The sequence below is a fragment of the Beta vulgaris genome, chromosome 8 (assembly GCF_026745355.1).
Source record: "Beta vulgaris subsp. vulgaris cultivar EL10 chromosome 8, EL10.2, whole genome shotgun sequence".
NCBI lineage: Eukaryota > Viridiplantae > Streptophyta > Magnoliopsida > Caryophyllales > Amaranthaceae > Beta > Beta vulgaris.
In genome coordinates, this window is record NC_079209.1 from 38,914,271 (window position 1) to 39,058,449 (window position 144,179).

Genomic DNA, 144,179 nt, shown 5'->3' on the forward strand with positions numbered 1-144,179 from the left:
TATCTTTGGATTAACAAGTGATCACAACTTATCAACCAAGACTCCTCTACTTCCTTTTTAACCTTTACCAACTTACTTGTTGAACCTAGCCAACAATAAACTTTACCTTTATATAGGTAGAACTTGTAACTTACCAAATAAGATCCACGGTTCTTATAAGATAAATAAATAATACTCAGGAATCCATGTAACACATGATTCAATCTTACTTACATTAATTCACTCACGAATTAATACATAAACTGGACTTATCTGTTTGCATCAAACTTCCATACAAACATTAATACTCATAACACTTCTAGTTTACATGTAGCACACAGGCAAATAGCATGCAAAACAATTCCAATAAATCATATATATGAACAACAGAGTCCTATACATGATACTAATAAATAAAACATCCTTAAAGCATGTTTCTAAATCATATAGCACGTAGACAATGTACGTACCTTGTATAAATAAATCTGTAGGCCACTTTTACGCTCTAAAAGTCTCCTACTACGAAATCTCCGCCTAGAAAATAAAATAATGAAATAAATATCTCGTACTAAAAATTTACAGCAACTTTAAAACGATCAAAACCCCTTAAACGTGTTTTAAAATCGTTTTTACGTATCAAACTTTCGTTATTTTTAATCCATAGTATAGTACAACTATTCTAGTGATTAAAAATCATTTAAAACCCTTAAAATACTTATTTTCTGAAATTACAGCATTCATAAAATTTTATAAATCTTCTGAAAATATATTTAATACATTAAAATTATATGCTAACCAAATCTCATGATTTATACTTTAAATATAGTTTCTAGTGATTAAAAACCCTAAAACTATAAATTTCATAATAAAAACTGAAATAATCTTAACATATAAAATCTGGAATTTATTATACTAATATATATGACAGCCGAAATATTTTTAGGCATATAAAACAATAATTTAAATCATAAGCATGCTAATTAACAATAACATAATATAAAAACTAATACTTTAATGGAATCTTAGAGAAGAAGAAAAGAAAAACAACCACAACAAGGAGGAAGGAAGGGCCGGCGGCAGTGGCGGCAGCAATACTTGGTTCTTGAAAAGATTTGTGACGTTTCTTGTTCAACAAGAAACGTTACTTGAAGAAGAGAGAGAGGTAAGGGCACCGAGTGAGAGAGAAAAAGAGAGAGAGAGTCACGTGGAAGAGGAGAGAGAAATAAAGTGTAGGGTAAAATTTTGGGTTCTTAGGATATTTAAATAGAGGCTTTTCCTTTTGGGCTTAGGAAAAGAGATTTTAATAAATAAAAGTTTGATGACTAATAAGATGGGCTCATTAGGACCTTAGTCATCAAATAATCCTTTCCTTTTTTATCACTTTTGGGCTTTCGATTCCATTAAGCTTTCTTTTCAAATATGCTTTTAATAATTAAAACTCTTATTAAAACATGCTGAATTAAAACATTACAAATTTTATTAAGCTATGAAAAATATTTTTAGTTGACTTTTAAAATAGTCAACCCTTTTTTAAAAGTCAAATCATTTTCCAAACTCATTTGGATTTAAAATATAACTACATAAATACTTTAATATATTTATGAAAATCCTTTAAAATTGTGGGGGATTACAGGTTCTATGTTTGAAATTATTGGTCAAGTTTAGGTTCAATCTGAAAGGGTCCCACGCTTTGTACCCCTGCTTAAAGAGGTGGCCACGTGTAAGACGCACTCCAGTCTCAAGTCAGGAACAATAGAGCAATGCGATGGTTGGGTAGATTTGCTTATAACTAAGATCCAACAATATCGCTCAGGAAGCTTTTTTGAAAGGATAAAGCGCAAACCCCCCGGGGGTGACCTCACACATAGAACATGTGTTAAGAAGGCAAGGTAGATTGTCCTTATGGTGGCTGATCAAAAGCCATGCACATGCAAAACTATATATTATTCAAAGGCATAAAAATAAGAATCAATCGTATCTTCAAGTGTCACCCACTCATTTAAAAAGAATTATTATTTTTGAAATCCTCCCTAGTGGAGTCGCCAAACCGTAGGCGTGTTTTTATTTCGCCAACGCGGTGTGAGCACGTATTTGATTTGACTACCCGACTATAAAGTTTTTATTGAAAATTGTTTCAAAAGAATTCTTTTTAACTACCCGAAGTCGCCAATAATTATTTCTAGGAAGAATCATAAACCTAATTGGAATTGAGAAAACTGTAGGGACAAATTAGGGACTTATCCAATGTAAATTTTCCCGTCATGACTCCATAGATGGTCAAAATGAACCAAAGATTGAGTTTGGGGGTGAGGGTACAACATAGTTAGGAACTATGTTGTCCATTGTTGGCTTCTACTAAATATCAATTCATTACAAATTTTATGCCAAAGAATAATCAAATAATATTTTTTATACACCCTAAAAATAATGTAGTCGAGGTTGGTTTAGAAAACAAATAAAAAGCCTAATATTTAGTGACATGTTGTGTAACACCCCGATAATTCTCTCTTTCTAGAAATAACTTTACGATATAAAACTTAGAGAATTACTCATGCATTATCGCCCGTGTGATAACGTATCGACTTACTCAGAATTTTGCAGCGGAAAACAACTTACTAAACACCAACTTTATTAAAACTTATTAAATAAATGACAAATGTTTGAAACTAAAACACACCAACTTAATTAACCTCAACTGAAATAAAGATGTCCCTATGAAAACAACTTAAACCACGCTAGTAATATAATTAGTCTCTCCATTCCAGGTTCCCAATGAGATGCATCTGCAAACCTGTAATGTCAATGCAATACTGACTCTTCTCACCAGAAGGATCATCATAGGATCAATAGGCAAAGCCATGATCACACACACAAACAAGCACGTAATCAGCAAAGCTGAGTACTACATATCAGACATAAGTAATCCTAAACATGATACTACAAAATAACATGCAGGAATAAATAATAACATAAGTATATAATAATTTGCAGACAACTTTTACTGAACTAAACTTAAACCAACTTTTTATCACTTAAATGGAATAGTTATTGGACGAGTTGACTTATCTAAAAATAGGAAATACGGTCATGACTCCGTAATCCAGAATGACCTGCGATATCGAGGAACCTTTGAACTAAAAGAGGGATGGTGATCAATCCATTCCTAGAAAAGCCATGGGCTACCACCATGTACTCCAACCCTTAGTGTCCAACTCTGGACGTGCACCAGTCTAAAGTCTATAACTTATTCTCGTTTCACTTAACGTTAAATATATTTTATTACTTGTGTTGACACAACAAACAAGCAACACATAACTAATACTCAACAATCATAACAGAATCTCTTTTTATCTTTGGATTAACAAGTGATCACAACTCATCAACCAAGACTCTTTAACTTCCTTTTTAACCTTTACCAACTTACTTGTTGAGCCTAGCCAACAATAAACTTTACCTTTATATAGGTAGAACTTGTAACTTACCAAATAAGGTCCACGGTCCTTATAAGATAATAAATAATACTCAAAGAATACATGTAAGACATGATTTACTTTAACTTATATTAATCCACTCACGAATTAATAAATAAACTTGACTTATCATGCTTGCATCAACCTTCCATACAAACATTTATAAACATAATCACTTCTAGATCACATGTAGCACACAAGCATATAACATGTAAAAATAATTCCTGTAATCATATATATGAACAAATAGAGTCCTATACATGATACTAATAAATAAAATACTCTTAGAGCATGCTTCTAAATCACATAGCACGTAGACGATGTACGTACCTTGTATATACCAATCGGTAGGCCACTTTTACTCGCTAAAAGTCTCCTACAACGAAATCTCCGCCTAGAAAATAAAGTAATGAAAATGAATATCTCGAACTAAAAATTACAGCAACTTTAAAACGATCAAAACCCCCTTAAACGTGTTTTAAAATCGTTTTAATGTACCAAACTTTCGTTATTTTTAATCCCTAGTATAGTACAACTATTCTAGTGATTAAAAATCCTTTAAAACTCTCTAAATACTTATTTTCTGAAATTACAGCACTTATAATATTTAATAAATCTTCTGAAAATATATTCAACATATATAAAATTACATACTAAGTAAATCTCATGCTTTATACTTTATATATATATAGTTTCTAGTAATTAAAAACCCTAAAAACTATAAATTTCATGATTAAAATTAAAATAAACTTAACATAAAAATTCTGAAATTTATAATAATAATAATCATAATAACCGAAAATTATTTACATAAATAAAACAGTATTTTAATTCACAAACATGATAAATAACAATATAATAACATAAAAACTAGTATTTTAATGGAATCTTGGAGAGGAAGAAAGAAAACAACCACAACATTGGAGGAAGAAAGGGCCGACAGCACATCAGCCACGAACAAAGGACCTGGCGGTGGTGTTTCGGTTCTTGAGAGGGAGTTGTGACGTTTCTTGTTCGACAAGAAACGTTACTTAAAGAAGAAGAAACGAACTTTTGGGAGAAAATCAAGAATGGCGCACGACCAAGAGGAGAGAGAAAAAGTCGAGTAGAGGGAGAAGGGGAGTGACGTGAGTTTTGGAGAAAATAAGTGTGTAGGGTGAAATATTTTGGGTTTTTAGGATATTTATATAAAGGCTTTTACTTGTGGGCTTAGGAAAAGAGATTTTAATTAATGAAACTTGATGACTAATAAGATGGGCTATCTAAGACTTTAGTCATCAAATGACTCTTTCCTTTTTTATCACTTTTTGGGCTTTCGATTCCATTAACTTCCTTTTCAATATACTTTTAAATATTTAAAACTTTTATTAAAACATGCTTAATTACAATATTTCTAATTTTATTAAGCTATGAAAAATAATTTCACTTGACTTTTAAAATAGTCAACCCTCTTTAAAAGTCAAACCATTTTCCAAACTCATTTGGATTTAAATATAACTACATAAATACTTAAATATATTTATAAAAATTCATTAAAATTGTGGGGGATTACATGTTATTAGGCAATCAATATTACAGGGAACCTAACAGGTTGTCCAAATTAATCTGATTAATCTTAAAACAGTTCTTCAGGTCTTGATTAGCAATAATAACATGTATGTGATAAAAGCAATAAAGCAGGAACAATCATATAATGTTCATATAATGATCAGGCAAGCATGTAATATTATACAGAAGGAATGAATAAACATAGTATGAAATAAAGCATAGAAAAGAGATGAGAATGTACCAAGGCTCGATTTCTATATTAAAGATCTACATCATGAAAAAAAACGGTTAGTAACTTCAGTATAGATAGAGAGAATTTTTTCAAGGATCCTCAGGAGTATACCTATGCGGCTTAGATTGGAGAGTTCAACAACCTTTAGGCATAGCAATCGTGGAACCAAGAATGCGGTGCGATTAGGAATTGATTGAAAGTATTTGAGTTTTTGAGTGTTTTGAGAGTCAACATATATTCGTAAGGTTTTTTGTATTCGTAAAATAACAATCAAAAGCCTTCTTCGGAAAATCACAAGCATTAATAGGCAGAACAACACTGCGCCTTACACGCAAGTTGTGCCTACTGCAACTGACTTGTCAAGCGCATGACACAGCATGCCTAGTTAAAAACCTACACATGGCACGCATTTTGAAAAAGATAAGAAAGAAACTCTACGTTCTCACTCAGAGAACTGCGCTTGACACAAGACTCTGAATGAGTCAGGAATCCACGTGTCAGGTGAAGATTAGTGCACCTGACACAAGTGGATAAAGCTGCACCTGAAGCACAGCCGTGCGCCAGGCACAAGTTGGTGCGCTAGGTGCACCATCCTAGCTCCTGACGTGCCTTTACCTGCATCATTTAAAACACATTTTTAAAAGTTTTCTTTTATCCTTTGATTACGGATATCTGATTTTACAGGATAAAAACTGATTTGAACTATATCAAAAATATCTTTTGAAAATATTTATTTAATAAAATAAATCAATTAATTATCAATTAATTGAGCTTTTAAAAGAATTGGGCTCAAATACAATTAAGCATCATGAATAATTAATTAGGCTTTAGAATATTTTTTCGAAACACAATTTTGGAGTGGTTCTTTAGATTGCTCTTCCGTTGGGTCACGGCGTGGATATGTTTCATCATTTGATCCTTAAATGGAGAGCCACGATTATGTGTCTATGGTTACACACGTGGATGGTACTGAGTTTTTTGATAACATGTGGCTGAGCTTTCTTGTTTATATGACACTAATGACAGTATGCAAATTTTTTTAGCTATATAATATAATGGTGGTATAATGATTATGAGTGAGAAAATGATTGTGAGAGAGTTTAGATTTATGCGAGTCCAAAAAGTGGGTAAATAAATATCTTTACCAAATAAGGAATAAAGTAAACGAATCTAGAAAAGATATTTTGAAACACACTTAAAGAAAAAGTAGATCTTTAGAGAATGAAAGGAGTATATTGCAAATTTTTCCCTCTTTATCTTGATTTTTTTATCTCTTTGTGAATTACTTTTATAAATTATAATATCAAATAAAATTCACATTTATTTCAATTATTTACCTCATAAAAAAATATTATCCGCACATTATGTGTTTTTGAATACTCCTCTCCTTATTAATGTTCCTACTTTGAAACTTGAAACTAATTCAATATATATAAATTTTCTAAACATGTTCCAATATATAAGAAAAATATATAGTCATGTGCAATCTTTTTTGATTCGTATTAATGAGTATTTTAATAAGGTAATAGGCACCTCGAGGCGTTAGATAGCACTAATATATCTTCCTAATATTAATAAAATATTAGTCTAATAAATAAATAACTTTTTAAATACAATATAACTTTTTAAGATAAAATACCTTTTACTAGAAAATAAAAAAATGAATAAGTTTAGAATAAAAAAGAAATAAGGTAAAAAAATTTCCTTCACTGAATGACGGCAACTGTATTGGCGGCAACCGTTGGCACAAGTTTAGAAATGTAAACCTTCATTGAAGAACATTCATCTTAAACATACCATAGTGAACTAAATGTCACAAATTCTTGTTGGAGTTTATAATAAATGCTTTTAAAGGAAACTCAAGAGTTGCTTCAAAAGAGAATGTGAAGAGTCCCACATTGATAGAATAATAGGAAGTGTAAGGGGTTTATATACATTACACTTTCTATACCCATTGAGTTGTGTGACAAAAGGACTTTTAGTGGGCATGTGGTGAGTGGAGTCACCACACGCGCGCGCCCGCCCGGTCCGGGCCAGGGCCATGGGCTTTGGGCTTTGGGCTTTGGGGAATAAACTTAACTAAAGTTTTGGGTCAAAAATCTGCCAGTAATTAAGTTACCGTTTTTTCCCTGATTTCCTCCCTTAATGAGCCGTTATTTCCTAATTACGTGCCATTATCTCCTCCCACCAAGTGTCGGCTGGTAACCACGTTTTAACCCTATTATTCTTCTATAAATATAGAGGTTACTGTTCTCATTAAAAAACAGAAAATCATAAACACCTTCTTCTTCCTCTCTCGAAAATATCTTTCTGGGCAATATTCAAGATCGTTTTCAATCTGTTTTTCCATCTACATTGGAAATGCAGAGACCGTGTACCCCTTGAGGTTGATTGCTATGAGGCCGTGTGTTGTAGCGGGGCAAATTCAACTTTAGGGCAGTGAATTCTTCACGCCACGGTTTTCTAGATAAGTTAAATTTATGTTGTTAGCGGTTTTGTCCCTATAACCAATGCCTTTGTCCCTGATATGTCAAAGCTAGAACCTTTTGATGGGAAAAACTATAGGATGTGGTCTGATAAAATGGAATTTTTCTTGGGTCAGATTGGTGTTGATTATTGTTTGCTGTTGATGTTGCTCCTGAAAATTCTGTTAGGATTTCGTAAAAGATAATAAGACCTGTCGTGGGATGTTATTGCATTATATGACTGCTTCCCTTTATCTGATTTATAGTAAGTCTAAAAATGCTAAGGAGATTTGGGATGGTTTGAATGCGAAGTATGGGACTGATGATTTTGGGACTATGAATGATGATAAACCTGTCCTTGATCAAGTTCATGAGTATGAACATTTATGTGCTGATATTGTTGCCGAGGGTATGGCTATTCCTGACCTTTTCCAAGCCAATTGCCTTCTAGAAAAATTGCCTGCTTCTTGGGAGAATTTTGTTCATTCCTTAAAACATAGGCAGAAAGATTTTACCCTTCAAGAGTTAGTGTCCCATATAAAAATTGAGGAGCAGAACCGTATCCAAATAAAGGGAAAATCAGTTGATCATTCTTCTAGTTCTGCTAATCTTGTGGAAATAAGACTGCTGCAGGTAAAGGACCAAAAGGCAAAGGTCAAAATCAGTTTCATGGTACCAGGCAGAATAAAACAACTTCAAGGGAAAAGGTAAATTTAAGGGTAACTGCTTTGTGTGTGGTAAGTATGGGCATGCTGCCAAGGAGTGCCGTCAAAGGAAGGAAACCCCAGTCAAATCCAAAGATGGCAAACCTCAAGCAACCTTGCTGAAGATGATGATGTCATTGCTGCTGTGGTGTCCGAGGTAAATCTGGTAAGCAATGTTTCAGAATGGATCGTGGATACTGGTCAACCGTCATATCTGTGCCAACAAAGAAGCGTTCCAGGAATACCAGAAAGTTCCAGAATCAGAGTGCATCTTCATGGGAAACTCAAGCACTGTGAGTGTTTTGGCAAAGGAAAGGTTTTCCTGAAATTAACATCCGGGAAAACCATTGCTTTGCAGAATGTCTGCATGCTCCTGATATCCGCAGAAATCTCATTTCTGGTTCACTTTTAAACAAAGCTGGGATTAAGTTATCTTTTGAATCTGATAAACTTGTATTAACCAGAAATGGTATTTTTGTGGGTAAAGGCTTTTGTAATGCTGGACTTTTTGTTTTGGATGTTGTTATTGATAATAAAAACTCTACTGCTTCTGTTTATATTGCTGATCTGTTTCTTTATGGCATTCTAGACTAGGTCATGTGAATGTTGCCTCTATTAAAAGGCTAAAACAACTTAGTCTTATTTCTGACTTTAGCAATACTTCTTTTGATAAATGTGAAGTGTGTGTAGAAGCTAAGCACCCTAAGAAAGCATTCAACAAAAATGTGTCCCGTTCCTCTACTTTATTAGAGTTAGTCCATAGTGACTTAGGTGACTTTAAGAATTCCATGAGTAGGGAGGAAAGAAATACTATATTACTTTTGTTGATGACTTTTCTCGTTATACTAAGGTTTATTTATTGAGTTCTAAGGATGAGGCAGAAGAAAAATTTCTTATTTATAAAGCCGAAGTAGAGAACCAATTGGACCTTAAGATTAAAAGGGTGAGATCAGATAGGGGTGGAGAATATGATGGTACTTCCCTTAAGAAATTTTGTGAGTCTAATGGGATTATTCATGAGGTTACACCCCTTATACCCAGAACAGAATGGAATAGCTGAGCGGAAAAATAGAACTCTTAAAGATATGATGAATGCTATGCTTATTAGTTCAGGTATGCCTACTAATATGTGGGGTGAAGCTATCCTTTCTGCTTGTTATGTCCTTAATCGAGTTCCCCATAAGAAGTTAGATAAAACTCCCTATGAATTGTGGAAAGGCTTCAAGCCGAATTTGGGATACCTCAAAGTGTGGGGGTGTTTGGGAAAGATAGGACTTCCTGACTTTCAAAGGAGTAAAATTGGACCTAAGACTGTAGATGGTATTTTTATTGGTTATGCGTCTAACAGTGCTGCATATAGACTCATTCTTAAGGATGCATCTGGTTTTGGTCCTATTAGAGAGTCAAGAGATGTTGAATTTTTTGAGCATATATTTCCTATGAAAGTTAGTTTGCAATCATGCTTGCCTGCTGCATCTTCTTCTGTTTTGCATCGTGACATTGCATCATCTAGTGAGACCTTAGAACCTAGAAGGAGTAAGAGAGCTAGAACTGAGTCTAGTTTCGGACCTGATTTTATTACTACCTTTCTAGCTGAAAAAGAGTGCTTAGATGAGCAAGATATCAATGCTTTTGTGTTAGAAGAGAACCCGAGAACCTATGCTGAGGCCATGAGATCGGTAGACTCAAGTTTTTGGTTAGAGGCTATTAACAGTGAAATAGAGTCTATTATGAGTAATAACACTTGGGTTTTAAAGACCTTCCTAGAGGTTGTAAGGCCTTAAGCAGTAGGTGGATTTTTACAAAGAAATGCAAGCCTGATGGGTTTTTAGATAAGTATAAGGCTAGACTTGTAGTTGGAGGGCATCGCCAAAAACAAGGGTTAGACTTCTTTGATACTTATTCTCCTGTGACCAAGGTAGCCACCATTAGAGCTTTAATTGCACTTGCATCTATTCATGATTTAATTGTGCATCAAATGGATGTGAAAACTGCATTTTTGAATGGTGAGTTAAATGAGGAGATCTATATGAAGCAACCTGAAGGATGTGAGGTTCCTGGTCAAGAGGACAAGGTATGCAAGCTTATTAGATCTTTGTATGGTTTAAAACAAGCACCAAAACAATGGTATGATAAATTCCATCAAACTATTACTTCAAATGGTTTTTTGGTAAATGATTCTGATGCTTGTGTTTATTCCAAAATTGATGAACTTGGTTGTGTTTTCATATGTCTATATGTGGATGATATGTTGATCTTTGGGACCAATATAGACGTAGTAAATACAACTAAGTGTTCCTAAATTCTGCTTTGAGATGAAGGATTTAGGAGAGGCTGATGTTATTCTTGGAATAAAGATTACTAGAACTTCATATGGGATATCTTTAAATCAATCTCATTATATTGAGAAAATATTAAAGAAGTTTGATCAATTTGATTGTGTTCCTGTGAAAACCCCATATGATTCTAGTATTCATTTGAAAAAGAATAAAGGTGATAGTATATCACAAGAACAATATGCAAAAATAATTGGAAGTGTAATGTTCTTGATGAATTATACTAGACCTGATATAGCTTATGCTGTTAGTAGATTGAGCAGGTATACTCACAATCCTAATCGGGAGCACTGGGTTGCCTTGATTAGATTGTTGAAGTATCTAAAAGGCACTACCAATTGGGGTCTACATTATCAAAGGACACCTTTGTTCTTGAAGGATTTTGTGATGCTAATTGGGTGTCGGATAATGATGAGATACAATCTACTAGTGGTTATGTTTTCACTCTTGCTGGAGGAGCTATATCATGGAAATCATCAAAACAAACATGTATTGCCAAATCTACAATGGAATCTGAGTTTATTGCTTTAGAATTGGCAGGTCAAGAAGCTGAATGGATAAGGAGTTTGCTTGCTGATATTCCATTGTGGGGGAAGCCAGCTCCATCAGTTTCTATGCGGTGTGACTCGCAAGCAGCAATTGGGGTAGCGAATAATCAAGCCTATAATGGAAAGAGAAGGCATATTCGCTTAAGGCATGCCATAGTTAGAAATCTAATTAGAGAAAATGTGTTGTCACTCGAGTATGTAAAATCAGAGAGGAATATTGCTGATCCTCTCACCAAAGGCCTTTGTAGAAAAATGGTGCTGGAGTCAGCACAAGGAATGGGTTTAAAGCCTATTGGTGAGTGAATTGTGATGGATACCCTTCTTAGGAATTCCTAAGTTCAAAGGGTCAAACGAAATCACAAAACAACTCAAGTTATTGTGTACTACTACCATTCCTATTAATAAAAGTGATGTAGTATTTTGTTTTAATTACTGTTATATGTGTAAGGTTGAGCATAAGCTCTTAATAAGTTCATAGCCTTATTTGAGGTGGTTTGTGACAGTACAAACTTGATGAACTTACCTATGTGAATGTGGGGGTTACGCCCAATCCCCTATGAGAGTCCAAAGGCTTAGGCTCTCTAGAGCATTCACGAGAATCCAGGCTAATTGTGGGGCATCATATTATATTTGCGAGAACGTATCTTGATTTGAAAAAGGTTGAGTGCGCAACTATGTTTTGCTAACATCATGAAAGGTTCAAAGAGAAATCTACCTCTTATGACAGTAAGACATATTTGTATGCACTGAGTGTCAATTCAAGTCCATAAGACATTGATACTTCAAAACTCAGTATCTATTGCCCAGATCATCTGTTTTCAGCCCTGTTTTTTCCTGTTTTCTTCTTTTGAATCATGTGGGGGATTGTTGGAGTTTATAATAAATGATTTTAAAGGAAACTCAAGAGTTGCTTCAAAAGGGAATGTGAAGAGTCCCACATTGATAGAATAATAGGAAGTGTAAGGGGTTTATATACATTACACTTTCTATACCCATTGAGTTGTGTGACAAAAGGACTTTTAGTGGGCATGTGGTGAGTGGAGTCACCACACGCGCGCGCCCGCCCGGTCCGGGCCAGGGCCATGGGCCTTGGGCCTTGGGCTTTGGGGAATAAACTTAGCTTAACTAAAGTTTTGGGTCAAAAATCTGCCAGTAATTAAGTTACCGTTTTTTCCCTGATTTCCTCCCTTAATGAGCCGTTATTTCCTAATTACGTGCCATTATCTCCTCCCACAAGTGTCGGCTGGTAACCACGTTTTAACCCTATTATTCTTCTATAAATACAGAGGTTACTGTTCTCATTAAAAAACAGAAAATCATAAACACCTTCTTCTTCCTCTCTCGAAAATATCTTTCTGGGCAATATTCAAGATCGTTTTTAATCTGTTTTTCCATCTACACTGGAAACGCAGAGACCGTGTACCCCTCGAGGTTGATTGCTATGAGGCTGTGTGTTGTAGCGGGGCAAATTCAACTTTAGGGCAGTGAATTCTTCACGGCACGATTTTCCAGATAAGTTAAATTTAAGAAGTTAGCGGTTTTAGTTCCTAGAATTCTCATATTTGACTGTGTAAACTGTGAGTCATATCATTTACATATTTACTTGGTAAGTATCAGTGTATTTCGGAAGAATTTTTTTTTGTGCCATGATTGAGTTCACATCCATACCTCTACTCACTAAAGCATATAATAAATTCGACAAATGCTCGTTCATTAAAGAATTAACTATTAAATTTTCGTGCATAAATTCAACGAAGGGTAATTCCACCTCTAATTTTTGCCATTGACTACTCATGGATGAGTTGCCCACTAATTTAGCGGATATGGTTATTCCATAATGAAAATTACAATGTACTCATGTGCAGAATTTTGTATATATAGGTCTAATATTTATGGCATATGACTGGCATAATTGAGTTCTTCATTAAAAAAAAGTGTGCCTATAGTTTGGTAGGAAAAAAAAATACTGATTATTAGTGTACAAGTGTGGGAAATAATTGTGTTAACCTGGCATTCAATATATATAGTGTACATTACAGACCTATGACTATAGTAAAGTATCATTCTACCCTTTACATAATAATATTATCCCTTTACATATAATATTTTCTAATACACCCCCTCAATCTTTACGGGGTGAAACGACGGATAGTTGGTACGATGTTTAGTAAAGTCAGTAGATAGGCCCTTAGTAAAAATATTTGCAACCTGAGATTGAGTAGGAACATGTCGAACAACAAGTCCTCCCTTGGCAACCATTTCTCGAACAAAGTGATAGTCAACATCGATATGTTTGCTACTATCATGATGAACTGGATTAGCAGTGAGATAAGTAGCAGAGACATTGTCGCAATAGACAATCATAGGACGACGGAGAAAATGGCTAATGTCAGCAAGAAGTTGCTTGAGCCAAATGGTTTCTGCAGCTGTGTAGGCAATGGCCCTGTATTCAGCTTAAGTGGAGGATTTGGAGACAGTAGGTTGCTTTTCAGAACGCCAGGAAATAAGATTCTTCCCAAGAAAAACAACATAGCCAGTAGTAGAACACCGTGTGTCAGGACATCCTACCCAATCTGCATCAGAATAGGCAATAACAACAGTAGGAGAACTGTTGCTATATAAATAAAGTCCATAATCCAGAGTGCCCTGCAGATATCTGAAAATTCTTTTCACAGCATGAAGGTGAGTAGTACGAGGAGCATGCATAAACTGAGACACCATATTAACAGCATAAGCAATATCAGGACGAGTCATAGTTAAGTACTGCAATGCACCAACCATACTACGATAATTTGTGGGATCAGCAAGAAGTTCTCCATCAAGCAGAGACAATGTTACTCTAGAGACAACAGGAGTGGTAACTGGTTTAACAGTATGAAGATGGAATTTACGTAGTAAATCAGAGACATACTTATGTTGAGACAAAAATAAACCAGAGGGAGTACGCACAACCTGCACACCTAAGAAGTAATGAAGATCCCCTAAATCCTTCATAGCAAATTGAGAAGAAAGAACAGGAATGAATTTGGCAACAAGAGGAGGACTACTACCAGTAAGGACAATGTCATCAACATATAATAGAAGAATAATGAGATGACCACAATATTTGAGAGTGAACATAGAAGTGTCACAACTGCTGCACTTGAAACCAATAGATAAAGAAAGTTGCTAAACCTGGAGAACTAAGCTCTGGGAGCCTGTTTCAAACCATAAATGGACTTACGAAGACGACAAATATGAGTAGGTTTATATGGATGAATAAAACCCGAAGGTTGACGCATATAAACCTCTTCATTGAGAAAACCATGAAGAAATGCATTTTTGACATCTAACTGACGAATAGACCATTGAAGAGAAACATCAATAGTAAGAACCAAGCGAACAGTAGTAGGTTTAACAACAGAACTAAAGGTTTCAAAGTAATCAATACATGTCTGCTGATGATTGCCAAAAACAACAAGTCTGGCTTTGAACCGCTCCACAGAACCGTCAGAATGATATTTAATCCTGTAAACCCACTTACAACCAAGTAAATTCTTATCATAGTTGCGAGGTACCAACTCCCATGTGTCATTTTTAATCAAAGCATTATATTCATCTAACATAGCTTGACGCCAACGTGAGTCTTGAGAAGCTTGTTTGAAATTAGTAGGTTCAGACTCAACAATTTCAGTGTTTAAGTTCATTAAGACACGTGGTTTAGACACACCATCTTTAAGACGGGTAATCATGGGATGTTTATTTGTTACAGTGGGAGACGGACGAGGCGGGGAGGGGGCGGTAGCCATGGGACTAGAAGGCGAGGGAGGTAAAGGAGACTCATGGACAACAGATGCGGTAGGCGGGCCAGCGTGTGCTGGGGAGCATTCCGCGTCGCAGCTGGGAACGAGGCCAGCGGCCGAGGGTGAGGCGTCGTGTCCAGACGAGCTGGGCGAGAGAGCTGCGCGGCTCCCAGCGAGGGATGAGGTAGCAGCGCGCCCATCCGACGAGACATGAGGGAGGGGGGACGATGAAATAATTTTTCAAAAGGTGAAACACCCCCTAAAACCGAGCTGGGTAATCTATTGATAGTGTAAGTGGCAGTATATGAGGCATCAACCCAAAATTCCGCAGGAAAGTCAGAATGAATAATCATAGTACGAGCCATTTCAATGATATGACGATGTTTGCGTTCTGGAACACCGTTTTGAGCTGGAGTGTGGGGACAAGATTTTTGACAAATAATACCAGTGTCAGAAAAATGTTGAAGGAGAGGAGAATTGTCAAATTCCCTTCCTCCATCACTTCGAAATATTTTAATTTTGCAATTAAAAAATTTTCAACCATCTTTTGAAACATAAGGAATTGTGAATAAACTTCCGATTTTCGACGTAATGGATAAATCTAGGAATAGCGTGAAAAATCATCAACAAACACAACATAATATCGAAATAATTGATTCGACAAAACAGGAGATTGCCAAAGATCACTATGAATTTTATATAATGGATATGTAGAAAGATGTTCAACAGAATCAAAAGGTAAACGATGTATTTTTCCTAGCTTACATCCTACACAATCATCATGAAATTTAGAGGTACATGTGATGTATTTATTTGAACATAAAGTTCCTAAAATGCTAGAAGATGTATGACCCAGACGAGCATGCCACACGTTGCCAGACTCCTTAATGGCTAGGAAAGCAGGTCCTGAAGACTCGGGAGGGACAATGCTGGGCTGTAGAGGGTAGACACCTTGTTTACTGGTTCCCTGAAGCAGAACTTCCCCCGTGATCTGGTCCTTAACATAAACAGAATTTTTATCAAAACTCACAACACAATCATTTTCATGACACAACTTGTTAACTGATAATAAATTATGTTTTAAATTAGGGACATGACAGACAGATGATAAACGAAGGGGATGACTTGCTGTTTTTAAAGTTAAATATCCAGTACTTTTAATTGGGAGTAAGGTACCATTACCAACTACAACAGAACTAGACCCAGTATAAGGAGTTATAATAGAAAACGTACCATCCTGAGGAGTCATGTGAGATGCAGCTCCCGAATCCGGGTACCAGACTGAGTCATTAGCTTCACCACCAACAGACAGTGCAGCTAAGGCTCGAGTGACACTTTCTGAGGAGGAGGGAACAAAGCTATGATTGAAACGCTGGGGACAGTAGGCAGCTTGGTGACCTGGAAACCAACACAAACCACATGTATCGGAAGTAGGGGTAGAGGTAACATTGTTACTAGTTGATGAATTACTCCCTGCAGACGACAAATTATTAGCAATATAATATATGCAAGGCATACTATAGGATGACAAGTTAGAAAATTTACTTATACAATTTGAGCGCCCTCGATTACCAGTGTTGTTGTTGTTTCCTCCAGAACCACGATTATTATTGTTTCCACCATTATTATTCCGAGCATTGTTGCCCCCACGATTATTATTACCACCTTTGTTTCTGTTATCCCTTCCCCGATTTCTCCCTCCAGAATTATTCTGGGAGGAGGAATTTGAACCAGTACCAGGAGATTTAACAGCAAGTAATGCATGATGGGATGAGGGATCAGATGCATCCTTAGAATTGATTAATCTTTGTTCATGCAGGAGCAACTTGGGACGCAAATCATCAAAACTAATCGGGAATGGATAATGCAGGAGGGTAGTAACTATATGATCGTACTCAGAATCACGATCTAAACCAAAAAGGGTATACTGCACTAAATCCTGGTTCGACATAGGACATTGAATAGCAGCAAGGGAATCAGCAATCACCTTAATCTCACGTAAATATTCATCCATGGTTTGGGAAGCAGTCTTTTTAATACGAGTTAATCGACCCTTTAGCTCCATTGATCTGGCCATACTAGCATGCATAAATCTAGATTGTAATCTAGTCCAAATTTCTACAGAGATAGATAAATCATGAACATCCACAAAAACATCCCTAGATAATGTGGCAAAAATCCACGATTTGACTTGTTGATCAACACGCAAATATTCATAAAAATGAACATTGGAAACAGTATTACCAGACTCATCAATAACAGTAGGTGAAGGAATAACATCAGTACCATCAACAATACCAAGTAATTGATGTGAAAGCAGCAGGCAAGTTATTTGCGTTTTCCATAATAAATAATCTTCAGGAGAAGATAAAGTAATGGTTACCAGATTCGTCAAATTAAGTGCCGATAAACTCGGTAGACTGAAAACCGATGGCGGATTTGAAGATCCGAACTGCGGCATGGAGGGATATGAGATTTGCCAAACCGGAGGAGGAGTCGGCATGGGGTAGGAAACAGCCGTTGGGACGCCGCTGCGTGTCAGAGCCGGGGAGGAGGTCGGAAAGCCTGGGGCGAACCGCGGGCTGGCGCGCGACGCGGAGGCTGGCGAGGTGGTCGACCAGGGCTGTGTATACTCGGTACCGGAAAGAAAGGGTCTTGAAAATAAAGAAGCAGTAGAGTACTGCAGACCGGTAGGGGAGTAAGTCGCCGGAGCGACGGAGGCTGTCGCCGGTGTGCCGGACTGGGCGGCAGAAGACACCGACAGGTGCGACGGGAAGACATCGCCGGCAGCGGAAGAGTTGGCGACGGAATCCATGGCCAGGAAATAAAATAAAAGAAAAAAAAACTGACGTAAAAGAAAAAAAATTCTGGTACGTGAAAGTGAGAGAAAAAAAAATCTTTAGGAAATCCTGGGATGTGATACCATGTACAAGTGTGGGAAATAATTGTGTTAACATGTTGTAGGTTGACCTGACATTCAATATATATAGTGTACATTACTGACCTATGACTATAGTAAAGTACCATTCTACCCTTTACATAATAATATTATCCCTTTACATATAATATTATCTAATAATTAGAGTTGTGTAGTTTTTATGGTGAGGATTGTAAAATCTTCATCCCCTCTCCACAACAAAAAAAAAATTGGCAAATGCTACTTAAAAATTATAGTTTTTATCTAACGAAACGGGAGCCGTTAATAATATTTTGAAACTTATTTACATACCAAATAATTTCTTATCTAATGTCGCGGGTCCCCGTGGATAATAATTAATTAGGTAATATATATATATATATATATATATATAATATATATATATATATATATATATATATATATATATATATATATATATATAGGGTTGGGTTCTAGTGAGAACCCTCTTATGGTGAGAACCGTAAAACCACTTCAAATGAGCAAAAATTTCCTAAAATGAGCAAAAAAAGTAACAAATGAGAGGAAACATAAAAGGAGTATAAAACATTAAGTTATCAAAAACGTAAAATGTACAAAAATGTCAAAGAAGAAAAACGTAAAATGAGCATAAAAAAGTTCAATGAGAAAAAAAAGTAAAATCAGCAAAACGTAAAATGGGCAAAAACATTGATAAATGAGCACAAAATTGTTTAATGGGCAAAATCATAAAATAAGTGAAACAAAAAATGAGCAAAAATGTTATGAAATGATCAAAATCTTCGTAAAATGAGGAAAAATGAGTGGTTCTCACGGTTCTCACCATAAGGGTGGTTCTCATATGAACTTAAACCTATATATATTGTTGGATAATTTAGAGTATTTGGTTGATTAAGTTCATGTAACATATAACTTGAATAACTTGGTTATGGTGTCGTTGTTCAAGTTATGTTAAGTATTCACGTAGATGGTTTATGGTATAGTAAACAATAAGAAATCTCACGAAGCTGGACAGAAACATCGTCGCGACTCGCCACCATTGTCATGGCTCGCGACAAGCTCCAGAAACACGAGGATGGGCAGAAGCTTGGCCGCGACTCGCGACCCCTGTCGCGACTCGCGACAGGCTCGCTCGCGACTCGCGAGCTCTGTCGCGGCTCGCGACAGGCCACTGCCTTCGCGTGTTTTTGTGCTGTGTGAGCGGTTGTGACGATTTTCTTATTTACGTGTATAAATGTGGTTTTGAATCACAGATGAAGGGATGAGTTTTTTCTGAATATAATTCTCTCTAAAAGCACACTCTCTCAAGGTTGTTCATAACATTTGATCATCAAACACAAAATCACAAAACTTATTCTCATTTTGACAAGATTCATACGAGCGTGACTCTTGTTGTTCTTCTTTGTATCTCGAAATTCAATTCCGTGCAACCCGTGCTTCGTATAGGGTCGGAATATCACTTTTGGGAAAGTGTCTACACACGCCTAGAAGATTCATCATTCATAGTAATCATCTTCTTCACCCTTAATCTAGTTCTAACAATCCAAAAGTGATATTTCTTGAAGATGGCTACGGTACGTGAAATGACTTCGAATTTTCAGAAACTTGACAAGTTTGAGGGTGTGGGATTCCGTAGATGGCAAAAGAAGATGCATTTTTCTTCTACTTCTCTTTCGGTGGCATATGTTTTGAGTACTCCAAAACCGAGTTTGTGGAAGATGAAACTTTGGAGGCCTCAAGGAGAAGGAACAAGTGGGAGAAGAACGATTATTATATATGTCGTGGTCACATTTTAAACGGTATGTCTGACACTTTATTTGATGTTTATCAATTTTATGAATCCGCTAAAATGCTTTGGGATGACCTTGAGTCAAAATACATGGCCGAAGATGCATCTAGTAAGAAGTTTTAGTTAGTAACATTTAATAACTTTAAGATGAATGAAACAAGGCCTGTGATGGAACAATTCCATGAAATTCAAAGGATTTTAGGAAGTTTTAAACAACACAATATTAGTATGGATGAAACATTTATTGTATCTTCAATAATAGACAAATTACCACCAAGTTGGAAGGATGTTAGAAATACTCTTAAACATAGGAAAGATGATATAAATGTGGAACAATTGGCCAATTGGGTGCTCATCTTCGGATTGAAGAGGGCATTCGGGTTCAAGATGGACAAAAGGAGGTAAATCCTAATTCTTCTACCATTAACATGGTGGAGGATGGAAAGTTCAAAGACTCAAATCCCAAAAAGAGGGCTAATAATTTCACCAAAGGCAACAACTTTAAGAAGCCTAAGAATGGTGGAGGTGTTCAACAACGTGGTTGTTGGGAGTGTGGCAAGCCCGGACACTTCAAAAGGATTGCTTCCTATGGAAGAGGAAAATGAACAAAAAGAATGAGCAAGGTGGAGGGAAAGGCGAGTCTAGCCAATCCCAAGCCAAACAAGGTACGTGCACAACTTTCATGTAATTCAAGTTTGAATTATATGTGTATGATTTCTGAAATCTTTTGTGTACAGGATGATTGTTCATGGTATATCGATTCAGGAGCTTCAAGGCATGTGTGCAAGGAGCGTCTTCATTCAAAACCTTCAAGGAGGTGGACAATGGAGAAGTTCTATACATGGGGAATGACTCTACAGCTCAAGTTCTTGGTGTAGGACAAGTAGAGTTGGTCTTTAGTTCCGGCAAATCTCTAGTGTTAAGAGATGTTGTATTTGCTCCGGAACTTAGGCGTAATCTAGTGTCAGGAGCTATCTTGAATCGAATAGGTTTTAAAATGGTTCTGAGTCGGACAAATTTATATTATCTAAGGGTGGTTTGTTTGTTGGACTTGGTTATTTGTGTAATGGTATGTTTAAACTTAGCATTTCAAATGCTTTAGTAAACAATGTGTGTGTTATTAATGATAATTCTTCTCTTTGGCATTTAAGACTTGGTCATGTTAATTATAGAAAATTATATTCTATGGCTAAGGATGATTTAATTCCTGCTTTTTGATCCAAGTATTGAGAAGTGTAGAACATGCATGCTTACCAAAATAACTAGGTGTTCTTTCCCTAATAATGTGGAAAGAGATACTAAATTGCTTGATTTGGTACATAGTGATCTTTGTGATTTTCATAGTACACCTTCTTTAGGAAACAAAAAATATATAGTAACATTTATTGATGATCATTCACGATTTTGTTATGTATATTTATTGTCTACTAAAGATGAAGCCCTAGAAAAATTTGAGATCTATAAAAATGAAGTAGAATTGCAACTAAGTGACAAGGTTAAACGGTTTAGAACCGATAGAGGTGGTGAATTTCATAATCCTAGTTATTTCCAAGCTTTAGGAATATACATGAAACAACCGCGGCTTATACACCACAACAAAATGGTGTAGCGGAAAGAAAAATAGAACTTTACAAGAAATGGTAAATTCTATGTTATCCTACTCGGGTTTGAGTGATGGTTTTTGGGGTGAAGCAGTTTTAACTGCTTGTTACATCTTAATCGTGTTCCTATGAAAAAGAACAAAGTAACCCCTTATGAATTATGGTACAAAAGAAAACCAAATCTAAGTTACATTAGAGTTTGGGGATGTAGGGCAATAGTGAAAGTGCCGGAACCTAAACGTAAAAAGTTAGGTGAAAGAGGAGTTGAATGCATCTTTATAGGATATGCTGCTCATAGCAAATCCTATAGGTTCTATGTTATAGAACAAAACGACTTTTGGTCGGTTCACACTATTGTGGAGTCAAGGATGCAATTTTTGATGAAAATAGATATTCATCGGTTCCTAGACCAAAGGATATAACTCCAAGTACCGAAATTCAAGAAATTGATCAAACGATGATCATGAGTTAGATGAACAAATTCTAGATGAAAATGTTGCATCTACATCAACTCAACCAAGGAGAAGTAAACGGGTTAGGAAAGAGAAATCTTTTGGCCCGGATTTTCATGTATATTTGGTTGAAGGATCAAGAGATAGTGTTTTGACTAAATTTCCATATGTCTATAATGTGGAAGGGGATCCTTTAACATATGATGAGGCCATGCAATCTCAAGATGCTTCATTTTGAAGGGAATGCTATTGATGATGAAATGGACTCAATCATGGGGAATAACACATGGGTTCTAGCGGACTACCTCCTAAATGTAAACCAATAGGGTGCAAATGGATTTTCAAGAAGAAAATGAAAATCGATGGAACTATTGACAAGTTCAAAGCCCGGTTAGTGGCACAAGGCTTTTCTCAAAAGCCGGGTATCGATTATTTCGATACATATGCACCTGTAGCTCGAATCTCCACTATAAGATTATTGATTGCCCTGCAGCAATTCATAATCTTGTGATCCATCAAATGGATGTCAAGACTGCGTTCTTGTATGGAGAATTAGATGAGGAGGTTTACATGAGCAACCGTGGTTTTTGTTGTCAAAGGTCAAGAACAAAAAGTTTGCAAACTAATTAGATCTTTGTATGGGCTAAAACAAGCACCTAAGCAATGGCATCAAAAATTTGATGAGGTAGTGTTGTCTAATGGATTCAAATTGAACAATTCAGATAAGTGTGTATATAGCAAATTTGATGACAATGGTCATGGTGTTATGATTTGCTTATATGTAGATGACATGCTAATTTTTGGAACTGATTTATCCCAAGTTGAATGGACTAAATCTTTTCTATCGTCTAAGTTCTCAATGAAAGATTTGGGGGAGGCGGATGTCATTCTAGGAATTAGAATTAAAAGAAGCAAAGGTAAATTGAGTTTGTCTCAATCTCACTACATCAAAAGGTTCTTAAGAAATTCGATGTTAGTGGTTGCTCTTTTGTGTCAACTCCAATGGTCCTAGTGAGAAATTAATCCTAATAAGGTAGCTGCATATCTCAACTTGAGTATTCAAGGGTGATTGGATGTTTGATGTATGCTATGACGAGTACTAGGCCGGATATCGCATTTGCGGTAGGCAAACTTAGTAGGTATACTAGTAATCCTAGTGTACAACATTGGCAAGCTATTCGTCGAGTATAAGGTTTAGGAAAAACCAAGGACTATGGTTTATCCTACAATGGATATCCTTCGGTTTTAGAAGGGTATTCGGATGCAAGTTGGATCTCTAATAAAGAGGATCACTCTTCTACAAGTGGATGGGTATTTCTACTTGGGGAGGTGCTATATCTTGGGCTTCCAAGAAACAAACTTGCATAGCGGATTCCTCCATGACTTCGGAATTATTGCTTTGTCTTCCGCAAGCAAAGAGGCGGAGTGGTTGAAGAATCTCATGATTGAGATTCCTTTGTTGCCAAAACCGATATCGCCATAGCGATTCATTGTGATAACGATGCTGCTTTGGCAAGAGCATATAGTCAAGTCTATAATGGTAAGTCAAGACACATTGGTGTGCGGCATAGCTACATCCAAGGACTTATCAAGGATAGTGTAATCACTGTTGACTATGTACGTACAACGTATAATCTAGCGGATTGTTTTACAAAGGCCTTGGCTAGAGATAATGTAAAGAGGATGGCAATCGGTTTAGGATTGGAGCCCTCGAGAATCACGAATGAGGGAATCTTAACTTAACGCCCAATATGACGTTGGGTCTTAAGTTCAATAAGATTAATTTCTTCATTTAGATGATTGTAGAACTTTTATTCATCCTAAGTTTAGTTCTATAACTGTGTTGTATAAGGGAGGTTGTATAACTTAATAGGTCTCTTGTTATGCTTTTCACAGTAGCATGTATTTTAGAGATCACCTATGTAAGTGTGAAGTTTAGCCGCTTCAAGGAGCTAATGGGGCATAGCTTTGATACACTTATGAATAGATATGGACACAAGGCTTTATGTGTCGGTTTATAATGAGTTTAAGTAATCTTTATCTTGTGTGTATAGTATCTTCGGGTTTCCATTATGTATTAAATTGGTTCAATCGTTATCGACACCAATTGGATACGGATACTTGGAATGTGTACTTTACTATATGAAAGTTCAAGTTTTATACACTTTCATTTACGCATGAGATGTTTGTTTTGATGGTGTTCAATGCTTATTATCTTTTAGAATACTCTAAATGGGGGAGGATTGTTGGATAATTTAGAGTATTTGGTTGATTAAGTTCATGTAACATATAACTTGAATAACTTGGTTATGGTGTCGTTGTTCAAGTTATGTTAAGTATTCACGTAGATGGTTTATGGTATAGTAAACAATAAGAAATCTCACGAAGTGACAGAAACATCGTCGCGACTCGCCACCATTGTCATGGCTCGCGACAAGCTCCAGAACAACGAGGATGGGCAGAAGCTTGCCGGCGACTCGCGACCCCTGTCGCGACTCGCGACAGGCTCGCTCGCGACTCGCGAGCTCTGTCGCGGCTCGCGACAGGCCACTGCCTTCGCGTGTTTTTGTGCTGTGTGATGAGCGGTTGTGACGGTTTTCTTATTTACGTGTATAAATGTGGTTTTGAATCACAGATGAAGAGATGAGTTTTTTCTGAATATAATTCTCTCTAAAAGCACTCTCTCTCAAGGTTGTTCATAACATTTGATCATCAAACACAAAATCACAAAACTTATTCTCATTTTGACAAGATTCATACGAGCGTGACTCTTGTTGTTCTTCTTTGTATCTCGAAATTGAATTCCGTGCAACCCGTGCTTCGTATAGGGTTGGAATATCACTTTTGGGAAAGTGTCTACACACGCCTAGAAGATTCATCATTCATAGTAATCATCTTCTTCACCCTTAATCTAGTTCTAACATATATATATATATATATATATATATATATATATATATATATATATATATATATATATATATATAGTTCTTATCTAACATTCTGGGGCGTCCATTAGCGAGCTCGGTATTTTAATAAGGTAACGGTATTCCTATTATTAATACAATACTAGTCCCAATAAACAAATAACTTTTTAAGATATAATATAACTTTTTAAGATAAAATAGCTTTTACTAGAAAGTAAAAAAAAAATAAAATGAATAGGTTTAGAATAAAAAAGAAATAACATACAATTTGTTCCTTCATTAAATGGCGACAACTATTTTGGCGGCAACCGTAGGCACGAGTTTAGAACCGTATACTTGCATTGAAGAACATTCATCTTAAGCATGTCATAGTGAACTAAATCTCACAAAATCTCATATTCCACTGCGTAAACTAGAACTCATATTCTTTGTATCAGTGTATTTTGTAAGAATTTTCTTTTGTGTCATGATTGAGTTTACAACTATACCTCTACTCACTAAAGCATATAGATGTCATAAGTGCTCGCGTTCATTAAAGAGTTAAACTATTATGTTTTGGCACATAAATTCAACGAAGGATAACTCCACCTCTAATTTTTGTCATTGACTACTCCTGGGTGAGTGAATCACTAATTTAGCGGCTATGATCATTCCATAATGAAAATTACAATGTAGTTATTAATTATATATATATATATATATATATATATATATATATATATATATAATATATATATATATATATATATATATATATATATATATATATATATATATAGGTATAATATTCATGGCATATGGCAGACTCATAGCCATGATTAAGTTATTCCACTTCTACATATTCATGATTTATTAATGTACATGATTTTATTAATGTACATAATGTAAAATGGCTTATTCATGAACAATATGCATGGCATAATTAAGTTATTCAAAAAAAAAAAGTGTGGCTATAGTTTGGTTTCGCTAGGCAAAAAATATACTTATTATTAGAGTTTGTGTAGTTTTTATAGTGAAGTTTTATAAAAGCTTCATCGCCTCTCCACAAAAAATTGGCAAATGCTACTTAAAAATTATTGGTTAATCTAACATTGTGAAGAGGCCCTTAATAATAATTTGAAACTTATTTATATACCAAATTATTTCTTATCTAACTTCTCGAGGTGCCCGTTAATAATAATTAATTTGGTAATATATATAAAATTACAGTTCTAATATAAGGCCCCGGAGTGTCCGTTAGCGGGCTCATTTTAATAATATCAATTTTTATATTTTTTTTACAAAGAAGTAATTACATATATTAATGTTCAAAGATATGAATTGACAAATCTGTAAGTCAAACATAATTCATTGATGACATAGTTAAACATGATTTCAATGGCAAAATTCAAAATTATGTTATTCCCGTGTTATAGGGTTGATGCATTAATTTTTATTATAATCTAATATCACCTAAGTGATAGGTAAATTAGAAGAATTTTTTTATCAAGTAGAATTATAGCGCACAATATACAAGATATTTCTCCCAGGAAACAAAGTACAACAAGGTAAAAATGGAAAATGAAACTACCTGTCCTACTAATCCTCCCAGGGCTCCAAATATTGCAATTTTAGCGTCTTCTTATATATCTCTAGGGAGAAGAATGAGTCTTTAAGATCCTTGTTTCTTTGATTATTGTTTTCCCTTGAGAAATTAAGAAATTATAAATATTTTCTATTAGAGTGCAAATGTAACTACCTTTTAATCTCATTTCTTTTCCCTCTCTCAGTAGTTCTACTCTTTATTCCATTACCAATCATCCTCATACAAATTAAAAATATATATTTCTCCTATTAAAAAAATATATCTTTCTGATATATAAATGTTTATTTAGAGTATTTAGCTGAACTAGAATTTTTGATATCAATTAGATGGGTAACCATGGCTCTAAGTTGTGAGTATCCGTGAGGATATTTGATCTATTTACATAGAAGATGGATAAAGAGAAGAAAAAGTTTCCAATTGGAAAAAATCACTACACCTTATATGAGGAGGTAGGTGAAGGGGTTAGTGCATCTGTTTACCGTGCTTTATGTATTCCAAACAACGAGATTGTCGCCATCAAAATTCTTGACTTCGAACGATGTAATAGTGATTTGGTAATTTCTTTTATTTTCATGAGTTCTACCTTTGCAATTTATGGTGTACATAATATTTTTCTTGATCCTGTATCATTTTAATAATGAGATGAATATCATATATAACTATAATTTCATGTCGTTTGAATTCGTTTTGTAAAACACATTGATTTGTGGATTCATACACCTTAAACTATTACGTAACAATTACGCCCAAAAATTTTTGATGATATCTTGGCATTGGTTATAGAAGATGTCTCTCTAATTATTAGGTTTTTTTATTACTTTCTACAGAAAAACATATCCCATGAAGCTCAAACAATGTTCTTGGTCGATCATGCTAATGTTCTAAAATCACATTGCTCATTTGTTAGTGACCATAACTTGTGGGTGGTCATGCCATACATGGCCGGGGGATCATGTCTTCATATATTAAAGGCTGCCCATCCGGATGGATTTGAAGAGGTGGTTATAGCCACTATATTACGTGAGGTTTTGAAAGGTTTAGAATATCTACATAATCATGGCCACATACACCGAGATGTGAAAGTAAGTGATTTATTATTTTCTAGATAGTTATTCATATTGGATTTGACTTAAAAAATCTCATGCTTGTTGAAGTAGGCAACCATCAACATTGGTTTTCTGATCTAACCGTATGAGTTCAATATATGATGAGGCTCCCATTAGAATAACTTTATTCACCTAAAATCCTTAACATACTTTTTTTTATATATATTTGTAGGTCCTATAAATTTAAATTGTATGGTGTTTCTGATTTCGAGCATAATACTATTAGGCAATTCAAATTTTTGAGATTTATGCTTCTTTTTTCAATAGGCTATATTGAAAAACAGATTGAGGAAGTATTAATGCGTAAGAAAATTTCAATAAACAAAGTAAAGCAAATTATTTTTTTAAAAGAATCAATCAACCAACAACTTGAAAAGCAATGAAATGAAAATTATGTTTCTAAATTAAGTCAACTAAAGTGTACAAGTAATATTTTTATTTGACTTCAAGAAAATTTGCATTGATTAAAATACAAAATATATACTAGGGCTAAACAATAAACAAACTACACATGAGTTTTACTAGCTCTTATAAACCATTGTAGTTAAAACAACAAGTAAAACTAATGAGGAACCTCTTGCTATGGAGGCCTTCGTTGTTCGATAATTGAGTCATAACTCTGCTAGATGTGGTTGACACTCGCTTGACCGTATTAGCGATAACTGAAAAGACATCGTAGCTTTTTAGAAGAAGACGATATGAATATAACCATGTATACGAAAAAGGCAAAACTATCAACATCCTGGACTACTCTCGCATTAGGTCTCCAACTAGAGGCCCGTTAAGTCACACACACCCAGCTGCCCCTCATCCTTTAAATCTCAAACACTTAAACCTTATACTATGTTAGGGGAGATGGAAAAGCTCACTATTTAAGCCAACTCTGATCGTCAAAACTATCAGCATCTTGTATAATACTATATTTATATTAAGGATCATTTCTATTCACTCTTTTATTGGCGCCTAGATCTGATAGCTGCATAAATGGATTCTATCTCAATATTCATAGCCTTAATACTTTTTTTTTTTTGGAAGGAGCCTTAATATTTACACATACTGCACTTGTTGACATGAATTCAACATAATATTTTAATTTCGGTTAGAAGGGGTTGACAACCATCTAAAAATTATAATGCAAATTAATTCAAAAAACTCAACCCTTATATTGGTTACATCAAATTGACACTTCTATAATAAAGAATTCTTCTAATATTATAATTTTTCTCAACTTTTACTATGTATGACCTTTGTTTTCTAAGTTGTACTATATCTCTTTTTCAGCCCTTTTGAACTAATTGTACCATTTATTTTCATTACATGAGAGTTCTAGTAGTGTTAATCATGTCCTTATACAACTATCTTATATGTCATATGTATGTTGCCTTTACAACTAAAAAAATAACGGAGTAAGCATGTTTTTTTTTAAAGTATAACTAAAAAATTGCAATAAGATTGCTTGTTGTAAGATATAAACATTTTTTCCAATTATTTCATGACCTTTAAGAGCATGTATAATGAAATTCTTAAGAGATTTCTCCAACTAACACTTTAAGGAGAGAGAAAAATAGAGAGCTGTATTTCACCCAACAACGAGGTTGTTGGGGTGTCTTGAGTATATCTCCATGGAGACACTTTGAAAAGTGTTTTTTTTTGGAGGAGATACCATTTGGAAGAAATAGAAAATGGCTCTTCATTGGACCAACCAATCAATTAGTGACACATGACATAAAGAAATGAATTTCATTAATTGACAGGACGACCATTGCATAGTGAAAAAAGAATAGGGAGCTTTTTAAAGAATTTATGTTGGGTGTTTTTTTTTTTTTTTTACATATTCTAAGTAGATTCTCATGTTGGCAACAAAATACTCGTGTGGATATAAGAACCGAGACTTGTTTCCTCTCAATAGGAATAATTCTTTCTATTTGTATGATCAAAAGTATTATAGTTATTACCATTATACTTCTTTTTCGATCACTGTCGTATCAGAGAATAATCGTGCATATTCTCGACCCTCTTTAACTAGGTTTATAGTAAAACCACCTTGATAAATCTAATAGCGAGAAGGATAGTTGTATAATCTTCATCCCACAAGGGCATATTTGCATTGGTGGTAATGAATTAGGGGAATAATAAAAGTAAAACCACCTTAATAAAGGAAAAATGAAAGTAAGTTGAGATAATTGTAAAGGGATGATGTAGTATTGTGTGATAACAAGGGAGGGGAGAAGAAGCTACCCTTCAAATGAGGGTAACAATGACCTTTGCGGGGTTTGATGGGCAACTATTACCCCTAGAATGAAAGTAACAAATCTCCCTTTTCATTCTCTTTTCTTATTAGCAAGACTAGATTATCCTGTTTAATTATCACCACTTCCTTTTCTTTATAATCACCTCTAATCGCCTTATTTTTTCCTTTTTTGACTTTTTTACCTTCTTAATGTATTATCCTCAAACCGAAATAGAAAATTGCAAGTTATTCATTTTCTCGATGGATCAAGTTTTAAGAGGTCTGGAACATTTATTAAAGACGGTAAATTGATAAAAATGGACTCAACTATGGACTTTCGCCATTTTCACTTTTCAGACCGAACTTTTGATTATTCCTCACTAGTCCAGTGGTCCTAACTTTAACCTACGTTTTAGTTTTTTTTTTTTTTTTTTTTTTTTACCGGTTTTACTATCTTCTTCATTATCTTTTTCTCTCCTCCTTCCTTCCTCCCCTGCCATCCCCAACTCCTCCCCTCCTCTTCCCTTTCTCTCTCTTCGCTCTTCCCAGCTACTACGCTGTTCATAGCTTTTCTTCAATCACATTTTAACCTCTTGATCACCCATTTGATTGTGCAGGATAGACAAAATCTATATGTAATTCATCACTCTCTTTTTTAGCTCAATAAAACTTAATTTAGGACTTTTTGGTCACATAATCAGAATCTTTCTTTCATTCTCTAACATGCAAAGGACAGATTTGTATTGATTTACAGGTTTCATGTTCTTTCTTTTTTCCTTAGTTGCAATTCTCCTAATTTTTGGAAAGATTTTGGGTATAAATTTTTTTGGTTGCATTTGTAAACAGTAAACATGGTAGCGATTTTTTTTTTTTAATCTTAGTACCGGTTTTTTTTTTTTTTTTTTTTTTTTTTTTTGACATCGGATGAAGTTAGTACTGAATTTTGATGTTTGAGAAAATTCAATTTGCAGGTATTTTGTGAAAATCTGTATATTTATTTTGGTTTTTAATTTGTCTTCGATTGATCAATCTTGATTGAGAAAAAAAAGGAATGTCTCGAATGTTTGATTTTTGCTTGAATTGGGAGGAGAATTGAGATGATTTCTAGGTGGCGAGATATAAGACGTGAAGAGGTGCGATATGAGGAGGGCAGGAGCTGCTGTTTCTGGAGGCAACTTTAAACACAACGGGTTGTGCTAGGCATCCAAGGAAGCATAGCGAAGATGATCATTCCAACCTTAAATACACCGGCTTAACCTAAGAAGAACAAAATTTTGGACTTTCTAATGAGTTACCAAAGATTCTCCCATTTCTCTCTTTCTAGAAAGTTCATAAAATGATGAAAAGCTGCACCCCAATTTTTTTAAAGAAAATACCATACCCACAAATACGCCATTGATGGATAGTGTCACGAAGGTAAGACGGAAAGACCCAATGAACACCCCATAAATTTAGCCACCAATACCAAAGTGTTGGGTTCAAGGGTCAAAATACAGAGGGGTTGGCACTTGGCAGGGGCCGACCCCTACTTCCAATGTATTATAAGAGTGCCTCGGCAGGTTTTTAACATATGTTATATTACTTCTATTTTTTTTAGTTGCAACGATTAGACATTTTTTACTCACATTTTATGTCTAATCGTTGCAACTAAAAAAACAAAGGTAGTAGTTTTCATTTCCATTTTGGGTGTTCCAAAATATAGTTCCCATTTTCATATTTAGTTCGACATTTTTCCATAATTTGTCTAGAAAAAGCATGTCCCATCATTTATTTGCTTCTTGAATTTTGTTTTTTCCTTTGTTTATTCAACCAAAATGTTACAATTAATGCTTTTTCACCAATTGTTTTCCATTCTCTTTTCTAAACTAATCTTTTCTCATATACTCCCTCCGTCCCAAATTATTTGCTACATTTGCTTTATCACAAAGACCAAGGAGGAAGTGAGGACCATTGCTATAACAAGAATTAACAAAAAAGAAAATAGGTAAATTGTGGGACTTATGTATTATATATGAAAATATTTCCAAACCAAGGAGGGAGTGATGGCAGATTTGTAAATAAAGTGTGGGACCTATGTACTATATATGAAAATAGTTGCAAATGTAGCAAATAAATTGGGACACACTTAAATGTCAAAATGTAGCAAATAAATTGGGACGGAGGGAGTAATATTTATTTAAATAAACGATTTTTTTTACTATCTCTCTTAGATACTATTTGCATAAATTATCGTGAAAAAAGAAAAATGAGAACTATATTTTGGGACGGATGGAGTATTAAATTACATGTTATATCACATTTATGATCTTGTTTGAGTGATAAACTAGGTTGGCATAAATAACTTTTTAGCATGAGGTCATGAAATCAAAACTTAATAAAAGTATCTAGTTTTACTATTAAAAAATACTCAACGTGAAAAAGTATCTTGTTGTTGACGTATCAATTACCGCTACTTTTTTTATGGGAAAAGCTAAATGCAGCCCTAAGGGCTGCATATAAAAAGCTAAAAATGGAAAAAACAAGCATTAATTGATCATTGATTATATAGATTAATGTAAATTTTTGTCATAAATTTATAACTAAATTTCATTTTAAACAATGTATTTATGTTCTTATATGCAGCTCTAAGGGCTGCATATAGCATAACCCTTTTTTTATTATTCTTCTGAAATTTTGAGTTCTTAATCTAAGAAGGTACCAACTACAGAGGGGGAAGCTAAAGGTTCGCTTCAACTTCATGGCTTTCCTTTGGAGCTCTTAACTCTTAAGACTAGGATATTTTGTACTCTTTGTATGATGAAGGACACAAAGAAGAATTTGTTAATTTAAGTTTTAATTATCATGATTCAATGAAAATGATATAGAGATTTATAAATATAGAACCACGTTGCGCAGGAAACTTTCTATACAACCTTTAAACACTGGATGTGGTATGAATAAATCAAGCTTAAGTAAAAGGTTAAAAAGTTGTTTTCACTATTTCCTAAATTCCCCTATATTTTAGAAGTTATAAGATGATTGTATTGATATTTGATGCATTGTCTGATCAATTTTATTTTAGCACTAATTGTGTGTTAGATATACATCAATGAAAAAAAGTTAGATGACCTAAAAAAATTTCGTGAAAAATAGAAAAATATGGGTAGTGCACTAGTATTAATGCAACGGAAAAATGAGCTCGAATAACCGCAATTTTAGATCGACTAATTTACACTCCTTTTGTATAAGATATTGACACTCTATAAATAAATGTTGGGAATATTTTGGATATAATCAACCAACATCGAATATACTAGAAGCCTTGCATATACACTTGTGCTCCTCCAATTCCTTTTTGAATTACTACTCTTCCTAATCCACTATTCTTCTTTGTATTACCCACTATCGAGTTAATTATATAGTGAGAGTTTTATTATATTAATCACCCTAACAAATATTTACGGTTTTTTGTACTCTCCTATTTTGCATATAGCGGATTTTCATGTACTTGTTGTTCGTGAGTTTTCCGCCTCTGTTTGAGGACTTTTCCTATATTAAATTGTGTCTCCATCTTTTACTATTGCCATATTTCTCATTCCAATTTTGCTCAATTTCTACATCTTTAATTTTGCTTCCGTTACACACTCAAAACCCTGAGACAAAGATATCTTAAAATATTACAATGGAGTAGAAGAGGATCACGAGTCTCGCTTGCAATATTACAATAAGTACAAGAGGATTCTGCCATGGGGTTAATACCAAGATGGCCAAATTGGCTTTTGTATTGATGCCGTCCAAAATAGCTAGCATAGAGGGGTATTCTATATGGTATCCCTCTATTTTGGTACTAAATATTTTTTTTTAAGAACAAAAAATGACAAGAAAACTTTTCATATTTATTAAGAGTATCTTCTAAAATTCAAAGCCATATATTATAAAGTATCAATTCTTAAATGACATGCATCCAGATTAATTAGTGTGTATCACCTTTTCCATATTTTGTTTTTCATCATACATCACATTAGAAAGATAGATTATGAATAGTTTTTAACACTTGAAATTTTCGAAAAATGTTTTGTGTAGCTCAAAGGATTAATGAATGTAATTTTTTGAAGTTGTGATGAGATGTGTTGGCCTAATTGATACTTATAGGTTCCCCTCAAAAAAAAAAAAAAAAAAAAAAAAATTGATACTTATAGGTCTTCTATCCATTAAGTATCACTATTTGAAGATCTATTTAATTTTTGAGTCTTAAATTTATTCACAATTGGTACATTAAAAAGTTAAAGTTAAAAGAAATTGGTCAAAGATCAATGTGAATGGTCAGTTCCTTAAAAAAAAAAAAAATTAGAAATGACTAACATAATATAACATTTAGTAATCAATTGTTTTAAACGAACAATTTGATTGGTATTTTAATTGTCATTACTTATTTGCAAAGGACTATATTTTCTTTTTTGTATGATCTCATTGAAGAGCCTTTTTACTATTTGAGCAGGCAGGAAATATTCTTATCGGTTCACGTGGTGCAATTAAGTTAGGGGATTTGGGTGTTTCAGCATGCTTATTTGACTCAGGTGACCGACAACGAATGAGAAATACGTTTGTGGGGACTCCTTGTTGGTATATTTTTTTCGTTACTGAATGCTTCATTTTTCACATCTTGAATTATTTTTTTTTATATGCATTCAGACATTTTGGAATTCACAAAATTGATTAGAAATTTTAGTATACTAAGTTTTACCTTGAAAATTATTTAGCGGACTTAGATTTTCAATTAAAGATAGTAAGATTGACTTAAGAAACTCATTTTATTGAGTTAACAAAATCAATTAAATTTGTTTTGTCCTAATCTCTTTTTGACATGATTAACATTACATACACGTTTCTATAATATATATAGGATGGCCCCAGAGGTCATGGAACAATTACGTGGGTATGATTTCAAGTAAGTGTCTTATTTGTTATTCTTATTCTAATTATATTTTCACTTTGCTATATTATTATTGTAATAACAATCAATAATCATATTTATAGAGCTGATATATGGTCCTTCGGCATCACTGCTCTAGAACTAGCTCATGGACATGCTCCATTCTCAAAGTATCCTCCAATGAAGGTGCAAAAAACATTGAATCGTCATAGGTTCTAGTTCATATCCATATGTAATGATTAATATCTAGTTTAATTGATAAACTCCGATTTACTGGTTATTATAGACCAAGATTTCCTTTACAGGTTTTACTTATGACCTTACAAAATGCACCTCCTAGCCTTGATTACGAAAGAGATAAGAAATTCTCTAAGGTAACTTTTCATAAATAAAGTTGAAGTACATAAAATAACTTTTCATATTTATATATTGACGTGCTTTATTTTGGATTCAGTCATTTAAGCAAATGATTGCCAGTTGTTTAGTGAAAGATCCTCTGAAGAGGCCTTCAGTAAAAAAATTAATAAAGCATTCATTCTTTAAGCAAGCTAGATCAAATGATTACATAGTACGCACACTTTTGGATGGCTTGCCAACTCTTGGAGATCGAATAAAAGCACTTAAGGTTCATCATTTATGCTCTACCCTTTGATCATGTTTGTTGATTTCCATGTATTCTTTAAAATAAAACATCTAATTATGCATATTAATTCGTAGTAATATATCTAATTAACAGAAAAAAGAAGAGGATATGCTTGCCCAAAAGAAAATGCCTTATGGTGAGAAAGAGGAACTCTCTCAGGTTTGCGATTTCTACTTTATACATTATATAGTTTTATACTAAGTGTGAAGAAATTCATGAAATGAATTTCACATTTTGAGAAATGAAGAACACAAAACATAATGTAGAGAGAAGAAGGAGAGAATTTTTATTATTGTGTTTTCTAGAGAGAAGAATGAATAATCTTCTATTACACAATACCCTCATCTTATATACAGCTGAGTAAAACAAGAACTATAACCAACTATAACTTTACAGTTTGTTAGATATAACTAACTAACTAACTATGAGCTGACATATCTTCAACAAAGTGAAACGTTTCTCAAGCGCATTCTTGTCGACGGATAAATTTAAGGAATTAACTTTACAAATTAATGAAATATGGTCTTTTCAATATTATGTGTTTGATTATGGTGCAAATGTATTTTGTTTTTTTTTTTTTTTTTTTGGACATCGGAAAAACATACAGAAGCTTAAAAAACAAAACAGAACTAAAACACGGTAAACGGAATTTGGCCCTTCCGGACATGAGTAGTCAAATTATGAGCCTGCTGAACTTGTGGACGAGAAACCTTTGTAATCCTACACCATTGGAATTGTTGTCCAATGGATCGAATGTCATCCAGGGTCCAAGCAATTGAAATCGGTTGAGTGGCTTGATGGCGTAAACTCCGGACCAGCAGTTCACAGTCAGTATAGACCATTATGTGATGATAACCATGGCCTTGAGCCCAAATCAAAGCTCCCAAACAAGCCTGAGCTTCAGCAAACAGAGTCGAAGGGGCGATAATGCAACTGCCTTGCCCCTCCCTAGTGTTGCTGGAAAGATGTTCAACTACCCAAGCAATGCCTGCCGAAGTAGAAGTTGGGGTCCAAGAGCCATCCACTTGTATATGTACCTATGGTTTGCCGCAGAAAGATGCCCCAAAATGCGTTATAAGGAACCCTGGAGGTCCTGAATCAATGGACAGAGCATGGACTTTGGACAGCGGTTGAGCCAAAAAAGTGAAGTGCTGCTGAATACCTTGGTTTACTAGAGAGCGAAGAAATGCCAAGTCCGGAATTATTTCGTTGAGAACATGCTTATTCCTACCCTGCCAAATTCCCCATAAAGTGGCCACAAATATGGGAAGACGATCACTATTATAGCCATCCTGTTGGTAGAAATAATGGACCCAAGCAATAAGCCAGTCCTTGAAAGCTATATCAGGGTTTGAATTAGAATGAATACCCAGTTGGCCTGATTGCCATAAAATAGTAGCCAAGTGACAAATCCAGAAAATGTGTTGGCAAGTCTCAGGTTCCAAGTTGCACCTTGTGCAAGTATCAGAAATTGCGAGACCCCGCGAAGAGAGATTAGCGGATGTCGCTATCCCATTGTGGCAGAGTTTCCAAAGGAAAATCTTCCACTTAGGCATGATGCGCAATCCCCAAAAAAGTCGAAAAAATTCCGAATTTAGAGGGAAGTTCATGCTACAGATATCTGTATTTCGAGAGAGAAAAAAGTACCCAGATTTAGTGGTATATTGGCCAGACGTTGTGAAAGGCCAAATAGGACTGTCGGAAGGAGAATTGAACTGCAGAATCTCTAACCCACGAATAGTGCGAACTGTGGATGACTGAAAAAGCGCACAGAGGTAGGGCACATTCCAACCTTGATGTTGAGGCAACAAAAGTGATGCCACTGTCGTAGAAGCAACAGTACGAAGAGGAACATTATCACGAAATAGGGGAACCTCCCCATTGACCCAACACTCCTTTCCCGCAAGTAGACCCGAGTTAGAACCAATTTTCCAAACATAATTCGTTAAGAGAACCTTCTCAACTTGATGCAGCCCTTGAGCACCCCAAAGAACATTGTCCCCGTAAAGATCGTAGAGTAGTTAGTGGCATAGCATTACCCCGTGGATTCGAGCAGAAAATTTTGCTTATAAGGAGATTGGGATTCCGATGCATACGCCAAACTTTCTGAATAAGTAGAGATCGATTATGCAAAGTAAACTACGCAACCCGAGGCCACCATCACCCTTGGGCAAATGCAAGAGGTCCTTGCTTCGCCAAGCAGTTCCGTTACTAGAGCTGGTAGACCAGAAAATCGAGTAAGCATAACATCTACCTTGTTGGCTATGGTTGTGGGAATCAAGAAGACCGACAGGATGTGAGCAATAGAAGCTAAAAGGATGGAATTGATGAGGATCAATTTCGCCGCTTGCGAGAGAGGGGAATGACTCCATGTTGTGATGCGTTGCGAAATTTTATCCAGTAGAAAAGTAAAATGTCGAGTTTTCTTCCCTTGAATATCCACAGGAGCACCAAGATATGTACCCAAAAACTGTGTCGAGTCCAACTCCAGGATACCTTTGTATTCAAGGACTCGACTCTCAGGAATATTGGGGCTAAATTTTACATAAGACTTACGGAGGCTGATCATTTGTCCAGAAATATGACAAAACCGACCCAGAAGATTGGAAATTGCCGTGCATGACGTATTTGAGGCTTTAAAGAAAAGAAGAGCATCGTTAGCAAAAAACAGATGGGAGATAGAAGGCGCATACCTGTGGGCACGAAAGCCATCAAAACGACGAAGATCTGTAGCCAGTGTTAACATGCGGGACAGGATATCCATACAGAATAGAAACAAATAGGGAGAGAGTGGATCACCCTGGCGGAGACCACAGTTGGATGGAAAGGCCTCCGTAACTTGTCCGTTGATCAAAATGCGATAGGTAACTGTGGATATACATTGACTAATCAATTGAATCCATTACCCGGGAAGCCCGTAGGTGTGAAGAACCTTTAAGAGAAACCTCCAGTTAACCCGGTCATATGCCTTATTCATGTCAATTTTGAGCGCTGCCAGATGAACGTTGCCACGATGATGTTTATTGAGGACGTGGCTCAACTCATGACTTATCAAAATGTTGTCGTCCATATGCCGACCAGGGATAAAGGCACTCTGGTATTCTGTGATAAGATCTGGGAGCAACGGCCGAAGCCGATTAACCAAGCATTTCGAAACACATTTGTAAATTGTGTTACAAAGACTAATTGGCCGAAATTGAGTAACATCTTCAGGATTCGTACACTTAGGCAATAACACAATAAACGTCTGGATCCATTCACGAAGGATGAAGCCTGTGGTAAGAAAGTGATTGACAGCTTGAAAAACCTACGGCCCGAGACTGACCCAGTGAGTTTTAAAGAACTCGGCAGTAGACCCATCTAACCCCGGAGATTTGGCATCCCCTATACCAAACATGGCCTCCCGCACTTCACCCTCGGAGAAAGGAAGCAGGAGTTGTTGTTGTTGCATCCTAGAAAGATGTGGTAAGTTTAGTTCTCGAAGGGCAAGATCGATAGCCTTATAATGATCCTGGATAGAGGTGGTGGTTCCTTGATTGAGGCCATAAGCACTTTTGAAGTGGTTTAAGATATTGGCTAATATGGTGGGACCATCTTCAATCCATTGTCCTTCGGAATTTTTGAGGAGATAGATATAGGCAGAGTGTCGTTTGCTTTTCATCTTATTATAAAAGTACTTGGTGGGAAGTTCCCCAAGTTGGATATACCTATCTTTGGATCGTTGAGACCAATATATGTGGCCTAAAGAAGCTAGATCCAACTCGTGCTGTCGTTGGGTCATGAAATCATGCCCCTGACTAAGAGTGCAAATATTAGTTGCAGTAGCATCTAATCTCGTAGAAAGATCCTTCCAGTCAATTCCCCAAACAACTTTGTGATCCAAACACCATCTCCGAAGATGATTTCGAAAAAAATAAGAGATATGTTTAGTGAAACAGTACATCACAGACCCAACAATTGGCATGCTCCAGACAGATGAAATAAGGTTAAGCACATCAGGGTGGCTGAAGCACCAGTTTTCAAACTGATATGGCCGACGATTGACCTGAACTGGTGGCTCCGTTTGATAAAAGATAGCCGAGTGATCAGAATGCAGAATAGGAAGGTTTTTAACATAGCCAAGTGGATATCTTTCATACCAAGTGGGAGAGGCGTAGGCACGGTCAAGCCGTTCCATAATTAGATCCTCACCCTCCCTGTTATTGGTCCAAGTGAAACGAGGTCCTACGAAAGGAATATCTTGTAGTTGTAAATCGTGCTTCCAGTTTGTGAATTCATCCCAACCCCTAATAATAGGAGTCCCACCCAATTTATCAGCGTAATGATCAACTTGATTTATATCACCGATAATAAGGAACTCTGGGTAAGAAGCTAATAAGTGTAAAAGATGTTCCCACACTATAGAACGATGTTGCTGGCTCGATTCTCCGTACAAGAACAAAATGTACCAGGTCATTCCATTATTAGCTGATATTTTACAGAAGACAAAGTTACTCATAGAACTAAGTACATCAACCGCAAAAGGGGCCCACGAAGCCACAACCAAACCACCACTAGAACCTAAGGCATCAACTCCAAGTACAGTAAGTGGATTAGTACTACGCAACAACGGCTGTACATGATTTACAGAACATTTCGTCTCTTGCAAAAAAAAAAACATCGGCTTGATTGTAGCTTTCAACCAGAATATGTACGGAATTATCGGGGCATCGCTGGAGTTCAAACCCCGACAATTTAACGAAAGGATATTCATGGCACCCTTGGTGACTGGTCTGGGTCAGTCACTACCCTAGCAGATTCATCCGAAACCTTGATCGTCAGCGAAAATCGAAGATCCATGTTATCTCCCTCAGAGGCGACGCCTCGACCCCGTTGTCGCTTAAAAATCCATTTGCCAGCAGGAAGGGGTGGTGAAGTGGCAGCACCTCATTTCCTAGACAAGTGTGAAGTAAGTTCCTCCCCAGGTTCCACTCCAAATGTGCGTGCCATCGATAGATCAGTGATTGCCTTCATATGAGGTCCCTCATGCATCATTCCCAAATGAAAACCTCCTTTGGCCTCCCAGTGATCGAGCTTGTGGCGCTTAGCCACCCGATACTCATATGCATCGTCACTCGGGTCAGCAGCAATTCCATTAGCCAAAAGGCTACGCTGCAATGCCCTAGTCCGTCGCTTGTGGCCAGCAAAAAACCATGTCTGAGCCTTCTGGGATTCCAAGTGAGGAGGGTGAAGGCGCAGCCAGCGACTGGGCCCTGGCTCTTCGGGGTCCGGTGGTTGGTTTGTGGTCCAGCCTTATGCGACTAGCGCTTCGAGAGTGCCCACATGAGTGTAGGAACCCTAATAGGAGAAATAGGGCATAAAGGAGCACTATCCTCCACTCCCCCCATCTCAATGGGAGGACCATCCAGTTCATCCGGTCTAGGTGCGAGACGAAAGTGCTGCGGAGGCCTCGTAGTAATTCCCAAATGGCGAAAAAGAGGCCGGGTTCCCTGCTCGCGAACCGTAGCCGGTGGAATCCCCGAATCTTGTAAACCCGAAACATGTTGAACTTGGTGGTCGAAGACTTTCCCGACCCGACCATATGTAACCTCATCTGGACCGAAACGTCGCCCAGGGGAGGATAGTATTTCTCGGGCACTTGGCCCGTTAGTGAATTCTTGAGTGACACTGTACATAGAGCCCCTAGAATGCGACATTGGAGGGTTGGTGTGATAATCTGACTCATGGAAAGAAGGGTCATTTGGCTGAGAAGGCAAATTTGGAGGTTCCATAGATTGTTCGTGACTCGCCACCTCATCCGGCTCCTCGTCCGAACTGGAACCGACGACATTAACCTCAACATGTCGTTCCGCAAAAATATAAGGATCATGGTCGGGAATAATGCGAGTTAAGAGCATTTCGATAAATAAACCGATCTGGAAACCCACGAATAATATTCGTATAAAGAGGAACCTCCATAGGACCAAACATGATAGTCATTCCATCGTGTTCAAACTCCATAAACCGACGATGAATGAGATGATGCGCATCGTACGCAGACATTGGGCATCGTCCAGTATGATGTCCAACACAACCACACTGCTTGCAAAACTTAAAAACACCCTTGTACCTGAAATAAACCCATACCACTTGCCCATCCCCCAAAGGGAGAAAACAACCTGGTATGAGCGGTCGGGATAAATCCACAGCTATTTTCGCACGAAGGAAAGCTTCCGGTGGCAAACCCGGTCCAGTATCTTCCACAAAATCCACTAAACCGACATGGGACAATATTCTTGTTGTCCAATCATTCTCCAAAAAAACGCCAAGGTAAATTATGTATTCGGACCCAAAGTGTAGCTAGGTTGAAGTTTATAGCAGAAGGAACTTGATTTGCAGAACTAGCTCTAAAGGTAATAATCTTACCATCAATAACAGTGGTATGCTTGCGAAGAAGTGCCTCACGATCACGCGGGTCTTGGCACTCAAAGATGAAGTAAACTCCGGTTCGAAGAATTCGAATAGATCCTCGCGTACGCCATTGGTTGTGGACGATATTAGACACAAGGCTCGTATTCGGTGGTACTAGATCGAAAAACCGACCTACCACTGAGTGACTCCACTCAATATTAGGTAAGGGTGGTCGAGAAGAAGGAGGTTGGCTAATGAGAATACCCATTCTCTTATGGATAGAACGGATATGCAGTCCGTTACTATTACTAGTTTGATGGCTAGAGGAGTTCATAATTTTCGTATTTATAGGTTTTGGAGGAAATTTATGACTGTAGTTGTATTGGAACTAAGCGAAGGAAAGATTCGAGTAAAATAATTTAACTGCAACCAGAAGCTATAAATATATGCAATGAAGAGGATGAACTAAGAGTGAATTTTGAGAGGAAATTTTTACCGGTTAATCGGCAACATGACACACGGATCATGCAGTCCTCCACGTGGCAGGAAAAAGGTGAGGTGTTATTCGCTGGTGAGAGTTGACGAAGAAACCTTCAGAGGAAGGTAAACCACGAGGCAAGCAAGTGGGGTACAATTGGGAGACTCACTTTCTAGTGAGAGAAACTCTCGAATTTTTTGAGAGAAAATTCAAATGTATTTTTTGAATGATACTAAATGTTTTATTTCTTCACATAGTTTTTTTCATTTTGTTGGTGAATACCAATGTGATTATAATTTCATTTCACTATTCTTTTCAATCAGTAAAGGTAGAGAAATGATTTATTCCATTATGGTTTTGATAAAATATTATGCTTTAAAAAGTTTCGCTTGTCATTTATTTATTATTTTTAATGAATAATAGCTCACTTCTAGACTTTTTCATGTGCTTTATGTTGTTTGCAGAGTGAATACAAAAGAGGGATTAGTAGTTGGAATTTCAATCTAGAAGATGTGAAAGCTCAAGCATCCTTGGTACTCTAGTGATATACTTCACTCAAGACGAAAATTTCATACTTAGCTTATAATACAAAAAGTTTCATAATGCATTCATCTTCTATAAAATAATACACAACGTTCCCATACGTTAACGGGGTGTTTGTTTAGGGGGATTAGGGGGTGGGAATGGGATATTATATCCCCATGTGTAGATATCCCATGTTTGTTTGAGGGGATATCTAAATTGCCATGTAAAGGGGAATGGGATTAAACCCCCTTATCCCACCAAAATAAGACATGGAGGGGGCAGGTATTAGGGAGGGGGATTATTTCTGGTTATGTTAGAAGACGAATTTACCCTTTATTAAATATATACTTCACCAATGAGTTAAATAGCTCATATAATGAAATGGGTAAATTTGTAATTTAGCAATATATTCCCTCCTTAAGTACCTCATACCAAACATGGGATAATAATATTCCCAACATAATCCCACTAACATACCAAACAAGGGATTGGGATATATTTAATGAATTCCCACCTTCTAACTCCCATTCCCAATCCCATCCTCTAATCCCCAAACTCCCAATCCCTCATACCAAACGCCCCGTAATGTTATTTTTATTGGGACCTTGTACTTTTAGAAAAAGATCAAATTATATTCCCTTGGGAATGGGTAAAAATAACTGTAAAGATATGAAGCACTGGGAACCTTGTGCATTTTCTAATAGTATAGAGCATATCATTAAATTCCCTCATCATGTTTTTTTTTCACAATTGTAATGTTTTTAGTGGAAATCTTTAATGCATGGTTTATGATATAGATACAAGATGATGAAAATTTGTTCGACAGAGATCAGGGAGCCGTGATCGATAGCTCCACGGATCGTCATTCACAGATTTCAGAGATTGTATGTATGCAGTATGAACAACCTTTTAATAATGTTATTCTTATGGTGGCATGCATGTAATTGCTTTCCACGTATTTTAATAATACATATTTGATTATTTCTTGTTACTAATCATACTTTGCTTGATATAGGAGGAGATCGACTTACCTAATAATCAGTCTCAAACTAGTATTCCATCAAATGAATCCACGAACACAATTTTCAAGTATAACTTCTAACCTTTAATCTAAAGAACATAAATTTTTTGTTTTTCTTTTTATTCTTGCGATTTAAGTTGAAAAACGACTTACACATAATTAATTTGATGATATTTTTAGTTCTATTTCTTCCAGGATTAAATGTGAGAAATCTGATGATGATTCAAGTGTAGCTAGTTCAAACAATGAAAAATCCACATCACAATGTTGTTCGCCTCATCAAGTTGAAAATATCGAAAATTATATGGGTATAGTATCAAGTGCAGAAGGTATGGGGAAAATGGTAGAAAATTTTTCGCTACCCTTGCATAGTAGAAGGCCAAGTGCATCAACATGTGCGTATACATTAGATATACCGATTAGTGGAGTAGAGAGGTTAGTTTCTCGTCTAATATCTTGCTCCTCCTTTCAATGTTTATTGAATAATGCTATATTTTTTTTTTTGTTTTTTTGTTTACAACGGAGAAAAAACCGATGTACAGCATAATGCTAAAACAACCAAACAAAAAAAAAACTAAATCGAGTTTTACACGTTCTTACATAGTAATTACAATAACAGAAATAACTTAAACTTGGATAGAATTGATCGATCTGGAGGTCGGTGTTGTTCGCTAGATATTTGTAGTAAAGTTCTTCTGCTGGTGGATGATGATCACCATAACCTGATGAAAGGAGTGGTCTGATTTCACAATCAGGGCAACAAAATAACTGCGAGATTATGAACTCGTAATAAGACCAATCCCAGTGACCTACTTACTGTCTCATGAGATTCTTGGATCATTCCTGTAAGAGTCACATTCCTGTGTGACTCAATACCCTCTTGAATGGGTATTTCAGGCCTCTCCATTGAGGAGAAGCTCCAATAATTTAACGCACTATAAACCCAATTGACAAATTGGGGGAGCCGCCTTTAAATATCGTTTTGTCAAGGCAATGATTGATAAAATCATTATCAAGTGAGACTGATTTCTAACCATAGTTAGATTTCGAACAACCATCTGATTTCAAAATCGGACAAAACAAACACCAACCATGAAACCTCTTGCCACACAAACCCCAACAATCACATAAACTAGACCCAACATCTTGAAACAAGGACTACCTCCAGCAATTAACAAAAGAATCAAGCATATTGAGTAAATAACAAACTCATACTAACACACCTAAGAACTAAACAACGGAAACGCGGGACACACTTCCAACAAAGCAATAGGGGAAGCGGGAGACGGATAACAATCGGGGAAAGGAAAGGGTAGAAGCAACACTAACCGGGGAGGGGTAGGGGAAGCCCAAACCTATACCTATGTAACACTAACAAGGGGAGGGGGGAGGGAAGAGGAAGCCTAAACTAAGACTGACGGACCCCTAAACAGGGCAGGGGGTAGGGGAAGCCCAAATCAAGACCAACTCATGATTGTAGAGGGGGGAAACCGACGACGGGAACGGAAACGAGAAAGATAAACCACGGGAAGGAAGGTGGTTAACATGGCAGAAGAGAAAACGAGGGGAAGTTAAGTGCGTCGGGGGCGATGGGAAAGAAACTATCAACTAAAAGGGGGTTAGGCTCGCCGATGACAACGCTGAGATGCAAGCCCCCGGTGAGCCTAGAGAGGTGGGTGGCTGTGGGTTTTAAGGGTTAGGGTTGAGAGGATATTTGAGAGAGAGAGAGAGAGGGGTGTGTGCTATATTTCTTTGTTAATGCAGGAAAACATGTGTTCAATTATGAATTGGGGTGAAAATTAAAAAGAATAGGTTGCTCGGGCCATATTAGGCATGTACAAAATTCGTAATGGTTTTAACATAACTTATACTTTCTCTGTTTCATATTACGCCCTCTAGTTTTTTCTTATTAGTTTACCTGTTTTTATTTTCGAATTGTCATTTATTAGTTTACACACTACTTTTTTCTATTTTTGCAATGGCCTACCAATTTTATATCATTATATTTAAAATAAAGTTTTTCTCACTTTCAATGCATAACTTACTTTTGCTTATCTGAACTTAAGTGAACTTATTCGAACTTATTACACGATATCATAATTAATCCGAACTTATTATACCTTATTGTGTGTGAGTGTCAGACCTTATTCTTGCTGAACCGAATTTATCTAAACTGATTAGACCTTAGTAGTTCTTATTAGATCTAATCTGAACTTATTTCTTCTGATAAGGTATGAAAATAAGGTGAGCATAACATACCCTAAAATAACTCTTTTTCTTTCCTTCTATGACTCACATACCTATTTCTCATAACTTTGTGATGACCAAATAAGCTGGTAGACTAATATAAAACATATGAAGTACTTGAAACATTTATCTGGGCATGTTTGCCGATACATATCTCTAATGTTTAACATCTCTAATTTTCTATAAGTAAAATTATGAAAATTTGATATTTTAAACTAGTTGTCGAGGTAAATCTAAGAAGATCCCACATGATTATATTTGTCCTTATGTAGAATTCGTAAAATGCGATCAAATTAAAAAGAGTGTACGATTATATATGTCTTTATGTAGAATTCATAAATACCGTCACATTAGAAACAATGTATAAATAGTGTAAAAATTAAAATGTTTTATATATTTTGAAAAGGAAAAATGATATAGCAATTCGTAATAAATACTCCATTTGGAATAAATCTTCATCACACTATTTTGGGATGTCGACAAATGGACATATTGTTGTTAATGCCATAAGAACAAGATCCATATGTTGTGGGTCTCACATAAACACTTTACACTTAACTTTGTTAATATTTAAACTATCTAGCTAACATCCTAATATTTTTGGCTAATACTATATGTGTTGAAATTTAAGTAAATACTAGTTTTTAGGTCCAGGTTATGCTCCGAGTAAGAAAAAATTTTATTTATCAATATAATACTTTCTGATAATAACACTAAATACAACTTAGTCTAGTGGTTAATACTTTAGTATATGTACTTGAGGTCTCGGGATCAAACCCTATACTGCGCAATTTCTAAATTTTTTTATTGTACATGGATTTCATGAACTAAAACTCTCTAAGGAAAGCACCACATGGCACAGTTTCTTGTTTATGCACGCCTTTTATTATATACACGAATTAGCTAGTGATTGCAACACTTTTCATGCCGTTTAAAAGTTTATATTAAAAGTTCATATTCCAACACTTTTAAAGTTCATATTAGTGATTCCAATTTTTAAATTTCTTTATTGTACATGAATTTCATGAACTAAAACTCTCTAAGTAGAGCACCACATGGCACAGTTTCTTGTTTATGCACGCTTTTTAATATATTTGTATAGATGGATTTATTTTTGGGATGGAAGAGGGAAATCATGGGAGGATTATACGAATTAGTGATTCCAACACTTTTCATGCCGTTTAAAAGTTCATATTAAATTTTGATGTGTGATTACATATATGTAATTTCCTTAAAAATAGAAAAAGAAATGTAACATCTATAGTAACTAACAAGTACAGATTTTTAAGTGAAATAGATAGAGAGTAATTCCAATAATACCGTATAACTTCAATTTGTATATAAGAAAACCTTGAACCCTAGTGTTTTATATCGGTTCCAAATCAACAAGTTTATGAGGTTGAGGTGGTGAACTCATGGCATCGCTTCCCATCTCATATCCCTTTGGTATAATAATCAAACTTCATAAGACTCATTTGAGTATTTTCCCTTATTCCTTCAAGTGAATCTCCTTCATTTTACCTTTAAAAAAATCAACAAGTTTATACTTAATGTATTTATAGTTAAATTGTAGAAAAGTCAATCACAAACCACTAGTATAACTAGAAAGGTGACAATTGATTCCAAATATTCTAAATTGTTATATATCATATATGTGACTATTATTATTTCTAGATATAAATAGAGTATAAGACCATCAACTTGTGCTTATGATGTCTAGAACCGTAGAACGAAAAATGGTGCATGCATTTTCAACTTCTTTATTACATGAAAATTTATTGTATTAAGTTTCTATATGTATTGCAGCTTCAGGTCGCCAAACGAAAGCATTAGAGATACACAAGGATTGGAAGAAACGATGTCAGATCCAACTCCCAGAACTTCAAAGTCATCACCGGGTATACTCTTATATTTTTATTCCATGAAAACGAGCTAAATTGATCGCTCATATTTGTTAACTTACTAATTCAAGTTTTGAATTTTATCTAGGGACAACTAATAGTGAAGACATAGAAGCAAAAGCTTCTAGTAGTATTATACAACGAAAAGGGCGTTTTAAAGTTACTTCTGAAAATGTCGACCATGAAAAGGTAGATGAGAATAATATCAAATTTTTTGTCATTTCTTGTATTACACATTGTGTATAGTGGGTAATACCTACATAACGTTACACTAAGCACTACAAAGGCTATGCTTGACATGCACTGGTGCATCACAGACTTGAAACTCGTGCAAGTTGTGCTGTGCACTGCTTGAGTGTACATGCACCTTGGTCTATAATACCTGCACATATGAACAATGTTTTCATTATTTATTTCAGGTTACTCCATCTTCTACTATACTTCAAAAGAGTCAAAGTGCACAAGTAAGTAATAATATTATTTAAAATAGAACTGTACATGTGGATATATAAATATGATGCAGTTTTTATTACACGTGTAAAGCATGTAATATTATTTAAGTTTGACTTTATTTTTTGCCTTTTTGGATAGATTTAAATAGTTAATTTAATGACGTATAATTTAGTAAATTTATAGGGGGACACATAGCTTTCCCGTTCCCTTATATAATAAAGATATTAAGTAATATTTCTTTTCTTTAGTTATACCATATTGACCATTAACATTATTCATAAATTATACTAACCTTGTCCTATTATTTATACAAGTGGAAAAATATAATCATTCTATCTTGTTAAATTTATCTCAGGCTATATTCATAATGCAACTTATAATAACTTTTACTTATTCATAATAAAAAAATATTAATCCTCAAATTTATGTATCGGCACACGTGCCAAGGTCTTTGGATACAATTAAAAATATCATAGAGAATAATACTTTTTTAAATTAACATTACAAAAACCATGCCATGGTGGTATGTGAAATTAGTTTCATATAAACTGTATGTTTTTTTTTGTTGTGGAAAGGGGACAAAAGTCCAAGCAAGCTACAAGAGCAAAATAAAAGACACAAAGACGAAAACAACTAAAGAAATACACACTACAATAACCACGACTCTAACAACTAACAAATAAAAACCAACTAGGCATGAAGCAATGCCCTGCTCGAGGGCACCATTCGCGGCCAAGCTACACCTCCCAAGTCCTCCAATAAAACGGTGCGAAGGTCCGAAGGGACCGCCTCTAAGAACCTGAATTTGTCCTCCATCTCTACTCCAAAATTTGTCAGCCAATCGGCCGCTTTATTCGCTTCTCGGTAGCAATGTTCAACTTTCACCACCCATTCTGTAGAATGAGTCAAAGCATAACACTTTCGAATTATATGAATATAAGGAGAATTGGCTAGGATATCTCCACCCAACAATTTCACCACCACCTCCGAGTCCACCGACACTACCATTCACCTATGACCACCACTCCATGCCACTCTTAGCCCGCACATAACACCCAAAAGCTCAGCCTTTGTGCAGAAGCAAATCCCACAATTTACCACAAATACCTTGAACAGTTCCCCTCGATGACCCCGAATTATCCCTCCAGCTCTAGCCCTCCCAGGGTTCCCCTTCGACGCACCGTCAGTATTAAGTCTTACCCACCCCATGTTTGGGTACTTCCATCTCACAAATATTTCAACTCGCTTATTCAGGCTTTACCCCGGGTCTGGCGTTTTACGAGTGAAAGCCAACTCCACTTGATGCACTCTTGCCAAAATGAAGCTTACTTGATCTATTGGAATGCTTGGTCCCGAGTTGAAAGCCCTTTCATTACGCCACCTCCACAACCACCATACCGCGACCCTAAACACTTGCAGCTAGTTACAATCCTTCACACAATTCCCTTAATCAATATTATGTAATATTCAATACTTTAGTGGCAACCTCCAATTAGCATTATGCACATCAATTCCTAACTTACGCCACACCTCAATTGAAGCCGGACAATTTCGAAGGATATGAGCTGCATCCTCTTCGACTTCGCCACACACAAAACATCTTGGGTCCTCCGTTAATTTCCTAAGGAAACGGTTACTATTAGTCATTAGTCTATCTTGACTAGCTAACCATAAGAAGAACTTAATCCGTTAGGGGACATCAACTCTCCACATAGTTCGCCAGCCTCGGACTTCTTCAAATCCTGGTTCGTCGTCCTTCCGAATGAGCTTGAGGGCAGAAGCCAAAGAAAACCCACCTGAAGGCGACCTATTCAAGTAAAGTTCATCGACACACTCCGTATCTTCAATTAACTCATGAGTCGCAATTCGGCCCAGATCTTCTCTCGAAAGAAAATGTGCAAATACATCCCACTTCCACCCCGAATTAGCATCTCACATCTCACGCAATGTCCTATCTTGCACATGTAATGGTGGCTCCACTACTGCTGCTTCCTAGAGTGTTTTATCTGACGCCCATTTGTGATGCCAGAAAAACGTTTTCTGACCATTCCCTACTGCCATGTTCATCCCTTTGCGCACAATATCCACACTACTCATGATCCCACGCCAAGCATTCGACACATTTTTCTCCTTGAACATATCAAGATCACATCTATCATCACAATATTTGGCATGCAACACCCTAGACCACAAGGAATTGGGTTCCATTAACAAGCGCCACCCAAGTTTAGTCAGGAAAGCAGTGTTGGTTTGTCTCATGGCTCGAAGACCCCCTTCCTTCTTCGATTTCGTTATAGAAGCCCATGAAACTAGGTGGATTTTCTTCTCCCACTCCTGAGATCCCCACAGAAAATTTCTAGATTTTCTATCTAGTTCATCACACGTAGTGCGGGGAATCTTTGTTGACTGCGTTCCATACATCGGTATTGAACTTAAGGCTGATTGGATTAACATTACCCGCCCTGCCATAGATAACGTTTTTGCCTTCCAACCTGCTACTTTCCCATTTGTTTTCTCCACCAAATACTAGTAGTCTTTTTTCGACATGCGTCCATTAATCTTAGGAACTCCCAGATACTTCCCCAAGTCCTTGGTCGCTTCCACGCCAAGTTTAGAACAAATTGCATCTCATGTGTCGAGCTTAGTATTCGGAGAAAAATAAATTCTCGACTTGGCAATACTGACCTTACTACCTGATGCCTCGCAAAAAAGATTAAGACAATTCCACATGATCTCAGCTTGTTGCATAGACGCTTCACCAAATAATAAAAGATCACCCACAAAGGCGAGGTTCGTGATTGGTGGCCCATTACGGCTGGTGCGAATTGGCTTCCACTCCCCAAGGGTCACTTCTCTATCTATTAGATGAGCTAAACGTTCCATACAAATAACGTACAGATAAGTAGAGAAAGGGTCTCCTTGTCTAATACCTCGTGACGGGTGAAAGGCCTCCATTGGTTCACCATTCCACAAAATTTGGAGCTTTGCCGAAGTTATACATTTCATGACAATCTCCACCAGAAGTTGCGGTAACTAAATCTCCATCAGAGACTTGAGGATGAAATCCCATCTCAACCTATGATATATATGCTTTCTCGAAATCAATCTTCACCACCGTAGACCCCATCTTTCCTTTCTTGCCTCGCATTGTGTGAAGCATCTCCTGAACAATGATAATATTGTCCGTAATCTGTCTTTTGGGAACAAAGGAGCATTGAGTAGGGGATATGATGATAGGTACAATAGGTTTCAACCTATTCGCAATGACCTTGGTAACTATTTTATACACTATGTTGCAAAGGCCTATGGGACGACATTGATTAGCCTTTCTCAGGGCATCAACTTTGGGGATGAGCACGATAAACGCATCATTAAGACCTTCTGGGAAATCATGCCCTCCAAGAACATCCTTCACCAAAGCAAACACATTAGGTTTCACCACATCCTAGAATTTCTGATAAAATAGGGGTTGAAACCCATCCGGTCCAGGAGCTTTAAAGGGCTTCATATCCTTCACCGCATCCAAAATTTCACAAGGAGCAACCTCGCGAGCCAATTGTTCTATATCCGTGGACGGTAGTGTGGGGAAATAGTCATTAAGCAAATCTACCCTGACATTTCGAGCATTGTCATCTTGAAATAATGAACTCCAATATTGTAACACTAAATCCTTCACCTGGCCTCGATCCGTAACCCAATTATCGTTATTATCCGTTAACGCCTCAATGCTATTATGACGTCGCCTGATAACTGTGGCAAGATGGAAATAACGAGTATTACGATCGCCATCATATATGGCTTCCACACGCAATTTCTAGAACCACATCATTTCTTCAGCATTTAAAACTTCATCCATCTCTCGTCGTAGCTTAGCCTCAAGTTTAATAAGATGTTGTTGTCTACCTTGTGCAAGGATTTTTTGGACACTTTCCAGATGAGCCCATAATTCAGATATCTTACGAAATATGTTATAAAATTCATGCTTGTTCCATCCTTGAAGTTTCGAGGCAAATTCTTTCAAGAAGGGCACAAGAGGAGTAGATTGCTTCCATTGCTCATACACATCCGTGTAGAAATTATCATGATTCAGCCAAGCTGCCTGAAATCGAAAAGGTTTAACAACACATGGAAGCGGTGCAAACCCGCTCGTACTAATGAGGATAGGACAATGCTCCGAGCTCTCCTTTGGCAAATTTCTAACTGCTCCTTCAGAAAACCGAAGCCTCCAATCATCATTAACTAACCCACGATCCAATCTAGCTGACTTGAAAGTCTCAGCCGAGTTGCCTCTAAACCAAGTATGTGCTGGACCTGAGCAGCCCAGACCAATGAGGTTATTGTTATTTACCCAATTCGAGAACTCCAAACATCTCTTCACCATTTATGAACTCCCAGTTCCATTGCATTCACTCATACACATTGTTTCATTAAAGTCTCCTGCAAGTAACCATGACCCTTTATAGTGAGACTTTATATTTTCAAGTTCTCTCCAAAGATCCTTTCACAAGTACTATTCTGACTGGCGTACACCATTGAAAGCAACCAAGAATCCTCTCCAATTCTCTTAATTTCCACCAACAAATGTTGTGAAGAAGAACCATAAGAGGTAACACCAACCACCGCAGTGTTCCAAAAAAAGCCAAATTCCACCAGAAAAACCTTGGGCCTCCACTCTTAATTGATAATTAAACCCAATTCTATCACAAACTTTTTGGGCCTGGTCTCCGATCAGATGAGTTTCAACAAGGACCAACATAATGGGTCTATTGATTCGAATCGATTCCCGAATCACATAGACCTTATTTCCAGCACCTTGAACATTCCAAATTAAGATCTTGATTGACATATTAAACAATGGAAAGGAAGGGTATCGATCAAACTCATTAAGAGGAATCTGGGGTAGTACCGATAGGTACAATTTCCTCAATGGCCTCATTGGGCCATCCATCACGTAAGGGACCCCACCTTCATCATCACCAGTGGGCTTGGGTGCTCCGGCGGCAGGAACGAGTTCACCTCTATGCTTGCCCCATTTGCTAACGGGTGGACCACTATCAACGTTGGTCCTTTCGATGGCTCTTCCACAAACATCTCTAAAGCCGGTAGCACTCGGGACTCCAGAGAGATGGGAACTTGGGAGGGGTTCATGACCTTTCTGCGCCGGTAGGGGATGCGTGATACGAGGACCACTTGGACTCACTAAATTGGTAGCAATATTTTCCTTCCCACTAACACTTGATCTAGAGGATTTTTTTGGGTAACCTTTTTTATACTTAGCGTTTCGAATAATTGAACCTTTGCTGTTAAAGGACAGAGGAATACGATCCCCACTGACCGAGATTTTAGGAAACATAAGGATAGGATTTCCTTTTTCCAAAGAAATCTCAGGATATGGAGATTCCAAATTTCGTCCCGCCTCGTTGACACAATCCATACTTGATTCGCCTTCCAAAATTGAAACGTTCCTAACACCATCCGGGTTATTTGCGAAACCGTTATTTCCCGCGCTGCAATCGCTCTCCTTTTTTGAATCCTGGGTATGCACCCGACCCGCATCTATTGCCGAGGCTCCACGTTCATATCCATAGGTTAATATATCTCAATGTTCATGGCGTCAACCTGGCCATCTTCCACTTCTCCCCTTGCCTCAGCTCCTTCCTGGTTCAAAGATTCGAATCGGGACCCTGTATTGCTTACTTGATTGTTCTTCCGATAACTGCCAGTTCCATTATACCGGACGCTGCTTTGGTCACCATCCATTTTCTTCTTGATAGAATATTGGTTTGTATCCATCGTCTCTTTCGCCTTAGAAGTATACTTCCTAGTTTGACGTTGGACAAGCATCCATGCGCCGTACGACTTACCGTGTAGTTCTGGGTGCCTATTCTTTGAATTATACCCCACCCTATCAATGGGGTTAGCTTTAGAAAGAGCCTGAGCAACCTCCTCCTGACATTTCTCACCCTGAAACAATGGACAACCATCCTCCTTATGCCAAGGTGCCCGCATTTGAAACATATTAGTTTTAAGCCCTCGTATTGGACCATCCAAACGTGTTTATTCAACTTAAACTTGGACAATAAAGGTTTAGTAAGATCAACCTCAATGCGGAATCGAACATACTGTCCCCTATCCATAGACTCATTAATTTTGATGATTTTTCCAATTTTTGCCCCAATTTTATGTAGAACATGCTTATCAAAATATTCCACTAATATATGTGGAATACGCACCCATGCAGTTAAACTTTTAATAGGAGCCTCATCTGATACAAAATTCGGAGTCCATTTTCTAATGGTGAGATAACTATCTCCACTCATCCATGGTCCAGTGGGTTAGCACAAAGTCATAATCGTCACTATTTGTGAATCTTACGACGTAGTACGCATAACCTACATCTGTTAATGCAATTTCGCCTTTCAGACTCCATTTGGCTTTCAAACGTCTCAAAAGCATCTCATACCCTAAATTTTTATCAAATAACATAATATTAGGGCATTCGTTTCTCAACACTCGAAAGACGGATTATTGGACAAGTGGTGTCCTCCTCCTCTTCATCCGTCATCGGATCATCCTCAGAACTATACTCCCCCGCCAGAGCATCACCTTCAAACAAAGGATTACTTGAATTTCCGAACCCCTTAGCCGTTTGACTATAAGAGTGTTGTTGATTGTTACCAGAAATGGCTTCTATGGAATTAGGGACCATAAACACATCCTCAAGATCCAATGATGGGGAAGGGCTCCATCCCCCTTTGAATTTTTATTCGATCGCTGGAGGAAATCGTTCTCCTCGCTGGTCAAAAGTTTCGGTTGTTCTTTTTCGCTAGAGAGCATTTTCTCTTTTTTAGTCCCATATAAACTGTATGTGATATTGAGAATCTTATTACAAATCTACCAAACGTTTATGCTATACGCATTTTTCTTACCTTTATATATGCAAATAATTTCAAAATCTTACTTCTATTTAATTGTACATGTCAAGTGATTTTTAGAAGAAAAAAAAACATTGAGCAGCGAACACATGTTGTAAATAATAACATAATTACAGTATTGGGAATTGTTTTTTCAGTAGCTTACATTCTTATGCATGCTATTGTTGTAAAACTTACTGCATAATATAATGACTTATTACATGTGAAACTATAACTAATTATATTTAGATAACTTATTATATATGTATATTCTATTGAAAAAATCTATATCTACGATCCAACATTTGGACCATTCACTCAAATTAATGTCATCTTTTAATTATTATTTAATAATCCAACCTTTTAGCATGATCTTCTTATTTTGAATTGTGATAGATTGAAACAGATTGATGACCAACATAGGGTTAATTGGACACATATCTTATTCTTACTCAATTTTTATTTTAACTAACTTAACTAAAACTAATTTAACCACCAACCACACCACCCTAGTGACCAAAAACCACCACCATTTCCACCCTCTTTGAGCCCACCACCCACAAACCACCTTGATTACCAGCCTCCCTTTCTCTCTCATTCCCACCACAAGCACACACCCCAACCCCACATTAGCTTCACCCTTCCAACAAAAATCCACCTGAAACCCCAACTATCACCCGATAACTCCACAATTTTGTCCAGTATTACACACCAGCACCACCACCACCTTCCAACACCATCACCTCTTTCACCATCCTTCGCAAAGCCACCAACACCGATCTCCTCTTTATCCTTCCTTCACAACTCAAAAGCCACCACGACCCATCATTAACCTCAACGAAAGAGTCAGAGTCCAAACGAGATCAAGGGTGGGGGACGGTCACAGGGGGCTCTAAAGGTGGTTTAGAGGATGAGGGTGATAATTTAGGGTTGCATGGGGGAGAGGTGGTCATAGAGTATGGTTGTAGGGGGTGGGGTATCTTCATTGATATCCTTATTATCCATATGTTTTCCTATGAGGGAGAGCTGGATGGTGCAAGTCTTGATAGGTTCCATGTGATCTGTAATACTTTGTGTATTTTTAGTGATGAAATTAAGACAGTTATTCATTTAAAGAAGATGGCCTCAACCCTCACGATGGGTTAGCATAGGTGTTGGCAAGGATGTTGCAAGCTTCATGAGAAGTAGTGGCTTGGGAAAAAAATGGAGGAAAATGGATCAAAGCTTTGATACCATGTAAAGTTTTGAGATAATTCTTTAGTGAGCATTATTAATAGAACTTAGGCAATTTATAGCCAATTACAAGAGTAATAGATTTACATCTAAATATGTGTACATGATTGCTTATATATATGCGTGAAAAGAACTATATACCTCAGTTTATCATAAAAATAAATTAAAGCTTTGTTGTGAATAGAGGTGTTAATAAGCCGAATGGAGACCGAGTCTAGGGTTGTTCGGCTTGGCTCGTAACACTTTAACTCGAACTTATATTAAGCCAAGTCTCGAGCTTCTTCGATGATTTTGCAGTTCAATTTACCTTAAAACTCAACTTGAGTTAAAAATTCATATCACATATATTCTTTGAATAGGTTGAGACTACTTAGTTTGAGTTTTTCACAAGTATTGTGCATAATTTATGTATTAATTTTCTTTTAATTTTTATGATACGAAAAATAAAATAGCGAAAACATATTTCGAGCATGCTCATGAAAATTTCGAATCGACCTTTACTGTGCTCGTCTCTAGAAAATTTCAACGAGTTCGAATAGTTTGCGAGCTACCTAGGCTCCACAAAACCCTAGTTAAGTAATGTCTTACATATATGGGTGCAGAATTGTCATTTTACATGAAATTTGTATGTTGGTGGGATATTACTGTATAATTGATGTAATATAACGTAAAATGCTCAATTATGTTTTTCATGGTTATATCAATAGTTTTCATTTGATAGGTTCATATATATTTATTTATTACAGAAGAAACTTTGTTTGTGGAATTCAATTATAAATAATTGTTTCATCATGGTGATATTCAAATTTTAAATGTCTTATAGTAAATCATGAACTATGCAGGTTATTACTTCACCTCCTACGATGTCGCCACCACCTCCTACGATGTCGCCACCATCTCTCACTGAGGAAAAATTACAAAATTTCTCTACCAATTGCTTGTTTTCATTATTACAATCTATTTTGCAAGCCAATGTCATTCAAAGGGTATGGTTTATACATTGTCTACATGTTACCATATTTTACATGTATTTATATGCTAATTGTTAACTTTTTTTCTCATCTATTCTTTGCAATAGGAAAGCATCTTAAGTTTGATGAAACAAATGTCTTCTAGTTCATTCAATGGTAAATAACATTGTTATTTTTTTTTACTTGCATATAGAACTGTAGTGAATATATTGAGTTTAGATTATGTTCTTATTTTCAACCAATCTTATTGCAGATGGAGGTTGTACAGCTGCGAGTGTTGCATCCATCGAAAAATCTTTGGTAAGACTAGGGAAAAAATGTCTTTAACTTCTTTGTTCTCTAGAATTATTATCTAAATCTTCTAAAGTTAAATATAACTTGGAAAACCATTCCACAACGCAAATGTTAGAGAGATTTTAGAACTAAAGGCCACAGAAAAGTCTGAAGGTAAGAAAACCAATTATTTTTAGTTACCACCTTTATTTTTAGTTAACCATCTCATTATTTTAGTTTGTTGTTTCAATTTATACATGGAGTTTTTAACAAGAATAATACAAACTTTTGATTATTTTTTAATAATACAAACTTTTAGTCAAAATTTCTCCAGTAGGACAATACCGGTTGTTAACTTGTTGTAGAAGGTAACAACTTGAGGTGGTTCAGGTGGGTGGGGGGTTGGAGGAGGAGGGAGAAAGAAGAAAGATCATTTTATAATTTTTGTTGACCTGTTTTACCGATTACAAGTCAACTTGACCTACTGGAGGAACTTTGTTGTAAAGTTTGTATTATTGCGAGAAAACAGGCAAAAGTTTGGATTATTGTAGTTAAAAAATTCTTTATACATCTGGTTTGTTCTTTTCTTATCTACAATCAGCTGATTTCAATACTAATAAGTTCTAGTCGATTCGATGTGATTTGTAAATTCATATTACAACGTAATTTCAAGTACGTTCAAATAATAATGATCAATTTTTTTTTTGCTAAGTAAGATTTATATCATCAAACACCAATTACAACCTAGGCGAACACAAGGCATGGAGAATCAACTAGATTGGATCCCCTAAACCAAGAGAAGGAAATACCAAATCACATGACATAAGGCAATTACTAACCAACCAACAATAAACATAGGAAACATATTACAAGCTCATAAATCAATTGTCATCTCTCCTTGACACTTTTTGAGGTATAACAGCTAATATCCTTAATAATCTAACATGTGCTTCAATCTAATAAGTAGTATGATCTACAATAAGTACACACTGATGCAATAAGCTACTATTCTTCCCCTTCCAAACAAACTACACAACAATAACAATAACTCCAACGTACCATATTCTTCGCTTCTAAAATTTGGACTCCCTGCTATTCTTAATCTATCTAAATAGATGATGTAAATCTTATATCACTGCTTGGATTTCCAGCTAACTTTTGATCTTAACTTAAATAACTTTAACTAAATTGACATTTGAAAAATAATTGGTGATGATCCTCCATGCCATCCCCTCATAACAAACAGTCAACATTTTGCACTGAGGCGTATCCTAGCCATCTTATGTATATCATGTAATTTGGCTTGCACTGCTAAGCCAATGAACCATGGTTAGGAATACTCAATCGTTTCCACACCATCTTATCTCAAGGAATTCTTAGTCATCTCCAACACGATTATCATACGCAAGATTCACAGAAAAAGTAAGCATATCACTAAACTCTTCCTCAGTATACATTTGCTTCATTTGTTCTTTGACTTAACACACTTTTCTCCATTAGCAACTTGCCTTGCATTAGGTTTATAATTCCACCACTCATCCCTTTTAATCTAAATTGAGTTGATCCATTTCATCCAAACATTGTCTTGTTTGGAATCGATGGCCCATACATATATACTTTCTCATATTTGCTATATTCTAAATTAATATATCTCTAAAACAAGTCCTCCATTGGCTTTACCATTATAAACCTTTAAGAATTCCTGTAGAACACTCCTCGGAAGGATGAATACTTAAGATCAATACATGTGTAAACTTATCAAAAATTCTAGTAGTGTAGGATAAACGCCTATTACTCCACACTCTAATTCTTTCAGTCATCTTCTCAACCAACACCTTACGCCGAGCTCTATACATCTTCTTATAACAAATTGACACACCTAAATACTTGAAAGGTAAGGAACTCTTGACAAATCTAGAAGCTTTAACAACTCTCTTCACATGTCAGAACTAAACATTAACGATTTCTGAATATTTGCTTTCAAAATAGAGGAATTAGAAAATAATTTAAAGGCTCTCATCATCAAATAAATGGATGTATAATAATGTCCTTGAATCTTAGAAGGAATTGTAATTGCTCCTTCTCACTCATCTTTTTCAAAATTATTAACAAAAGTTCCATGCAAATAATAAAATGCAAAGGTGACCTAGGATCACCTTGGCTCAATCCTCTTGCGGATTTGGAGAAACCCTTCATTGAGCCACATATCACTAAGGAAAACATATAAGTAGTGACAGACTCCACCACTAGACTCACAAAACAATCAGAAAATCCTAAGTGAGTCAAAATTTGAGACAAAAGCTCTCAATCCACTATATCATAAGCCTTTTGCAGATTTAACTTGAACAACCAACTTAGACTAATTTTCTCCTGCCAGAGTGCTTAACCATGTATTGGATAACCATGATGTTATGCACTATACATCTTCGATGGACAAATCATCCTTGATTTTCAATGATCAAATCAGGGAAAACTTGCCTCAATCGTTTAGAATTTACTTTGATGATACACTTATATTTGGCATTACAGTAAGATATATGCCCAAATTTACTTACATTGTTAGGACATTTGGTCTCAGGAATCAATAATTAATAACAGTGGTATTTAGTTCTTTAAGCAGCTCTCCACCTTGCAAAACATCTAGCGCAGTAGCAACATCATCTTCTCCCACCATCTTCCAGTTTTCTCTATAGGATAAGGATCCAAATCCATCTGGCCCATGGGGCCTTACAGCCAAAAAGGACTTCTTCTCTTGTTAAGTTGTATGAGAAGCTATAAGATAGATATATGCTAATATACAACCAAATATCCACTCTAAACAATCTGTTAAAGAACAAAAGTATAATGTGAGTGAGCAGTGCCAAGCATGTTTGTGTAATAAGAAAGGAATGATGAAGTAACAACGTAATGAGAGTCCTGCCACACTTCATTTTCATCATGTATGTTGTACACATGATTCTAGATTATTCTAGCCTATAATACTTTGATGGAATAAAGTTGTACTTTTGATACCAAATTTGCTCCACTCTATCTTTGCTTTGTGTGTCAAACATTTCTCATATATTGGATGCTTTATATTATATTCTTTCGTAGCTGCAAACTCATCTTTAGCATATTGGGTCTGATTAGGATACTTATGCGTTAAATTATTAGCCTCCATTAGCTCATGATGAGCCCTCAATTCTACTGCTTGAATCTCATAAAACCAATTTTATTCAACTCCTCCAATGTTGCTTTCACCATCTTAAGTTTCTTCATTACAATATACAACTTAGCCTCATGTACTTCATTTAACAAAGCATTCCTAACAATTTCACTAAAGTGAAGAGCTAATCTCCACATCGAGAAATATTTGGAAAACTTTTTACCTTCCTCGTCTCTTAGGTACGTAATGAGCAGTGTAGGTGACTGTTCAGATTCAATTAAATTTTGAAAGTAATCTTGTGCAGAAACATATATATCTTTCTAAGCTTGGTTTGCCATAACCCTATCCGACTTAGAAAAAAATTCTTACATTACCTTGTTACTTATTATTCCAACTGAAAAAAATTCCACGTGCTTTTAAATATCCTCTACTTCATAGTCTTGAGATCCAATATTTTTACTTTCCTAACTTGAGTCACAATCCATCATACATAACTTAATATCCATTATTTGTACTTTCCTAACTTGAGATCCGACCCTATCATGTTCATAAGATAGTTGAAATCTCCACACAAGAGTCATAGAGAATCAAGATTGAGCTTCTTGAAATCTTGCCACAACTGCTCTTCTCTTATTGTTCTTTTAGTGAAAGCATATATAAATGAGCAATAAAATCCATCTAAGCCACTTATAGGCGAAACAAAACATAGAATGAATTGATTAGAACAACTTCCTATATTAATAGTAAAGCTTCGTGACTTTCAAGTTAGGAGAATCCGGCCACCGTTATGAAAAATGGAATTTGAAGTGAAACACTAGCCATTTAACATCTTGTAATAAAGACTACTAATATTAGTAGCCTTTACCTTAGTTTCCAAGAGACTAACGAGTCCAACAAAAAAATTGTGAACATATGCTTTCAACTCGTTATATTTCCCAACATTGTTAATCCTTTGAACGTTCCAGCATAATATTCTCATTATGTATGGAACGATCCTCCCTTCCATGTTCTTGAACTCCATCTACCTCTAAAGAAGTCCCCACTTCTTGTGCTTGTTGAACTCTCTCACCTATTCCAGCATTGAGGGCTTGGAATGTAATAATCTCTTTTACAGAAGAAAGTCCCACCTTATAGGTTTGAGAGCCATTTGAAATTCTTCCTGATCCACCTCAATAGGTACTTCGTTGAAAAAACTACAACCTTATTCGTAACTACTTGAGGATCTTGGAGAGCTTTCTTTTGAATCCAAACTTTTCTAGTTCTCACCACCTTGTAATCCTTCATTGCATGCCCAATGCCAATACAATTATTGCATTGGCTTGGTTCCAAGATGCACCAAAAACATCATTTGCTAAGATGTTTTTATGGATGACTGACAAAGTGAATAATGATGAGCTGCGGTATTTTGTTACATTAGCATGGGCAACATGGACCTGTAGGAACAAAGAACTTTTCAAAGCATCCCCTCGTTCACCCCATACACTTAGTGGCTGGCTTTTGCAAGCTTGTGGAAGACACTCGTGCATACTCAAAGAAGACAAATGGCTCGTTGCAGCTTCACTAAGCCATACCCTCTGCTATGGAGTGGAAGAAACCAGACTTTGGTTGGGTAAAAGTCAAAGTCGATGCTTATGTGGGTGTGAATGGAGTTGTGGGACTTGGAGTCAGTATAGGCGATTGACAAGGAACTTTGTTGGTGACAGCAACAACTCGAACGAGTGTAGCGTGGGATGCTCGTATAGCTGAACCCACGGTTGCACGGTATGGAGTCATTATAGCTCGGAATATTGGTTTTACCAAATTATGCTTAGTAGGTGATGCGTTGTATGTTATCTCAACCATAACCAGGAAATAAATGGGTTATGCTCCTATTTTCTCTCTATTCTCGGATGTATTTGCTTTCTCTTGTTGTCATGTTAGGAGAGCGGGAAACACCATCGCGCACTTAATGGCAAAGTGGAATGTTAATTTCAATTCTGAAATAGTTTGTACGAACTATTTTTCGCAAAGTATTCTATCTTTGGTGGAAATGGATTTAGTTTAATCAAACGGTTCTCGCGTTTCCTCTCAAAAAACCTTATAAATTACCCATATGCATCAAATCCTGAGCCAAGAATAATTATATCTCTTGTATTGTACTCAAGAATAATTGACAAGGCAATGATACTCGACTCAAACTCTAACATCCACATAAGCAATTAATAATATTGATTAAGTAATATAGGTAATTAAACTATGTGTTATGATAATATTGCAAAGTACATAGCATACTAATGAGAATTGGTGCTAAGAATAATTTATTCTTCAGGATCAATTTCTTGATGCTAACTCATTGCTTAAGTGCCAGCAAAGCTACATGGATCTTTGCTCATTCTTGCGATACACGTATTATTGGTAGAGCTAAGTTGTGAAACGATCAAGCTTGACTCGACTCGGTAGTGACCATAACAAAGGGTCTAAATGTGTCCATGTAAAATTGAGGTGAGACATGAGTGTTAGCTAATGTGAATATAGGAAGTTTGTATACTTTAACTGCTTTTTTAGTTAGGGGTGCTTTTACGCATAAATTCCTCTTAGAATAATGCAACCAAATTATTAGGTCACATTATACTAATTTTATTAAAAAAGTTGACATTCCTCACACAAGAAACACATCTAGACGCTTATTGACTAGTGAACCCATAGAACTTTGACTAAGTTTTTGAGTTTGCACCACTGAAATTGCCATTAAAGATTTAGTCTAGCCTAAATCAGTGCGGCGTATACTTGTAATCTCATGAAAATCTAGTCACATAAAAATTCTAGATTACGTTACATATTTCACACAAGAGACACTTGAAGTAAACTTACATGTACACCATATCTAAGCTCATTTACATTTTACACGATACCGTCGCTCATAACATTACCTTACTATAATATGGATGTTAAAAATTATCTAAACAAGTAAGCATGGTTGCTACATACAATCCATAGCTACTAAACATATCACTCTCAATTACCTTAAACACCACCCCCTTCCTTTCCAACACATATATCCTTCCCCACTTATCATTCACTATACTTTATTTGAATGTTTTTGGATATCAAGAATTCAATTGCTTAGAGTAATGAACTTGTAACTTCAAGCCTTATCATGCAGAAAATTATATAACAAGTTATAACTTGTAATTTTATGTCAATATTTCATACAGACGAAAGTTGTCCTTTCTGTTTTGTCCAAAATCCACCATTGAGAACCTAGAGTTTTAATTGTTTGGCTAATAAATTTTCTTAAATTAAATTTGGTTGAATCTTGTGATTATTCATTCCATCTTGTGACGTGAGGAGAGTTTAAGGTCTCCAGATTCCTTGGATCTCTAATTTCAAGACCTTTCTACACTTGCTAAATGTTTCAAAGATAAAAAAACAATTATAGATATAGAAACCCAGAATGATTAGAAGAAAGAAAATTTTATATGTTTTAGATAAAAAAAAAAATAGATCAAAGTGAAGGGTCTGATGACTTGATGGGGGGAAAAGGACACAACGGAAACGTTTTATGTCAATATTTCATATACTTTACATGTAGAGCTGATAAATGGGTCAATCGTGTCAAATTCGTGTTAAGTTTACAGGTAAATGGGCAACAATCCCTAAGTCTAACCTAATTCGTTTGTTAAACGGGTTATTTTACCCATTTATTAATTCGTTTATCAAGCTGTATATATACATAAACCAAAGGAATCCACCTCATGTATGTTTTAACCCAGTTCTTATATAATAACATCTTATCGAAATAAACCAAATCAAACAACCAAAGAATAAATCTTATATACTTAAGAAAAATATGCAAACTATTTCAAGCCAAACTAACAATTTTGTTTTTGATCCATATGAGCCACGAAGATAGTACAACTTAAAAATATTAATAGTAGCATAGTAATTGAACGTGTTATAGTGTTGGGGTGCGGGTTACAGAGTTCAACCCTAACCTAACCCGTTTAGTAAATATGTTTTGGCGGGGAACCCGTTTACTTAAATGGGTTAAATCTGAACCCAAACCCACTAATTGTTCCCGAGTTTGGGCTAAGTTAGCCGGTCATGTGAAATTTTACTATCTCTACTTATATAATGCAAGTGCTAAATTTTCATAAATTTATGTGAAACACAAAAAAAGTAGCTAGGCGGTCGTACAATATACAGGAATTAGATTTATTTTGTCCATACAATGTACTAGAAATCCTACCAATTGTTTCTTACATATTATTGTATGGTATCAGGTTCAATAAATTAATGAATTTTCACAAAATATTAGTAAATCTCAAAAATGAATATTTGTTAGTTCGAATTGTTTCTTTGAATTGATTAGTACATTCTATTCCAACATTTTTATGTCTACGGAGGTCACCGGAGCCCGGAGGGGGGGTGGGGGAGAGGAAGGAAATACTTACGACCCGTTTGGTAAGAGGTTATAAATGGTGGGAATGGTAATGCATTATAGTGTAAATTTGTACTAGAAATCCAATGTCATTACCAATGGTAATGCTACTTAATCACAAGATATCCATTTTCTTCCTAAAATCTCATTACTATCTATTACCACTTGGGAAGGTGGTATTAGGTGGTAATGAAAATTTATAAAGGAAAACCCATGTTTTGTGATAAAATTTCATTCCCATGGTTATGGACATGTGAAAATCTTTACAAATTTACACTAAATTTCATTACCATTACCACTATTTATAACCACTAACCAAACGGAATGTTAATGTTTAGTAGATGGAAATATTAAAGGTTTGAGGGATACCTTAAGTAATTAGGAATTGTGTTTAGCAGTCTCCGTAAATCCATCCTAGGAAATAATGAAAACTTCTTATAAACATATTTATATCAATATATCGAAAAAGAAACTATGTGCTTGACATGATAGAAGAAAGATAGGCATTCTCTACAAAATCCTTATAATGTAGTATGTGGTTACGAGATACCATGCAAGATACTATAGTTTCTTATCCATGCACTATAATGTATATACTACTCTGTTTGAAAACAATGTTCCACTACCTTTTTAATTCCTCATTCTAAAAGAAAAAAAAAACATGTGAAGAGGTGCACATAGATGGACTGAAAATAGGAATTAGTAGCCCATGCGAGGTGGGAGTATGAGGTTGATTTTAGTCTCTTACATTATATAAAAACTACAATATCAATTGTTAAAATAATCATTGAAAGAAAGTGAAATATCTATTTATAAGCACCAAAAGTAATATTATAATTGTGAGAATGTTTTTTCTCTCTGAAATATACTCTCAAAATTTTGTTATCCTTGTAGATTGAGGCTAGTCATGATCGAGAGAAACTACTACTCCAAGAGATTACAACACTACAAGGGAGGTAATTAAATTGGCCATAATTATATTTATTACGCACATGCAATTAAGTTCAAAATCATCTCTTCATGTAATTGGATATTTCAGGTTGATTCGTATTGAAGAAGAGCTCCAAAAATCTAAACTTCAAGTTGCACATGTCGATGATGGTTGACTTTAGAAATGAATTACGAAAGATGGAAGACTAGTCTCTAGTTTAATAATACAAATGACAGCATTTATACAAGGCATGATTATTGTGGAACTATTTTTCTTCATTATATCTAGGCAAGTCTAATCTCCTAAGGCATTGTACAGATTGAATTTGAAGACATTATGTTATTTGTACATAATATTTATAATGACGATCAAGACTTTACCCATATAAAATTGTGCATGTCACTTTATATATACATAACTAGTACTTTTGGCCTGAGCGATGCTCCGAGCAGTTACAATTATCAAATATATTATTAATCATAAGTTTTATATTTGATTTTATTAGGTTTTCGTAATTTTTTTTCTAGCGCAAAATTGGAAAATGGACGTTATAGTGCGATAAATTGTTTTAAAAAAAATCCAAGGAATTGGAGATAAATATATTAATTTCAATAGAATTAGAGTAAAAGAATGTTATTATCTTAATAAAAGTATTAGAGATCAAAAGGCTTTATCTATGCCTTAATAGTTGATAAAAAATGGAACAAGGAAAAAAGTGGGCAATGAAATGGAGACATTTTTCTAGTTAGATACCTGGATCGAATCAGCCCCTCTCAAAATCATCTTCCCAAGATTATTCTCCATCACTACAAACAAGCATGCCTCAATAAACTCCATGGGTTTTTGGAATGGTTTTTCGTGGTGCAGGAATTTTTTCATGGAATAGAAATCTTCGAATTCGTGACATTGAGGAACGAAATTCCCTTCAACTGTTAGGTGTGATCAATGAGAGAACCGGATATCCCCACCCCCTCAAACTTATCCAGTATTTGGAAGTTCATAGTCATGTCCCTGAGTGATTGAGCCATATCCGAAAAGAAAGAGAAGATTAAACTAATAGATTGGTAGGTGTGATCAATGAGAGAACCGGATATCCCACTCCAAGGCACGGAAACTACGGTTTCCTATTAGTTTAATTTCGTCCCTCTATGATCACCGGGTTTCCACAAAATAACTAATGAGATACGATGGAGAGAACAATTCATTTAGATGATCTTCTAAGTGACTCAACAAGAACTTGTGTTTTGAGTTTGTGAAGAACACACAAGAGAAATTAGCAAAGTTTCTCTCAAGCAAAGCAAGAAGTTTTGAGTATAAGAAAATCTGAATTTTCTTCTATATCTCTCCTCATAGGAATCACAAAGGTTATATAGGAAATATACCCTTCATAGATTAGAGTGGTTACTTTCATAACCCCCCCTTTAATCACTGATTAAGGACCTTTAATCCACTGATTAAAGGATCCTAATAGCCATTAAACGGATAACATACACGTCACAACGGTTGAAAACCGCCAAAGCATCTTTTCACGTTCCAAGGCAGAAGACACGTCGCGACTCGCAAAATAGCTCACGAGTCGTGAGGCCCAGGTCGCGACCCGCGACGGCCCCCAGGTCGCGACCCGCGACCAGCTTCTGTTTTTCCTTGTTTTCAACGTGCCTTTGCAACTTTGTCTACTCTAATATTTTGCATACTAGACCTCCTCCTCTTCTAGTATATGACCATATGAGCATAATAAAACCCATTACCCTATAAATGTTCCAACAATCCTCCTCCCATTTATAGGGTAATGTTGAAAAGTTTCCAACATGGTATAAATCACAAACACTCATGTTCATGCATCATGGAAATATCTAACGATTGAATTTCCATTTAGTAAAAGTAACTTTAAAATAATTTCGATCATAATGATAGACAAAGCTTTGAATCATATAGCCACTACAAATTATTAAAGATATATTGATACACATAAACATAAACTAGGTTCTTTAACCTCCGACACCTATGAAGCCTTGGTGTCCATATCCATTCATAAGCGCTCCAAGTCAAGCCTTAGACTTGGTGAAGCAGCCAAACCTCTAGCTTATATATGTAAGTCTTTACGAACATGCTCCTACAATTGAGCACTTTATCAAAGATTTATTAAGAATAAATTCAACCTCTTTGACATTGTAGCAACAAGCACTAACCTCGTGATGTATTAAACAAGTGCTCCCAACCTTCCAGAGAAGTATTGTCCTCTTTGAATTTGAGTTCTAACATTGTATTAGACATCAAATAGAGCTTTCCTTCACCATAGGTTGTTCAATAGGCTTAAGACCAATCCCTTTGTTCATTTTGTTCACTAGTTTCCTTGACAACGGTTTAGTAAACGTATCTGCCAAGTTCAAACTAGAACAAACAAAATTAATAGTTATACAACTATTCCTTATCATTTCCCGCACATAGCTATGTCTAAATCCAATGTGCCTTGACTTGCCATTGTAGACTTCGCTATAAGCTTTAGCTATGGTTGATGCACTATCACAATGGATAGCAAGCGGTGACATAGACTCATAAGTCAACCTCACTCAACACATTCCTTAGCCATTCCGCTGCTTGGTAACAAGAAGCCAAAGCAATGAATTCCGATGCCATAGTGGAATCTGTTATACATGTTTGCTTCTTCGATGCCCATGAAATAGCACCTCCTCCAAGAAGAAACACCCAACCGCTAGTGGATGAATAATTTCCTTGTAACCTTCTAAGATAGAAGGTTCTCTTTTGTAAGTTATGACATAGTCCAAGGTCTTATTCAAGTACTTTATTTAACACTCTTCTCAATGCTTGCCAATGCAACATACTAGGATTACTAGTATACCTACTGAGCTTGCGAATAGAAAAAGCTATATCCGGCCGAGTGCTAGTCATAGCATATATCAAGCTTCCAATTAAGCTTGCATACTCCAGTTGTGAAATAGGAGTACCACTACTCAGAACCAAGTGAATACTAGGATCCATGGGAGTAGCAAAATGAGTTGAATTTGGCTCATTAAACCTCTTGACCACCTTCTCAATATAATGAGATTGTGATAAAGAAATAGACCTTTTTCCTCTCATTATTCTAATACCTAGAATAACATCCGCTTCACCCAAATCTTTCATGGAGAAGCTAGAAGAGAGAAAGACTTTGGTTTTTTCCACTTGTTCTAAATCAGTCCCAAATATAAGCATATCATCAACATATAAGCAAATTATAAATCCTTTACCGTTATTATCAAAGTTGCTATACTTATCGGACTAATTTATTTTGAACCCACTAGACAAAACAACCTCATCAAATTTTTGATGCCATTGCTTAGGTGCTTGTTTAAGACCATACAAAGATCTAACTAATTTGCAAACTTTAGTTTCTTGACCTTTGACCATTAAGGAAAGCAGTTTTTACATACATTTGGTGAATTACTAGACCATGAATCGCAACTAATGCTATCAAAAGTCTAATAATAGCTATTCTATCTACTGGAGCATAAGTGTCAAAGTAATCGATACCATATCTTTGCCTGAAACCTTGGACCACTAACCGGGCCTTGTGTTTTAGTATGGTTCCATCGATTTTCTTTTTCCTTACAAAAATCCATTTACAACCTAGAGGTTTGCAACCGGAAGGTAAATTAGCTAAAATCCAAGTATGATTACCCATTATTGAATCCATTTCATCATTCATTGCCTCTTTCCAGAAAGCAGAATCATGAGACTTCATAGCCTCGTCAAAGGTCCTAGGATCCTCCTCCATATTGTAACAATTTGAGTCAAAATTGACTCCCTTGACCCTTCAACTAAATATAGTTGAAAATACGGTCCAAAAGATTTCTCTTTTTTAATTCTTTTACTTTTTCTAATTTCTGGTGTTGTAGTATCATGATCATTAGAAATGTCATCCACAACATTGGAACTACTAGTACTAGGTATCCTTTGGTCTTGGAATCGATGAGAACCGAGTCTCATGAAATATTGCATCCCTTGACTCTATCACGGAATGGATAAAGACAAAGTCATTGGGCTCAATTACATAAAACCTATAGGCTTTGTTATGTACCGCATAGCCTATAAAAATGCAATCAATTCCTTTTTCACCTAAAGTTTTCCTTTTAGGTTCCGTCAATTTGACAATTGCCCTACAACCCCATACCTTAAGGTAATTGAGATTAGGTTTTTTACACCAAAGTTCATAAGGGGTAGTCTTATTCCTTTTATTAGGAACTCATTTTAATATATACCATGCAGTTAAAATTGCATCACCCCAAAATTCGTCATTAAGACCGAATTAGAAAGCATAGTATTAACCATTTCTTTTAGGGCCCTATTTTTCCTTTCCGCTATACCATTACTTTGAGGTGAGTATGGGCGTTGTTTCATGAATTACACCAATGAACTAAAATAACTGGATTATAGTATTCACCACCCCTATCGTTCGAAGTCTTTTAACTTTTATTAAGTTGAGTTCCACTTCGTTTAAAGGTCTTAAACTTTTCTAGTGCTTCATCTTTAGTAAATAATAAATATATGTAACAAAACCTTGAAAAATCATCAATAAAAGTTACAATATATTTTTATTTCCAAAGAAGGTGAACTATGAAAGTCACACAAGTCACTATGCACCAATTCAGCAAACCGTTTGTCTAGTCACACTAGGATAAGGATTTTTTGTAATTTTATTTAGCATGCAATGTAACACTTCTCTAACTTTAAATCGAAAGGAGGTATTAACCCATTTTAGACATGTCATATAATCTACGATAATTCACATGACATAACGATTGTGCCATAGAGAAGAAACTCAAGCATGTAAATAGAACTAGTATCAATTTTATTATAATACTAAATTTAAACATTCCATTACAAAAGAAACCTTGTCCAACAAAATACCACCCTTGGAAATAAAAACTTATCCGACTCAAAAAAAACTTTAAAACCAACTTATTCAAAAGCTCCGACACAAGATTCTTCCTAACTTCGGTACATAAACAATATCCCGGAGAGTTAAGTCTTTCCCGAGGTTAACAACAATTCTACTTGGCCTATCCTTAGCCTTTACCGTAGAATCATTCCCCATATACAAGATGGACCATCATCCAAATCTTTCAAAGACTTGAAGAATCTTATTATTGCACACATGTCTAGAGGCTCCCGAATCTATCGACCAAGAATCATTAACCTGCACACACACATAATTTCAGAAATCATAGCAACAAAATGCATTTCTTCAATTACATTTACATGTGCAATTTTACCTTGGTTTTGAATAACACTAGGTTGTTTATTCTTTGTCTTCTTCTTGTTTTTAGAAGGACAATCCCTCTTAAGATGAGGACCATTGCATATCCAACAAGTGAGGGTCTTCCTCTTCTTGTTTGCAACATTGGTTTTGTTATTGTTGTTGTTGTTGGATTTCTTGGTCTTACTAGACCCACCAACCTCTACCAAATTCACGGTAGACTTAGGAATACTAGCAGTAATATCCTTAACCCCATCTTGAGCCCGGATCTCCTCTTCAATACGAAGATGAGTTCCTAATTGCTCCATGGACATGTCTTCCTTTCTATGTTTCAAGAAATGTTTAGTATCTTTTCAAGAATTCGATAATTTATCGATGCTTGAGGCAACCACAATTGCCTCATCCATCACCATGCCATGTGATCTAATTTGGTTCAGAATGTGATGAACTTCATGGAATTACTCTATAATAGGCCGATCATTAGTCATTTTAAATGAATTAAAATTACTAACAAGAAATTTCTTACTTGAAGCATCTTCCGAAATGTACTTGGCCTCAAGAGCATCCTAAAGTTCCTTTGCACTCTCCACGTTTTGGTAGAGATCGAACAAAGGATCAGTAAGAGAGTTGAGAATATGACCCCGACAAATATAGTCATCATTCTCCCACTTTATCCTCTTCCTTGTAGTCTCAATAGACTCTTCCTCTCCATCCGCCGGGATTGGTGGCATGGGTGTTTAAAGAACATACACCACATTCAAGGTGGTCAACAAAAAATGCATCTTCTTTTGCCACCTACGATATCCCACCCCCTCAAACTTATCCAATTTTTGGAAGTTCATAGTCATGTCCCTGAGTGATTGAGCCATATCCGAAAAGAAAGAGAAGATTAAATTAATAGATTGTTAGGTGTGATTAATGAGAGAACCAGATATCGCACTCCAAGGCACGAAAACTACGCTTTCCTATTAGTTTAATTTCGTCCCTCTAGGATCACCGGGTTACCACGAAATAACTAATGAGATACAATGGAGAGAACAATTCATTTAGATGATCTTCTAAGTAAATCAACAAGAACTTGTGTTTTGAGTTTGTGAAGAACACTTAAGAGAAATTAACAAAGTTTCTCTCAAGCAAAGCAAGAAGTTTTGAGTATAAGAAAATCTGATTTTTCTTCTATATCTCTCCTCATAGGAATCACATAGGTTATATAGGAAATATACCCTTCATAGATTAGAGTGGTTACTCTCATAATCCCCCCCCCCCCCTTTAATCACTGATTAAGGACCTTTAATCCACTGATTTAAGGATCCTAATAGCCATTAAACGGATAACGTACACATCACAACGGTTGAAAACCGTCAAAACATCTTTTCACGTTCTAAGGCAGAAGACAAGTTGTGACTCGCGAAATAGTTCGCGAGTCACGAGGCGCAGGTCGCGACCCGCGACGCCTGTCGTGAACCGTGACGGCCCCCAGGTCACGACCCGCGACCATCCTCTGTTTTTCCTTGTTTTCAATGTGCCTTTGCAACTTTGTGTACTCTAATATTTTGCATACTAGACCTCCTTCTCTTCTAGTATATGATCATATGAGCATAACAAAACCCATTACCCTATAAATGTTCCAACATCAACTACTTCTCAGCTCTGTCATCTTATCTCCAAAATCACAAGATGAATTCGTTTGGGCCCCAAACAAATCGGGCATCTTTTCAGTAAAATCTGTCACTCATGAGCTAGAAAAATCCAACCTAGCCCCTCTGTTTGATTCATTCAACTACATATGGCGTGGCTTAGTCCCCCCCCCCCCCCCCGGCATCGAAATCTTCATATGGCTTGCTTGTTGGGGTAAACTAAATACTAGAATAAAGCTTGCAAGACTCAATATCATCACTTTTCTTGGAGGATTTGGATGTGGTGGATAAACCTTTGGAACTCAACATGGATTCTCCATCATCCATTAATTAAGCCTATAAACAATGGAATGTCAGCAAAAATGGAACGTTTTTCAAAAAGATATGGAAGGCCAGTTTCTTCGTCATTGGTTGGAGTTTATGGAAGGAATGAAATGCTAAAATATTCACTAGCAAATCATGTACAGAAAGCCAAATCCAAGATCTCATTTTAATTCGCCTCGCTTGGTGGATTAAAGGATGGGGCGATTATTTTCCCTACAATCCAGAAGAAATCATTCGTCATCCTCAATGTCTGAACTGGATCAACAACCCCAATAATCATCTCCAATTCCGTCTCAAAGATCTGGAGAGTATATGGGAACCTCCATCGAAAAATTCCATTAAATGGAATGTGGATGCTTCGGTAACTCCAATCAATTTCGCTCGGCAATTAGAGGAGTTTTGAGAAACGACAAGGGATAATTCAAGTGCCTATTTTCATGTCCTATTCCACCCATTGAAATAAATTCAGCAGAAGTCGTCGCCATTTTTCGAGCAACTCATATTTCATTGCATTCTGAATACCCTCAATCTCATCTTGTTGTAATTGAGTCTGATTCAGCAAATGCGGTGAAGTGGTGTAATGAAGATAATAGGGGCCCTTGGAATCTAAACTTTTAATTAAAATTCATTAGAAATGCAAGGAGAATCTGGAAGAATATCTCTTTTGTCCACAAAGGTCGGGCTTCAAATGTGGTTGTTGACTCTATCTTTGGCAAAAAGAGGACTGGTTTGTGATGCTTACTTCGTAGCTTGGCTCTAATTCATCTCTCTAGTAGACTCATGGCAGTATAGCTTTTAGTCTAAAAGATCATTTCTATAGTTAGAAGGCTCTCATTAGCCTAGTATAGTATGGCTTCTATGCGAAAAACTGTGTAATATCCTGGTGTTTTTAGCCATCTTCTAATAATAACAAAATCGCAAACTATCAAGAAAAAAATATAGTTACATATAATTATAAGACTTTATTATTTTTGCTTTGAAACATTAAACATGGAAAATTTAGTAGGTTGGTGGTTAAACTTTGATATTTTATTTCAAGGTCATGTGTTCTAAACTAGTAGCTATACACTGTTTATATTTTTAATGAGATCATAAACATGTATTAAAAACTTGAGTAGAGTGTCACGTGACACCGTTCCATTGATAGGAACGTATTTTAATATATTTGTATATATATGCATTATATTATGGTTGCCACTCCAATTTTTATTGGTTTTTCCACTTTTTTAGGGACAAAGTTTTAGGAGAAATAAGTATGTGGGTCATAGAAAGAAAGAGAAAGTATTATTTTATTGGCATATTAAATTAAAGTTAATGTTGTAGGCTAAGAAAAAGTTGAGTACAAAGATAATAATAATCAATTGGTGGGACCTTTCTAAAGAAACAGAAAAAAAGTGGGCAAACTAATAAGAAAAAACTCATAAAAAAATTGGGTAAACTAATAAAACCCAAGGATAATAGTTGATAAAGAATATAAATTAAGTACCATGTATATACAAGATGTTAAGAGAATAAATAGAATACTGATTCATCACTACTCAGCTCACATAACTCAAACCTCAACGATTTTGCTACAACTCCAACATCAATTTACTTCTACATGTCAGATGCTAGTTTGTGATGCATATCACATCGAGCTCCTTCAACCTAACGACTATTGTGAATCACTTTATGAATTAATTATTACACTAGACGAAAAAAGACCAACGGTTGCGGTGATTTGAAAAACGCGGCCCTTAATTACAAATGATTGCAATTAGTCCAAAAACCGCAACCCTTCATTATAAAGAGTTGCAGTTTGTGAAAGACCACAACCTTTTATTTCAAAGGGTTGTGGTTTTTAAAAAACCACATCCTTTAAGGTTATATTTTTTCATTTTCTTTTCCCCAAAGTTCCCCCGCTTGGCAATTGCTGCACTTACCCACCATACCCTAGCTGAATCCCCGCCTCTCTCTCTCTCTCTCTCTCTCTCTCACTTACTCCCATACCTCCCTCTCTCACACTCACGCCCTTGCATCTCTCTCCGACCTCGGCTGCGATCTAGGTTTGCTCGTCGCCTCGCTGTCGTTGTTCTCCTCCTTCCCTCACTCTCGTCTCTCCTCAGCCGCGCCTCATTAGTAAATCAATTTTAAATCTTTTGATTCATTAGTTCCTTCATGAGTTACTTCTAGTAAATCCCATATTTGTTTTGTGGATTTGCATCCCATGATACTATTGTGTTCATGGGGTCCAAGTCCACAATGCAACAATTTAACAGTCATTGTATTTACTTCCATTTTTTTGAAATCGGCTTTGTCATATTCAGAGAAGGTTTTAGAATTACCTCATTTTTGTCATTAGTAGTTGTGACCTCGAAATCACCAACTTCAATGACTCTCCATACCTGGTAGTTTTCAGCCTTGATGAATATCTCCATTATATTCTTCCAGTAGGACTAGAACTTCCTATTGAACATGGGAGGCCTTTGCGTGGAGTAACTCTTCTCAAGTTTCTCGGTGGTATTCATTGTTCCTTGGATCTTTTTATCAATAGGGTTTCCTATCTTTTGTGAGTTCTAGCTCTAATACCAATTTTTATTTCAGTAGGGACAATACAAGAGGGGGTGAATTATATGTGTAGAAATAAACGTAACTTTTTGCGAAATTTTAAACTTAAACAAATAAACAAGCTAAAGGAACACAAGGGATTTTTATGAGGAAAAACTTTTGGGCCCAACAAGAAGAAACAACCTCGACCACTGGGGATTTGAAACTCAACTCTTTCACTAATTAGGCCAAACAACTTTGTTACAACCTAATTATACTCACGAGCCACACCTTGAGATCCTAAACTCAAGTTTCTGAACAATTGTTCCCTTAACAGTTGTTCCTCTCAACTTCACTTAAAGTTTTCTCACTTTATCTCGCTTTATTCAAAGCTTCTCTCTTACAGAACTTCACTCAAAGCCCCTTCCCCCAAAATCCAAAATACAATTGATCAAATAAACATAGTGGAATTAGAGTAAGAAGGCAAAGAACAAATGACTTTTATGAGAGAATGAAGGCAGTGACACTTTACTTAGTTAAACTCACTAAATCACTTAGTTAGACACACTTGATGGAACTTCATTAGACATTAGTATTTATAGTGGTAATAACTTAGAACGTGGGATTTAAACATGTATTAATGGCAGAACCATTATCCCATGAGGTTCCTTACCCGGAGGAACACGTTCCTCAATCATCCCATGATCTCCATGATCACTGTTAAACGTGGGAGAGACTTAACTTACTGGTCCTTAATTTTAGCAACCACTTTCAACATTAATTCGAAAATCTGATTTAATTAAAAATATTTTAATTATTAAAACCGAAAGAAAATCCTTTTATTAAAAATATTATCTTTAAAATATTTCCATAAAAACGAAAAGAATTTTATTATCTTTAGAAAAACAAAATCTTTTCCTTAAAAAGATTTTCCTTAAAATTAGATTTTTCCTAAAATAAAACGGTTACCTAAAATCTGGGCATAATTTAATGAACTGACAGTAATGTACCGTTGTAATGCTTCATCCTAAGTCTAGTTCCTTTTAATTATTAGTTCCTTTAACTTAATAGTTGAGCGCCAGTTTGTCTGTTCCTTACAATGGAACAAACGATCATTCTCATTCTAAATTGCCATAGTTCTTTACCATTCTTCCTCGTTCTTTTACAGTGGAACTAGAAACAAAAGGCCTCGCTTTAGTCTTCTTGCTGCAATGCTGCTCCAGTACCAAATATAAAAACATCTTCACTTAGTCTTGAAAATCCAAACTTGATTTCTTCATTGACTTAGTATTCTCTTTGTTCCTTTCATTGATACCTTGAAATTTACTCACATAAACAGCTTTTTAGTCCAACACTTAGTTTGCATCTTTGTTCCTTTGTCATCATCAAAACTAGGGTTCAAGAGAATTTCCCCCTTTCTGATGATGACAACAAAGGTACAAACTAAGGAAATAACAAATAACATAAGAGAATGAAAAAGATAAAATATTAAAAGATAAAATAATAAAGGCAGGATTACGGATCTTAATTTTGATTTTTCATTTACCTCTTTTTTAAATTTTGAGTTTTCATTTACCTCATTTTTTTTTTAATTTTTGATTTTTAGTTTGTTCCGTAATCTTTTTCCCCCTTTGTCATCGTCAAAAAGATCAAACTCTTGGTGATTTCATGAATATAGATCAATACCTTGAGACCATTAACAAGCACCATAAACATGGTTAAGTTAGGATTATCAAAGGGTAGACTAGCTCAAACATCAATTACAGAATACTAGCTATTCCAAGTAAGAAATCATGCATGCAAGTCACAAACAAAGACAAATATAGCAAAAGTCATGTATTTATAGCACTTGTTCCCTTAAAGTACAAAAAGAGACAAAGAAAGAAAAGAAACAAAAGCTAAGAAGTCTTGTTCCTTGAAGAGAAACAAGAACTAGACATTAGGAAGGGAAGGGGAATGGTGTTCCTCATACAACTTCTTCCTCAACCACATCTTCCAACATCTTCATCACCTCTCCAAGTTGCTGCTTTGAACTGTTTATGGCTTGGGCCATCGTCTCCATGTTCTTTTGTTGCTCAATCACGGTATCACTAAGGACTTTCATTAAACCACTACTAGAAAACCCTTATTTTCTGGACGCTTGTTGCTCGACGCCCCAACATAGGTGTTGGGGGTTTTATTTTTTTCCGCATATCCTCGACGCTTAAAAGCGTCGAGAATATTAGCAACACTTTTTGGTGTCCACATAACACGCCTATTGTATGCACGCCCTGTGAGATATCGCGCTTAAGTTTTGGGGATCGGAGTTTTAATATTGTAAATTAAACCCGTTTATCATTATCACGCCACAAAATAAGTACTGCAGTAGTTAGTTCTACACCCGATACCACGTTCGTTTCTCAGCAATTAGTTACACTCAAACCCTATTCTTCTCAATTCTTCTCAATTCTTCTCAATTCACTCTTCAATTCACTCTTTAACTGCTCGCCGCCGTTGTCTTCTTTATCAGGTATGTCATCTCTAATTTTTCTCTTTTTTTTTTGTTACAATTTTGTGAATTTCCATTGAAGAATATATTCATCTCCTACCTTTCAACAGTCTTGAAGAAATTGCAAAGCTGCGAGAAATTGATGAATTTGATAACAGAATTCTCTGAATTTCAATAAAAGTGTTGAGTACCGTAGGTTTGTCTCGAATTACTGTTTTTTTTTTCTTGAATTTTGTAAAATTCAATCTGATTTTCATAAATTTCTATTGAATTCTTCATTCTCAATCTTCCATGAATCTTAGAGAAATTGCGAAGGGGAAGGAATTGAACAATTTGACAAGGAAAATCAGGCAATTCAATAAAAAAAGGTTAGTACTTTAAATAAGAGCATGCTTATTTAAACTCAAAACTTTAATCCCCTCAAACAAAAAAAAATCAAAACATTAATATATATCTTGTATACATCTGTTGCGAGTGTAAAATAATATTCTGAACTGTAATTTAAATCTTATTTAAGAGGTATTTTTGTGTTTGTTATTGATAGATTAATGTCTATAAGATTTGGCAGATGTTAGATTTTTTATAATACAGGATCGATAATATTTACAAGGGGTAACACATGGTATTTGTTGCAGCAAGTAATAATGAGAATGGTGATCAACTGCAGAATTCATAGGGCATTCTGCTATTATATGCCTTCTGAAATTTGGCATATTATGATGGGCAAGATTATCACTGCTTTCCTTTAGACAATAAAATAGATGTCTGGACATTAATATTTACGACTTCTTATTTTCCTTTTTGTGGTGCTAATGCCTTTTGGAATTTAAGCTCCGTCAGGCAAACATCTGATGTTGGTTATTGCTTGCAGTAGGGCTTCACAGTTTTAGCTGTTTCCTTCTAAATCCTATCATAGTGCTTCCTACTGTTGTCCAGCACTGATATTCTTTCAATGATTAGTGTTGAACATTGGTGTCATCTATAGGTCAGATACCTCAGCTCTATTACACTACTTGAAGAAACTACTACTTGTTTTCATGGGATTTAGGCTCTATTATTGTTGTTGTTGTTTATAATGTGAGCTAGATTAAGGTCATCTTGAGAATACATATAAGTATTGTTGGCTAATTTTTTGTAAGATTAATTTCACTGTGGGAATCTGAAATTAGAATGTTGGAGAGTTCAATTTAGAACTTACTGCACCACAAGGGCGTAAATAAATGGGAAAACTAAAGATGGATAAAGAGGTTTTTCCTTGGTGTTTGAGAGCTTATTACTTATCTTTCGTAGTGGCCTATGGCCTTTCTTGCCTTTATTTGTCTTGTTACTTGAACCATATATTTATAATCAGTAGGAATAACACATGTACTCTTCAAGGAATATACAACTTGCCTCAAGCTAATAATAGTCTTAGATAGATTATAATACATGCCAAAATATGCCAAAGGTGGAACATGCTGCCTGCCCCAGTTCTCATAATGGCAGTCTATTTGATGTTTTAATCTGTAAAAAAAAGGAGGGACTATAATACTACCTTTGTTCGATGTTAGTTTTTATATAGTTGATTCATATTAGATGAAGTGAATAAACGAAAATGTAAATGAAAGATAAAAATGATCACTAATGGCTATAATTTACCTTGGATATTCACATGGCATTCAAGTAAAACTACACTCTAATTTCGGTACCATCCTTGAATTTTTAGAGTAATATCGAAGAAGTTCATATGAATGAAGAAGCGTGAACTGTTTACAATAGAAAATAACATAAGCTCCAAATACATCCGCAAAAATCAATATTATCTCAGAGAATAAGGCAGAATTTACTTGTACCTGTAAGCGAGGCTTAATGGTGTCTAGTGGAGTTGTGATGCAAGATGTTGTGGCACCAGCAACAACACCACCGGCAGCTTGAACACGCACAATTTTCCCTAGACTAGGAGTCTCTTCAGTCCCAGATCCTAAAAGTCTGCACATCATATAAGGCCAAACGAATTTTGTAAAGAACAAAAGATGAAGCTACATTTTCTTAAGAACGACATACAAGGATAAATTTTCTTAACCAAAACAAACAACATGTTCTAAACGACCAAAAGAGCACGTCTTCAAACTGACCACTTAATGTCAATATAAGCTTGAGTAATGTGCCCCTCTGTTCTTACATGTTAAAAATTATTACTATACTAAGGCAGGAGCTTCAACCTTCAGAACTGAATAGCATACTGCATCCATTCTTTAACTAGTACACAGTAATACATGTCTATGGACTGTGGTGCTCTTACCTCGAGGAGTTTGTGTATGTGCATCCATTCTTTAACTAGTACATGGTCGTTTAGTTTAGAATATGCTAATGCCTTCTCTGCAAATTAGTTAGTTTAGAATACGCTAATAGCATACTGCATCCATTCTTTAACTAGTACGCAGTAATACATGTTTTTCTCTAGGAAACGAATATTACCAAAACATACACTGGACAAGAACATTTTCTTCAAAAAGGAAAAAAGAAGGCACTACATAGTACAGGTGGTCTTTTCACGTAGAAGAGCGATGAATGTTGAAAGAACATATTAAATGTATTTGTTTTGCATGTGATAATGACGGTTTAAAAATCTAAGTTTTTCACTATGCATTCTGTGATCTTTGCTAATTTTCAGGCTTGAGCACCCTATAGTTCCAGTAATAAAGGAGCATCTCACATTAGCAAAGCTCTTGAATTGTACACTAGGTTCAATATGCTTGTTAGTAAAGCTGTCTATGAGGACACAGAGGTATACAGTACATGGTCGTTGGCTCCCGACATCAACAACAACAGGACGACTATCCATGGAAGAACCTAATCTACAGGTTCGACGTCATATATACTTTCTAGTTGATTATCATTCTTTTCTTATTCATTAATACAAAAGGCTGAACTTAATTGTCGGTGCATGGAAAATTTGCAGTGTGTTGAACATATGGTTGAATTTAGAATGCATCAAACTGGTCATGCCCAATGAAATTAAAATTTGTATCTGACTTTTTTTGTTTTCCTTTCTTGTTGAATTAAAATTTGTTTTGGTAAAAGATTGGTTTTGAGTACCATAGGAACTATGTATGTGATTAAGTATGACATATAGAAGGAAACAAACTCTTTGGGAGAAAGCAAATACCAGAAACCTAACTCACTACATCAAACTTCAAGGCAAACAGTGAGTTTCACCTTGTAGTAAGAGTGACGAAGAGTTCTACATCTAAATTGCTTTTCGACATATATTAAGATAATGAAATTAGAATTACGCAAAAAAAATTGTTCAGTGAGTGCTTCTTCTGTTTGAGATCAGGGTTTGGCTTAAAAGTAGACGACTGCCCTTGACATTACTAGTCACTGGTATCTCATTAACCTACTATATATAATGAATTAATTCGCACCAAAAAAATTAAAATAGTGAATTAACATTATCTCAATTGATATTATTTTCCAGTCTCTTCTCTACATTGTCATAGTGCATCCAGCATCCTGAGCTAAGGGATCCAGTGTGATGTTTTTATTTTTATTATACTTTTTGAAGAAAGAACAGAACAATCTTTCTTTACCTGGGCTATGATTGTGCAGTTGCATTACTGATTTTACCTTTCACAAGAACAGTTAAAAGTCATTTAACAACCTTTCTATGTTTTAAAGTTGTCATCTATTGATATAGGAGGTTTTTCTTTGGTGTTTGAGAGCTTATTACTTATCTTTCGTAGCTGTATGGCATTTCTTGCCTTTATTTGTCTTGTTACTTGAACCACAGGTTGTTTATTACAAGATAATAAGTTCCATTGTTTAGAGTAATACACTAATTCTTCCCTTAGCATGTATTAGCACGCGGCCGGTTTGGTAATGGTAAATTATGAAGAGAAAATGGATCAAATTTCATCATTGTTGACATGGGTGTTTATTTACAGTAGCATGTATAAACTCATTAGTATTACTAATACTTATTATTATTATTAATGAGGAATCAAAGTCACATATATAAGCCTTTCTTCTGAAACTAGTTCATTTTAGCTGTCACTTTGTGAGCAACATCTTTCGCTGGAAAGATGGGTCTTTCTTTGTTTTGGTATAGTCTGAATTTTACAAAAGACGAACCTTTAGACCATGTTGTCTTTGATCTTTGTCGACAAGCTTGTTCTCAGCTTGTAGCGCAGGAAGAGCTTACTAACAAAGCACCCACCAATCCTGAACTCCAAGTGTCAAGCTGTTCATCAACCATAGTAATTATTAAATTTTGTTAGGAATACTATTGACATGTTTAGTAGCGGGTAACGTATCATGATAATTGTTACGTATTACGAAACTAGTAAACTAATACAACATCTCCCAACTTCGGGTTCTTGATTTGGAGACTTGTGCAACAATGATTGGGCTCGGATTCCGGTACAGACCTCTGATCAGCAACCTGCAAAAAGGGACCACCCTGGAGGTTTGGGTGGTATTTCCCCCTCCGATGCTTAAGTCAGATATCAGGGATATGAAGGAGCTTTTAGAGAGAGAAAGTAGAGAGAGAGAGAGAATTTATGGCAGAATAACAATACTATGCTCTGAAAAACGTACCTTTCCCCTGATTTCAAGGACTATTTATACTGTTTGAAATGATTGTTGTACCTTGATGTCACCCTAATTAGAGAGCATATGATTGGCTAAGCAGTAAAATGGTGACATGTGGCAACTACTGATTGGTCAGTACACCTCACCTTTATACAGGAGTATAAGAGGTTTTAGCTGGGCCTAAGTACAGATTTGGGCCATAAGAGTGCTTTTAGTACAACTTTTTCCTCAGATCAGTGTACTTTAGCCCACATAATTCTTCTGACCCATGTACTTTACTTTTATAAACATGTGCCACATGTATGGCTAGGATGAAGCCACATGTCATCTTGGTAGCCCTTGATTTTTAGGCTACAACATTAGCCCCTTAAAAGAGGAAGTTACTTTTTAGGCGCCAAGACGGTTAATCTTCCTCTTTTAACCGACCTGGAACTGCCCTTCACTTTTTCAAAAAGAGGTGCCATTTTGCCGGTCTCCACAGGTCAACTTTCAATGGTAATGGTTACTTTTACCGGATGAGGGAGTCACTTTTACCCCTCTATAAATACGTGACTTTGTCGTTTCTGAAATCATTTTGACACCGCTGAGAAAATTTCTAGAGAGAGAGACTTTGCAATTTTTACTGAGCTTTTTAGAGAGAGAAGTGACTCCCGTCCGAGCTCTTGCATTCTACCACTCCGTTCGTCCGAAGTTTCATTCGTCTTTGACACTCGTCCGAACTTTTTCTACATGTATTTCTTCATTCATTTCTTTTGTATTTTCAAGCATATTTTAAGAAAATGGATTCGTCCTCTTCATCGAACAATCCCGGCCGCTCAGGGGTTGGTACTAATCCTAGAACAGAGGGCCTGTCTTCCTCGGCATCTTCTAGAGTTGGACCTATCTCGGCCGGACATGCATTCTTTTTCTTTAGTCATGGACGGCAAAGTAACACGACCCAGTCTTTACTGTGAGGGTAATCTGGCGCGCGTCAAGCAAACGGCTAGTATCAGACGAGGGGTTAACATGCCGACCTCCAGCTCGGAAATGGAGGCATCAACTGGACGGATTCCTGCTGATGGAGAGCGAGAAGTCCAGAGCGCTCGTCTTGCAAACCCAAGTCCGTCTCCTGAACTCGTCCAGGAGGAATCAAAAGTTCGGGGATCTCCAGACCCCAACCTGTCCAATCCAAGGGAGGCCTCAGATGAGTCGAACGAAGCCGAAACCTCTTCCAACCCGGCTAGCGACTCAGACGAGCCATCCACAACTTCTTCTGAAATAAGGCGGCGTCTTGGCCCCTTGTCTGACCCTAAGTATATCCTGGCCGAAAGCGGCTGGCTAGGACGAGTAGGTTCTCACCTTGACCACCTTTCTTCAGCCATACCCATGCCGGGGTATCGGTTTGTTCTTCCTGGTCGGGAGGACACTATACTGAGTGCTCCAGCTGGCCATTTCGCTGTTTATCGTCTGGCCTTAGATGCTGGACTGCGTTTTCCTTTGCACCCCTTCATCAGCCGACTCCTTTATTACTTCAACATAGGACTTAACCAACTTGCCCCAAATTCATGGCAAAACATCCTAACCTTCATAGCTGTTTGTGAATTTAAGGGCGTCGATCCGTCCATGGCGGCCTTCCCACAAATACACTACGTCTCCAAGGTTCCCAAAACTGTTAATGGGGCCTGGTTTAATGTTTGTAACTGTCAAGGCTTCATGACGTCTTGGGACAAGACGTCCAAGATGCATGCTTGGAAAGCCGAGTTCTTGTTGTCAGCTCCCAACGAGGCGGTAGCCAGACGATATCGCTATACTAGCGGGCTGCTCCAACGTTGGACGAACAGCGTCCTTTCTGGAGATGGAAAACAGCTCGGCTGAAGAGTTGGTGGAATACGTTAGAATCTCGGAGTATTCCATCAACGACGTCTCCTTCAAGGGTCCGTCCAACTGGATCCCTTTCAAGGGATGTTTTACAGCGACGATTTCTTGGTCGCGGCCGGTTTGCGGCGGGCCGAGGATAGAGGTATACCTGCAATAATCTCTAAGTAAAAGCCCTCATCCTATTTTTAGGATCTTAGCCATGTTTCCTTTTCTTATGCAGACTCAGCCAAGGCGAAACTCAGAAAATCTTGGAGAGGAGATATGAGTTAGTCCAAGTTCGCAGACTCCCTCTGGAAGGAGTTCAGCAAAACTGGTGCTGAAAAAAGGACGGACACCCTGGTATGAAGTTTTTTTTTTTTTTTGGACGAGTCTCATCTTTGAAGACCAAAGCGTCCTGGATTGACTCTGGACGGGCTCCTCCCTTTGAAGGGCAGAACGTCCAAGGTTAATACGGACGGTCTTCCCTTTGATGACCAGAACGTCCTAAAGATTCTGGACGAGCTCCCTCTCCGTGGAGTAGAACGTCCATAGTTAACTTCGGACGATCTTCACCTTTGATGGCCAGAACGTCCTGGAGTGACTTTGGACGAGCTCCCTCTCTGAGGAGCAGAACATCCAAAGTTGTCTCTGGACGTCTTCCTTTTTCGAAGGACAAAACGTCTTGGGATGATTTGGACGAGCTCCCTCTTTACGGAGCAGAATGTCCAAAGCTGTTTCTAGACGTCTTCCTTCTTCAAAGGATAGGACTTCCTGAGCTCATTTGGACGGTTTCCTTTTTCTTCCAAACTTTCCTTTAGACTAATTATTTTTACTTAACTTTTTTCAGAAAAATGCCCCAACGTCCAAGGCGTTGGCGGAGAAGGCGGCCTCCAAGAAAAGACCGGCCACCACCTATGATGCCCCTCCTCCAAAGAAATCAAAGGGGTTCACAACGAAGAAGAAGAAATCATCACGGCCTGCTCCCAAGGTCGTGATTAATATTCCTGCTGAGGACGACCCTCCCAAGGTCGAGGAACTGGCCTTGGTTACTTATAGGGGCCCTGCCGGCCCACTGGCCACTGAGCATCCGGACGCGGATGTTCATTTGGACGGAGTAGGGACCCAACCTACCATGCCGGACGCGGCCGCGGACGGGTCTGCCTATTCTGGGCCAGTGGCCAAACTGGTTTCCTAGATGCCGGAGGCATACAGGATGGCCTCCCGATCCTCTGGTGAGTCTTACTACTGTAAAATAGTTAGAACCATGCGCGTTGGCGGGCGGCCAATGAGTCCCTCCAACCGTCAGACTGTCGTTATACCCGTCAGAAATACTGACGAGTCAACTCTTTCAGATAAGGGAAAGGGCATAGCTGAAGAAGCTCCAGCCGGTTCTCCAACTGTTTCTGACGACGAGTCTTCGGTCGCTTTTTCGAAGATGAGCTCGGCCGACATAGAGAAGCTCAAGCAGGAGCTTTTCAAATGCTCCCCTGAACCTTACATCAAGGGTTTGAGGGGAGCTACATCAGGGCATGTTGGCTACATGTCTCAACTGGCTGCAGAGGTAACTTTTTCTTTGGACATTTTGAATTCTATACTTAGATGTATTTTCTCAATTTTGCATCCATTCTAACACTTTTCGTCTTTCTTTTGACAGCTCTTTGCTCGCAGCTTTATTGCCGAGGACTGGGCAAAGCAGCTGAGGAAAGAGAACAAGAAACTGGTTACTGATGTTACCAAAGCTGCCAATCATGCCCAGTTCTCCATGGCCGAGTAGGAGTTACTGCATCAGCAGTCGAAGACAGCCTGGGAAAAAGGTCGGCTGAAATGGAGGCCCAAATTAAAAACTATCTCCTCCGGTTGACCATTCTTCTGGACGAGAGGGACACTCTCCAGAATGAGAGGAATGTGGCCTTGATGGCCGCGGCGGAACTCAGAAGAGAGAACCGCTATCTCCGAGGGAAGGGCCATATGCTGAAGTTGGAACTTTCGGCTACCGAGGAGGCGGCCAAGGAGGCTATGAACGAAGTGATCAATACTTCGAAGGCTTGGGCTTGCAGGCCTTTGAAATGCTGGCCGAGGAGGACGACATCCCTAGGTATGTTCGCCGGCTAGAATTTCAAGAGAGTCTGCACAAGGCTAACATTAAAGGGGAGGAACCTCCCGTCTTCCAAGAATCCTCTGAAGATGAAGAGGAAGACGAAGCTGAAGCCCAAGTGAAGAGAACAACACTCCTCCAGAGGCTTAACTTTTCCACTATCCCCTCTCGGCCGCAGGCCTTTTTGTACTTGTAGCTTTTTAGTTTTGTTTTGTAATTTTTAGATTAGCTTGTAATCTTTTCTTTTATCTATAAAAGAGTTATCTTTTTCCATTTCCATGCTTTATACTTTCATGCAATGGACGCCTTGTTTTATGATCAAACATTTATGCCCAAGTACAATAGCAATTCGTCCTATCACCTTTCATCTGATCCCATGGCTCTTTTTGGCCGAACATACCAAGACGTTTATCAGTTGTCTAAGTTAAAAACTTTTAAAAAACTATTAAGTTAATAACTTGTTCAGCCTGAATTTTGGTAATCATTCGTCATTGCACAAAGACTTAGTTATTTTTAATAAATTAGGTCCCTATATGCCCCCCTTCTTGGACGAGGAGGTTTTGGTAACCTTCCTTTACTTCAAGAAGGAAAAAGACCATAATTTGCTTAAATAACTTGGACGTTTTATGAAGGTGATTGCAACCCGTCCATCTTTGTTATATTGTGAAATAACTTGTTCCTTTGCTAAGGTTGTTATTTCTAAGTTTGGGCTTTTGGACGGAAAGTAGGATACCTTTACTAAGGCGTCCTAATTCCAGCCGACCTTGTTTAGGAGATGTTTAACTCTTTTAAGTAAACAAACGGCCGGCCGATTTTATGTACTTATCCATATTAGGATGATAACATGTTGGCCGATCTCCTGATAGAAGGTGCTTTTACTTGCTGCTCTGTTTTATTAGTTAGCTTTGGACGATGGTATGTAACTTAAGCAAATAAATCAAACAGAAAGAAAGTCATAGGGTGGAAGTAGAACTGTATTATATGAATTTTGCTTGACGAAGAGCCAAGGTACATGTATACATTTCTACTTTTTTCATTGCCAGGCACTAAGAAAGAATTACACTTTTTCAAGATATCTTAAACATAGTATTTTTTTCAAAGTATCAGAATTCCACGTCCTAGGAATAGAACTCCGTCCATGCCCTCCAGACGAAAGGTGCCATTCTGAACTACTTCGATGATTTTGTAGGGTCGCTCCCAATTTGGAGTGAGCTTTCCTAGCTCTTTAGCTCGGCCGACCGCTTCCATCTTCCTCAAGACGAGGTCTCCTTGCTTTAGTGGCCGCCTTGCAACTCTTTTGTTAAATTCTCTAGCCATTCTTAGCTTGTAAAGTTGCATTCTCAGAAGTGCATTGCCCCTGACTTCAAAAACTAGATCTAAAGCCGTCCGAAGAGCAGCCCAATTTGCATCTTCTGAATACATCATCACTCGCAGTGTTGGTTCCTCAACTTCAATGGGAAGGACGACCTCTGTGCCATATACCAACATGAAAGGGGTTTCTCCCGTTGAGTTCTTGGTCGTTGTTCTTATTGACCACAAAACCAACTGCAATTCTTCAACCCATAATCCTTTTGCATTTTCTAACTTCTTTTTGATTCCGGCCGACACGATCTTATTAAAAGCCTCGACCTGCCCATTAGCTTGTGGATGAGCTACTGCAGCAAAGTGAGCCTTGATTCCTTGATCGGCCAGCCATTGACGAAGCTTGGGTGTTTCAAATTGTGGTCCATTGTCAAAGACAATAGACTGGGGCATACCAAACCTTGTGATGAGGTTCTTCCAGATGAACCCTTTAACGTCGATGGTGGTAATGCCTCTCAGTGCTTCAGCCTCCACCAATTTTGTAAAGTAGTCGACGACTACTATTACAAACTTCTTCTGGCCGGCAGCAATAGGAAAAGGGCCAAGAATGTCCATTCCCCATTTAGCAAAGGGTAGAGGGAAAATGATTGGAGTTAAGTAATTGGACGGCTTCTGATAGATGTTGTCATGCTTTTGACAACTATCACATTTCTTCGCGTAAAGCAAGGCGTCCTCCTTCAAGGTCGACCAAAAATAACCAGTCCTTAGAGCTTTTTCTCCTAACGCTCTTCCCCCAATGTGGGAAGCACAGGCTCCTTCATGCAACTCTTTCAAAACGTCCAATCCATCCTTCCTACTGATGCACTTGAGAAGAGGCCGGTTGAAGGATTTTTTGTACAGAGTTTCATTCCACAACTCTAACCACTTGTCCCGAGCCTTCACATACTTAGCTTCTAAAGGATCAAGGGATAACCGGCCTGTCTTCTTGTATTCAATAATGGGACTCATCCACTTATCTTCTCGGCTGAGGAACAGAACTTCTTTGGTATCAATGCTCTTGGCCTCCTTGACCTCCCAGAAAACTGTTCTAGGTATATCCCCCTCAGCCGAACTGGCTAGCTTGGATAGGGCATCAGCCTGATGGTTTTCAGATCTTGGCACTTGATCTAGGACGAATCGTTTCAAAGACTTGATCTCCTCTTTTATCAAGTTAATATACTTACTCATGGACGCCTCCTTGCATTCGAAGTCTCCATTCACTTGGCTGACTACCAGCAGAGAATCAGTTTTAGCTTCACTTTCCAGGCTCCAGCCGCTTTGCACATCCTAATGCCGGCTAAGAGAGCTTCATACTCTGCTTCGTTGTTTGAAGCCTGGAATTGGAACTTCATTGCATACTCAAACTTGTCCCCTTCTAGCGACTGGAAATGATCCCGGCTCCACATCCATTAACAGTGGATGATCCGTCCACCATTATAGTCTAATGCCTCTTTCCCTCTACTGGGTCCTTGACGTTTTCCACTGTTGGCCGAGTGAGCTCTACAATAAAGTCTGCTAGAGCTTGCCCCTTAATTGCTTTTCGGGGCTTCAATGTCAGATCAAACATATTGAGCTCAACAGCCCATTTCAACATTCGGCCGGATGCGTCCATCTTATGCAATACTTGGCTTAATGGCTGGTCTGTATAAACAAGAATACTGTGAGCAAGAAAATAAGGCCTCAACTTCCGGCTGGCCATTAACAGCGCCAGGTCGAACTTCTCAATGGACGAATACCTGCCTTCTGCATCCTTTAGCACATGGCTAACAAAATAAACGGGTATTTGTATGGAATCTCTCTCAGTGAGGAGAACAGCACTTACCGCGAATGGGGACACAGCCAGGTAAACATACAGTTTTTCTCCCTCGGCCGGGCTGATTAGCCTAGGTAATTTCCGAAGACGGTCTTTAACTTGCTGTAGTGCTTTCTCAGCTTCCTTCGTCCATTCAAACTTTGTATTCTTTTTTATAGTCGCAAAGAAGTGATGACACTTATCTACTGATTTTGAAAGAAACCGTCCAAGTGCAGCCAGACATCCCGTCAAACGCTGAACCTCCTTGACCTTGGACGGCGAGGTCATATCTAGAATTGCTTGAATCTTGTCAGGGTTGGCGTCAATCCCTTGTTGATCGACCAAAAACCCTAGAAACTTCCCGGCCACTACGCTGAATACGCATTTCTACGGGTTGAGCTTTAACTTGTACTTCCTCAAAGTGATGAAGGTTTCTCTTAAATCTTCTAAGTGATCCTTTTCTTCTCGGCTTTTGACGATCATATCGTAAATATAAGCCTCCATAACTTTGCCAAGCTGTGGCTGAAAAACAGTGTTGATGAGTGTTTATGCCAAATTCTGATCAGGCAGAACTTGGCTGAGGATCTACAGCTAATGGAGATGCAGCTACAAACAACAAAAGATACTAGCTACGGAATTAAAAGAGAATGCAAAGAAAGGCAAAGACACCAAGAAATGGTGACGCGGAAAACCCAGGAAAGGGTAAAAACCGCGGGTGGAATTGAGTCCACCAATCCACTATTTGAGAAGATTACAACTTATAGCTAGCAGCTAGCAGCTTAGAGCTTGTCTAAATACACTTGAGATATTGTAAATGTAGAAGAGAGAAAGAATGTAAGTAAGGCAATGTAAAGACTTGTTTTACAGAGAGTTACTCCCTTCTATTTATACTAATACAATTGTATAACGTTACTCCTTATTTGAACGTTGCATAACTAACTTCCCTACGAAGTGCCACAACTCCTAGAATCAGGGAGATCTCTTCTTCTGCTGGCTAACCACTTCCTCCTATTTCTTGGCTAACGTCACTTATTTTGACTTGGTCTTGATCAGTATCCAATGCTCTTTCAACTGAATTTATTCACTCCCTTCGTCTCTGCTTGCTGTAGCTGCTACCTGATAATCCTAGCTGGGACAGATGCATAACCTGCAGGTTCAGCTTAGGAAATTTTTAGGACATAACAATTGCCCCTAACTTGTGATGCCAACCTAGGCGTAGCTGAGTTAAAATCGCAAGTTACCAATCAAAAACAAACTGTTAGCAAAAGGACTTAGATTTAAACAAACTTGTATTTTAAAATTTTATCTCTTAATCTGAGGAATTAAAACGTGTGAAGATAAAACTTTTACTCTAGAAGATAAATTCCTTTAATCCGCTGAAAAGATAATTTTCTTGGGAAGGAAAAAATTCATCAGATAATGATTACTTATCAACAGCTAAAAGATAATTTTTTCACGCATCAATAAATTTTTATCCGTTAGCCCAAACTACCGTTGAGCTACCAGTATTTAAAGGACTCCTCCTCTTTTCCTGAACTTCACTTTATTTCTAGCGACTTCATCTCTTCTCAGGTAAAGCTTCTTTCTCTTTCTTTCTTCCTCAAGAATCTGTAGATTTTTTCTTCTTTTCTAATGGGTAGAGCCATAGATGACGTTGCTTCGTCTGTACTGAGAGAGATACTGAGGTACTTAAAGTTCTGGGGGGCTTCCCTGAAATGCTCAGATTATCCTCCCTACTCCCACATGCAGGCCCGAAACCTGCCCTGAAGATTACATTTGCTATTACGAGCACCCTTTTTACCTAGGATACAATTACACTTTTCCCCCTCACTAGATCTTTCATGGAAGCTTGCACCTTTCCCTGGCCAGCTGATGCCAGCTTTTTGGAAAACCTGCCTAACCTTAGAAGCCCTAACTAAGACATGGCATAATCCTTTCTCTCTAAACGAACTACTGACTGCCTATAGCGTTAGAAATCGGCAAGGGTTTCATCACTTTTAGGGTAAGGCTCCCTCCCCCATTAATAGAAGGTACAATTGCTCAGACTCTATTTGGAAGACTAGGTATTTCTTTGTAGTGAAAGATTCGCTGGGCGAAGCTGGGGGCCCTCTAGTTGGGGGTTGGTCTACTAAAGGTACCTAACTGTTCAATTTGTGCTTTGTTTCTAAAAATGAATTAACTAGGTTCTTACCTTGTTTTCTTGCAGGTCTTGGCCCTATTATCTCCCAGATTCCTGAACAAGCTGAGAGGTTACCGGAATTGCTTAATTTCCCTTGAGGAACGCACCTTCACGCTCCTCTGAAGTTTTACCTCTGGATTCTAAGGCTTCTTCTCGTACCATTCAATGTCGACAGGTAATTTTAATTTTTGGTGAAGGTTTTACTTTGCTCACAATTCTTGGATATTAGGCTAACTAGGTTTTCCTCATCCATGCAGCTCCAGCAAGGTCTAGCAATTTGTCTGATGAAGATGCTATGGATAGGCTGAAGAATAGGAAGAGATCAACAGCCTCTTCTGGGCAGACTCAAGTTGAGAGGGTTCCTCGCAAGTACCTCCGCTCATCTACCATCCCAACCACCATTGACATCACGACGGATTCTCCTAGAGATGAAGTCCTCGTGAGCTTTCCTGCCGACTTTCTAGCTGAAGAAGGTCTAGAAGGTGGGATCTGGCCTGCAGCTGACAAGCTCGTATTCCCAGCTGCACAAAAGAGGTTAAAGGGACAAGACCCTGAGGTCATCCTGAATCATGCTGTTCAGCTATCCCTGCAGGTTAGTAACGTCTTTTGACCTACTTTAGATTAAGAAAATGATTACTGCGCTTATACTTATGATTTTCATTGCCTCGCCAGCTTTCCCAGAGCTGCATAGCTGCCAGGGACAGCTTGCGGACTGTCGCTACCCTTCAGGATAAGGTGGCTCGCCTGCAAAAGGATAATTTGAGCCACCAAGCTAAGTTGGAGAGGGAGAAACAGTCTCGGCTGGATGCTGAGAGCAAGTTAGCTGCTGAGCAAAAATTAATGGAGAAAGAGAGGCAAGAAAAAGATGAAAAGATAGCTGAAGCGGAGAAAGAAAATGCGCCTCTGAACACAGTTGTCAGAGATGCTGAAGAAAGGGTTTTAGATGTTCAGCTGAGGCAAAAATATTGAAACTACGAAGCTGGCATACCTGATAAAATTCAAGAAGTTGGACGACAAGGGTATCAACTTTTATATCGACAGGTTCCTCAAGCTGGACTCGATGGCTGCCTTGGAGGCCCTAGCTACTGGTGGGAAGGCAGACGACTCAGAACAATCTACAGCTGGATCTCCTCCACTGCTTAACCAGCCAGAGGGAGCCGCTCCAGCTAGCAAGACGAAACTGTTGGTGATGATGCCAGCGTAGCTTCTAGTTCTTAGTACTTTATCAGCTTTCTTTCTGGAACATTTAGTTTTAATTAGCTTTGATACTTTTACCATTGCCTAGGGGGCAATGGTTTTTGTAAGAACATATTTCCTTTTAGTAATTTAATCGTTTGAACTTATGCTTTGCCTTTTGATCTTAGCTATTGATACTTTGATAAATACTTAAGTTACATGCATGCTTTTTGATCTTAGATATTAGAACAACCTATTTACCTGGGGTAAGTGTTGTTCAACTGGTTGGGCCCGTTTCCTTGGTGCTACGACCATTCAGCTAAGTTTGGGTGAACTAACCCTTAGCTGCTTGATGCTGGCGCTACGACCTTGTAGCTGAATCTCGAAATTCCAGCTACCCACCTGGGTGCTGCGACCCCTTGCGTTTACCTGGTGGACCAATGCTTTCAAAGCAGTGGCTACTTTCGAAGATTCTGGCGTCTTCGGCCCGGTGATAACCTGGTTGATGCCCCAGGTCAGAAATGATATAGCTTAAGGTGAGAAGCGTTCCAGCTTCTAGGTACTGCTTTTCCATCTTCAGTAGTTAAGCGATAAGCTCCCTTTCCAACTACTTGATCGATTAGATAGGGGCCTTCCCAGCTGATTCCTAATTTACCAGCATTGACTTCTTGGGTATTCTGAAAAACTTTCCTTAGAACCCAATCTCCTACCTTGAATACTTTAGCTTTGACATTCTTGTTGAAGCTACGAGCCACTATTTGTTGTTGTGCAGCCATTCGTATTAATGCACTATCTCTTAACTCTTCGATGGAATCTAGGTCGTAGCTAAGCTTCCTTGTCGTTGGCTTCAGGAGTCATCAATCCATATCTAGCTGTAGGGACAGCTACTTCCGCAGGTAGCACCGCCTCGCATCCATACACAAGTGAAAAAGGAGTTCTTCCTGTGGCGCCTCTTGGTGTTGTTCTGTTTGCCCACAGCACCTTAGGTAGCTCTTCTACCCATCTTCCCTTCTTAGCTTTTAGGCGCCTCTTAATGCCATTGATAATTACTTTATTGCTGGACTCAGCTTGTCCGTTAGCTTGCGGATATCTAGGTGTGGAAGTTATCAAGCTGATGTTCCATTCGTGACAGAATTGCCTTGTCTTGTCACTTATGAATTGTGATCCGTTATCACAAATGATTTCGCTAGGACCCGAATCTGCAGATAATGTTAGTATGCAAAAAGGATATTACTTCTTTATCTCTCACCTGCTGGAATGCCCCAGCTTCGATCCATTTGGAGAAGTAGTCCGTGAGTGCTAGCATGAAAACTTTTTGCCCTGGAGCTACAGGTAATTTCCCCACAATGTCCATGCCCCACCTCATGAAAGGCCAGGGTGTTAAGGTGGGGTGCAATATCTCAGCTGGCTGATGTGTCATGCCTGCGTGTTTCTGGCAGCTTTCGCATTTTTGCACATACTTCTTAGCATCAGCACGCATGGTTGGCCAATAATACCCGTATGCTAGGATTTTGTTTGATAAGCTTCTTCCAGCTGCATGAGACCCGCATTCACCTTCATGGAACTCCTTGAGGTGGGCTCCCATTGGTCTTGTCTAAGCACTTTGTAATAGATCGTAGCTGGCGCAAGCTCTTTTGAATAGAGTGCCAGAAATAACATGATATCTTGTGGCTTTCATTCGCAGCTTCCTAGCTTCCAGCTTATCTTCTGGCAAGATGCCCCTCTCCAGAAAATCGATGATTGGCTGGGTCCAGCTGTGCTTCCTGCCTGGCTGTCATCTGATTGCACCATGTTTACCTCTTTGCTGATAGCTGGCTCAGCTAGGTGGGCTATAGGTATTGATTTGAAATCGCATTTTCTGAGTGCTGATCCGAGGTTAGCTAGGGCGTCGGCCTTGGTATTCTGGTCCCTTGGGATCTGTTTTATGCTGAACTCTTCGAATAACTTGGCTTTGTCTTTGGCTAGCTCCAGGTAAGAGGCCATTTTAGAATCTTTAGCTGCGTACTCTCCATTTACCTGGCTTACTATTAGCAACGAATCACTGAAGACACGCAAACTGTTAGCTTTTAAATCATGTGCTAGTATCATACCTGCGATTAAGGCCTCATATTCAGCTTCATTGTTGGTAGCTTTAAAATCGCAGCAGATAGCGCGTACTATCATGTCCCCTTGTGGCGACTTTAGCACTATACCTAGACCAGCCCCTCTGAAGTTTGAAGATCCATCACATACAGCTGCCATGAGCCTGATTTACCTACTTTGTTAACGTGGCGCACTTCTTCCTCAGCGGTAGCTGCTAAGTCAGGGCTAAAGTCTGCCACAAAGTCAGCTAGGGCTTGCGATTTTATAGCTGTCCTGGGTAGATACCTAATGTCATGTGCACTCAGGATATGGCCCATTTGGCCATTCTCCCTGAATGCTCAGGTTTTCGTAATACTGCTTTGATGGGGTAATTAGTCATAACATGAATGGGGTGAGACTCAAAATAGTGCCTCAACTTACGAGATGCCATATATAAAGCTAATACTAACTTTTCAAGTGATGTGTACCTGGTTTCAGCATCCAGCAAGGATTTGCTAACGTAATAAACTGGGAGTTGTTGATTTTCAGCTTCCCTGGCTAGTACCGCACTTACCGCTTTGCTGCTAACAGCTGAAGAGTCTCTCCTGTGGATGGCTTTGATAGTAGGGGAGGTTGAGCCAGGTAGGCCTTCAGATCCTGCAATGCAGCTTCATGCTCATCTGTCCAGTTGAATCCTTTATTCTTTTTTAGCACGTTGTAAAACAAGTGGCACTTGTCGGATGATCTGGATATGAATCTGTTCAGTGCAGCTACCCTTCCTGTCAGCTTCTGGACCTCTTTCAGGTTTCGCGGTGACTGAATGTTGATTAGTGCTTGCACTTGGCTGGGATTGGCTTCTATTCCTCGCTGGGTGACTATGTAGCCCAAAAACTTGCCTGCTGGGACACCAAGGAACACTTGCTAGGATTGAGTTCATCCCATACTTCTTTAAGACTTCAAAGGTTTCCTGCAGGTGGTCCACATGATCCTCTGCTTTCTTTGTTTTGACCAGCATGTCATCTATATAGACTTCCATCGTGTCCCCCAGCTGCTTCTCGAACATCTTGTTGACTAGCCGCTGGTAGGTGGCACCCGCATTTTTTAGCCCAAAGGGCATTACCTTGTAAATAGATGCCTCTTTCAGTCATGAAGGCGGTCTTTTCTTGGTCTGCAGGATCCATTAGTATCTGATTGTAACCTGAGTACGCATCTAGGAATGTAGCCTTTCATGGCCAGCTGTAGCGTCCACTAATGCATCAATATGTGGCAGCGGGAATGGATCTTTGGGGACGCCTTATTGAGATCTGTAAAATCGATGCACACCCGCCATTTGCCATTTTTCTTTCCAACAACCACCACGTTAGCTAGCCAGTCGGGATATTTGACTTCTCGGATTTTGCCAGCTTTGAGTAGCTTGTCCACCTCCTCGTTGACTATCATATTTCTTTCTGGAGCAAACTTCCTTCTTTTCTGCTTCACGGGCTTTGAGTTGGGATCGACGTTTAGCTTATGGGTGATGATGTCAGGCTCAATGCCTACCATATCTTCATGGCTCCACGCAAAACAGCTTACATTTTTCTTTAAGAATTCAATAATCCGCTGCTTCTCCTCAGCTGGCAGGGATGCCCCAATCTGCACGGTCTGCTCTGGCTTTGCTGGGTCCAACGCCACTTCATCTACATCTTGATCTGTTGGCTTGGCTGGCGCTGGACCTTGCTGTAATTGCTAGATAGATTCCTTTTTTGCTTTTAGAGATATGCTATAGCATTCCCTAGCCAGCTTGCGATCGCCCCTGATTTCTTGTACTCCCCACTTGGTAGGGAACTTAATAGTCTGGTGATAGGTGGAAGGTACAGCTCGCATTTTGTGGATCCATGGTGTCCCCATTATGATGTTGTATGCTGAGGGACAATCTACCACATTGAACCTGGTTTGGAGGTTGACTCCTTTTGCATAAGTGGGCAATACGATTTCTCCGAGCGTTGTAGCTGGCTCGCCATTGAACCCGAACAGAACGGTTGCTTTCCTGAGGATATCAGCTTCCTGCAGCCCCATGCTTTCTAGAGCACTTTTGAAAATGATATTAGCTGAGCTGCCATTGTCTATCAAGACTCGCTTCATGAGGCAATTGCTGACGGTGAGAGACACGACGAGGCCGTCATGATTATCGGCTTCCTCATCTCCATCTTCTTCGTCGAAGCTGATGGTCATGCTTCTGAGCTTTTTCTCTTCAGCACTCCTCAGCGGGCTAGGTGCAGTTTTGGAACCTTCTCGAGCAAATCTCTTGGCTGCAGAGTATGTTAGTCCACATATTTCTGAACCTCCAGAGATAGAATTGATTACCTTATCGTGCAGGGGCTCAGGTGGCGGATGAGGCTGTTGCTGGCTGGGGCCAGCTTTATCTTCTTGCTGCCCCTTCTTCCCCATCAAGTGCTCGAGATAGCCCTTCTTGAGCAGCCATGCCACCTCCTTTTTGAGAGCATTGCATTCTTCTGTTCGATGGCCATGGTCGCCATGGTAGCTACACCACTTGGTGGTTCCTTCTCGCTGTCTGGTCTGTCGCTTTTGCGAGGCCACCTAGCTGTGGTTCCCAGCTTTTCTAGTGCGTTTACTACGCCTCCTGCATCCACGTTAAAACAGTAGGAAGCAATGGAAGGGTATATGTTGTAGATGATTTACCTGTGGCCTTGCTGGCTACGTTATTACTTTCGCGCTTCTGATATGGCTGATGGCGCCAATCAGTCTTCTTCTGGTTCTGGGATTTCCGATCGTAGCTAGGCTCGCTCACGTACCTGGATGCCTCGTCCTCCTCGACACGTATCTCAGCCATAGCTCTGGCCCTGACCTCTTCGAATGTGCCACATGGGTACCTGGTCAATTCATAATACAATCTAGATTTATAGGTTAGTCCTCTCCTGAATGCTTCGATAGCTGTGGGAACATCCAGGTTCTTGACAGAGATCATTTCCTTGTTGAATCGATCCAGGTACTGCCTCACAGCTTCATTGGCTTTCTGGGTGATGCGGTACAAGTCGCCGGTGTGCTTCTCTAGGACTGCTGCTTGCAAACTGCATATAAAACTTGTTAATTAAAGCAGCAAAATTTTGAATGCTACCTGGCTTAAGACTTATCAGCCATTGTAAAGCGGGCCCAGATAGGGTGGCCCCGAAGGACTTGCACATGGTGGCTTCTAGCAGATGCTCAGGAATGGACAGAGTCCACATCTTCTGTTTATATTGAGCCACATGGTCATAGGGATCCGCAGCTCCATCATACAGCTTGTGAGGCTGGGTCACGTTGATCTTTTTGGGAATCCTGGCTCTTGCGATTTCTTCCACGAAGGGGGATTGGGCGTAGCCATCAGGAGATTCTTCAGCCACAGGGGTAGGTGCTCCAGGCAGCTTCGTCAGCATGCGAAGTATTTTCCTGTTCTGAGATTCTAGGAGCGCCATTTTCTTAGCTGCGGGGTCAGCTTCATCTGCTTCATCGTCGGACCTAGCTGCTCCATCTTCACCTTCACTGGCCTCGGAATCTTCGAGATCAAGCACCTTAGGAATTATGTTCCGGGTACGCTGTTTGGGCGTTTTGTTACTTTTGACAGAATCCAATTCTTTTCTGAGGCTGTCAATGGTCTGCTGGGCCTCAGATTGAGTGCGGTGAAGGTCCTCTTGAGCCTTCAGCAAAGCCGCTTTCATTGCCTCAGCAGAATCGTCAGCCATTTCAAAGTTGGGTTGAAGTGTTTCTTTTTTTGGGATTTTGATGAGAGTTTAGCTGTAGAGCCCACGGTGGGCGCCAAACTGTTTATGCCAAATTCTGATCAGGCAGAACTTAGCTGAGGATCTACAGCTAATGGAGATGCAGCTACAAACAACAAAAGATACTAGCTACGGAATTAAAAGAGAATGCAAAGCAAAGGCAAAGACACCAAGAAATGGTGACGCGGAAAACCCCAGGAAGAGGGTAAAAACCGCGGGTGGAATTGAGTCCACCAATCCACTATTTGAGAAGATTACAACTTATAGCTAGCAGCTAGCAGCTTAGAGCTTGTGCTAAATACACTTGAGAATATTGTAAATGTAGAAGAGAGAAAGAATGTAAGTAAGTGCAATGTAAAGACTTGTCTTGTACAGAGAGTTACTCCCTTCTATTTATACTAATACAATTGTATAACGTTACTCCTTATTTGAACGTTGCATAACTAACTTCCCTACGAAAGTGCCACAACTCCTAGAATCTAGGGAGATCTCTTCTTCTGCTGACTAACCACTTCCTCCTATTTCTTTGGCGTAACGTCACTTATTTTGACTTGGTCTTGATCAGTATCCAATGCTCTTTCAACTGAATTTATTCAACTCCCTTCGTCTCTGCTTGCTGTAGCTGCTACCTGATAATCCCTAGCTGGGACAGATGCATAACCTGCAGGTTCAGCTTAGGAAATTTTTAGGACATAACAATGAGCCTTTGAAAGGTGGCTGGCGCGTTCCTCAGGCCGAAGGGCATCCGAAGCCAGCAATACAACCCTTTTTCAGTAATGAAAGAGGTTTTATCCTGATCGTCCGGCCACACGGGAATCTGGTGGAAGCTTGAGTAGGCGTCCATGAAACTAAGCAGTGCATGTCCAGCTGTAGAATCAACCAGCCGGTCAATCTTGGGCAGTGGAAAGCTGTCTTTAGGGCAAGCCTTGTTCAAATCCGTGTAATCAACACACATCCTCCAGGTACCATTCGGCTTGGGAACCATTACCACATTTGCCACCCAATCTGGATAATAGGTTTCACGGATAAACTTAGATTTGAGCAGCTTCTGGACCTCTTGGTCAACGGCCTGATTCCTGGCCGGCCCAAGATGCCTCTTCTTTTGCCGGACTGGCTTCTGCCCCGGCTTAATGTTCAGCTTATGCACTGCAACTTAAGGATCTATCCCTGGCATTTCCTCCACAGTATAGGCGAAAACATCTTCAAATTCGAGAAAGCAGCGCGACCAAGGCTTCTGTGATTTCAGACCTCAGGACGGACCCAATCTTCAATGTCCTCTCCGGACGTTCTGGCCTTAAGCAGATTTCCACTGGGCTTTCTACTGGCTCTGGACGTTTTAGTCCCAAGCTCAAAATTGCCATAACCTCTTCGGATGAATTCTTTTCTTCTTTAATAGCCAAACACCTCCTTTTCTTGCTGGGTAAGAGCATTGACGGCTTGCCCTCTTGGAGAGGCTTTGCCTGTGCTTTCTCTACCTCAGCTATCTGGCCTTTCACTTTCTCAACCGGCTCTTCCTCTGTGGCCTTTGGCCGCTCTGCTTTCTCCTTCCAGGACGATGGTTTTAATGTAGTAAGATAGCATTCTCTTGCCGCTTGCTGGTCTCCATACAAGGACCCAATTTTCCCGTGATCACATTCAAATTTCATGAGCATCAAGTGAGTAACTATGACAGCTTTGATCTGATTTAAGGTAGGTCGTCCGAGGATGACGTTGTATGCCGTCAGATCTCGTACTATCAGGAACTTCACAAAAAGCGTTCTTGCAGCTTCTTTGTCTCCAACTCTAACGGGTAGGGTAACCGTCCCCATAGGATGAATTACTCCCCCTCCGAAACCAATGATCGGATGATTTACTGGAACCAATTCTTTTTCATCAAACCTTAATCTTGAAAGACAATCTGCGCTGATGATGTCGGTGGAACTTCCTGTGTCAATCAGGATCCGTCGCACCCTTAGATTAGCAATCTTCATTTCCACCACCAGCGGGTCGTCATGAGGGGTTCTTATCTTTCCCCTATCCTGCTCACTGACCACTATCTTGGGGAAAGGATCAGCCTCTGACTGATTGGTGAGCATCACCTGGCTGAGTTCTCTCAGATAGTTTTTATGGCCGCGAGTTGTTGGTCCTCCAGCCGCGAATCCCCCAGATATTACCATTACAACATCTTCATCAGTACTTTCGTCATCTTTCCTTCTTCCTTAACGATTATCTTTTTTCTGGAATTTCCTTCCTGACAAAGGTAAATAAGAGTTCATTTTTCCCTTTCGGGCCAAATCCTCCAACGCTCTCTTGAGATGCTTGCACTCATTCGTCTCATGACCACAATCCTTGTGGAAATGACAGTATTTACTTTTGTCCCTATTTCTGTAGGGTGTTTTCATCTCCGTCGGTGCCTTCAGTTCATGCTGATCTTTAATTTCCATGAGAATGAAATACTGATCTTTGTTGAACTCTATGGGCTCAACGAGGCTGCCGGCTCTGACCTCCTGCTCCTCTTGGACGAGGTGGTCATTGAATCATCGCCCAAGTTTCAGCTTTCTTAGGGAGACTCTTTTTTGGCTGGACTGCCTCTTAGCTTTCTTACCTCCGGCTGTTTGGCTTCTGCACAAACTTCCGTGGCATGAATGAAGCTTCGGCTTCCTTCAGAGCTTCGTTAAGGTTGTTATTTTCTTCTTCACCAAATTAAACTTAAAGCTGCCCGGTCTTAAACCTCGGATGAAGGCGTCAAATGCCACTCCGGCATTCAGATTCTGGATCTGCAATGCTTCCAGGTTAAACCTTTTCACATAACTTCTTAAGGCTTCTTTAGGCCCTGCATATATCTTCCTAAATGCATACTTGTCTTTTGTTCTTGACGGTTTGCCACAAAATGGCTGGTGAACAAGATACTAAGCTCAGTGAAATTGTTCACTGAGTTAGGAGGTAAATTGTTGAACCACTTCTGCGCCACTCCCTTAAATGTGGGTGGAAAGTTCTTACACCAAGTAGCATCGTCAACACCCTGAACATACATCTGGTGCTTGTAAGCTAACAAATGATCTTCTGGATCTGTTGTACCATCAAAAGGCTCGATCGTCGGGAGTTTAACCTTTGGGAAAGGAGAAGACTCCATGATTCTAACCGAAAAAGGGGTCGGCCAGTTAATCTGAAGTGCCCCAGCCTGACCCTCAGTGGGTATGTACTCCCTGCGGTACTCCTTCAATACTGGGTTTGAAGTGGTGTTGGCTAAGGCCTGACGCCTATACACCATGGGCTGCAAAATTGTCTTCTCTTGCCTTGGCTGAAAAGCTGAAGGTCCATGACTTCTTCCTGTTGTTTTAGATGGAATTCTTAATGACGGATCTTTCATGTAAGGAGTAGACCCGGAGGCTGAACGATGAAGAGGGCAGCACTCTCTTGGCCTCCAGGTACACTCTAGCGTATGTCTCCATTTTGTGACCAGCGGGAGGAATATTATCTCCTGGACGGACAACCAGCTTCCAGTCCATCTTCCTCCTTGACTCACTAACAGCTGGCTGCTTTCCCTTAGAAGGGGCCTGGACAACTCTGGCCGAGGTGGCCGCCTAGTCCCTGGACGACCCTCTTGAGACCTTCCTTTTAGTGGCTCCGCAGCCTCTCCCCCTGGACATATCTAAAAGAACAACATATTGTTCTTGATCTGCTCTTCCACGACAGCGGCCATTCTGGTCTGGAAGTCGTTTAAGACAGTCTCCAAGTGACCAGCTGTCACTGGACGATCAAGGTTTTCCTGGATGACAGGGGTCACAGTCCTTCCCTGAAGATGAACGGCAGCATGGTGCATGTCCCGTCCTCGGGGTGGCCTCTCGTCATCCACAGTATCCTCTACTTGAACCCTGAAACTTCTATTCCTTGCCACGTTTGATGAGTGATTATCCGTCATTGTTGCGTCTCCCCACAGACGGCGCCAAATGTTACGTAGTACGAAACTAGTAAACTAATACAATAATTCTCAATTTTGGTTTCTTGATTTGGAGACTTGTGCAACAATGATTGGGCTCGAATCCCGGTACAGACCTCTGATCAGCAACCTGCAAAAAGGGACCACCCTAGAGGTTAGGATGGTATTTCCCCCTCCGATGCTTAAGTCAGATATCAGGGATATGAAGGAACTTTTAGAGAGAGAAAGTAGAGAGAGAGAGAGAGAATATATGGTAGAATAACAGTACTATGCTCTGAAAAACGTACCTTTCCCCTGATTTCAAGGACTATTTATACTGTTTGAAATGACTGTTGTACCTTGATGTCACCCTAATTAGAGAGCATCTGATTGGCTAAGCAGTAAAGTGGTGACACGTGGCAAGTACTGATTGGTTAGTACACCTCACCTTTATACAGGAGTATAAGAGGTTTTAGCTGGGCCTAAGTACAAATTTGGGCCATAAGAGTGGTTTTAGTACAACTTTTTCCTCAGAAAAGTGTACTTTAGCCCACATAATTCTTTTGACCCATGTACTTTACTTTCATAAACATGTGCCACATGTATGGCTAGGATGAAGCCACGTGTCATCTTGGTAGCCCTTGATTTTTAGGCTACAACAATAATGATAATAAATCTATATGGGATACTCCTATATCAGTTCCAATGTTTCCTGTGAATGTAGTATGGTCCTTGCACTAATGAAAAGTTAGAAGCTTCCACTGATTTGAGTATGTGTTGGCTTCATTTCTTGTTATGGCCTTTTTTACCTGTAGATGATATCATAGCTAGTTGTTGTTCTAGAAAAAAAGGTCAGCTAATAGATGTCGTGTAGATGGAGTCCACCCGTCTGAGTGTTCATATGTCTGTTTACTTCATTTCTTAGTTTTTACTACCGCTCTCAGTTTCTTGAAGAAGAAAAAATATAGCAATTTATGCTTATCAATCACTGCCTTTCCTGCTTCAATCTGAGTAACTACATCTTGAACCTTTCAGCTCTGTTTCTCCAATGTCTTTAAATGCTTGATGCTTTATTGAGACCACCACTCTCTTGTTCGAGTTACCACAGAAAGGATTAGTTGCTCTTGGTAGTTTAGTCACTTGGACACATGTCGAATGTATATTGTTGATGTTGAAAATAGAATGTGGGTTGTTTTGTCAGCCAGGGTAAATTATTTTATGCTCATGTTACCTATTTTTTGGGATATATTACATGTGCTAATTATAATTTTGGTCTTATTTTTCATCTTTTAAGTACTCGAAAATAATAATAAAGTCCAACAGATCAAGAACAAGAGGACACTATTTGAGGCTTCAAATTGCCTACCATCATTGTTTTGCTAGATCTTAGTATTAGTTAGTTTTGTAAGGCTACAACTACATTTTTAGTGTGTTCTAAATTTGCGGTATTTTTAGTAACATATTAGTTATGAAGTATTATTGATGAACGTGTGTAGGAATTTTAATTATACGAACTACGTTTATGATTTATGATAACATATACATTGTTCGAAGTATTTTTATGTAATCTTCAATTCCATTGTTGACTTTATATTCTAAATTACTATATATTATATTATTACTGTATTATTATATATAATTATTTGTTAATTAATTAATTATGAAAAAAGTATTAAAAGAGTCAATACAAAATCTAGACGCTTTTCCTTGTCAAAAACTTATGACAAATATAAGAATAATTTTCCAGCCAAATTTCTCTCAACACTAAAAGGCGTCGTGACTAATTGTAGTCGACAAAAAGCGTCTCGAATTAGGACACTTTAAAGCGTTTATAAATTAATTGATGGCACCCCCACTAACCAATGTGGCGACGGCTATACAGGTAAGGGGGACGATGTACAGCGACGCCAATGGCGACGCTTTTTGGTGACGCGAATTACCGACTAATTCTGCTCGACGCTTTTTGGCAGCGTCGAGAGCAAATTTCGCGACGCTTTTAAGCTTCGCCAAATCTGCCAAAAAGCTTCTAGGCAACACGCCTATTCTAGTAGTGAACTCATCATCTTATCAGTTTTAGCATCTAAAGTCCAGTGAAGGTGATTTTAGAACTTAATCATATGTTGAGAAGGAATACATACTTCATTTACCCAACCACACTTATCTGAATGAACTTGTTCCTGTCTCTTAGAACCAAAAGCAGAAGATGGTTTAGGTGGAGGAACTGGGGTGGTTTCTTGTGAAGGACCACCTATTCCTGGAAGAGAAACAGATGGGGAGGTGGTAGTGTAAATGGAAGGAAGAAAATGTGGTGGTGGAGGAAGGTCAGTATATGTAGAGGAGAAAGGGTTGGTTTCATTCATCTCAACGTTAACTATTCAAACTTGGAAGGAACAGAGAAGGATGATGGAGAGATGGAAGAGATGTTAGTGAGGGGCACATGTACTTTTGGTGAGGGTGGAGGAGTTGGTTCCTTAGTTGAGTTGTGATCTTGTTCTCAACCAGATGGACTAAAGGAGACTCCTTATTTGAAGGATCGGGGACCGTTTGAGCAATTTTCAATCTTGTGCTTTGTGTAACTCTTTTAGGAACGGGAGGGGTAGGCTTTATAGCAACAGTTTTGCGCCGCTTGGGATTTTGTTCCTTTGGTTCTGTGGGGGTAGGAACTTGTTCCTCCAGTATGATTTCAACTGGTTCCTCTTCCACTGCCCTAGGCAGTTTCCTCATGTGAGAGGAACTAGGAGCAATTCTCCCTAGAGTTAAAACTCCCTCTTGCACAGAGAGATCCAAACCATGCAAAGTTTTTCATTTAGAATATTACCTTGTTTTATTCCTAATGTTGGTCAACCAGTAGTTTTCACTTTAAAGTGAGTAAGAAGAGAAGTGATCAATGCACCATGGCCAACAACAAAATGATTTTCAATACAATGCGTGAGATGTTGGATAAAAAGGGAAGGAAAGTTTATTTGAAAGTTTATTTGATCAAGACAAAACGTGTAACACATATCTAAGAGACCCACCTCATTCCTCTTCTCAGTTCGAGGAATGAGTGCTCTCCGAACAAGATTAAACAGAATTTTGTCAACAGGAGAAAGAAGGTTGTGATTTATTTTGTTTTAGCCAGCAGTTCCCCCAAAGGATTCAACAATCTTATCTTGAGGGAAGTTGGCAAAGGCGACAGTTCATTTCCTCTTAAAATACACATCAGTTCCTTTACAAGGAACTTCCCATATTTTTGTTAACGTTTCTTGAGAAAATTTTATTTCCTTCCCCCTAATTGCAGTAGTACATATTCCATCAGTGTTGATGAAATTTGTACAAAATTCATCCATAGCTAAAGGAACTAAGGCATTATTAAATGCGGTTTCAAACAGGTATTCCATACGTTGTTCCTTTAGTATGTCGGTTAATTCATTGAATATCACTTCCTTGACCCAATCCAAATCAACACAAAATCCTAAAACATACTTTGATTCACTTCTTTCCACTCGTTTCTTGGAGAAAGAAGCAACAGTTCCTTTGGAAGGAACTGGTGTAGTTTCTTCTTCCCCCTTAACTTGTTCCAGGGATTCTTCTTCATCATCTTCCCCAATTAGTTTTCTTCTTCTCACACTTCTTCTAGGTGACTCCAATTTTTGTTCTTCTACCACCATTGTTGTTTCTTGAGATGTTTCGATTTCTAGAGTTTTGGATGGAGACGAGAGGTTTTCCATTTGAGAGGTTTTGGAGGTTTTTATTTTTGGAAAAGGTGAAGTGAGTGAGGTTTTTGCCATTTTTTTAAAGGACTTTGGGGTTTTATGGCGTGTGAAGGGGTGTGGGAGATGAATAATAGTGAAGTTGAAGCGACTAAGGAACACGGTTTGGGATGAAAGAAAAAGAAGAAGATGCATGTAACAGTAAATGAGGAGTTACACGCGTGAAAATTAAAAGGATAAAAACAAAAATAAAAGATAAAAGAAAAAATAAAAGAGAATCATGACTTGATTAAATTTGATTCCTATACTTAGTAAACCAATAATACTAATGGTTGAAGTAACGATTAAACCATCATTAATCTCACAGTTGTATAATATTATTAAGTATAGGGTTATTTTTGAAACTCAAAAGAAAAACGGTTTATATACAATTGCAATTGTTCCATAGTACAGGGTTACCAGTGGGAATTTCCCTTTTATTTTTATGGATTTTTTAGTTTTTGGAAAGAAAATAAACTCTAAGGAACTTGTGCTATAGGAATAACTTATGCTAAATATCAACATTCTTCATATTATGCATGTTTCTTTAACTTAGGAACAATAAGGGGAGTATTATGTGACATTTGTGAGTTGTTTTATTCCTTTGAATCCATGTTCATGTTTTTAACATCTTAATTTGCAATGGTCTTAGAGAATCAATCACAATCACTTAATATCACGTAGAGTAAGACAAATCAATTCAGAAATGGGAGATTGGAATGAGAACAATTACTTAAGTTTTATTAAACCTAACTCAAGCCTTAATTTTTCATATCTATCTCTTTGTAGAGGCTTGGTTAGTATATCAGCAATTTAATTTTCAGTTTAACAAAACTCAAGTTTAATCAAACCCTTTTCCACATTTTCTTTTAAAAAGTGATGTCTAATATGTATATGCTTAACTCTTGAATGATACACTAGATCTTTTTAAATACTAATTGCACTAGTATTATCACAATAAATAGGAACATAATTGAAGTTTATTCCATAGTCACAAAGTTGTTTTATCCAAAGCATTTGAGAGCAACATGCAGCAACAACTACATATTCTGCTTAAGCAGTGGATAAAACAACTGTGTTTTGTTTCTCGGTGCTCCAAGAAACTAAACTATGACTAAGAAATTGAACCATACCTTAGGTGCTTTTCCTATTTATAAGATCTCCAGCATAATCAGCATCCGCATATCCTCTTAACTCAAATGTATCACTTCTTGGATAGAAAAGTCCAAGATCATCAGTTCCTTTAAGATATCTAAGAATTCTCTTCACGGCAGTTAGATGAGATTCCATTGAATTTGCTTGAAATCTAGCACACAAACCAACACTAAAAGCTATGTTTGGACGACTAGCAGTTAGAAACAAAATTGAACCAATCATGCCCCTAAACTTCGTTTGATCAACACTTGTGTTCCTATGGAATCTTCATCTAATCTAGTTGTATCTAATCTAGTTGAAGTTCCCATAGGAGTGTGATTTATCTTTGAGTTTTCAAGGCCATATTTCTTTAACAGTTCTTTTATGTATTTTTGTTGGTGAATAATTATTCTTTTTTCAGTTTGCTTAATATGTAACCCAAGAAAGAAATTTAACTCACCCATCATACTCATTTCAAATTCATTACTCATGAGATTTGAGAATTCTTTGCATAATGTTTCATTTGTTGCTCCGAAGATAATATCATCAACATATATTTGAACAAGTAATATGTCAGTTCCTTTCGATTTTAGAAACAAGGTTTTATTCACCTTTCCTCTTTTAAAGTTGTTTCCTAAAAGGAACTTTGATAATCTTTCAACCATGATCTAGACACTTGCTTTAACCCATAAAGAGTCTTGTCAAGCTTGTAGACATGGTTTCGGAGATCATTGCTTTCAAATCCAGGGGGTTGTTCAACATATACATCTTCATTTAAATAGCCATTTAGAAATACACACTTAATATCCATTTGATATAATTTAAATCCCATATAAGCAGCAAATGCAATTAGTATTCTAATGGCTTCTCGTCTAGCAACAGGAGCAAAGGTTTCTTCATAATCAATTTCTTCTTGTTGATTATAACCTTTTACTACAAGTCTAACTTTGTTCTTTTCATTGATACCTTTAAATTCACTCACTTAAACAAATTGTTAGTCCAATACTTAGTTTGCATCTTTGTTTCTTTGTCATCATCAAAACTAGGGTTCAAGAGGATTGATGACGCTAATTATGGTAAATGGAAATCTAAAGAAGATCAATTTCTTCGGTATTATGAGCCCACCACCCTTCTTGCCAAAGATATTATCCACTTTAGGTCTTTCTCTCCACCGATTAACTACTTCTTCTTTATATTCCATTTACTAATTGTTTTCTAATCTATGCTATATTTTTCGGCTACTAAATAAATTGTATGGTAGTTAACAAATGTGGTTACAACATATTATTTGCCACGAATGCTACCTAATTTCCTAAAAAGTATTACTTGTTTGTGGATTTAGTTATCATATGTCCAAGTAACCTGAGGTATCTATCGAATGTGTTTTAGTTTGGACCATGTGATGCATGGTTAGCGATTTGCTGATTTAGGGAATATAGGAATGTAATCTCTTGAAAGCAGCTTCTCACGAATGATTCCTTATTCCTCCGGCGTCGTCGTGTATGGATGGGTGCCCTCTCTGGCTTCGCTTCTCTACTTCTTTATCCTCTAACTCAGGTATTTCTCTCTGTCTCCCTTATTCTTCTTACTAGCCTTACATGCACGTGATGCGTGCGAAAATATTTAGAAAGTTCAATTAATTGTACAGTTACATCTAATCTCCTGAAATAATATATAAGAAGATTATAAAAAGGAAGAAGAAAAAGATTCGATAATTTGTTTACAATGCTTTGTTTTTTCTATAAAAAAAGTAACAATAAAAATTGCAATGTTGTGTGTAATACAATCATGGAGAAAAAGTTGTGCCATTACATTAGGAATTTTTAGAAAAATAATCAAAGTTGATAATGTTGATGTTAAAGTTAATGTTTTGATATTTGCAATTTTTCTAAACTATTTTGCTTTTTAGTAGGTTGAAATATTATTATTATGGTGATTTCGTGTCCCTCCTCCACTATTCCCTTGTATGGTAGAGTTTTCATTTTGGGAGAGCGTAAAATCCTTCCTTTTTTATTATATAATAAAGATTTTGATACTCCCTTCATTGTTTAAAGATACTCACTTGTGTTTTACGTTGACTCCAATGCGCTAAGTTGCCTATTTGTAAAAAATTATGAAGAATAAAAATAAATATATACATTGCCATGAATTCAATAAAACATCTCTTAATCATTTCATTGACATATATTAGTGATCACATACGAAAGAATTTTCACCACTTGAATAGTCAATGTAAAGATCTTTAAAAAAAAGAAAGAATATGATAAAAATCTTTACAACATATTGTCACCTTTTATTACTTTTTCTGTTTTCTTTTAGTTGTACCCAAAGCGTACGACACAAATATCAAGGAGAAATATCAGGAGTGTGAATCAACAAAACAACCCATATGATGTTTGGTTAAGTCAAAGAGATAAATTTGTTAAAAAATACACATTCTACAATTATATCAAGGAGAAAAGATTAGGAGTGAGAGTTTAGTATTTTTGTTAGAAAGCATTATTAATATTCTACACTTATATGAATGATACAATAACAAAACTAGAACTTCTTATATCCAACCCAACAACACCTAATAAGTCAATCAAATACTTTCCTCATTAAAAAAGTCCTCACTGCATACCATAAATAATAAATTTAACCTTACACGCATACACCTCCTCCAACTCAATAATTGACTTATCAGAGGGAGCATCAACTTATATTCACAACACCCTTCAAGCAATTTAGGTAACCTGATTCAGTAACCTGATCTCCATGACTCTAGTAGACCATTACCAATCAACACTAATAGTCCAAAAAATAAACCCTAACCTTACACCAAAGATCGACAGAAAAAAAAATACCAACAAAAACCAACATCATGCTTTATTGGTTTCAATATGAAGCATAACTCAATTTCTTATCTCTATTTGTGAGCAACCAGAAGCAGTTTAGGTCTCTCTTTCCTCTCTTTCTTTCATTCAAACCTTCAAACGTCAGAATTTATCTTATAAAAGTCTTCCCTTTCTGTTGCACCTTCTTTTCTCATATCTCTTTCACTTAAAAACACCTACCAAAATGAATAAGCAAGAAATCCAACAAATGCAGGTATTTATTTTCATTTGTTACATGTATTGTTTTTAATATAGTACTTCATTTTTTGTACTATTGTCTTGCTCAAAACTAAAAAACTTTGCATGAGTAATTTTTTGTTATGTTTTTAGAGCTATGTTCTTAGAGTAATTTACACTAGGATGGGTGCAAGAGTATAGTGAAGAAGATACCTTTTGCTTGGCCTGGTTCGACACAATGATTTTATTCCTCACCGAGATCTACTGCAATAAAAATTATGGTAGAGGAATTGAACAAGATGATGATAGCTTGCATCGTGTGTATTATAATTTTCGTTTCAAAATTACACTGAAACAAAAAAGAGGAGATACATTAGAAGACAATAGCAATTCTTTCTGCCATATTTTACACGAAACCGAAAAAAGAAAGAGAAGGAATATGAGAGAATATTGTAGTATAGAAAGCAAATGAAAGATGAAGATGAAGCCGAAAAGGGGTGAAATGTAGGGGATTTTCCTTTATAGTTTGTTATACAATGAGTTGATGATATGGTTTGGAACTTATGCATTTTGAATTGAACGGTTTCTTCTTTATATGTTTTCTTTTTCCGCTAATTTCAAGTAGTTAGTTATCCTCTTTATTTTGTTTTTCTATTTTATTAGATATAATTTGATTTATTTATTTAATAGGGGTAAAATAGGAGTTTTATTTTTTGGTGTCCTACCCCTCTTGACATATAGAATAGAGATTCTTGATAATTGGCTTGCGCGCCCAGTGGGGCTATTCTGCCTAGTCGACCTAGCGAAAACACTTTTGCAATCTTTTTTTAATATCGTTCCACCTACAACAAACAACACGCCAAAGTGAGTAAAATCACTCAAAAAGATGAAACAAAGATTAAAAAAATCAAAATAAAATGTAAAGAAAAGAAAAAATAAGTAAAAGCTTGGGTTGCCTCCTGAGAAGTGCAAATTTAAGGTCTTGTATGAGCGTTTAAGATTAGTGGACCACTCATAATATATTGTTAAATGCTCTAAGAAGTTTATCTTATGTTCCTGCAAACATCCCAGAGCATATTATATAAGAGTGAAAAGGAAAAATGAAAAAAAAATTAGTACCTAAAAAATTATTAAAACTACAAAAAGAAAAATCAAACGAAAATTTATATTTACAAGAATAAGAAAAAGAAAAATTGTTAGTCTTTTTATATGACTCAAAAGAAGGAAAATAAACTAGTTCTACATTATTTACATTGTCATGATAGTCATTCAAAAGGAGAGAAAGAAGGAACGATGGAGGATATAATATAGTCGAAGAAAGAATAAGATCAAGTTTTTTAGAGACAAACAGTAGGTGAAACTAACAAAGACTCATGCATTATCTCACTCTCAATTTTAGACTCATAAGCAGATGAAAAGTTTATCGAAGAAGTGTGAGAATCTTCACTGATCTCAACTATGGATTCATCGACATAAAGAGAGTCCTCACCAACTTCACCAATTACACCCTTACCTTCTACCAAATTATCAAGAGTTATATCAATGCCTTTCTCTTCCGAAGTATAATTTTCAGAGCATCATCAAGGATCACCTGTTGGTTAGTAGATTGCTACACAACAAGAAATCCAGTAGATTTTGCTATGTTTTGAATATCATGAGCTGATTCTTTTAAATCCTCATGTTGTTTAACAATATACTCTTTCATCATGTTAAAAAGTTCCAGATGCTCTAAAGTTTCGGGTTGAAAATAATTATTCACTTCAGGTTGTTAACATTGGGTATAATCAGGCACATAAGACTCATTGGGGGTAATGAGAATATTCATAGGAATTCATGCATATATTTTGCGAGTTTTGACAATCATATGATGCATCATAAACATAATCATTCGCATTATAATATCCCAAATAATCATACTACCCTTGATAATTTGAAAAAACATCCCCCTCTGAACAATAATTATTCCACTCCATGACAACACACTAGATAGAAGAATAAAAAAAATTCACAAAGTGAAAGAAAAGAAAAAAATATATATATATTGGTTCCAGTGAGAACCCTCTTATGGTGAGAACCGTCAGAACCACTTAAAATGAGCAAAAACTTCTTAGAAGGAGCAAAAAAAAGTAACAAATGAGCAGAAACATAAAATGAGTAGAAAACATCAAGTTATAAAAAACATAAAACGTACAAAAATGTAAAAAAAGAAAAACGTAAAATGAGCATAAAAAAGTTCAATGAGAAAAAAAGAAGTAAAATGAGCAAAATGTAAAATGAGCAAAAAGGTTGATAAATGAGCACAAAATTGTTAAAAAAGCAAAACCATAAAATAAGTGAAACAAAAAATGAGCAAAAATGTTATGAAATGATCAAAATCTTCATAAAATGAGGAAAAATGAGTGGTTCTCAGGGTTCTCACCATAAAGGTGGTTCTCATATGAACTTAAACCTATATATATATACTAGTTTTCCACCCGTGCAAAAATGCACGGGAAGTTAATTTTTTTGATTTAATTTTTTATATCAAATAAGAATGTGTATATATTATGTTATACATGGTAAAACACTGCAAGTTTGCATGTAGCATTTATTGAAGAGGAAACACGAAAAAACCCTTTTATCTCAACGAAGTGAATGAACATCACAAATGAATTATTAAATGACAATAATAATAAGAGTGTTTTAAAAACATTTTGAACCACGTCTTTGTACTATTATTTGTGGTAATATTGAGTTTTCACGTTCTTTATCAGCTATTAATGTTTTTCAAACCCTTTTTGCTAATAACTCTTGATATGACAATATATATTTAAAATTATATAATACGTCCCTTGAAATCATGGTGTATCTATATTTATATAAATATGTAATGAAATAGTATAAACATAAAAGTAGAGCAGGCAACCAGCAAGTTGGGCTGACAATCAGTTCAAGTTTGGTTGGATTTGCTTTCGGATTTACTACACATTTGATAAACAGGTTGAAATACTCAACTATGACCCGACCTATTTGATAAGCGAATTACCCGTTGAACCCATTTAATCATAATTAGTATTATACAAAATATTAATTATTTTCTTAAAAGTATATATGAGAGAGTTCACTGTTGAAAGTATCATGTTTAATATTTCTTATAATAATTGTGACCAATTTTAGCAATATTTACTTTTTTAACCAAATTTTAGATTTATCAATATATTTTTCGAGAATTTTCTACATATATGTAAGTTAATAAAGTCAAAGCATGTCAATTTCGAGTCGAAAATGTCAACCTCAACCTACCTGTTTAATCAATGGGTTATAAAATCGGTCAAAGTTCCAATCCTAACCTGCTTATTTTGGGTTAGGTTCGGGTCGTATTTCGTATTGAGTTAGCTTTTGCAAACCCTACATAAAGTAATGACATTATAATTTACACTGTATAGTTAATGTAAATTAATAAAGAAATTAAAGAGAAAATACATTTTTCAATTTAGTTTATTAAAAAAATAACATGTAACTCATGTTATCAAATAGACAATAAATTTCATGTATATTGTAATATATATTGTAATGTATAAATTTTTCTTAATATATACCTAAGAAATGAATATAGAAATATCAGTTATTAATGTTCATCAAACCCTTTTTGCTAATAACTCTTGATATGACAATATATATTTAAAATTATATAATACGTCCCTTGAAATCATGGTATATATATATATTTATATAAATATGTAATGAAATAGTATAAACATAAAAGTAGAGTAGGCAACCAATTTGGGCTGGCAATCAGTTCAGGTTTGGTTGGATTTGCATTCGGGTTTACTAAACATTTAATAAACAGGTTGAAATATTCAACCCTGACCCGACCTATTTGATAAACGAATTACCCGTTTAACCCATTTAATCATAATTATTATTATACAAAAATTTCATGTATATTGTAATTATAAATGAAATATATATTGTAATGTATACATTTTTTTTCTAATATATACCTAAGAAATGAATATAGAAATATCCTACACGATATTATGATCTTGTAATGAGAATCGTATAAATTAAAATGGGTTTAACCTTAAACAAAATAACTAAATGGGCTTGTTATCTAAAATGATATAATATTGTATTAAGATTTAAGAATAGTCTAAAATTGGCTTATAACCCGTGCGATGCACTATACTGAAATATAAATTATCTATAATAATCAGTATTATTATTATTATTATTATTATTATTATTATTATTATTATTATTATTATTATTATTATTATTATTATTATTATTATTATTATTATTATAATTAAGGGCCTGTTCTCTTCGGCATAAAACAGCTGAACTGAACTGAATTGAATTGAACTGAACTGAACTGAATTGAACTAAACTGAATTGATCTGAACTGAACTGAACTGAATTGAACTGAACAGAACTGAAATGAATAGTGATATGTGAGAGTAAAAGTATTGTCAAGAGCTGAACTGAACGGAATTGGTCTGAACTGAATTGAACTGAACTGAACTGAAAATAAGCTGGGGAGAACAGGCCTAAATGGTACTAAGTTAATAGCACATACATTGCTTAGGTTAATTTAATTAACTTTGAGTAACATTTAGTGGTCAAACTTGTTCAAACTCGCTCTAAGCTCATATAAATTTTCTTACAATGAATCTAATTGTTTATATCAATATTGTTACATATTAAAAAAATATCTATTCCCCCATAGATAGCATGGTTTTCATTTGCGGGTCAGCAAAATATGTGCTGATAATTAATATTAATAACATATAGTATCTAAGAAAAAATATGAAAACCCAAAATATTTCAATTTAGAAATTGAATATTTTGTGATATTTACATTAAATCATGAAGTGATCATACACAACTAAATATTGAAATAATTTAAGAAAGATATAAATGAGAAATAAAAGATTAGATGGCTTTTAAAATTTGTTACTATTGACTTGCGAAATAATTTACATCTTGACTATTTGAGAAATAATTTATATTAAGATTATCTGGACGTGCATAATGCACATGGATTTTTTTTAGTTCTCAAATAGTTTTTTTAAATTCCAAAATTATTGGAATGACTACATTTAAAATTGAAAGATTATAAATTGTAAATTTATATTTCATGATATAATCTTTTCATTAGGGCTATCAAAATTAAAGTTGATCCAATATGATAACCTGTCTCGAATCTAACTTGAAAATTTCGGATTTGGGTTAAAATTTTCGACCTGAAAAAAAAGATGGGTCAGCCCAACCCGACCAGAAAAATAATGGGTTAGGTTCAGGTTGAATTTTTGAACCTCAAAACAATCAGAATAATCTGACTTTGAAGTGGGGTCAAATTCAAGGCAGGCCAACCTATGTTTATCTAACTTGTATTAGACCAAACTCGTTTCTTTAATATTCTAAATTTGATTAAGTTGGCATTTGAATTCAAGACTCACTCAATATGTTGAATGATTGCAATGATTAAATTTTAAATCAGGTCATTTTGGGTTGGTTTCGGCTCAACCTGAAATCGAAAAGGTCGGGTTCAAATTCTAATTTTCGACCTAAAATCAGAATCAAGTCAAGTTTGGATTAGGGGTAAGTGATCCGAAATAGAAATCAGGTGAACTTGAAATTAATTCAACTCGAACTTATTGCTACCCTACATTATTAATATAGACAAACGACACGTAAAGATAATTATTGTATACTACAATAATATCTAATAATAATGTACTCTACTGGAGTAATAATTAACAATATAAAAGTTGTGAAAATTATCAATCCTGCAACTCCAAAATAAATTGTCTACATTATAAATCAAATCTACGACTACGGTTAAGTTAAATAAATGGTAATGTAAAATGGTAAGTTATATCAATATTAACATTGTTTATTATTAGTTAGCAACTTTGCCGGAATTATACACGAACTAATATGATTGTAAAGTACTTTCATTTGCTGAGTGAAACTTACCAAATTTATGAGATTGTAATTGATCCATTTTACACGTGGTACTAAAAAAATGAGATTAAGTATAGTGATGACATGTGGCGAAATGAGTAATATCTTGACACATAGGCAAATTTTTCTAGCTTTATATATATATATAGATATATATATATACAGTTTACTTTCACCAACAACAAAAGCTAAATAAAACAATACTGTATCCCCGACAACGGCGCCAAAATTTGATAGGATGTCGTATACATGTCAAAAATAATTCGTACAAAACTTTCTAACAATGTAGTAGGGTAAGTGGGATCGAATCCACAAAGAGATGGTCGTTTTAATCTAGCTTTTAAATTTAGGAAAACTAAACAAGATTAGAGTTGTGAGAGTTAAAGTTCTAAACTAATCAAATTACGAATATCAAACTAAAAAGGATCTAGGGTAGTGGTTCACCATGTTCATATATATTATCTATCAAAATATCATCAATAGTTCAATTAATCAGATATCTACAGTACAGGTTAATCCTACAATCGGGTCTTAACGGTTTCAAATCAACATATGCAATACGGTCGCTGACATAACAGATTTGCTAATTTTAGGCAAGCCTCTAAAAGTAAGATCTTGGTCAATACAAACAATTATTAGCAATATTTCATCAGACAATTGATCAGATTGCAATTAACAATCAAAACACTAATCAATTAGAGATAACAATAACTAATCAAACCATAAATAAATATCAACAAGAATCATAGCATATAATTAAGCATGGATTCCCAAACCCTTGAAATAAAAACTACTCAATCATGAAATAAATAACAAAATCTAAATCTACAAAGAAAAACATAATCAAAGAAATCAATGAATGAAAATATATGAAGATCATAAAATTATGAATTAATGATGAAGAATAACAATTCGGGTTTACAAAAAAAACTAGAGACGAAATGGAAGAAGAAAGCTAAACTAAAACCTAGAATAAAGAAATAACGTGAAAGGGAGGAGGAGAGAGAGGAAGAGTTAAAACCTAATATCATTAATACTAGGTAACCTAATATGACTAGGAAAGTAAGTTATAAAAATAAGGAAAGTAGAAATATCATTAAATGGGCGGAATTAGTGATCCACGCGTACGATAACAGATGTCCAACTTCAAAAAGGCATAACTTCTTGGCTAGAACTCTCCTCGGGGCGTGCCACCTATCGTTGGAATGCTCTTCAAGTATAGTTTCCAAATCTGATTGAATTATTTTATTCTAAGAAGCAAATCAAAATTTATGATCAGAATAGTAGACGTGACTCCTTTTTACATTTCTTCTAATGATTATTCGCTTTGTTTTCGCTCAAACTCGTACTATGACATATCCATACGATGCTTAATTATGCATTACTGCTTCTTTCCAAGTGCTCCTAATCCTCAACATTAGCTAATCATACTCCAAATACGTCCTTAATGCTTGGAATTCATCAAAAACAAGAAAACATATCAAATAGGAGTAGAAAAACATAAGTTAAGAATATAACGCAACAATGAACCTAAATATGAATCTAAATGCTCTAAAATGCAACCTAAAATTAACCTGTATAATATATATATATATATATATATATATATATATATGACTTATCACTCCACAAAATAAATTCCGATCCCTTCCGTACACATCTCATAAAATCCAATATATCCATTTCCCTCCACAAAAATAAATTTCCTCTCCTTTTGGCAAGAGTTTCGAACAAATTTAAAAGATCTTTTAAAAAAAATCTATTTCGAAAATATGTTTTCTCCTTCATTTTCATTTCTTAACCTATCCAGTTTTTGAGTGAATCCTAATTCAATGTGTCCTTAGCTTGTCAAATAGGGTCATCGAGAAAACATATCTTATAGCTCGTTCACATACGCGAAAGTCTAGATCTGTTCAAGTAGCTGAAACATTGTTAATTGTTGAAGCAAGTATGGGTGAAGAAAAGGTTACTGAGCTGACCAAAGTCATCGAACGAATGGCTAAGAAGTTGGAGGAGGTCACTCTCCGTGTGCACCAAGTTTAAATTGGTGAAAATATTATTCACCAAACAAATGGAAAATGTTGCTCAAAAAGTCACCAATATATAGTCCTACTTCGATTTGGATGAGACCAATAAATTCAAGAAGAAGATGCCTGAAAAATTTTCCACGAGTGACTTTCCTAAGTTAAAACCTGCTGGCAATCCCAAGTACCACTTGAGGAACTTCAAGGCCACTATGATCATTAAGTCTGTGGACCCTGAACTTTATCCAAAGGTATTCCCGATGTCGTTGGACCGTGCCTGTCAAAACTGGTTCTACTCCCAAGACCCCAAAAATGTTGAAACATGGGATGATATCACTAGAGAGTTCATGAAGCAATATGAACATAACACTTTAATCCAAACCTTACTAAGGGACTTGGAAGTACTGAAGCAGGATAGCAATGAAGGCGTTATCACCTACCTTAATAGGTGGAGGAAAAAGTATGCTTAGATGATCTTTAGGCCTGTCGACAAGGACCTCGTCCGCATCTTCGTCAACAACTTGTTACCTAAGTACAAGACTCATCTCAAGTATTTGAGTATCGATAATTTCATTAAGCTATACGACATAGGTGTGCAAATCGAAGATGACTTGTTAAAAAACGCTCAAAATGACAATCATTATAAGCGCAATAACAACAAAAAGAAGAATGATTATGGATCCACTTCTAAAGGTGGAGAGGTGAACCTTCTTGAGGCACCACAGAGACCCTTCCAAAAAACTGTAAGTAGGACATTCACTCTAATAGGCATATCGTATGCTACCGCTTTTGATCACCTCAATTCAAAGGGCGCTCTGTTTCCCATCGGACTAACTCCATATCTAGAAGACAGTAAAAAAAGAGCTAATTGAGATAAGAATGCAAACTGCAAATACCATAGAGCGAATGGTCACAAAATAGAGAATCAGTACACGTTGAAACATGTTATACAAGATATGATTGATGAAGGTATACTCCCCATTCCTCTAGCGGGGAAGAAGCCTAATAATTAAGATGTGCCGCTAACCCATGTTTTGGTTATCTCCGAGGATCAATGTCGTCATGACCCATCCTGTCTTATTGTACCAATAGGGGATCATGTCCCCACTTCCATCGTTGCTATAAAGACACCAGATTTCAACTGTATTTAGGATAGTGACGAGGAAGATGACTATGTCACTGTACAAAGTGACTATTTCCGAGGAACATGCATCCCCAAGCTTCAGGATTATACGACGACGAAGGAATCGTCGATCCCCAAACCAATCGCATCACTTTAGCCATGGATTGGTACAAAAGCGACGAGGAGGAATTCGTATGAGTGCTTACCTGAACTGGAAGGCTAACTAAGCCAGTTCAAGACAACCCTCCCAAATCGTCTGCATCTTCTGAATAGCTTCTTCGCAAAGAGAACGCTCTCATTCAGCCACTCATGAAAACAAAAGCTGAAATTAACATTTGGGAATTGATAACTTCCTCTCATGAGCATCGTATGACATTACAGAATTCCCTCACGAAGATGAATGTGTCATCTGACACCTGACCTGAAGGGTTGTCAGTTTCCTAACTGCTGATAACTCAATCCAAGGAAATATTATGTCCTTTACTGATGACGACCTTCCTTTTGAAGGAAAAAGCACAACAAACTAAGGCTCTACATCTTATTGTAGCATGCATGTGTATGAATGTACCCATGACATTAAGAGACAATAGATATGCCACTAATGTGTGTCCATTATGAACTACACGCCGTCTAGGTTTCAAAGATGAGGATTAAAGTCCTTCTCATCAAGGCATCCGAGCTTACGATAATTCTTGTCGTCAATCCTTGGGAACTATAGCCCTAACCATCTCTGTAGGGGTTATAGAAAAGCGCACAATATTCCAAGTCATTAATATCAAGGCCTCATTGAACCTACTATTAGGATAACCATGGCTTCAGGAGCTTAGTGTAGTCCCATCTTCCTTGCATCAAAAGGTCAAGATGATTGTAGACGACTACTTATAACTCTTGATGCCTCTATAATGAAGGTACAAGTAATCGACAAACCTCTCATCCACATAGACCATGATGAAGAGGATGAGGATCTTCGTGGGTTCGATCCCGAAGAGGTAGCCCCCATTGAGGAAGACTTGAAGCCCTTTGACTTTGATTTCTTGTCGAACCTAGCAGTCAACTATATCATGCGTAGGAAAGGACAGTTCCCATGCATGTCACTGGTAGTTAGAAGTCTAGAGCACCTCTTGTCGCTGATTCGAAATCAGTGGAAAATCTATTTGCCTAAGGACACAAGCCCACACGGAAGGAGCTTAAAGAATGTATCGCACAACGGATGGCAGATCGAAATACCAAGGAAAAGGACAATATCCTTTTTCCTCACTATCAACCTAATCTGAATGGACAACTTCTAAGAGAAGGAGAGGATTATCCTTGCTATGAATTCCCTGAACCATTCTATCAAGCTCTGGAGGGAGTAATCTACCCCGGATTTAAAATATTTCTAGACTGTCACTTTCTGGAAAAAAGGATTCCTTATCCCAAAATAATTAAACAGTTCACGGAAGACTATTTAGACTATAAGGCATTAGGACTTTTATTCGGTCAAGAATGAGTCGAATGCCCAATAATACTGCTCATATCCAGGTTGTGCTGCAGAACGAGGACTTCGACCTTTTTATGCTAATAACTCCCACAAGTGGCACCTTACAAGGATGGAGGAAGACCAAAAAGCTGACCACGCCAGACAAAAATAAGATGATCTTCACCACGGGGGAGGGACCAATGTTTGATGAGTCTGAGTCTGAGTTTGAGTCCAAGTCTATTAAGTCTAGTGTCCCAGTTGGGACTGTGTCTAAGCCTGTCGATTCTAGGGTCTAAGTACAGTCTTTAAATTCCGCTGAGTCATTGTTCAACTCTAAGATCTCCGATTTCAATAATATGAATTCATTTGCTTATGACTTGTGCACTATGTCTACTTCCCCTCTTCCTTCTTCTTCCGATTGCAACAATGAATCTGAAAGAAATAATTAAAGCAGTAGAAGAACATGAAACGAAGACTCAAATTAATCGAAAAAATTAATCTTTATAACGATAATAAACCAAAAGAGGTAAGAATTGGATTAACTTTAGTTGAATGCGAGCGGACTCAATTAATCAAAACATCAGTTGAATATATCGATGTATTTGCATGGTCCTACCAGGACATGTTGGGCATTGATCGAGAAATTGCCCAACATACAATTCCCCTAATCCAAGGGATGAAACCTGTCAAACAAAAGTTGTGCAGAATGTATGAAGCCAGATGTGGCTCTAAAAATTAAAGTAGAAGCCACTAAACAACTCAACACAGGCTTTATAAGAGTAGCAAAGTATCCTGACTGGATTGCTAATGTTGTTTTGTGCCTAAAAAGGATGGTAGAGTTAAGATGTGTGTTGATTATAGAGACCTCAACAAAGCAAGTCCTAAAGATGGCTTTCTCCTATCTCACATCGACGTCCTAGTAGACAACACCACCAATCATGCCCTTCTCTCCTTTATGGATGGGTATGCAAGGTAAAATCAAATAAAAATGGCCAAAGAGGATATGAAAAAGACTACCTTGACCACACCGTGGGGGACCTTTTGTTATACAGTTATGCCTTTCGGGTCAAAAAACGATGGGGCCACTTATCAAAGAACCGCAACTACCCTACTTCATGACATGATGCATAAAGAGGTAGAAGTCTACGTAGATGACATGATAGTTAAGTCCAAAGATAGAGAGCGAGGGACACTATACCGCGTTTGAGAAGTTCTTCATGAGACTTCGTAAATATAATATGAGACTTAACCCACAAAAGTGCGCCTTTGGGGTCACTTTCGGAAAACACCTAGGTTATGTCATCAGTTCTTAAGGTATTGAAAGTGACCCTACTAAAATAACGGCCATCATAACCATACCTCCGCCTAAGAATGAAAAACTGGTTAGAGGGTTCATAGGTAAAATCCAATACATTAGTAGGTTCATCTCCAAGTTGACCATGGTGTAAGAGCCCATCTTTAAAAAGTTTAAGAAGAGTGTCGCTGTCAAATGGGATGAGGATTGCCAAAAAGTCTTTAACAAAATCAAGAAGTATTTATCCAACCCACTTGTCTTAGCACGTCCTTACCAGGCATACCTTTAAGGCTTTATCTGACGGTGACTAAAACCGCGGTTAGGGCTATGTTAGCACACAAGAGGTTGAGGGGAAAGAGTGTGTCATTTACTACCCTAGTAAAAAGCTCTTAGACTAAGAATCCCGCCACACCGCTTTAGAAAAGCTTTGCCTCGCTGTAGTCTGGGCCACTAAAAAGCTTCGATATTATATGCTTACTCACACAATCTATATAGTAGCATGACTAGATCCTCTTAAGTTCTTATTCAAAAAGCCAGCCCTTAACAGTAGACTCTCCCACTAGGTAGTAATACTGGTCGAATTTGACTTAAAATTCATTCCCAAAAAATCCATTAAAGGCAATGTTGTATGAGACTTCTTAGTAGATTTCCTTGTCGATGAATCTCGTGAATAGTACAAATTTCCTGATGAAGACCTTCTCATAACGAAAAATGAAATTTAGGCACTATATTTCGATGGTGCTTCAAACCAATAGGGATGTGGCATAGGGGTACTCCTGGTATCACCTGAAGGTGAACACATTCATCTCTCTGTAAAACTCAACTTCGATGTTACCAATAACGCCGCCAAGTACGAAGCATGTATCATAGGGCTTTAGGCCACGGTATCCCTCCACATTAAGAAATTAAGGATATATGGTGATTCGTCTTTGATCATCAATCAAATCTCCAAACGATGAAAAGTTAGAAATGAAAACCTCTTGCAATATCAAACCTATTTGGAAGCCATAGCCGAGCAAATACCTGAAATACAATACATATATCTTCCCCGAGAAGAAAATCAGTTTGCCGACACTTTGGCTTGCTTGGCCTCTATGATTCGGATTCCTCGCAATATGGCAGAAATGCCCCTTGTCATTGAGAGAAGGAAAGTGCCCGCTTATGTTTTCACCCTAGATACAGAATCTGATCCTATTCCTTCTGAACATTGGTTTAATGACATACTTAATTACCTAACTAAGAAAGAATATTATGGCACCCCGACCTCTAATCATCATTATTAGGTTAATTAGAGAGTCATTAGCAGTGGAACCTAGAGGGTCGGTGCGTCATCGCCGTACTTCCCGAGTGGAAAGCACAAGGCTAACATAAATTCATAACTTAAACATATTATAACTTAAAGCATCATAATTATCCATTTAATAAAGACTAAAGTTGAAACTTAGCAACTAACATAGTTTGACATAACTAAATCATAAGTGCTTTTAAGAAAGCTTAAAACTAAACAACTCCTCACAGCTACGCCATTTCGTTATCGTCATCAGTACCTAAAACATAAAATAAAACGTTATGAGCCGAGGCTCAGTAACATACTACTCTAACATCGTAAAACATTTCAATTCATTTTGTTAGCAAACAGGGAGGAGAGAAATAGTAAAACCATTTCATAAACATATATGATCATTTTATAAATATGTCATAATCTTCTTTATTATCTTTTCATCTTGTTTTGTTACATTAGTAACTTGGCAAATATCACATATCACATATAGGGACGTCTCCCTAAACACATATTGCCAGAAAGGCGGCCACAAATAGATGACACTTTCGGTGCCCACATACTTGTCAAGAACCATCTTTCACTTTACTTTATCATGTTTCAAATATCATAATTACATTACATCATTGTAATCGTAATCATGAAACATCATTAAAACCATAGCATTATCATACTCATATTTTCATCAACATCAAAGTCATTTCATTTCATCGAAAATCATCATATTCATAAAACCTTTCATATCCCACAATCCATACATCAACGTTGATGCCATAACAACATAGTGCAAAATGCCATAAAACATCATTAGAAAGGGATTGTGGGTGTTAGCAGTAGAAGTTACCTGATACCGTAGTTACGTTTTATTGAGAGCCGGGGGAGGCTTGTAAAATTCCTTCCTTTAATCTAATAAAGAATTGAATAATGAAATTTACTACTATTTAATTAGGCGTTGTGTTTTTCTTAAACATTTTTTCATTAAGCTGTGAGATTACCCATAAAATATTCTTAGACCTTCGACTTACTAATTTATAAGCTTAGGTGTGGTTATCATCAAACTTGAATTATTATTATCATTAATCCAATAACCACCGATATATTATAATTCCAACCCCTTATATGCTTTAGAAATTAAACCTAATTATGAAAGCTCATCAAATTACTCATCCATGAAATCAATTTTCGCATGATTACTAAACTAGGTTGGTTATTAACATTATTCTAGTTCTCTAAAATATTAGCATTAACCTCCTACATTAGTAGTCAATAAACTTATGAATTGTATATAAAGTTATTTATATAAATTTAGTGTTCTTAATACTCTCTTACAAAAATTCAGATTATAAGGACTAGTAATTAATTACTTTAACCTAACCTTTATTAATAAATTCTTAGTATAATTATCAACCCAACTAGTTAAAGGTTTAATCTAAACCAAATGATTTAATTAAACCAACAAAACAGTCCACATAAGCCCAATATATCAAAGCAACAAAATTAACTTAAGTGACTTAACTAAGTAAATCAGATTATAAGCCCAAAACTATATTTAACTTAATAAATTAAACTAACATGGTCTAATAAAACACTAAATCAGCTTCAATTTAACTCCATTATCCCAACAATTAAAAGTAGCTTCACTAACATTATAAGAAAATCAAATTTGAGCCCAACTAATGTACCTGCAAGTGATGCAACAATTGAATTGAGTTGGTTTGACTAATGTAAATCAGTTTTTAGGCCCAACTTAGATTAATTAACAATAGGTAGTAATTGGGCTTACATTAATGTAAAACTTGAAATTAGTTTAAGAGGGAAAAATAAAAATAAAAAAAGAAAGGAGATGTTTTACCTCTGTTCACTTGGAGTAGGGACGAAAAACACAGGGTAGAGCCCCCGGGTGAACTCCGACGAGTGATGCAAGCGACAGAACGGGAGGTCGTCGGCGACGGCAGCAGACCCGTGTCGGCCGTCGGTCATCGGAGCTCCAGCAGCGGCAGAAACAGGAGCAGCAGCAGCGCGTGAACCAGAGGAGCGTGCGAGCGAGAGTGGTGGCGCCACGTGCGATGCAACTCCGGTGAAGGATTGACGTGGGTTCATTGGTCAAGGTAGTGGTGGCACGCAAAAAGGTGGTGCGCACAGTGGTGGTGGCTCGGTGGTGCCGAGAAGAAAGAGTGATAGGAGAAGAAAATTTTGTGATTTTTTTGTGGTTTTGAGTTTGTAATTCAAAGCCTAGTTTCATTGTGCATTTATAGACAAATTTCTGGAGACAAAAATGAAGGTCGTAGATGATGAATGGTGGTTCAAATAGGGGAGATTAGAATAGGGAACAGAGAGGGAGTAGAGGGGGGGTCGGTTGACCGTGGGTGAGGGAGGGGAGGTTTCCTCCTATTTTTTTTTTATTATTTTGTTGAATTCCTTTTTGTTGTTTTATAAGTTACTCACTTGTTTGTTATTAGTAATCTTACTCGTCAATTGCAATATTTCATAGAATTAGTTAATTTATTTAAAAGCTCAAAAATAAATAAATCATAGTTAGACTTACTTAACTAAAACAATTATTAAGTGAACGTTTAACTTTCTTAATTATTTTCTTAAACATGTTTAAAATTTTGGGATATTACGTCCTCACCCCCTTAGAAAAAGTTTTGTCCTCGAAACTTCATAAAAGTAATTAGGTACTAAACAACATGCCTTTCATTTATAATATTTCAAAATCATATATTCACATATACATATCATTACATAAGCAAATAATGACTTTGCAGAATTGCAATAAGGTCATTCAAGCATATAGGTGAGGGTATTTGGATTTCATTTTATCCTCAACTTCCCATGTTGCTTCGGATGACGAATGGTTAGCCCATAAAATCTTAACCATAGGAATTATTTTGTTCCTAAGTTGCTTTTCCCTTCGATCTAGAATCTCAATTGGTTTTTCTTCATATCTCAAATCATTTCTTAGTTGTAGGGGCTCGTGTCTGATAACATGGCTAGGATCAGGCATATGCTTCCTTAACATCGACATGTGAAAAACATTGTGCACCTTATCCAAGCACTAGTAGAAAAAGCACGATTTGCGTAGCCCCATTTGCGTCGCATGAAAGGCAAAACGACGCAAAAGCATAATTTTCCTCGCATGCTATGAAGCGTGCGACGCAAAACATCAACGCATAAGCACCAGATACGAGCTATATGCGTCATACCCTATTGTTATGTGATGCATATAACTCATGTGCGTCGAACACGTACTGAGGCCCATCTGATGCATATCGCTGCATCATGTCTGCGTCGCACTTAACTCATGTGCGTTGCAAAAGGCTAATTTGTGTCGGACCCCTTGGCCCATCTGACACAGATCAGCCCAAAAAACCCAACTCACTTTTTTAATATAGCACCTCTCCATCTCCTTTTAAATTTTCTCAAACCCTAAAAACACACCCTCAAAGCCTCAAACATGTGTCTCCCTCAACCCCTCTCCGTCAAACCCTCTCTCTCTCACCCTCAAACCCTCTCTCTCTCTCTCTCACCCTCAAATCCTCAAACCCCGCCCTCTCACTCTCTCCTTCTCCCACTCAAACCGCCGCTCCTATTATGATCCCTATTTTGAGTTTTGAATGATGATAAACCACATTGAACTATTATATTGTATACGTGTGTATGTTTACATGTGTAGGTGCCAAAGTACGAGTTCAATGGATAGAAAGACGAAGCTAGTGAAGCCAAGTCTTGAAGAATTGCATGAAGACCAAGATCAAGTTGTAGCTTTTAAGTCTTAGATGCAATGTAAGTGGTATAAAGGTGTTAATGCATTATAAAGGTTTGAAACTAGAGAGATGAGGTAGTTGTGGATGACAAGAAACATCGGTTACTTGTCATACACAACTACAAGTAAAACTTGGTTGATTGGAACAATCTGGGAACATATCTGAACCAGTCCTCTAAGACTTACTGCATTCGTATTTAGGAAAGTTTCTTTCCGCGTAAATTGATTTTCAAAATACACGATGCATGGTTTGTTATGCGAGCAGATTTCTTAAGTATGGTAAGTGTGTTATATGATATTATACTGAGTATATTTTCCTTGGAATAATTTCCATACTTCCAGGAAAGTATACTCTCATAATATCATGTAACATAACTTACCAAAGGCTTATTTAAGAAGTTCTGCTAGCATTAAACCTTAAGCTTTTGCACGATAATTTTTGAGTATTCTCTCAGCAAAAGTATTCTCTCTCAAGGATTCAAGCCTAGCATAAACCCTAATACCACATAGATCATAAACTACTCTCATTCTAAGCATATTAGGTTGTTTTGTTCGTGAGAGAAAAACTTGATATATTTGAGCATCCTGTGAGTTCAGGTTGCTGGGGAAGTTGATCAGGGATTACTTCATTTGAACCATCATAGTTGGTGGTTGATCGAACTTCCATAGGTGGAAGTTGGGGAATCATCTTGTGCATAGGTGCATAAGTGATTGAGTGTAATTCTTTTGTTTTCTGAGTTGATTAATAAAAGAGTGAGTGAGTGGAGGACGTAGACTTATTGAAGTCGAACCTCGTTAAATCCTTGTGTTGTTTATTCATTGCTTTTATTTCGCTGCTAAGAACTGTTCTTTACTGCTTCATTAATCGAAAAAGTTGCAACATTCGGACAAACACTCAATTCACCCCCCCTCTTGAGTGTCTCTTGCACTTACAATTGGTATCAGAGCCTAACTTCTTGAAAGGGTAACACCTAGAGAAGGAGGACATAATGACTACTCAAGAAATGACTAGTGGACCCGGAGGATCAAGGCTACCAAAGTTCAATGGAACTAACTATCCTTGGTGGAAGAATTGCATGAGAAATCTGATCATTGGCACAGACTATGAGTGCTGGATGATCATCAAGAATGGACCAAAGAGGTGGCTAAAATTCGATGGAACAGAGAAGAAGGAGAGTGAGTACACTACTACAGATCTGAAGACCTTCGAGAAGAATGCAAAGGCCATGTCTCTTCTTCAACAAGGTATTGCTGATAATGAGGTAAGTCGTATATTAGCATGCTCTACTGCTAAGGAAATATGGGAAACCTTAGAATTAGCCTATGAAGGCACTAGTGAAGTCAGGAGATCTAAAGTTGATATGCTTATGTCTAAATATGAAACTTTTGATATGAACCGAGATGAAAATATAAGAGATATGTTTACTCGTTTCATGACAATTATCAATGAACTTAAATCTCTTGGAAAGACTTTACTAATGAAGATTTGGTGAGAAAGATCTTGAGAAGTTTGACAGGTAAATGGCTGCCCAAGGTGACTGCTATTCAGGAGGCTAAGGATCTAACGACCTTGTCCATAGAACAACTTATTGGGTCATTAATGACTCATGAGATGTTGGTGGAGTCAAAGTAGGAAAACACAACAAAAGTCGTGGGTTAGCTTTGAAGGGTGAGGAAAATGATGAGGATCTGGATGATATTGGTCTCATGGCTAAGAGGTTTGAGAGGAGTCTCAGAACGCAGTTCAAGGGGAAGTCTTGGAAGAACAAGGGCAACTTGAAAAAACCAGTTCCAGCACTGGTTGCTTCAAATGTGGAGAAACTGGACACATGATCAAGGATTGTCCAGCATGGAAGAATGATAAGAGGCCTATGCTAGCCGCCTGGGGAGATTCTGATTCAGGTGGCGAAAGCGAGGAAGATGAAGCCCTAATGTGTGTGACTGCTTGATTGGAGACATAGACCAGAAGCAGACCAGTTGGAAAGAAAGGACACATGTGTCTCATGGCAGGAAGCAGCTCTCCGACGAAGAACAGGTAACTATTCTAATATGCAAGAACAAATGAGATATTGTGATAGAGATGAGTTACTGGATTTTATTGATTCTGCTATGAACAAAATGTTAAAGGTAATGCTGCTTATAAAGCTAACAAAAAGAAGTTGAGAGAAGTAACTCGAAACTTAGACCTAAGTGAAGCCGTCTGCTGAACTTGAACTTATTTGTACAGAACTGAAAGAAAAAATTTCAGAGCTTGAAATAAGTTTGGATCAGAAGAATATTGAGCTTGAGATGCTAAGACCTCAATCAGATTTTTCAAAAACTGATTTTTATCAAACATTGATAGAGGATTTAGTAAACTCAAGGAGGCTGAAGTTGAAGGTATAACTTCGAGTTACTCAAACAAAAAAGCTTCACTTTAGAACATTCTGATTTAATTATGGCTCATAATTATCTGATTGATGATGTGGAAGAATTGTTCAATGAGTACGTGGATTTGAAAGCTTCTTTTGCTAGCACAAGTGGTCCTATGTTAATGTCGAAGACTTATGTTTGGAATATGAGGGTAAGATCTGTGATCTTCAATCCGAATTATACGAACTAAGAAAAGGCAAGAACATTGCGACCACTTCTGAACAGATCCGAACTGGTTTCAAAACTTAAGGATGAGCTTCATAGGCAAAGTTGGATCTTGCCATTGCTGCAGAATTTAATGAAGCTCAACTTAAGAAACTTGAAACCAAGGAACAGGATTTGAGTGATTGCTTGAGACAATGAACAGGTTGCTCGATGCTCAGAGTACTTAAACATTCTGACCTCACAACCTGGTAATCCTCAGAGGTTTGGATTAGGGTACTGGAACCAGTTCCCAACAGCCACCAAAGTTGGGAAGAGATGAGACTTGGATTTCTGAATTCAAGAGAGGTAAGTACGTGTTTGCAAAGGATATGCACGTGTGTACCTACTTGCGGTAAGAATGGTCATGTTATTAATACTTGTTGGACTAAGCAAAAACATGAAAAAGAAACCAGTCTCATGTTCACAAGTTCAATATCAGAAGGTCACACACACAATTGGTCTAACAATGGAAAACATGATAAAATAAGAAGACCAATGTAAAACAAATCTGGGTTAGAAAGGACAGAGTCAAACCAGTTGTCAAGGACAAGGAACCCAAGAAAGTCTGGGTTCCTAAAACTAAACCTTGATTTGTTTGCAGGTTAGAGTGAGAGCAAAACCATACTGGTATTTGGACAGTGGTTGCTCAAGACACATGTCAGGAGATAAAAGTCAATTTCTCTCACTCGTAGCCTATGAAGGAGGAAGTGTCACCTTTGGAGACAATAGCAAAGGTTTGATTAAAGGTATAGGTAAAGTTGGTAAGACACTTTCTCAAGCGTTAATGATGTTTACTATGTAGAAGGTTTGAAACATAACCTCTTGAGCATTTCTCAACTATGTGACAAAGGAAACCATGTTGAATTTGAAACCAATCTTTGTCATATAGTCAACACTGAAACAAGGGAACTGGTCTGCAAGGGATTTCGACATAACAATGTTTACATAACATTTTTAAGTCAGATTCCAAAGACCAGTGCCACTTGTCTTAGTGTTATAAAGGATGATCATTGGCTGTGGCATAAGAGACTTGGACATGTGAGTTTTTCTTTATAAATAAACTGAGATCTCAAGACTTGGTGACAGGTTTACCAACATCAAGTTTGCTGCAGATCATATTTGTCATGAATGTGCTAAATGTAAACATGTCAAGTCCTCTTTTCAGCCAAAGAAGTTTGTAAGCACAACTAGACCTTTCGAACTTGTACACATGGACTTGTGTGGCCCATGCTGTGCAAAGTCGAAATGGTCATAGTTATGTGTTTGTGTTAGTTGATGATTATTCTCGTTTCACTTGGACAATCTTTTTGAAGTTTAAAAATGAAACTTTTGAAGAATTTGAAATTCTGGTAAAAAGTCCAAAACAAGATTAGTCATCAACTGGTCTCTATCCGGTCTGATCATGGTTCTGAATTTGACAATGTCAGCTTCGTAACCTACTGTAATGATCATGGTGTATCTCACAATTTTTCAGCTCCTAGAACTCCACAACAAAATGGAGTGGTTGAAAGGAAAAACGCACTCTAGAAGAAATGGCAAGAACAATGCTTCTAGAGAGTGGTCTTCCTCGAAATTCTGGGCTGAGGCTGTGAGTACTGCGTGTTATATTTTGAATAGGGTAATGTTGAGACCTTACTAAGAAAACACCTTATGAGCTCCTTAGGGAAGAAAACCAAACATTGCACATTTACGATTTTTGGGTGCAAATGTTTTGTACACAACAATGGTAAATCAAGTTTGGACAAGTTTGACCCTAGGAGTGATGAGGCTGTTTTCGTTGGATACTCTTCACACAGCAAGGCATACAAAGTTTTCAATAAAAGAACCTTGTGTGTTGAAGAAAGTATCCATGTCTTGTTTGATGAGACTAACATGTTCAGCAAGCATGTGCAGGTTGAAGATGTGATGAGTTCGAATTGGTATGCTGAATTTACAGGGGTAAGGATGAAGATGGTGCTGAACCAGGCTCACCACACAACTCTCATAGAGAGGAAGAGTCTGGTCCAGCACAGAATCAGGTAGCTCAAGAGGTAAGGGAAGGAGATAGTGACTCAGATGCTCATCCACATGAAGATGATGCAAATGAGACCACTATGGAAACTGGTTCACCTGCTCAAAACAACAATGAGACAGGGGGAACCAGTACAGGAACAGGTTCAACATTAGAAGGCACAAATGAAAACATTGATATAACAAATCTTTTAAGTACAAGTCCTCTCACCCCACTGATCTAATCATTAGTGACATTAACAAGGGGGTGCAGACAAGGAATTCTACTTTGCAAAACTTTTGTGCATTCTATTCCTTCTTATCAAGTGTTGAACCTACTGACTATAAGGTTGCTTTAACAGGATCCAGATTGGGTTTAGCCATGCAAGATGAACTCAATCAGTTTGAGAGAAATCAAGTATGGCATCTTGAACCCAGGACGGAGAAATGTCTGTTATTGGAACTAAATGGGTGTTCAGGAACAAATTGGACGATTCAGGAATTATAGTCAGAAACAAAGCTAGGCTAGTGGTTCAAGGGTTTAATCAACAGGAAGGAATTGATTATGATGAAACCTTTGCTCCAGTAGCCAGGCTTGAAGCTATCAGGATATTAATTGCTTTGCTGCTCAAATGAATTTTAAACTCTTTCAAATGGACGTTAAGACAGCCTTTCTTAATGGCTATTTGAAAGAAGATGTTTATGTAAAGCAGCCCCCTGGATTTGAAGATAGTGATTTGCCAAATCATGTTTTTAAACTCGATAAAGCTCTCTATGGTCTCAAACAAGCTCCCAGAGCTTGGTATGAGAGACTTTCCAGTTTTCTTTTAGAAAATGGTTATAAGAGAGGATCAGTTGACAAGACACTATTCTTGAAAGAAAGGGGTCTGATCTGTTAGTGGTCCAAATATATGTTGATGATATTTTGTTTGGAGCTACTAATCCTGATTTGTGTAAGAGTTTGCAGATTTGATGAAGAGCGAATTTGAGATGAGTATGATGGGAGAGCTTGGATTCTTCCTTGGTCTTCAAATCAAGCAACCAAAGATGGAATCATGATCCATCAACAGAAATACCTCAAGGAGCTGCTGAAGAGGTATGGTCTGCAAGATAGCAAGTCCTATGAAACACCTATTCCAACTTCTACAAAATTGAGCCTTGATGAGAAGGGAAAGGATGTTGAGGGCACGCTATACAGAGGTATGATTGGCTCATTGCTTTACTTAACAGCCAGTAGGCCAGATATAGTGTTTTCAGTAGGGTTGTGTGCGAGATTTCAAAGCAACCCTAAAGAACTCACCAAAAGGCTGTTAAAAGGATTCTTAGATATCTCAATGGACTGATGATTTGTTTTGTGGTATCCAAAGGCAGCAGCATGAGCCTCATTGGATACACAGATGCTGACTTTGCTGGTTTTATTGTGGACAGGAAAAGTACTTCTGGAATGGCCCACTTCTTAGGTTCTTGTCTCATTTCATGGGGATCTAAGAAACAAAATTCTGTAGCATTATCCACAGCTGAGTCTGAGTACATTGCTGCTGCTTGTGTGTGCTCAACTCTTGTGGATAAAGTCACAACTAAAGGATTTTTGGGTCTGTTTCAGAAGTGTTCCGATTTTATGTGATAACACAAGTGCAATCAATATTTCGAAAAACCTGTCCAGCATTCTAAAACCAAGCATATTGAGATAAGGCATCATTTTCTAAGGGACAATGTTGAAAAAGGTAATGTTGAGTTGGAGTTTTGCAGGTCAGAAGATCAATTGCTGACATATTTACAAAACCTTTGAGCAGAGAAGTGTTCATCAAGCTTCGTACCTTGTTGGGTATGATTAAGATTAGACAATGAGCTCTTAGGTCTTGACTTTCCCTTTGGCTAGTCAAATGATGTCATTTGTGTATATATTTCTTTGTACATTTTTTTTGCTTTTTAGGGCTTACAAAGTTCTTATGCGATGCTGAACTGATCATCTTAGTACTTGGTACTTAAGCATAAGTCTTAAAAGGTAAGTTGGCACAGACCAGTTGCAGACCACTTGGGAACCAGATTCTTAGGCGGTTATTTCTGAATACTTGGTTTATTTTTCAAATTTCAAATTAGGAAAATAAATGAAGTGACGGTTGTAATTAAGGCAACTGCAGTTTGCAGATGAACGGATATATCCGTTTGATTTTTTTCTTTCTTACCTCTTATATATATTCTTGCATGTGATCATACTTTCCTTATTTCTCTCTTATTATCTTTGATCACAATTTTCTTACTTTGTTTTCTTTAGTTGCGTTTCTTTTCTTATCAAACCCTACTTTCTTCTACTCTTTTCTTTCTCGAATTCTTGAAACACAAATTGTTCAAGTTTTCTTTTCTTGTTCTCAAGTGCTCACAAAAGAGTAAATTCAGTCTCATCATGTCAAAAGAAGGAGTTCAAGGTTGGTCGAAAAGGAGGTTGAAGAATCTCCTGAAATTGAAACAATGCAAGCAACGGAAGTGGTTGATCCGATTGTAGAAGAGGAGATTGAAGAAGAAGAAGAAGTACCTCTGATACGGAGGTCTTCAAAGAAGCCAGCCAATGCAAAATCCATCACTACAAAATCAACCACACCAAAAACCACCACAAAAGCAGTTACTTCTACATCATATGCCAAACCCACCAAACCTGCTACCACCAAAATTACAAAAACCACCACTTCCAAAAAGCCTGTCACACCAAAATCAAAGGCTCTCTCTCCAAAACCGGTTGAGGAGTCTAAGCCAGAGGAGTCGGAGAAGATAGAGGAGTCAGAATCTGAAAAGGAGTCGGAGCCAGTGGGTGAGTCAGAACCGGAAAATCAGGAGTTGGAGGAAGAAGAAGTTGAGAAGGAGGTGTTGTAGTTGAAAAGGCAAAGAAGGTTGCCGCCAAGAAACCGCCATCAAAAGCGCTTAAGTCTGTTGAGAAGACGGTTACCAAACCCATTCCCTCCAAACCATCAGTCAAAATAACCAAGTCCAAAATCTCTACCCCTACAATTTCACCCAAACCAGTAGAAAAATTAAAAAGGAAGGCCGATGCTGATGTTGAGGGGGAAGTTTCTAAGAAGGCAGGGGTTAAGGCTGGTGCTAGCAAGGGCCCTAAGATTAAGACAGTTGCCAAGAAGAGTGCTGAATCTTCTAAAGGCAAAGAGATCATGGAGCAGGAACCAGAACCAGACCGGTTCCCTGCTGACAAAAAGAGGAAGGTGTCTGCTACTGCTGCCGTTGAGGGTTCTAAACCCAAGAAAAGTAAGTCCATTACCCCTGCGCCTTTATATGATTTGAGGGATAGGTCTATACTGGTTGGGTTTTCTGTTGCAAAGAGTTGGGTTAATCAAAAATTCTTGCATGAGGTTAAGGAGGCCCTAGATTTTCAGAAATGGTCTGTGTTATTTGCCAAAGAACTTGATGTGTTTATGCCTTTGGTTGAGGAATTTTATGAACACCTGCATACTAAGGACGATGGGTCCTACTTTGCTTTTGTCAAGGGCACTCCCATTAATTTGTCTGAGAAGAGTTTGGCTGACATTCTCAAAGTCCCCACAAGGGACTGGCTGAGTACTCAGGGAGAACTGGCCCACTGTTAAAGGCCTACAGCAGAACAATCCAGACCAGGTTGTTCACTGGTCCTCCTGACCCTAAGCAGGGGTACCTCATTGGCCATCTAAAGGAGCCCATCATGAGGATCTTTCATACCATAGCCTCAAAGATTGTATTTCCCATAGCCCAGGGCGCATGAGTGTTAGGTTGATGGACAGTGTTCTTATTTACTGTCTCATGGAACATATTCCCGTCAATCTCCCTGCTATGATCTTGGGTCACATGATCTGCTGTGTGGAAAAGGCCAAGCATGCACTGCCCTATGGAGGATGGCTGACCTTAGTGTTCACTCATTGGAAAATTCGTATGGTGGGAGACTATGGCACCATGTCTCACCTTACGAATTAGATTATAGGTCAGAAGGGCATGTCATATGCAGGAGGTGTTTTGAAAATGAAAAGTGCAGCAAAGGATGATGCTATTGGTGCGGGGACCAGTACGGAATCAGTTCAGGCTACTTATGCCTTGGTGAAGCAGTTAAGTGACCAGAATCAGATGATGCAGAATATGCTGAATAGTGTCATTCAGCTTTGCACTACTCTTCAGGAATCCTACAAGAGAGTTGAGGTTCGCCTTGACAAGGCTGGTATTCAGGGAAGAGAGGATTCTGAGGAAAAGGATGAGTCATCCCATGCTGCTGGTGATGAAGATGTTGAAGAGGAGGAGGCAGAAGAGGAGGAGGAATAGCAAAAAGAAGAGGAGGAGGAAGCACAAGAAGAAGATGCTTTCGAGAACCTTGAGGAGGAAGAAGATGATGGGACTGAAAATGACTCTGGAGCTGATTGATTTATTTTCTTTTCTTCTTAATTATTTTTGCTGCTAACCCCTCTTTCCTTAAACTTTCTATCTGGTTACCCCCCTTTCCCAAATTACAAAAATAATTGATCTTCTGTAATTTGGTCTAATACTGGTCTGTAATAACTCTTAATTAGGACAAGTAGCTTTTGGTAGTCTGTAGGAACTTTGGTAGCATCAACATCCCTAGAATGTTGTCTGAGCTGCCTATTTGGCTTGACTTAGTAGTTATCTACTGCTTATTTTGTGTTCCTTTGATTGTACCCTTGATTTATTTTGATGATGCCAAAAGGGGGAAGCAGGTGTGAAGTTCTGTGATCTTTTCCACCTAATCTTAGGGGGAAGTAGATCTGATGCTATAACTTGGGTGTGTTGCAGCAACTAGAAAAAGGCTGAGTGCCTTGTTAGTGGTGACAGACCAGAAGTGGTTTGGAATTGAGTGTATTCAAAGCACTTTACTTCTTTTCACCCTAATGACTTAGAAATAAATCTGAACACTACTGATGTTCTTCTTGCGGATGCATGTTTAAGTCTAAGAGCTCTGAGTCTAATTAGTATTTGCCTATGGTACTTAGAAACTCTTTCTTAAACTGCTGTCAGTTAGTTGTGTTGTTTATTCATTGCTTTTATTTCCGCTGCTAAAGAACTGGTTCTTTACTGTTCTTTCATTAATCGAAAAAGTTACAACATTAAGACAAACACTCAATTCACCCCCCCTCTTGAGTGTCTCTTGCACTTACAGCTCCACCTATCTCCGTGTGCCTCAGGCGAAAAAATTGAAGATCTCGAGTATAATTGCAACGCACAACCATTTGAAGATCTCGAGTATCGGCTTCTTCTTCGAGTATAATCTCCTGCGACTTCTTCGAGTTTCTTCGTGCGTCTTAGGCGAAAACCATTTGAAGATCTTTCTCTCTCACTTTGACAGGTTCGGTTTTTCATTTCAATTTTTCAATCTGATTTTATAATTTCGTAGTCTACAATTTTATGTTTTCAGATATATAATTTTTTTTTTCATTTTTTCATTTTTTAGATCTAATTTTCTGTTTTCTTTTTAGCGTTTATGTAGTCTATTTCGTTTTTGATTTTTTAGATCTAATTTTATATTTTAATTTTCAAATCTAAAAATTTATTTTTTATTTTCAAATCTGACAAAAGAAAAACGTTCTAGATTCAATTCATGCATGAAATTTATGGCCTTTTGTTTTTTTTATTTTTTATATCTGATTTTTTATTTACTTTTTTTGGCATTTATCCTAGACTAGGATTTTCTTTTTGATTCTCTAAAATTCTTATTTTCATTTGCAGATATGTGTTTATTCTTCTCGAAGTCTTCTTCGTCGGAAATTTCGGCAGCTGCTCGCTTTTGTTCTCGATTCAGTTTTATTTTTACATTTTTTTTTACATTTTTTTTACATTTGCAAACTAATTTGTTTACATATTTTTGTCTCTCATCCTAGATTTTGTAATACATATTTGACATTATTAATATAAAATACGTGTTTCCAAATTTTTTACATTATTAATGTTCCTTTAGTTTAAGAATTAGTATATGAAAAAAATTATAAATAAAGCTGAAAGAAAAAACAACAAAAATATAAAGCTGTAAGTGGACAAAATATAAAACCTTAAGATTCATCTGCGTCGCATGTTGTGTTGTGTGCAACGTAGATGAATCTTAAGGGAATTGGCATGGTTGGCGTGGTTCAGACTGCTTTGTTGGTACTTTTTAAGAGCTATCGGCGTCGCACCTTATGTACTGTGTGACACAAATTGGTCATTTGCGTCGCACCGTATGCTATGTGCTACGCAAATGGTTAAAATATCTGTGTCGTTTCCTGATACCACGCAGATCACTTATTGGTCATTTGCGTCAAGATCTGTGTCGTCGGACCTACGTCCGGCGCAAATAGGGGTCCTAGGTCCGATGCAAATCGACGTTTCTCTACTAGTGAAGTCTATTGGTAGTGCTAATCGATAAGCAACTTCGTTAACTCGTTCAAGAATCTCATATGGACCAATATACCTTGGACTTAACTTACCTGTCTGACCAAATCTCATAACACCTTTAGTAGGTGAAACTTTCAAGAAGACATGATCTCCTACCATGAATTCTAGTGGTCTTCTTCTACGATCAGCATAATTCTTTTGCCTATCTTGTGTAGTTTTTATTCTAGCTTGAATCAGACGTACTTTTTCTGTTGTCTCTTGTATCAATTCAGGTCCAATCATTTGAGCTTCATCAATATCACTCCAACAAAGAGGTATTCTACCATAGATTGCTTCGTATGGTGCCATTTTGATACTAGCCTGATAGTTGTTGTTGTATGAAAATTCAACCAATGGTAGATATCTCTCTCAACTTCCTTGAAAATCCAATTTACATGCTCTCAACATATCTTCAAGGGTCTGAATTGTTCATTCTGTTTGACCATCACTTGCTGGATGAAAAGCAGTGCTAAAATCCAGTCTTATGCCAAGAGCCTTTTGCAACTCTTTCCAAAACTTTGCTTGGAATCTTGAGTCATGATCTGATACAAAAGAACTTGGCACTCCATGTAATCTAACAATTGTACTTATATACAACTCTGCTAGTTTGTCCGAACTCCAATTGTTTCTGATAGCTAAGAAGTGTGCAGACTTAGTCAATCTATCAACAATAACCCAAATTGAGTTCATGCCTCGAGATGATGGTGGTAATCCCATAATAAAATCCATTGAAATCGAATCCCGTTTCCAAGTTGGCACATCTAATGGTTTTAGTAATCCTACAGGCCTTTGATGTTCAATCTTTATCCTTTGACAAGTCAAACATCTTGCCACAAATTCTGCAACTTCTTACTTCATATTACTCCACCAAAATGTTTGTTTCAAATCTTTGTATAACTTATTTCCATCAGGGTGAACAATAACAACTGTTGTGAGCTTCTTCAAGAATTTTCTTCTTTAATGTTTCATCATTAGGGACACAGATTCTTCCTTGAAATCTTAAAGTGCCATCATCTTGAATCAAAAATCCCGGTGATTTTCCCATTTTCACATCATCTTTTATCTTTTCCAATTCTAAGTCTTTAGTTTGTGCATCTTTTATTTCTTCTAACCATGTCGGCCTCAACTCCATTGCATTCAAACATGCACTTCCTGCACGTTGAATGATTTCCACTTCCATCTTCCTTAGATCATCACCGATTGTCTTGGGTAGTATTAAGGTTGTATTTAGGTAGGATTTCCGTCTTAAAGCATCAGCAACAACATTGGCTTTACCAGGGTGGTATTGGATATCGAGATCATAATCTTTTAGAAGTTCCAGCCACCTACGTTGTCTCAAGTTTGACTCTTGTGTGAATATGTATTTGAGACTTTTGTGATTAGTGAAGATCTTGCATGACACACCATAAAGATAGTGTCTCCATATCTTGAGAGCAAATACGACTGCGGCTAGTTCAAGATCATGAGTTGGGTAATTATGTTCATGTAGTTTGAGTTGTTGGGAAGCATAAGCTACAACCTTTTCATTTTGCATTAAGACACATCCTAATCCATGTTTAGACGCATCATTGTACACAACAAATTCATCTTTATTAGTAGGGAGTGTCAGAACAGAGGTAGAGGTAAGATGTTTCTTTAGCTCCTGGAAAGCTTATTTACATTCATCATATCGTTCGAACTTGTAATACTCCGTATTTTTGGAGTTATTTCTTTATAAATAAGAAAATATAAAGAATATAATTGAAAGGTATTTTAGTATTATTTACAAAAAATAATAATAATAAAGTTTGAGTACATTTACAACTTTAACGTAATTCTATTATCGTTCGGTTTATTTTTAATTTTGGAATAAATAAATTAAACCAAGTCCTACTAGACCTAGGTTTGCCACACTATAAATAGGAGAGAATAAGAATAAAAAAATCAGAAAAAAAAAGAAAAGAAACACTAATTCTCTCTCCCTCTCAGTCTCTCTCTGTTCTTCTCTCTCAGTCGTTTTCTTCCTATCTCAAATTCTCTCTTCTCTCTCTCTTTCTCCCTCGTCGCCTCCACGGAATCTCGTCGCCCTCGATGAGGTTGTGCGTGTTGCTGGTGCGAGAGGGTTGGGCGCACGAGTGTGGTCGTGGCTCGAACGGTTGTGCGAGCGATATTCTAGGTGGGTCGCTGCAATGTGTGCGAAGAGGTGCAACGGTTCGAGGGTGCGAAGCTGTGCAACGAGTGTGGTGTGTGTGAGAGAAGTTCGTGTCCGAGTTGTGCGTGGTGGTGCGAAGTCGCGTGCGGTGCGACGAGTTGTGCAAACCGTGCAAAGTGTGGTGGTGTGAAGCAAGGGGCGAGGCTCGAGGGTTGTGCGTCATTGCCGGAAGTCGGTCGCCGGAATTCGGTTGCCAGCGAGATTAAGTGGTGGTATAAAAACCTAATATATATAGTATGATAGTATATTAGTTTTAACATTGTATATTCTGTTTTACTATTATATTAAGTTGTAAGTTAATTAATTTGTAATTTGAGTAAATTATTAGTTAAGTAAGTTTGTATAATTAGTTTAAGTTATTAATCTGACTTAAGTTGTAAATCTGATTTAAGGTTTTGTAAATATGTAAGGTGTGAAGTTAAGAAAGTATATTATTGATTATTAGATGGAAAGTTAAAATGACCTTGCTATTCAAACCTGATTTTAGGAGTATTGGACATAAGGACTTGAATGGAGTTGGTAAAGGTGTTATATTATTGAGTTAACTAAAATCAGTTTGGCTCACTAACATTGACTCTTAAAAGACGCTAAGCTTAATAGAGTTAGGAAAGAAAAGGAAGTTAATGAACAATGTGATTAGTTATTGTTTATACTTCTAAATACTAAGTTGATATAGTTAGTCACGTATTATTTGATAATATTATCAAGGACGTAGCACTGAAGTACTTCCTTACTCGTTTAGGTCCCAATTTCATAAGTGAAACGTTTATTTAGGCAGCGAAAATTCTTCGTTACAAGGTACGTACGTGTACCAGTTCAGTTGCAATTGTTAGTATCATGTTAGGTTGCGAATTATTCGATTGGAACATAGAATCATGATAGGGAGCAATTGTGATTGATGAGATTGTTTGGTAACATGTTTATGATTGAAAATCGATATGTGGCACTATAATGCGTATTTCTATCGTCTCATAAACATGATTATTGTATTTATATTATTTGATTCATGGTGTAGCAAGAATGTTACAAGAAGTAAAGATTGGAGTATTGTATATATCTAAGAAAGCATATTAAATGATTCTATGTTATTGTGGTATGAATGGATAGTACTAAGAATGGATATTGGCAATAAACTTGTAGTTGGATTCCCTACAAGTGATGCACAATGGAGGGAGTGTGGGACTTGTTCTACACTCCTACACAGCCCTACTATGACGACGGTAGTGTCCTTTTAAATTTTGATAACTCAAGTAGGCGGAAGGTTCCGTACGATCTTGGAGGTATACTTACTAGGGTGATGGGTGTGAGACGGAACGAAACCGTATTTGCAATTCATTTGATAGACCAAGTTTTCTATTAAGAATTAAGTAGCTCGTATGATTCTGGTAAGATGACGGTGCCCCTTCGCTGCCAACTAAATAAAAAGTAAAGGATGTAATGCTATTGTAGTATCATGTCTATGAATGATCATTATTGCTTTGTTTATGTTTGTATGCATTCAATGGTTTACTATGTACTCAGCATAGTTGATTGTGCGTTATTATGTGTTTGTTGACCTGTGATGAACCATTGATGCTACAATGGGTAGCAGACTAGGTGTACTGATGCTGCTGCATGATACTGAGCATATGGGGGATAGTCCTTAGTCTTTGAACTTTAAAGCGTTTTGATTAAGTATTATAAGACTATTATGATTTACTTAATTAGTTTGTGGTTTGAATAAAAGGGTCGTTGATGATTCCCGAGTTGTAGTTACATTTTTATTTCAGCTGCATTTCAGTTTTTGAGACAACGATTTGATTTAACATTCCTTTCTAATAAGCCTTGCGTCTCATCGCGGCGGTAACACTCCCAAAGTCGATGCAACGTGGTCGTAGACGTGTATGGATTTTGGGGGTGTTACACTTCACCAATCGAGTTATAGGTAGAGCTATCTTTGAGAAATCTTGAACAAACCTCCGAACTTTTGTGACATTGGTTGGTCTTGGCCACTCCATTATAGCATTTATCTTTTGTGGATCAATAGAGACTCCATTTTCAAAAATTATGTACCCTAGGAAGGCAACTTCTTTTAACCATAATTCACATTTCTTCAACTTTGCATATAACTTCTTTTCTCTTAAGAGTTTTAGCACCATTCTCAAGTGCTCTTCATGTTCACTTGAATCTCGTGAATATATCAAGATGTCATCAATAAACATAACTACAAACTTGTCAAGGTATGGTTTGAAATCTTGGGTTCATTAAATCCATGAAAACTGCAGGGGCATTAGTTAATTAACCTAAATGGCATCACTGTAAATTTATAATGACCATATCGGGTCCTGAAAGCGATTTTTGATATATCTTCAGGTTTAATACGGAGTTGATTGTATCCAGATCTTAGATCAATTTTAGAGAAGATAATTGCACCACTTAGTTGATCAAAAAGGTCATCAATACGGGGCAATGGATATTTATTTTTGATGGTGATCTTGTTCAATTCTCGATAATCAATGCATAATCTCATACTTCGATCTTTCTTCTTCACAAATAACACTGGTGCACCCCATGACGACACACTTGGTCGAATATATCATTTCTCAAGTAATTCATCTAGTTGTGTCTTTAATTCTCGTAACTCAGTTGGTGCCATTCTGTATGGTGCTTTAGATATGGGAGCAGATCCTGGAATAAGTTCAATACTAATGTCTATCTCCCTTTGTGGAGGCATGTCAGGTATCTCTTCTGGGAATACGTCGGGATATTCACATACTATAGGAATGTCACTCAGAGAAGGTTCAGGTGTTTTTAAGTCTTGTACATGACAAAGGTATCCATAACAACCTTTTTCGAGTAGCTTGAAAGCTTTTGAGGTTGAGATGGTTTGTGGTTTAACCTTTCTTCTTTGATAAGAAACTTTATACCCATCTGGTGTTCTAAGGGTTATCTCGTGTTTGAGGCAATTTATGTCAGCTTTATATTTGGATAACCAATCCATCCCCAAAATTACATCAAAGTCAATCAACTCAAACTGAACTAAGTTCACAAGAAATTTACAGGCTCCTATAAGGATAGAACAGTTCCTATATAGGACATTGTATGACGGGGTTTGACCATTTGGCAACGCAACATTC

At 37.1% G+C, this 144,179-nt stretch overlaps 3 protein-coding genes and 2 long non-coding RNA genes across 5 annotated transcripts; 3 read left to right on the top strand and 2 right to left on the bottom strand.

The window, feature by feature from the left end:
- The first annotated feature begins 26,607 nt into the window (after positions 1-26,607).
- On the top strand, positions 26,608-36,154 carry LOC104901428 (uncharacterized). Its single transcript, XM_057391538.1, has 9 exons — positions 26,608-26,889; positions 27,163-27,417; positions 34,149-34,273; positions 34,554-34,598; positions 34,688-34,769; positions 34,889-34,957; positions 35,038-35,208; positions 35,320-35,362; positions 35,991-36,154. Exons 1-9 carry the CDS (start codon positions 26,725-26,727, stop codon positions 36,152-36,154), a joined length of 1,119 nt encoding a protein of 372 aa, XP_057247521.1. The 5' UTR covers positions 26,608-26,724.
- A 109-nt stretch (positions 36,155-36,263) lies between these two features.
- LOC130589908 (uncharacterized) lies at positions 36,264-40,065 on the bottom strand. The gene is made up of 5 exons (XM_057391539.1): positions 39,985-40,065; positions 38,552-39,838; positions 38,133-38,473; positions 37,375-37,919; positions 36,264-37,201 (listed from the first exon to the last, which is right to left on the bottom strand). Exons 1-5 carry the CDS (start codon positions 40,063-40,065, stop codon positions 36,264-36,266), a joined length of 3,192 nt encoding a protein of 1,063 aa, XP_057247522.1.
- Positions 40,066-57,461: 17,396 nt separating this feature from the next.
- On the top strand, positions 57,462-66,490 carry LOC125492552 (uncharacterized). The gene is made up of 4 exons (XR_007269164.2): positions 57,462-57,515; positions 57,613-57,659; positions 66,092-66,153; positions 66,237-66,490. It is a non-coding gene; the product is annotated as an uncharacterized LOC125492552 (long non-coding RNA).
- Positions 66,491-92,340: 25,850 nt separating this feature from the next.
- LOC130589909 (uncharacterized) lies at positions 92,341-93,379 on the top strand. Its single transcript, XM_057391540.1, has 4 exons — positions 92,341-92,350; positions 92,433-92,767; positions 92,848-93,131; positions 93,217-93,379. The coding sequence occupies exons 1-4, from the start codon at positions 92,341-92,343 to the stop codon at positions 93,377-93,379; spliced, it is 792 nt and encodes a 263-aa protein (XP_057247523.1).
- Positions 93,380-124,204: 30,825 nt separating this feature from the next.
- Positions 124,205-127,028, bottom strand: LOC125492621 (uncharacterized). Its single transcript, XR_007269270.2, has 3 exons — positions 125,964-127,028; positions 124,956-125,017; positions 124,205-124,379 (listed from the first exon to the last, which is right to left on the bottom strand). It is a non-coding gene; the product is annotated as an uncharacterized LOC125492621 (long non-coding RNA).
- Between the last annotated feature and the right edge of the window lie 17,151 nt (positions 127,029-144,179).

What these genes read in the sequence shown, in the direction of transcription:
- LOC104901428 (XM_057391538.1), top strand. Translation starts at nt 26,725, where the DNA reads ATGGATAAAGAGAAGAAAAAGTTTCCAATTGGAAAAAATCACTACACC. An exon ending in ACATACACCGAGATGTGAAA is followed by an intron (nt 27,418 to 34,148) that starts GTAAGTGATTTA and finishes CTATTTGAGCAG; the next exon opens with GCAGGAAATATTCTTATCGG. An exon ending in CCAAAAGAAAATGCCTTATG is followed by an intron (nt 35,363 to 35,990) that starts GTGAGAAAGAGG and finishes AATGTCATCCAG; the next exon opens with GGTCCAAGCAATTGAAATCG.
- LOC130589908 (XM_057391539.1), bottom strand. Translation starts at nt 40,065, where the DNA reads ATGGATCTTCGATTTTCGCTGACGATCAAGGTTTCGGATGAATCTGCT. An exon ending in ACCCAGACCAGTCACCAAGG is followed by an intron (nt 39,839 to 39,984) that starts GTGCCATGAATA and finishes AATCATGTACAG; the next exon opens with CCGTTGTTGCGTAGTACTAA. An exon ending in AGTTCTTTAAAACTCACTGG is followed by an intron (nt 38,474 to 38,551) that starts GTCAGTCTCGGG and finishes GAATGGATCCAG; the next exon opens with ACGTTTATTGTGTTATTGCC.
- LOC130589909 (XM_057391540.1), top strand. An exon ending in CTGTTCAGCTATCCCTGCAG is followed by an intron (nt 92,768 to 92,847) that starts GTTAGTAACGTC and finishes TTGCCTCGCCAG; the next exon opens with CTTTCCCAGAGCTGCATAGC. An exon ending in GTTTTAGATGTTCAGCTGAG is followed by an intron (nt 93,132 to 93,216) that starts GCAAAAATATTG and finishes TTATATCGACAG; the next exon opens with GTTCCTCAAGCTGGACTCGA.